General features: G+C 42.0%; 7 protein-coding genes across 7 annotated transcripts; 3 read left to right on the top strand and 4 right to left on the bottom strand.

The window, feature by feature from the left end:
- Positions 1-369: 369 nt before the first annotated feature.
- LOC308299819 (extracellular calcium-sensing receptor-like) lies at positions 370-28321 on the bottom strand (the record flags this gene model as incomplete). Its single annotated transcript, XM_080743604.1, has 14 exons — positions 370-1283; positions 1367-1490; positions 7838-8062; positions 8851-9126; positions 11366-11478; positions 16224-17120; positions 21438-21561; positions 21659-21886; positions 23044-23319; positions 24208-24414; positions 24573-24845; positions 25362-25448; positions 26285-26558; positions 28308-28321. The coding sequence occupies 14 exons, from the start codon at positions 28319-28321 to the stop codon at positions 370-372; spliced, it is 4032 nt and encodes a 1343-aa protein (XP_080599730.1).
- Positions 28322-29413: 1092 nt separating this feature from the next.
- Positions 29414-40634, bottom strand: LOC308299818 (extracellular calcium-sensing receptor-like; the record flags this gene model as incomplete). Its single annotated transcript, XM_080743603.1, has 8 exons — positions 29414-30327; positions 30408-30531; positions 30613-30840; positions 33187-33462; positions 33963-34196; positions 39209-39365; positions 39502-39632; positions 40584-40634. 8 exons carry the CDS (start codon positions 40632-40634, stop codon positions 29414-29416), a joined length of 2115 nt encoding a protein of 704 aa, XP_080599729.1.
- Positions 40635-42372: 1738 nt separating this feature from the next.
- On the bottom strand, positions 42373-51351 carry LOC308299817 (extracellular calcium-sensing receptor-like; the record flags this gene model as incomplete). Its single annotated transcript, XM_080743602.1, has 7 exons — positions 42373-43286; positions 43368-43491; positions 45999-46226; positions 47071-47346; positions 48744-48878; positions 49513-49746; positions 51160-51351. The coding sequence occupies 7 exons, from the start codon at positions 51349-51351 to the stop codon at positions 42373-42375; spliced, it is 2103 nt and encodes a 700-aa protein (XP_080599728.1).
- Positions 51352-71221: 19870 nt separating this feature from the next.
- LOC308299816 (extracellular calcium-sensing receptor-like) lies at positions 71222-78734 on the top strand (the record flags this gene model as incomplete). Its single annotated transcript, XM_080743601.1, has 10 exons — positions 71222-71331; positions 71683-71977; positions 73047-73133; positions 74215-74361; positions 74848-74970; positions 75386-75496; positions 75614-75889; positions 76632-76856; positions 77604-77727; positions 77821-78734. The coding sequence occupies 10 exons, from the start codon at positions 71222-71224 to the stop codon at positions 78732-78734; spliced, it is 2412 nt and encodes an 803-aa protein (XP_080599727.1).
- Positions 78735-83101: 4367 nt separating this feature from the next.
- Positions 83102-98858, top strand: LOC308299815 (extracellular calcium-sensing receptor-like; the record flags this gene model as incomplete). The annotated part of the gene is made up of 9 exons (XM_080743600.1): positions 83102-83194; positions 87870-88003; positions 89786-90077; positions 91743-91829; positions 92765-93043; positions 93839-93973; positions 96128-96358; positions 97734-97857; positions 97945-98858. The coding sequence occupies 9 exons, from the start codon at positions 83102-83104 to the stop codon at positions 98856-98858; spliced, it is 2289 nt and encodes a 762-aa protein (XP_080599726.1).
- Positions 98859-103082: 4224 nt separating this feature from the next.
- On the top strand, positions 103083-115832 carry LOC308298898 (chronophin-like). Its single transcript, XM_080742592.1, has 4 exons — positions 103083-103477; positions 104311-104434; positions 107081-107351; positions 112414-115832. Exons 1-4 carry the CDS (start codon positions 103266-103268, stop codon positions 112785-112787), a joined length of 981 nt encoding a protein of 326 aa, XP_080598718.1. The 5' UTR covers positions 103083-103265; the 3' UTR covers positions 112788-115832.
- A 6117-nt stretch (positions 115833-121949) lies between these two features.
- LOC308299380 (32 kDa beta-galactoside-binding lectin-like) lies at positions 121950-124558 on the bottom strand. The gene is made up of 4 exons (XM_080743152.1): positions 124513-124558; positions 124185-124261; positions 123322-123478; positions 121950-122274 (listed from the first exon to the last, which is right to left on the bottom strand). Exons 1-4 carry the CDS (start codon positions 124519-124521, stop codon positions 122125-122127), a joined length of 393 nt encoding a protein of 130 aa, XP_080599278.1. The 5' UTR covers positions 124522-124558; the 3' UTR covers positions 121950-122124.
- Between the last annotated feature and the right edge of the window lie 19621 nt (positions 124559-144179).

Below are 144179 nucleotides of genomic sequence, written 5' to 3'. Positions count from 1 at the left end.
GATTGGCCGATAATAAATATTACCTTAAATTTTCAACTGTTTGTCGTACACACTTGTGGTTGGTGTCATTTGACTTGTTTCCTTGTCCTTAATTGGTTGGTGTAACTTAGCCCCGCCCCCTCTTCTGATTGGCTGCTGCACCTTGTGACGTGGGTAGAGCTGCGAGGGCCCGGTCATCGCTGCTTGCAGCTTTAATGATAGTTTGCATTTTCAAAAGGATTGCTATTTTTACTTAGGTTAGTCTGGTAGTAAACTGAATCTACACAGCCATCAAAGATATATCAATATACACATAATTGTAGTAAAATACAGAGAGAAACTGCATATGTATTTATTGTATTATTATTTTTATTTTTTATTTTCACATTTTTATGTCTTGGTTGCACTTCGACCCATGATCGACTTCTTTGTATTTCTCTCAGGTTTCAAAATTATTATATAGCACTTTGGTCCAAACAGTGCCACCAAAATGCCAAAACTAGATGCTAAAATAGCAAATATCTCCACCACATCTGCATATTTCCCTGGAGAGCTGATATACGCTGGGATGAAGGCTATCCACACGGCACAGAAAATCAACATGCTGAAAGTGATTAACTTGGCTTCGTTGAAGTTGTCTGGAAGATTCCTTGCCATGAATGCAAGGAGGAAGCTGAGGAGTGCCAGTAAACCAATATAACCCAACAACACACCAAAACCAACCGTTGACCCAACATCACACTCATAGACTATCTTATCACTGTGGTATTGAGTGTTTTTATGAGGAGTTGGTGAGGCAGACACAAGCCAAACTATACAAATTATTGCCTGGACTAAAGTAAGAACCAGAACTGTTCCTCTCTGCTGCACAGCACCAAACCACTTCATAATGTCTGCTCCTCCAGGCTTGGAGGCCTTGAACACAGCCAACACCACCATAGTCTTTACCAGGATAGCTGAGATACAAAGAACAAAGCTAATTCCAAATGCCGCATGTCTCAGCTGACAGGTCCACATTCTGGGACGACCAATGAACAGAAGAGAACACAAGAAACACAGTTTGAGTGACAACAAAAGTTGGAAGCTGAGTTCTGAGTTGTTGGCGCGTACCATGGGTGTGTCTCGATGATAGATGAAGATTCCCAGGACAATGGCACTGATGAGTGAGCCAATTACTGAGATGGTTGTCAAGGAGATACCCAGGGCCTCATGGTAGGAGAGGAACTCCACGCTCTTATGGACACAGTGGTCACGCTGGGGATTGGACCAGAAGTCTTCTGGACAACTGGTGCACTCTGTAGAGTCTAACAAACAGGACAAGATTAAACAGACAGTGATGATGCTAATGATAACCACAACCGCACATTGCTACATGATGTAAACCTACCAGTTTCATTGCTGATCTCTCCCTCAGAACAAGCAATGCAGTCAAAGCAGCAGACAGGTTCTCCTTTCCTTCTGGCCAGACGGGTTCCAGGGGAACAGCTCTCACTGCACACTGACTGAGGTGGCTGCAGAGAAAACAAGACTGCACTCTGACGAGGAGCAAACTTGCGCCTTTTCTTAACACATGGGATGCTAAGGTTTATAACATTTCTAGCTGTTGCTGCTGCCGCCGTTCACTCACGCTTTATTTTGAAGAGCCTCGGAAGCTTTGTGCGTGTGCACGTGAGTGTCCGCTGACGATTGAGGAAGAAAATCAATTTGTTTACAAACGCTCGCGAAACTAAAATCCAAACCGCGGCCGACCATCGCGGTAAAGTGTCGCCGTGAAAACAATCAGATCTTTGCTTCCCTGGCGTTCTTTTCACCTCATTCATAGATAAAGCCCTTTTATGTTTGAGCCTAGAATGGAAATCAATGCAGCCTTGTCGAACCATTTTCTCCCTCTCTCTGAGCTACGGGGTGACGTATGGACTAGGGTCATTCACAGGGCACACAGCATGCAGGTAGAGCTGTGCAGTTAACCCCTTGTTGCCTCGTTCAGGAACGAGACAACTCCTTTTGGCAGGGTGACCCCTAGTGGCCTTAACTCGTTACTGAACGAGTTTGGCACCCAAGTTGTTAAGTGTGTCTTTCTGTAAATCCTCTAGCATATAGGTGGTTTCCAGTGTTGGGAAGAACGCCGTTACTTGTAACGGCGTTACGTAACAAAACTTCTTTTCTCGGTAACTAATAACGTAACTCGTTACCTTTCCCTTTCAATAACGCCGTTCTAGTTACTGTGGTGTAAAGTGGCTAGTTACTTTCAGTGGTCCAAATGAACCGTTTCGCTCCGCAGCGGAGAACAGACTGAGAGCGGCAGCCCCTCCCCTCCCTGCCTGCCCTGTCATAAGCTGCCTCTGCCTGTGTCTGTGGTAACTCTCACAGTCAAGTGAAAAACATGCCTGGTCTAGCACACTAACTTGATGCGCTGTAGAGGAGCAATGATTGGTTGACCTAGCTTAAAGCTTCAGGCTAAGCCAATCAGAGACGGCCTTGGGCGGGTCTTAAAGAATACACACAAACTGAAGCCAGCGCACACACATTGTCACATAAAAAGAAGAGAGACGGAGCGGAGAGTTTTCGTGTCTCCAAATGCTGGCGAGATCTCGAGACAACAGCAGCTTTGCAACTTGGAAACATTATTTTAACTTTGTGGAGATAAATGGCGCTAGAATCTACTTCACCAAAATCGCCACAGCATGTCACCCAGAGTGAACCAAACAGATTGATTGCCAAGCCACGTAATGCAAGTGCTAGCTATGAAACATGCTTGATCAATTATGCTTTCTATCGCAACCTTTGAGTCTGTTACCTTCAGAGAACTAGTGGTCACTAGTGTTGCACAGCACAACGATAAGTTCACAAAAAAGGCTACAATGAATATATGCCTGTCAACATTTCTAAACTTATCTTTAGCTTTATTGTTCCACTGCATTTCTATGCATAATAATTGCTACAATGACAGGGAGTTGTCTTTTTTCTTTATAAGGTCATTATTGAAGCCCCCTAAAAAAAAAAAAAAAAAAAAGTGTAACTGACTTTTTCCAGAATGCTTCGTTTGATTATATATATTTTTTTAAGTAAAGTAAGGTAACTAGTAACTAGTTACTTTTATAATTTAGTAACTAGTAACTTAACAAGTTACTTTTTCAGAGCAGTAACTAGTAAAGTAATGTTACTTTTTTCAAAGTAACTTGCCCAACACTGGTGGTTTCACAAAATGTTAAAAAAAATCGTAATCACAAAGAAAAACTTTCAAATGTAACAGAAATAGGGACTGCACTCTGACGAGGAGCAAATTTGCTATTTTTCTTAAATGTGTCTTTCTCTAAAATCTAAATACTAAATATTAAAAATAAGAGTTTAGTAACATAATCAAATATCTAATATAAAAATGTTACGTAAAAGAAAATCATAAAAAGGTTATGTTTCAAATGTATTTTAAGAAATAATTAAAAGATAATAAATAAATTAATTAATTAAAAAAAAGAAATATATTATTAAATCAATAAGTTTGAAAAAAAAGTATACAACATCTAATGAATATCTGAAATTACAACCTTTATGAATAAAGATTAACTCAATGGTAATGATATCAATATTAAATCGTGGTCAGAATAATATGTATCTTTAACCTCAACAGTGACATTGATGGTTTGCCATTTGTTGAAATATACATGATCTAAAAGAGTTCCATTATCTGTTGTTGGACTATTAACTAGCTTTTTGAAGCCAGATGTAAACATACATTTTTCAATCTGTTGTCCATTATTATTATAAAGATTAGCATTGAAATCTCCAAGATTTAACAAATTGTAAATTAAAAAGTGGAGATGTTTCATGTATTTCCAATTGTGATTGATGTCATCTTTTCATCTCCTCTTTAACATGTCTGTCCACTTTGATCTTGTTTGGGTCAAAATCAATTATGTGTAATCCAGTTAGACTTCTTACTCTACTAAAAGCAACATAGGCTTGTCCGGCATTAAAGCGTGAGTCTTTTATAGATACTACAATGCTCTTTACAGCTAGACCTTGTATCTTCACATTTTACTAGTATTGCAAAAACCTTCTGAGTTTGGTCGTGGAAGTCAATATGTTGAACAAAGCCTCTAGCACCATTCACCAATCCATCAGCCACATTGACATTAACAGTAAGCATCACTTGTGCACCAATTGCAATATTAAGAACATTTCTTAGACCTCTCGTATTAGATGTTTTGTGCAATGTGGAATCTAGATTAAATAACATTGTATAAATGATCTGCCCTCTGTCTGTCCAACTGTCTCCATACAAATGTATGCCGATGACAAACTAGCAGCAGATAAACTGAATGTAGCCATGGTCCATGTGTCTGATTGGCTGAGGAACTCATGTTTACATCTAAACACAAACAAAACTGTTTGTATGTTTTTCTCACACAACTCCACAGAATCTGAACCTGACAATGTTGTCAGGTAGTATCAGAATTTAAATATCTCGGAATCACACTAGACTCAAACTTTTAAGAAACATGTTAAAAAGGTAGTCAACACAATCAAATTAAATTTGAATAATTTCAGGCACATAAGACCATATCTCACAACAGATGCAGCCAAACTGTTCAAGCACGCAATGATCTTTTCACACGTAACATACTGCTTCACAACCTGGTCACAAACAAACTTAACAACCTTGAAACCCATAGAGTCACTTTAGAAACAGACATTAAAACATTTGATCAAAAGCCCAACCGTTACCATCATTTCCATATCGTACAAAAATACAATCTGTTTAACTTTGACAGCATTAGGCATTTCTCAGATTCTTTCTCGTTTTTAAGGTGCTTAATGGACTTGCACCACCACCATTGAAAAGTTCATAAAGCGATGTGGGGGTAGAACAACAAGGGCAACTAGCAGAGGGGACTGTGAGGTACTGTACCATCCAGACTGAGTGTGTTTGGGAAAACAGTCATCTCTGTTAGAGCCTCCAACCAATGGAAGTGAGAGAGACCTCCAACTACCTTACCTTCAAATTTCACCTTAAGAAGTGGCTTAAAGCCAACCAAATTTGTAATTATGGGTAATTATTTGACACTGGTGTCATAACATTACTGTTTCTCCCCTTTACTATTTACTATTTACTACTTTGTATTTACTATTTACCTTTTACTACCAGTTTTACTGTATCGTGATGTATTGTATTGTACTGTATGTATTATACAGATTGTTGTATGAATCATATCTCAACTTTTTACAACCTGCTCAGGGACTACAGATGAAAATTTGCTTATGGCTAACTCTGGCATATTTACATTGATGTGAAAACTGACATGTTGATTTTTGTGCTTTGTCCCTGACAAATAAAATAAATAAATAAATAGCTTCATCTTCATCTATCCTCTGTTCTTATAACAAACATTTCAGTATTTAACTTAAAAAGTTTCAGAATATTGTGGCGATCAACACAACTGTTCATAGTAAACACATGAAGTACGTCATTTGGGTAACATTTGCTATACCCTGTGCCGCTATCACCTATGGGTGACCGTGTTTGTACTGTAGGAAACTTTCTCCAATGCAGTGATAGTATGAAGATGTAGTCTTTATAGATGGTATGGTAGATGGTAGATAGTATGAGCTTTCTTCTCAATGGACATGTGTTATATTAAAGAAAATATATTTATTATACTATAGTGTTATAATTTGTGCAACAGACAAAATTAATCAGTTAAAGTCCCAGTCTTAATACATACATATATATATATATATATATATATATATATATATATATATATGTGTGTGTGTGTGTTATATTAAAGAAAATATATTTATTATACTATAGTGTTATAATGTGTGCAACAGGAAAAAAAAAAACATCTAACTGAACGCAATACTTGCGCCTTGCTTTTCTGACGGGCGCAAGTAATCAGGCACGTGCACACTTGAGTCCCTGCTTCAAACTCTCCTAAACTTGAATCATATGATATCATATCATATATCATCATATGTTGAAAGAATTGCCCTCTGTGTAGAAATCAAGCAGCGAAAATAGCCGACCTTTAAGCTCACAACGTGTTGCAGGGCGACGCGTTGTGAGCTTGGAGGTCTGCTATTTTCAATATTTTCACCAAAAGGCCCTTTTCTCCACGTCCCTGGAGAAAATTAGCAATTTCAGACTAAACTAAATTACATTCACATTATTATTACCAGTAAGACTCCCTAATCGGGAGATAAGCGACCGTTGGTCGCTTATCTCCACAAATAGGCAAAAAAAAATGTCTTTCCAAAATCGTCCTGATGGTGGCGCTAGATGGGACAGATGCGTTTTGATTACATGACTGTAGAGATACTGTGCGATTTGCGTGATTTTAGGGCAAAAATTGTAGGAGCAGTGTCCAAAAATGTGTTTAAAAAAATCGGCATGAAGGTGGCGCTAAATGGGACAGATCCATGTTGATGACATGAGTGTAGACATACTGTGTAGCGATTTGCGTGATTTTAGGGCAAAAATTGTAGGAGCAGTGTCCAAAAATGTGTTTTAAAAAAACGGCCTGAAGGTGGCGCTATATGGGACAGATCCATGTTGATGAGATGAGTGTAGACATACTGTGTAGCGATTTGCGTGATTTTAGGGAAAAAATTGTAGGAGCAGTGTCCAAAAATGTGTTTTAAAAAATCGGCCTGAAGGTGACGCTATATGGGACAGATCCAAGTTGATGACATGAGTGTAGACATACTGCAGGGGTTGACACTAAGGTCTCAGAGGCACTTGCCCATCGGGCAAGTACAGGTCATGTTCTACTTGCCCGAAGGTAATGCCCACTTGCCCGAAAAGTAAATCGTCCATTATAAAATGATAGGTACGATTTTAATTACCGCTCAATTTAACACTTATTTCTTTACTTTCTGGGGCTGTGCAATAAAATGTCATACCTCAATAACTCCAAATCCAAATACCTTAGCTATGATTGAATATGTCTATGGTTTCACACTTATTATTTTATATTTTTAAATGTAGCAACAGTAAAAACAGCCCATTATAGGTAAATAGAGCTCTTATTTTACATTCCACATACCAGAAGACACAGCGCACTGGCCACGTTCAGGTGTTTAGACAGATATCTTGTGTTGTGTTTATAGACATTTGTGTCCCCTCTCAAATGAGCACTTGCCCTGTCGGGCAACCTGAAAGCCAGCTTCACCTGCCCTGACGTTGTATTTACCTGCCGGGGGCAGGTGGGCAAGCCTTAGTGTCAATGCCTGTACTGTGTACCGATTTGCGTGATTTTAGGGCAAAAATTGTAGGAGCAGTGTCCAAGAATGTGTTTTGCAAGAATCGGCCTCATGGTGGCGCTAGAAGAGGGCCATGTGAGAAGTGAGGCATGGGGTCTCCGTGCCGCCGAAGCGGACGAATAGGTACCGGCCGTGGCTCTCCCGGTCGCTCCTAGCCCGAGTTACGGCATTTTATGTGCGCTGCAGTGGAGGGGGTCCTCCACTGGGGGCGCCACCACTTTTGCATCCATTCTGGAGCACCAGGTGTCGGTGGTCCCCGGGAATTCCCCGTGTGCAGCCCCGTTGGGGTGGTCATTTGGTCTTTTTTACACATTTGGTCATTTTTTACACCTGGGGGTCAGGTCCCTGGAGCTCCGGGGGTCCTTGGAGGTTGTAGTTTGGCAGGCAAGGAGTTTGTGTGGAAATTTTGGCATGGATCGGGCCAACGGTGGCGGAGATATGAGTAGGGGGAAAGTGTGACGTGTGACGAGTGACGTGACGGAGGGACAGACTGACTGACTGACGGACTGACGGCCTGTGGAGGTTTGGATAGTATAGAAGTAACTGCGACCTACGGTCGCAATTATTATTATTATTATTAGAAAGCAAAAGTCACCTTTGTTGATTCATGGTTCCAGATTATTTTGTCTTCATCTAGGATGAGTTCTTCACCTCCGGCAGTCTCCTTGACAATACCTACATTTTGAACCTTTGTGCTTCCATCAGGGAGCCACACCCAGTTCATGATATCATAGATCTGTATAGAATCACCATTCTCATCAAATGATACATGCTCACCAAATGATGTGGTGAAGTTGATCTTTTCCAGGTAGTATAAAAGCTAGGAATAGTGAGATATATAATTGCCAAGTGAGCAACACCTTCAGAATGTGCTGCAATCAGTTGAGCATGACTCCTATAAGTGCAAGCTGAACACAGTGAATAGGACAATATTTAAATATTTTCAAACATTTTTCAGTGAGTTTCAATGAAAATGTAATGTTTCTTCTTGATTAAACACCTTTTCTCTTGGCAGAAACACCTCCTCACAAACTATTTGTTGTATTTTTGAGAAATTGCCATGTCATGTTATCAAGAAATGAGAGTTCTAAAAGCAGCCAAAATGTCACTTAACTAGGACAATATTTCAATATTTTCAATCATTTTTTCAGTGACTTTCAATGAAAATGTAAATGTTTCTTCTTGATTAAACATGCTTTCTCTTGTCAAAAACACCTTCTCACAAACTATTTGTTGTATTTTTGAGAAATTGCCATGTCATGTTATCAAGAAATGAAAGCTCTAAAAGCAGCCGAAATTTCACTCTTTCCTAAATTTGACATGCTGCGCTGCACCTCTAGATATGAATGAATTTCCCCCAAACTTTGCTAAAATCAGTTGCATAGACATTGGAACAAAGTTCTAGATGGAATGAGATGATTTTTTTTGCATTGAATTTTGATGCACCCTAATATACTGTATAATATATATATATAAAAAGCACTAATATCGCCCAGCCTTGATATATATATAAATATTTATTTTCCTACGTACGTACATACTCATTATTGTTACACATTTGAATTGAATTTGAAGTATTCACACGTAAAATGTGAATTAATATTATACCTGCCATGGCTGTATTGTCTGCAAAGTGGCACAGCTGTGCCCAGTGAAAGGCCCTCTTCCTGGCACACATTGCAACATGTCATGAAGGGCATGGGCCATAGCATAAACAGCCTTGTACACATTATATTCTACCCTGAGGTCAGACACCTCAAAAAGCCTAGTGCCTGATGTTACCAGATCCTCTTGTCCAGTGCACACCCTTCCACCAGCCTCCACCCATTCTGACGGAAGGGGTGCAAATTTACACTGAAAGGTGTGCTCCCAAAACTGCTTCACCTGAAGAAACATAATGAAGACAAAGAAGCACAAATTAAATGACTTAATACCTAGAAATTGCAGCATAAATATAATTTAAAAACAGGACTCACTAAGGTATATTCATGGATGTTGTCAGGATCATTGTCAGGATGTGTTTTTAACAAGAAGTTCTTCAGACCTGGTATCTCTCCGCGATGGATGGTAACAGCTAACATGCCTCCAATGTACGGCAAGAATTGAGGATACATAATATAAAATTCTATTGTCCAATCTGCACCGCCAATCCATTGCAGTCCTCTGACATCGTTCTTTACCACCTGTTGATTTAGTAACTAATATGTTAGGGATGCATTTGATTTGACTCACTTCAGATTTCTTATTATAAATGTTTAAATTAATATTAAATATCGTTGCTGTCGGGCCAAAACTAATCCAATTTTGGAGGTTATTGATTTTTTTTCCCTTTTCCATAAATCAGTGCTTTATGCAAAAAACATGTGTGTTGGTTAAAATATATTGAACCAATGGAAAGTAGTAAAAAAACACTTGAACTTGTTTTCTCATTTTCTGGAAAATGAACCTTTTGGAGCTGGTTTTGGCCCGACAGCAGAGATATGGTAAAATAACATAAAATATCATATCAACTCCAACCTCCTCCATCAGATTAATCTGATAGATCCCATATGCAAATAAAATGACCACACGAGCTGTGGATGTCTTCATCACAGTGACAATCCTCTGAAGTTCAGCTGGGTCACTGTCCCAGGGCAGAACCTCCAAATAAGCCAGACAACCCAGACCAGACTGGGCCAGCTCAGATTGGAAGATTCGAGCAGCATCGCGGCCATAGTCAGAATCAGTTAAAATAAATCCTACCCAAGTCCAGTCAAACCGCTTCATAATCTGAATCATAGCTCGCACCTGATTGCATACAGAATGGAGGGATAATTAAATAGCCTAGGTTATTATTCACAAAGTGGCAAATCTGTGAGTCTCCTACTCCGATACAATGAAAAGGTCTAATCTAAGGTTTCAGCTCCAGCAGTTATTGACACACAAACAAATGAGAGGCAACATGCAATATAGCAATTACACTCACTAGCAAAGGTTTTTGTCAAATTGTGGAATATGAACAACTTGATATCAACATCAGATCTGTAGTTTGTAGAAACGTACATGGAAGACATTACTTGGGATTGTTCTAAAGAAGGATGGGAACTGATCCTTGTCACTCAGACAGGAGCACATGGCATAGTAGCTGACCTGAAAAGGGCACAAAAAAATCTACGCTGTAAAATCCCACTTTGGACAAATATTTTTGCAAACATAGCATTTTCAAGCCGAGGGGGAGATGGAGGAAAGAAAAAAGGGCATTGTATTCAGCTTCAAACAAGCAGTGGCCGCCTTTGTCATATTTTGGTATCCCATTTCAGACACGCTTTTTAAGCACATACTCTCTACCCTAACCTTTAATCACCATGTGCATTGCACAAGTTCTTGTGGACATTTTCCACCTCATTTTTTTTTTGGGGGGGGGGCTTTTTCCACCTTTTTTATTGATAGATGTATAGTAGGTGACATGCAGCAAATGTTGTCAGGATCGGGACTCTAACCTGCAACACTGCAAGTCTGATCTTGATTACCAGCCTAGGTGCCTGGACCACTGCCCTGTGGCCAAGGCCCTCACAAAACATTTTAACCATAGGTACATTTGACATTTTATACATATTATTAATAGATGTGGTCATTGGCTTTAGACGGGCAATAATGCCTAATCCTGCAGAGTATTCACAAGGTACCACCCTCTCTCGCACGCTCGCGCTCTCTCTCTCTCTCTCTCTCTCTCTCTCTCTCTCTCTCTCTCTCTCTCCAATTTAAATTACTCTCTGACATGTTTTAAATCTATATACTATGTAATCAATGATGCACATACAATCTACATTCACAATCTTCTCCCTCTGCTCACATGCTCTGCCTGCAATACATTTCTACATAATCTTCATTTATAAAAAAAAGAAAAAAAGAAAACAAATTAAGCTTATATATAATTGGTGATTTTGAAGGGACATTCAAGTAGGAAACTTACCAGGGGCACTCTGTACAAACCTAATATTCTAGCGATAGCTATGGAACTTTTTGAGACATCAGTACCCACAATTCCGAGCACCGGAGGGGACCCGACACAGCTCTCTTCCAATTGAATCTGCCTCTCTCTCCCACTGATCATTGACAATGCTGCACGGAACGTAACTCCCACCGAGAGACAGCTATCATACAGATTATATCCCAGAGTCACATTGGGTAGCAGGCTGGGGTCTCTGTTGATCTCATTGATGGCAAAGGCCATGGTCTGGGCCAGCCTAAACCCTTCTATGTAAAACCTAACACACAGAATTACACATTAGCCAGCATATTTATCTTTGTAGAAATATACAACATCAACCAATGGCAATGATGTGGTACAATAAATCAACACAGGTTTTCTGTTCTCTTGCTTTTTGTTGTATTTGTGATACTCACTCATAGCATGCAGTGTCCTGTAGCTTGGAGGTGAAAGACAGTTCAGGGAAGACAGGGTACAGGTGGACATAAAACAAGCCACCCAGAACAAAGTCCCCATCCTTGTACATTCTGTTGGGATTAAACAGTGCCTGTAACTCACAAGAAGAGGAATTTGTGGAAGACAAAGCAGAGAATGAAGAGAACAATATCAAGGTCAAGTACAGGCATGAAAGCGGGTGTGTGTTTAGAGAAGCCCTCATGACTGTCCTCCTCTGTCTAACCCCCCCTTTCCCCAAATCCTTTGTCCAGTTGCTACATTTTATGCACAGTGCTATGTCATCCCCTGTGCCATCTTATGCCACTACGTAATCTTCCACAGCACACTTCAGTAATATTCCATCCCCTCTGTGCCACTTTATGCCATTACGTAATCTATCAAAACATCTATCTGGGTGGACAGAGGCAGTAGTAGAGACAGGGCTGAGCAATCCTTTCATATCAATATAATGTTTCCCACTAGTGTGTCAAAGACCTGGCAACTAGTTATCATGAATTACATTATCTATTCTAGGCCGATTTTTACTCCTACAGATTTTGTCAAAGAATCACGCAAATCGGTAGACAGTATCTCCTCAGTCATATGATCGACATGGATCTGTCTGATTTTCCATATTCCAACATTTTTTATATTTTTTAGCCCATGATTTTGTAACACATTTTTTCACCCAGTGCCATTTGCTTAACCTGTAATCCTGGTTTCTGCTCTCCCTCTGCCACGCTGGGGAAGCCCCGGCTGGCCAGGGGGAGGCAGTACAGAAACCAGGATTACTGCATGTTTTTGTGAAGGTATCTACCCTAGGAGACATGGGGAGAACATGCAAACTCTACACAGAAAGGCCCTTTTGCCATCACCACCTAGGGTAGTGAGTTTTCATAAAAAGGCGTGATCGTGGCGAAGCGGCAAACTTCCTTCGCCAAACAGGAAGTGCCTCCTCTTCTGATTGGTCGATACTTGATTGTTCCTTTTTTTGGCTACAGCTCATCAACCGCTTGTCGTACATACTTGTGGGTGGTGTCATTTGACATGTTTCAGAGTCCTTCAGCTTAATTGGTTTAGCTTAGCCCCGCCCCCTCTTCCGATTGGCCGAAACTTTATTTAGCTTTATCTCGTCAACCGTTTGTCATACAGACTTGTGGGTGGTGTCATTTGACTTGTTTCAGAGTCCCTCAGCTTAATTGGTTTAACTTAGCCCCGCCCCTCTTCTGATTGGCCAAAACTTTATTTGGCTTTATCTCGTCAACCGTTTGTCGTACAGACTTGTGGGTGGTGTCATTTGACTTGTTTCAGAGTCCTTCAGCTTAATTGGTTTAACTTAGCCCCATCCCCTCTTCTGATTGGCTGAAACTTTATTTGGGCTGTAACTCATCAACCGTTTGTCATACAGAATTGTGGGTGGTGTCATTTGACATGTTTCAGAGTCCTTCACCTAAATCGGTTTAACTTAGCCGTGCCCCCTCTCCTGATTGGCCGATAGTAAATAGTACCTTTAACTTTTCAACTGTTTGTCGTACAAACTTGTGGGTGGTGTCATTTGACTTGTTTCCTTGTCCTTAATTGGTTGGTGTAACTTAGCCCCGCCCCCTCTGCTGATTGGCTGCTGCACCTTGTGACGTGGGTAGAGCTATCGCTGCTTGCAGCTTTAATGATAGTTTGCATTTTCAAAAGGATTGCTATTTTTACTTAGGTTAGTCTGGTAGTAAACTGAATCTACAAAGATATACCAATATACACATAATTGTAGTAAAATACAGAGAGAAACTGCATATGTATTCATTGTATTATTATTATATATTTTTTTTACACTTTTATGTCTTGGTTGCACCTCGACCCATGATGGACTATTTTGTATTTCTTTCAGGTTTCAAAATTATTATATAGCACTTTGGTCCAAACAATGCCACCAAAATGCCAAAACTAGAAGCTAAAATAGCAAATATCTCCACCACATCTGCATATTTGCCTGGAGAGCTGATATACGCTGGGATGAAGGCTATCCACACGGCACAGAAGATAAACATGCTGAAAGTGATTAACTTGGCTTCGTTGAAGTTGTCTGGAAGATTCCTTGCCATGAATGCAAGGAGGAAGCTGAGGAGAGCCAGTAAACCAATATAACCCAACAACACACCAAAACCAACTGTTGACCCAACATCACACTCATACACTATCTTATCACTGTGGTATTGAGTGTTTTATGAGGAGTTGGTGAGGCAGACAAGAGCCAAACTATGCAGATAATTGCCTGGATGAAAGTAAGACTATATCCCAGGGTCACATTGGGCAGTAGGCTGGGGTTGTTGTTTGAACTCAGCAATGGCAAAAGCTATGGCAGATCTGCGTGCCATCTTATGCCATTAAGTAATCTTCCACAACACACATCAGCTGTTCCATCCCCTGTGCCACCTTATGCCACTACGTAATGTTTCACACCTATCTGGGCAGAGGCAGTCAGCTGGCTAGTAGAGACTGGGCTTAACATGAAACTAATCCTGTCATATCAAAATAATGTTGTGTGTTTCCTGCGATGTGTCAATGATACTATCTATAAGGTAATAAAATCAAGTTTAAAGTTTGGCAAAAACCCATTCACTTGATGGAGCATAATCCTATTTGGTACCAGCAGACGGGGAGACAGTGAAACTATAGAGGCCATTCATATGAACTTTCTCTTGAAGTCTCTACATACATCGCGTTGAGGCGATATCTCTATGTATATCGCCTCAACTTGTAAGCCAGATACTATGCCCTTGTTTATAACACGATGCTATCAACTCAACTGCAAGGTTGATACAATTAATCAACAGATACACTGCAAGCACATTCATGGAACACACTGTTTATTGCACTTCCTTGTTTCAGCAAAGAAAGTCACATACTGTATCTAATAGTGATACTTTTCAATATTACAGTTGTGTGAGAGCCGCCATAAAATACAGTGAGCTCGCATCCGAAATGACCAAATGTGGCAGCTCCACAAACACACAAACCAAACCAATTACCCCAGGCATACGTATCAACAGGCCACTTAAGCCACAAGGTTTAAGAATTACACAATAATAACACAAACAAAATATTCACATAACAATATTCATTTATTGTTTTGGTCCAGACATGCTCATTTAACCCTTAATACAATGATGTGGCATGTACAGTCAAATAATGCAAATGCATAAGTCAGTTATAATCATCAATTTACAACCTACATATAACATATGTAGGTTATATTGTAATAATATGCATATGCATTTGCCTCTTACATGCTGTATCTGTAGAAAAAAACCATTGACTTTGAATGGGGGACTCCGAAAAACAAACAGAAACTTTGGCGCCACTTAACTCTGGCATACTTTTGCCTAGCAATATGATTTAAACTTTAAAACGCTCACACTACTTTGGACTTTTTCCGGACAATAGGGACGAACTGTGATTGATTAAGCCCCACCCCCTCTTTCTTCCTGTTGGCTGAGCTTTAACCAACCATAACTCTTACTTATTATTTAAGCCCCGGCCCCTCTTAAGCCCCCCCCCCCCCCCTATATTATTGGTTGAAACGTTATTTGGCTATAACTCATCAACCGTTTGTCATTCAAACTTGTGGGTGGTGTTATTTGACTTGTTTCAGAGTTCTTCACCTTAATTGCTTTAACATAGCCCCACCCCATCTTCTGATTGGCCGAAGCTTTATTTGGCTCTAACTCATCAACCGTTTGTCGTACAAACTTGTGGGTGGTGTCATTTAACTTGTTTCAGAGTTCTTCACCTTAATTGGTTTAACTTAGCCCTGCCCCCTCTTCTGATTGGCCGAAACTTTATTTGGTTATAACTCATCAACCGTTTATTGTACAAACTTGTGGGTGGTGTCATTTAACTTGTTTCAGAGTTCTTCACCTTAATTGGTTTAACTTAGCCCCGCCCCCTCTTCTGATTGGCCGAACATTTATTTGGTTATAACTCATCAAACGTTTGTCGTACAAGCTTGTGGGTGGTGTCATTTGACTTGTTTCAGAGTTCTTCACCGTAATTGGTTTAACTTCGCCCGCCCCCTCTTCTGATTGGCCGGAACTTTATTTGGCTATAACTCATCAACCGTTTGTCGTACAAGCTTGTGGGTGGTGTCATTTGACTTCTTTCAGAGTTCTTCACCTTAATTGGTTTAACTAAGCCCCGCCCCTATTAAGCCCGCCCCTGTCTTCCTATTGGCTGAGCTGTAAACAGCTATAACTCCAGTTTGCAGCATGGTACCGTCTCGAAACTTGGCGTGAGTACTTAGATGGCCAATAGGGATGAGCTGTAATGATAAGCCTGATTATTGGGTGGTCCGACAGACCTAACGGCTAACCGCTAATGCTAACCGCTACTTCCGCTAATGCTAATGCTAAAATGCTAACGCTAAAATGTTAATGCAAATGTTGAAAAATGTTAATGCTAATGCTACAAATGCTAATATAAAAAATGCTAATGCATACACTTAGCGAGCTGCAGGCACACTTAACATTTCGTAGGAATTTTCTTTTCTAGTTTTTATTTTTACGCTTCTATGTCTTGGTGGTACCTCGACCCATGATGGACTTCTTTGTGTTTCTCTCAGGTTTCAAAAGCATTATATAGCACTTTGGTCCAAACAGAGCCACCAAAATGCCAAAACTAGAAGCTAAAATAGCAAATATCTCCACCACATCTGCATATTTGCCTGGAGAGCTGATATATGCTGGGATGAAGGCTATCCACACGGCACAGAAGATCAACATGCTGAAAGTGATTAACTTGGCTTCATTGAAGTTGTCTGGAAGATTCCTTGCCATGAATGCAAGGAGGAAGCTGAGGAGAGCCAGTAAACCAATATAACCCAACAACACACCAAAACCAACCGTTGACCCAACATCACACTCATAGACTATCTTATCACTGTGGTATTGAGTGTTTTTATGAGGAGTTGGTGAGGCAGACAAGAGCCAAACTATACAGACTATTGACTGGATGGCAGTAAGAAGCAGAACTGTTCCTCTCTGCTGCACAGCACCAAACCACTTCATAATGTCTGCTCCTCCAGGCTTGGAGGCCTTGAACACAGCCAACACCACCATAGTCTTTACCAGGATAGCTGAGATACAAAGAACAAAGCTAATTCCAAATGCTGCATGTCTCAGCTGGCAGGTCCACATTCTGGGACGACCAATGAACAGAAGAGAACACAAAAAACACAGTTTGAGTGACAACAAGAGAAGGAAACTGAGTTCTGAGTTGTTGGCACGTACCATGGGTGTGCTTTGATAATAGATGAAGATCCCCAGGACAACGGCACAGATAAGTGTCCCTAACAATGAGATGGTTGTCAAGGAGATACCCAGGGCCTCATGGTAGGAGAGGAACTCCACGCTCTTAGGGACACAGTGGTCACGCTGGGGATTGGACCAGAAGTCCTCTGGACAACTGGTGCACTCTGTAGAGTCTGATGAAAAGGGCAAGTTTAAATGGTACAGTAACATTCTAAAGACAAGAAAAGAAAATTTCTAAGAAATGTGCCTGCAGCTCGCTAAGTGTGTGCAACCTTGTGTAGCGGTTGGTGTTAGCATTATCATTAGCATTTTAGCATTAGCTTGCATTAGCATTTGTAACATTAGCATATTCACATTAGCATTCGTTAGCATTATCATTTGTTAGCATTAGCATTAGCATTACCATTTTTAACATTAACTTTTTTAGCATTAGCATTTTTTAGTATTAGCATATTTACCATTAGCATTCTTAGCTTTAGCATTAGCGGTTAGCCGTTGGGGCCGTGGAACCACCCACCAAGTTTGAGACCAGTAATGTGTTGGGAAGAGGAGTTATGGCCAAATAAAGCTTCGGCCAATCAGAAGAGGGGGCGGGGCTAAGTTAAACCAATTAAGGTGAAGATCTCTGAAACAAATCAAATGACACCACCCACAAGTTTGTACGACAAACTGTTGATGAGTTATATCCAAATAAAGGTTCGGCCAATCAGAAGAGGGGGTGGGGCTAAGTTAAACCAATTAAGGTGAATGACTCTGAAACAAATCAAATGACACCACCACCAAGTTTGTACGACTAACGGTTGATGAGTAATAGCCAAATAAAGTTTCGGCCAATCAGAAGACGGGGCGGGGCAAGGTTAAACCAATTAAGCTGAAGGACTCTGAAACAAGTCAAATGACACCACCCACAAGTTTGTACGACAAACGGTTGATGAGTTATAGCCAAATAAAGTTTCGCCCAATCAAGGTTCAAGGTTCAACTTTATTGTCAACAATACCAATTTACAAGTAAAAAGGCAAGTGAAATTCATTGTGCGCAAACAAAAGCAGCAGCTACAGTCTTAAAGAATACAGCATTAAAATCAGTGTTAAGTTGCTAAAACAAACTAGCTGCTTAAGGTCTATAAAGATCTAAAAAAAATACAAAGTGCAAAACTCAAGTGCAGAATGCAAAATTGTGCAAAGTGCAAAATTGTGCAAAATACCATTACATAGGCCACAGACATATGACATATAATAGTCCAGGCCGTGTAGTTCAGTGTTTGTTCATGAGTCTGCTGACAGACAGGTAGAAGGTACTCCAGAGTCTTTGAGTGCGGCTGGCAAGGCTGAGGTATTCTGCTTTGTTTAACAATGTCAGAGATACTTGTTGCACTAACTAGCATTGACTGTTACGGTCTCTTTTTGAAAGACACTTTATGTATATATACTTAAAGTGCACCTTCTCTTTATTGGTACTGTACTGCTCTTTTTTCTTACTTCTCTGTAACTTTGTAAATAACTGCATACTGCTATGCTACAACTGGACAACTGAATTTCCCCCTTGGGATAATAAAGGTATCTATCTATCTATCTATCTATCTAGGTACCGCTTTACTGGCCTGAATAGGCCGTGGCCAGGATGATGGACTTCCGCCACAATTCGTTCAGCCTTGGCCACGCATCGCTTCTCATATATTCCCTGGAGGGAGGGAAGCTCACCTCCGACTATCCGCTGGGCTGTCCGCACCACTCTCTGTAGTGCCTTCTGCTGAAGAATATAGTACAGCTCCCGTACGTACCACACGATTAATCCACCCGTCAGGATGCTTTCGATGGTACAGTTTTAGAAAGACCTCAGAATACGGGGGGTGGGGTGACCCTGAACTTCTTCAGGCGCCGTCAATTTAAACCCATTGACCATCGATGTGGATTGGCGTGTGCTCCCTCCTCGGCCTCCGGAAGTCCACAATGAGCTCCTTGGTCTTCCCAGCGTTGAGAGCGAGGTTATTCTCCCGGCACCATAGCGCCAGTGTGTTGACGTCATCTCTGTAGGCCGTCTCATTGTCATCGGTGATCAGCCCCATGACAGTTGTGTCGTCGGCGTACTTAATGATGGTGTTGCAGCTGTGCGTGGTTACACAGTCATGTGTCTACAGGGAGTACAGGAGGGGGCTGAGCACACAGCCCTGAGGTGCACCGGTATTGAGGGTCATTGGGTCAGATGTTACATTTCCCATCCGCACCACCTGACAACGGCTCGACAGAAAGCTCAGTATCCACCTGCACATGGTTGGGTGCAGGCCTAGTTCTCTGAGCTTCATATCGAGTCTTGCAGGGACAATTGTGTTGAAGGCCGAGCTGAAGTCCACAAACAGCATTCGCACGTACCTGTTCTTACTCCCTTTCGCTTCCAAGTGATTGAGGGCAGTATGGATAGCCATGGCAACGGCGTCATCGGTAGATCTGTTTTTCCGGTATGCAAACTGCCATGGATCCAGTGTAGCAGGCAGCACAGAGCAGATATAGTCTCTCACCAACCTCTCAAAACACTTGCTTACGATTGGTGTCAGGGCAACAGGTCTCCAGTCATTGTGGCATGATGTATTTGCACGCTTGGGGACTGGTACGATGGTGGACATTTTGAAGGCTGCAGGGACCTCAGCTTGGGAGAGGGAGAGGTTGAAGATCTCGCTTTGATCTCGCTTTTGATCTCGCTTTTGAGGACAACCTGGTATCCCATCGGGGCCTGCCGCTTTACAGGTGTTCACCTGAAGGCCTTACGCACATCAGCCTCCGAGATGGATAATGGGCTGGCAGATGGTGGTGCAGGTGCAGGCTCCGGTGGTCTGGTGTTGATGCCATCTGTCTCAAACCAGGTGTTCAGCTCATTTGGGAGAGAGGTAGAGGGGGGCTCCGTGCTTCTGGGTCACCCTCTGAAGTCCGTTATTTCCCGGAGCCCTTGCCACACACTCCTCGCATCTCCATTCGTGAACTGGTCTTCCAGCTTAGTCCCATACTCCCGTTTTGCTTTCCTGATGGCTCTCTGGAGGTCAGCACGGGTGGAACCCAGATCTCCAGACCTGTAGGCAACATCCCGTGCATGCAACGCAGCACGGACGTCACTGTTGATCCAAGGCTTCTGGTTTGGATAGGTCCTTACGGTCTTCGGTGGTACTTCATCTTCTATGCATTTACTGATAAATCCAACGACTGAGTCTGAGAACTCGTTGATATTGTTCTCAGAGGCATGTCGAAACATCTCCCAATCTGTGTGTTGGAAACAGTCCAGGAGCATAGAATCGGAGTCCTCAGACCAGATTCGAGCCGCACGTTTTGATGTATATATTGCGGGGGTGACGTAAATCGTGCATCAGTTATTACGTGCCGAAATTTGTGGCGAAATTACTTAATTAACTAGAAAAGAAAATTCCTATGAAATGATGTGTGCCTGCAGCTCACTAAGTGTAGGCATTTGCATTTTTAATATTCACATAGCATTGTAGCATTAGCATTAACAATTTTTTAACATTAGCATTAGCATTTTAGCATTAGCATTTCTAGCATTAGCATTAGCGGAAGTATCGGTTAGCATTAGCAGTTAGCCGTTAGGTCTGTCGGATCACCCACTGAGTTTGAGAACAGTAACATGTTGGGCAGTGAGTTTCTAGACGTTACCATGCTGTTAACTGGAGTTATGGTTGTTTAAAGCCCAGCCAAAAGGAATACAGAGGGGGCGTGGCTTAATCAATTACAGCTCGTCCCTATTGGCCGGAAAAAGTCCAAAGTCATGTGAGCGTTTTAAAGTTTGAATATGGTGCCAAAGTTTCTTTTTTTTTTCGTCTTTTTTTTTTTTTGTCCCCCATTCAAAGTCGATGGGGTTTTTGGGCGTTGTTTTTTTGCGAATTACGTCGCCATGGAGAACAGTAACAGGTTGGGAACAGGCGTTATGGCTGTTTAAAGCTCAGCCAATAGGAAGATAGGGGGCGGGGCTTCAGCAATTACAGCGCATTCCTATTGGCTGTCTAAGTACACACAGCGAGTTTTGAGACGATACCATGCTGTTAACTGGAGTTATGGCTGTTTAAAGCCCAGCCAATAGGAATACAGAGGGGGCATGGCTTAATCAATTACAGCTCATCCCTATTGGCCGGAAAAAGTCGTGTGAGCGTTTTAAAAGTTTGTGGCGCCAAGTTTCTTTTTTTTTTCTTTTTTTTTTGAGTCCCCAATTCAAAGTCAATGGGGTTTTTGGGCGTTGTTTTTTTATTGTTGTGAATTACGTCGCCATGGTAACGTGGATCGGAAAGAAAAGTAATAGCAACCTATTCCTGGCCGAGCCGCACGTTTTGATGTATATATTGCGGGGGTGGCGTAAATTGTGCGGCAGTGTGCCAAAATTTGCAAGAACATTACTTACGTATGGCGGATAAGTATGGCGGATTACAACAAGTGTTTTGCCATTGCATGGCAGGCACACTTAATAATCTAACAGCTACATGATGTAAACCTACCTGTCTCATTGCTGATCTCTCCTTCAGAACAAACAATGCAGTCAAAGCAGCAGACGGGTTCTCCTTTCCTTCTGGCCAGACGAGTTCCAGGGGAACAGCTCTCACTGCAAACTGACCGAGGGGGCTACAGAGGAAAGTAGGCTAACAATGATCAATTACAGTCTAAACTAAATTACATTCACAATTTCACATAATCTGTTATTTTAGAAAGCCAAAGTCACCTTTGTGGATTCATGGTTCCAGATTATTCTGTCATCATCCAGGATGAGTTCTTCACCTCCAGAACCAGTTTTCTTGACCATGCCTACATTTTGAATCTTTGTGCTTCCATCAGGGAGCCACACCCAGTTCATGACATCATAGATTTGTAAAGAATCACCATTCTCATCAAATGATACATGATCACCAAATGATGTGGTGATGTTGATCTTTTCCAGGTAGTGTAAAAGCTAGAAATAGTGATGAGCAAAATGTGTTCAGTAAGGGTCGATTCATACCGTTATAAGGAGCCTAACTAATTTCGGTTCGGCACTAGGCGAACCCAAATATGGTTCGCATCCCCCGGTTCGGGGGGGCGTCAACCGACTAAATTCGGCTCCGCGGTGCTGGAGAAATGTTGTGACCTCCCGACTTAATTTCGGTACTCAGCGGTGTCTTCTCATTCATTCATCCCGGCTCCAAGTTCATATGCTCGGCTGTGAAGCCAATGAAACAGCGGTCATTTGGGAGGGAGGCACGCCGACTTCCAATGCTTGTCTGGCCGTGTATTGATCGTCGCAGAGCGGATACATTGTCAGGTTCTCACTGGGAGGCGCGCGCGACACACACACACACACACACACACACACACACACACACACACACACACACACACACACACACACACACACACACACAGCTTTGCTACGTGTATCGCTAACACGTCGCCGACCGTTTGAAAGACAAAAGAAGTGCTTAAACACAACTTTGCTAATTGCTAGTGTTCCGTGTTGATAGGTTTTCCACGACGAGTTGTGACTGTGTGATGACATGCATGCAGCAAGGGAGGCGGCACGTCTATAATGTGAGCTTGTAAATTAAATGTTTTTGACAGAGCTCGATTGAGCGTTTGTGAGTGTGAGTGAGAGAGAGAGAGAAGAGACCCCGCTGGTGCTGCTGCCTACTGGAGCTGCTATACTCACTGGACCTCCAGTCATTCAGCGTGCAGCGCGAGGGCAAGTCAAATATGTATCCGCCCTGCAATGCTCATTCATCGGCCACAAACGTTGTCATGCCACCGTTTGCCACGGACCTCCAATATTTACAAGCGACTTCGGCACTAGCCGTTAAGAAAGTATGGATGAACTCCCCCCGAACCTAAATAATTTCGGGTCGGGGAGCCCTCCCGAACCGAAATTAGTTAGGCTCTTTATTAGAGTGTGAAACGACCCTAAGTCGTAAAAGGTTTTGGAGAATCAAAGGCATGTACCACCAAAACCACCGAAAACTGTACTGCTATACAATTAATCGCGATTCGCATTACTATACAAATGTAATGTACTATACTCATTATTATTAAGAATTTGAATCGAATTTGTAGTATTAACATGTGATTAATATTGTTTACCTGCCATGGCTGTATGTTCTGCACACTGGCACAGCTGTGCCCAGTGAAAGGCCCTCTTCCTGGCACACATTGTAACATGTCATGAAGGGCATGGGCCAGAGAATACACAGCCTTGTACACATTATAATCAACCCTGAGGTCAGATACATCTAAAAGTGTAGTTTCTGCTGTTGCCAGGTCCTCTTGTCCAGTACACACCCTTCCACCAGCCTTCACCCACTCTGATGGAAGGGGTGCAAATTTACACTGAAATGTGTGCTCCCAAAACTGCTTCACCTGAAAAAACACCATAACGAACCCCCTAAAATGTAAGCACTTTCACTAAACCATTCAAATAAAGCAGCTTATTTGGACGAAAACCCCCCAAAATGCTTATTCATTTTGTAATTTATTCAATGGACAACAAACCTGTCATACATTGTCGTTATTACTAAAGGCAAGGATTATTATCATTATTGCTACCGTCAGGTCGCAGTTAATATCAAAACCTCCACCGGCTGTCAGTCAGTCAGTCTGTCAGTCAGTCAGTCACACCTCACACGTCACACTTTTGCCCTTCTCATTATCTCCGCCACTGTTGCCCCTATCCATGCCAAACTTTGCACACACACACTCCTTGGCTTCTCACATGGCCCTCTTCTAGCGCCACCATGAAGCACATTTTTGGACACGGCTCCTACAAATTTTGCCCTAAAATCACGCAAATCGGTACACAGTATGTCTACACCCATGTCATCAACATGGATCTGTTCCATATAGCGCCACCATCAGGGCCGATTTTTTAAAACACATTTTTTGGACACTGCTCCAACAGATTTTGCCCTAAAATCATGCAAATCGGTACACAGTATGTCTACACCCATGTCATCAACAGGGATCTGTCCCATATAGCGCCACCATCAGGCCGATTTTTTCACACACATTTTAGGTCAATTTGTGTATACATGTGACCTGACGGTCGCTTATCTCCCGATTTAGGGAATCTTACTGGTTATTGATAGAGGCAAGTTATAGCAAGAATCGAGTCAAAGTTCAGACACGTGGCATGGCACAGGAAAATAAAATCTAAAAATGAAATAAAATAGAATAAAAATTAACTCTGTTGAACATTGCATTGTCATGTTTGATCTGAAGAAAACATTAATGTTACAACACGATACTCACTATGGTATTTTCATGGCTGTTGTCAGGATCATTGTCAGGATGTATTTTTAACAAGAAGTCCTTGAGACCTGGTGTCTCTCCACGACGGATGGCAACACCCAGGGTTCCCCCCAGGTATGGCATGAAGTGAGGAGTCTGAAGATTGGAATCTAATGTCCAACCTGGATCTGATATCCATTGCAGACCTGTCACATTCTGCTTTACTACCTGTTGATTGAGTTGGACAAAACATAGCATGAACCTTGTGCGAGCAACCTGTGTGTGTGTGTGTGTGTGTGTGTGTGTGTGTGTGTGTGTGTGTGTGTGTGTGTGTGTGTGTGTGTGTGTGTGTGTGTGTGTGTGTGTGTGTGTGTTTTAACTCCAACCTCTTCCATTAGAGTGACCGCATGGATTCCGTATACATATCCAATGACCACACGAGCTGTGGATGTCTTTATCACAGTGACAATCCTCTGAAGTTCAGCTTTGTCATCCTTGTCCCAGGGCAGAACCTCAAAATAAGCCAGACAACCCAGACCAGACTGGGCCAACTCGGAATGTATGATCCGGGCAGCATCGTGGCCATAAGCATCATCATCTATCAGCAAGCCTACCCAAGTCCACTCGAACCGCCTCAATATCTGGAACACAGCTCGCACCTGATTGTTTACAGAATGGAGGAATAAGTGTTATGTTAGATTTGGCTATAGACATACAGATGTGCCACCTGTCAAAACTTCACACGTCATGCCATTGGCAAGACAGTAGATCTTTCTAGTGGATTGGCAGAAAATTGAACTTGTAGATCAGCTATTTTTGCTATTGTTATGACCTTCTCTGGCTTCGAAGTTTTAATCTACCTATGAAGGTGGATTCTGCCTTTCAATGGGAATGTAGTGGTTTCTTGCCATTTGCGGGTTTCTGCAACAATACGCTTATTCTCCATAAAAAATAGAAAGGCAAAACAGGGGAAGAAACCTGTGGAAAAAATGCATTTGCTGGAGATGTTTCAAGCCTGAGGACTTGAAACGGCACACTGTATAGTGATACATCTCTTTTGATGCTGTCAACAGCTGTCAACAGCTCCAGCAGTAATACACACAATCAAATAGTAAAGTGGTGTGTGGAACATGAACTATTTGATATCAGCAAATTCTTTGCTTGTAGAAAAGTACCTCAAAGAGATTACTTGGTACGGTTCTAAAGAAGGACGGGAACTGACTCCTGTCACTCAGAGTGGAGCTGGTGGAATAGTAGCTTACCTGAAAAACACACACAAAATCTATTCTGAAATATTAGGCCTATGCTATCCTTGCTTATTATCGACTGTAGAAACTTTACACTGGACCTTAGACAACTCTGACTTCAGAACATTGACATTTCTATATTATAAATCCTTGTTTTGAGTGGTCTCCTGTAATATTGTACTATTTTGAGATGTGTATTTTTGGTTGTGAATATTTCACTGCATGCACAATGTTGACTTGACTTGACATGTGTCTAGAATGAAAGTTTCAAATTTTGAATTATATTACAGGAGAAAATGTTTTAGATGGATCTGTAAATATTCAGGTTGAATGTCTCAAAGAGATTCCCCTCCGTTCAAATGACTGGGGGGGGGGGTACAGTAGGCCTATATTGTAAATGTACATGTTGAAAAGCGGTGGTAGCCTTTGCAAACTGGAATGCCATTTTCAAACAATAATATTGTGCTCTTTTAACACAAACCCCACAATGTAGAATAAAAACCCCATACAGTAGAATAATCCTGTGCTCCCTTTAGCACCATGGACATGTTTGGAGAGCAACTCTGTCAACAACACACACCGAAAATGTTGATATCATATGAATATGTTTGTTATGTATGTGTATGTATATGTATGTATGTATGTGTGTGTGTGTGTGTGTGTGTGTGTGTGTGTGTGTGTGTGTGTGTGTGTGTGTGTGTGTGTGTGTGTGTGTGTGTGTGTGTGTGTGTGTGTGTGTCTGTGTCTGTGTGTGTGTGTGTGTGTGTGTCTGTTTGTGTGTGTGTGTGTGTGTGTGTGTGTATGTATGTATGTATTTATCTATTTACTTATTTACTTATTTAGAAACTTACCAAAGGCACTCTGTACAAACCTAATATTCTAGAGATAGCGATAGAATGTCTCGAGGATGAATCACCCACAATTCCTAGCACTGGAGGGGACCCAACACAGCCCTCATCCAATTGAAACTGCTCTTCTCTGCCACTGATCAATGACAACGCTGCACGGTATCCAATTCCAAGCGAGTAACAGGTATCATAGAGACTATATCCCAGGGTCACATTGGGCAGTAGGCTGGGGTTGTTGTTGATCTCAGCAATGGCAAAAGCTATGGTCTGGGCCCACCTGAACGCTTCAATGTTAAAACTAAAACAACACATGCCACTGTAACTTTGAATGTATATAAACTATGCTACTATCTATCAAAACAAGTTGCCTGTTCTCTTGCTTGCTGTTGTATTTGTGAAACTCACCCATAGCAAGAGGGGTCCCGTTGTTTGGAGGTGAAAGACAGCTCAGGATAGACAGAGGAGAGATGAATCTCAAACAAGCCACCCAAGACAAAGTCCCCTGCCTTGTAAATTCTATTGAGATTTAATTGTGCCTGTAACTCACAAGAAGAGGAAGGTGAGGAAGACAAAGCAGAGAATGAATAGAGCAACATCAAGGTCAAGTACAGGTATGAAAGCGGGTTTGTGTCTAGAGAAGCCCGCATGACTGTCCTCCTCGGTCGAACCCCCCCTTTCCCGAATCCTTTGTCCAGTTGCTACATTTTATACACAATGCTATGCCATCCCGCTGATGGCAGATCTGCGTGCCATCTTATGCCATTACGTAATCTTCCACAACACACATCAGCTGTTCCATCCCCTGTGCCACCTTATGCCACTACGTAATGTTTCACACCTATCTGGGCAGAGGCAGTCAGCTGGCTAGTAGAGACTGGGCTTAACATGAAACTAATCCTGTCATATCAAAATAATGTTGTGTGTTTCCTGCGATGTGTCAATGATACTATCTATAAGGTAATAAAATCAAGTTTAAAGTTTGGCAAAAACCCATTCACTTGATGGAGCATAATCCTAATTGGTACCAGCAGGCGGGGAGACAGTGAAACTATAGAGGCCATTCATATGAACTTTCTCTTGAAGTCTCTACGTATATTGCGTTGAGGCGATATCTCTATGTATATCGCATCAACTTGTAAGCCAGATACTATGCCCTTGTTTATAACACGATGCTATCAACTCAACTGCAAGGTTGATACAATTAATCAACAGATACACTGGAAGCACATTCATGGAACACACTGTTTATTGCACTTCCTTGTTTCAGCAAAGAAACTTGCTTTAAGTCACATACTGTATCTAATAGTGATACTTTTCAATATTACAGTTGTGTGAGAGCCGCCATAAAATACAGTGAGCTCGCGTCCCAAATGACCAAATGTGGCAGCTCCACAAACACACAAACTAAACCAATTACCCCAGGCATACGTATCAACAGGCCACTTAAGCCACAAGGTTTAAGAATTACACAATAATAACACAAACAAAATATTCACATAACAATATTCATTTATTTATTGTTTTGGTCCAGATATGTTCATTTAACCCTTAATACAATGATGTGGCATGTACAGTCAAATAATGCAAATGCTTAAGTCAGTTATAATCATCAATTTACAACCTACATATTATGTAGGTTATATTGTAATATATGCATATGCATTTGCCTCTTACATGCTGTATCTGTAAAAAAAAAAACATTGACTTTGAATGGGGGACTCCTAAAAACAAACAGAAACTTTGGCGCCACTTAAAGTGCGGGTGCACGATTTATTCCCCCGCTAAAACATGATTATCAACTATTATGATTATACTAGGAGGAAGATTTTTTCCAAAAAAGTGTACAGAAAGAGTAAAAATTATGTTTTTATGTGGCCACACCCCCAGTTCATTAAGTATGCTTGGTTGTCATGGTGAAGTTAGCTGAAGTTAGCCACACCCCACAGTGTTGGGTGAATAGGAATTAGGGGAGGAGTTGATTGTGTGATGTAATAAGTATGGGTGTTTTTGGAACGGCACATCTGACCCAGCAGGCGGCATCCTCCGGCTAAAAACCCAAATAAAAAGAGAATGCATCATTTCTCATAACAACCACACCAGGGGGTGCAATGAAGTACTGTCAACCTCCTAGACACATGAAAACCAGAAAAAGTACAAAACTATGGCACCAGCTCTTTAAATCTGGCATACTTTTGCCTAGCAACATGATTTAAATTTTAAAAAGCTCACACTACTTTGGACTATTTCCGGCCAACAGGGACGAACTGTGATTGATTAAGCCCCGCCCCCTCTTTCTTCCTGTTGGCTGAGCTTTAACCAACCATAACTCTTACTTATTACTTAAGCCCCGCCCCCTCTTAAGCGCCCCCCCCCCCCCCCCCCCATATTATTGGTTGAAACGTTATTTGGCTCTAACTCATCAACTGTTTGTCGTACAAACTTGTGGGTGGTGTCATTTGACTTGTTTCAGAGTTCTTCACCTTAATTGGTTTAACTTAGACCCGCCCCCTCTTCTGATTGGACGAAATGTATTTGGCTATAACTCCTGAACCGTTTGTTGTACAAACTTGTGGGTGGTGTCATTTAACTTGTTTCAGAGCTCTTCCCCTTAATTGGTTTAACTTAGCCCTGCCCCATCTTCTGATTGGCCGAAACTTTATTTGGTTATAACTCATCAACCGTTTATTGTACAAACGTGTGGGTGGTGTCATTTTACTTGTTTCAGAGTTCTTCACCTTAATTGGTTTAACTTCCCCTCTTCTGATTTGACCGAAACTTGGCGTGAGTACTTAGATGGCCAATAGGGATGAGCTGTAATGATAAGCCCCGCCCCCTCTTTCTGCCTATTGGCTGGGCTTTAAACAGCCATAACTCCAGTTCAGAACATGTTACTGTTCTCAAACTCGTTGGGTGGTCCGACAGACCTAACGGCTAACCGCTAATGCTAACCGCTACTTCCGCTAAGGCTAATGCTAAAATGCTAACGCTAAAATGTTAATGCAAATGTTGAAAAATGTTAATGCTAATGCTACAAATGCTACTATAAAAAATGCTAATGCATACACTTAGCGAGCTGCAGGCACACTTAACATTTCATAGGAATTGTCTTTTCTAGTTTTTATTTTTATGCTTCTATGTCTTGGTGGTGCCTCGACCCATGATGGACTTCTTTGTGTTTTTCTCAGGTTTCAAAAGCATTATATAGCACTTTGGTCCAAACAGTGCCACCAAAAGTCCAAAACTAGAAGCTAAAATAGCAAATATCTCCACTACATCTGCATATTTGCCTGGAGAGCTGATATACGCTGGGATGAAGGCTATCCACACGGCACAGAAGATCAACATGCTGAAAGTGATTAATTTGGCTTCATTGAAGTTGTCTGGAAGATTCCTTGCCATGAATGCTAGAACGAAGCTGAGGAGTGCCAGTAAACCAATATAACCCAACAACACACCAAAACCAACTGTTGACCCAACATCACACTCATAGACTATCTTATCACTGTGGTATTGAGTGTTTTTATGAGGAGTTGGTGAGGCAGACACGAGCCAAACTATGCAGATTATTCCCTGGATGAAAGTAAGAACCAGAACTGTTCCTCTCTGCTGCACAGCACCAAACCACTTCATAATGTCTGCTCCTCCAGGCTTGGAGGCCTTGAACACAGCCAACACCACCATAGTCTTTACCAGGATAGCTGAGATACAAAGAACAAAACTGATTCCAAATGCTGCATGTCTCAGCTGACAAGTCCAGAGTCTGGGACGACCAATGAACAGAAGAGAACACAAGAAACACAGTTTGAGTGACAACAAGAGAAGGAAACTGAGTTCTGAGTTGTTGGCGCGTACCATGGGTGTGCTTTGATAATAGACGAAGATTCCCAGGACAATGGCACTGATAAGTGTGCCTAGCAATGACATGGTTGTCAAGGAGATACCCAGGGCCTCATGGTAGGAGAGGAACTCCAGGATCTTAGGGACACAGTGGTCATGCTGGGGACTGGACCAGAAGTCCTCTGGACAACTGGTGCACTCTGTAGAGTCTGATAAAAAGAGCAAGTTTAAATGGGACAGTATACATTCTAAAGATAATCTACTGTACAGCTACAAGATGTAAACCTACCAGTGTTATTGCTGATCTCTCCCTCAGAACAAGCAATGCAGTCAAAGCAGCAGACAGGTTCTCCTTTCCTTCTGGCCACACGGGTTCCAGGGGAACAGCTCTCACTGCACACTGACCGAGGAGGCTATAGTAGAAACAAGATCAAACTCAGTCTAAATTGATTCACATCATGAGCTCAACATTAGCTACATTAGAAAGCGGTAACCTTTTTGGATTCAAAGCTCCAGATGATTCTGTCTTCATCAAGGATGAGTTCTTCACCTGCAGAAGCTGTGTTCTTGAAGACACCTACTTCGAGAACCTCTGTGCTTCCATCAGGGAGCCACACCCAGTTTACAATATCATAGATTGGTAAAGGATCACCAGTCTCATCAAATGACACATGATCACCAAATTCCACAGTGAAGTTGATCTGCTGCAGGTAATGCACAAGCTAGAGCAAAGAGATTCTATTATATAGTTAAGACGTTTAGATAACAATATATTTTACGTCAGTGCTGAAATGTGTTATACAACACAATTCCCCTGTTACGTCAATAACATTACAGACAAAATGTAAAGGAGATTGAAACAAAACAGCTCTGTATGCTCTATATTAGTATTACTATATTAGATAGTAATCATTGTCATTGTTTCTTTTTTCAGTAACAGGGTCCCTGTCTCTGTGTGAGGTTAGGTTTATGGTTACGGTTACTGTATGTTTAGGCATAGTATTTGTGAGGTTACGGTAATGTTCCAAACAACATTCTGTTGCAAGTTTCAACTCCCCTAATTTCAACGGTTTTCTCATGTTGTGAATCATTGTCCTGAACTAGGCTTTAGTGTGTAACCACAATGAAAATAAGCCCTCGACCTCAAGCTTTTTATACGTACAAATATGTTTTCATATACAGTATATATATTTTTGTCAATCAATCACACATCAGCCAGTATGTTGCATCAGCCAGTATGTTGCACAGCAACCGGTAGTTGCAATTAATTCTCTTTCTCATTAGTAATGAATGGGGAAAGAATGACAGAGAAAACTAAAGAGTGACTATTTTATTTTGATGTGTACTACTGGCAGTTCCTTATAGATAGCTGTAGATGTATGTCATTGCAGGTATGTAGCCTAACCTTTGTTTAATAATGTTTGTGCGTCTAGGAACAGTCAAATAGTACCCAGTACTCAGCTAGGCTCTATTTTGATTGTCTTAAGTACCAGCTCTTATGCCTCAACTTAAAGGCCTGTCCATACTGTCTTCGACCATCGAACCTTTCACCGGAAAGGTCCGGTTCAACTACAAAATTACGTCACTCACATCTTCTGAAAAGCATTACCCCGAATTAGAGTTCGGAAACCTGCAAGTCGCAACTCTCTGACGAAAAGTTTGGTGGTCAGAGACAGTATGGACGGGCCTATATGTTAAGGCATAAGAGCTGGTACTTAAGACAATCAAAATACAGCCCAGTCTGTGTTTTGGATTTGACTGCTACTTGGAACAGACTTTTGGTACGATATCCTAAGAATTACATCCTTGCCGTATTGAGAATACAATTAACAGACATTTACAATAGCATTCACCTTATTGCCATTAGAAAACTGCATAGTTTTTTTGTTTTTTTCAGCATGAAAGTAATGGCCTTCCGTGGCCCAAAATGCCCCTCAAGATAACATGAGCGAACCACGTGGGCCAGCCCACATCGATCCCATGCCCAGTTAGCCCACATATAGCCCATGTGGGAACCACTTGGGCCAGCCGACCTCCATCCCATGCCCAGTTAGCCCACATGTAGCCCATGAGGGAACCGCTTGGGCCAGCCCACTTCCATCCCATGCCCAGTTAGCCCAAATGTAGCCCATGTGGGAACCACGTGGGCCAGCCCACTTCCATCCCATGCCCAGTTAGCCCACATGTAGCCCATTTGGGTACCACGTGGGCAAGCCCATTTCCAACCCATGCTCAGTTAGCCCACATGTAGCCCATGTGGGACCCATGTAATGTGCCCATGCCCACGTGGTACCCAAGTAGTCCTCCTCATACCCATGCAGGACCCATGTGGGCGTGCTGGCTGGGCAAGTACCCCCTTCTCTGCAAAAGTTACTGCTTATACTGTTGAACATGTACTGCTAGTCAATTCATGTTACTACAAACTATAATAACTGGACTATTTAAAATTGTGTAATTCGGCTAGGTTTTTTTTAGAAAACAAACATTTAAAAAGTAGTGGAAATAGCCGATCTACAAGGTCACAAAGCGGCACAAACTGTTATTAGACTTAACAGTGGATACTGAAAGCTGATCCATCCCCATTCCAGGTAAACCAGTAAGACTTCCTAATCGGGAGATAAGCGACCGTCAGGTCACATGTATACACAAAGAAGCCTGTAACTGCCATTTGTTCCTGGGCGTAGGGGGATGTGCGTGGCAAATGTATTGCTTAAGTTGGCCCAGAGAATGTGGGATTTAGCTGTAATGGCATGGGCAACGGGGTTACGGCCGTTTTAGCGGGCTGCCGTGGCGGGGGTCCGCTGGTAGGTGGCGCTCTACGCAGGCGGCGAGGCGGACGCGTGGGTACCGGGCCGCTCCTAGCCCGAGTTATACAGCATTTTATGTGCGTTGCAGTGGCGGGCGCAACCACTTTTGCATCCGTTCTGTAGCACCAGGAGTCGGTGGTCCCCGGGAATTTCCTGTGCGCAGCCCTGTTGGTTTTCTTTCTTTCTTTTTACAGATGATTTATTTAATATATTTATTATCATAGTAAATTATAACGGGTGAACTGTGAATTAATGTCACACCTGCCATGGCTTTATGGTCTGCAAAGTGGCACAGCTGTGCCCAGTGAAAGGCCCTCTTCCTGGCACACATTGCAACATGTCATGGAGGGCATGGGCCAGAGCATAAACAGCCTTGTACGCATTATATTCAGGTCTGAGGTCAGACACATCCAGAAGTGTAGTTTCTGCTGTTGCCAGGCCCTCTTGTCCAGTGCACACCCTTCCACCATCATCCACCCACTCTGACGGAAGGGGTGCAAACTTGCATCGAAAAGTGTGCTCCCAAAACCTCCTCACCTGAGGAAACACAAGGAGGACTTAAGGTCCATAAACACTGTGTGCTTATAAGGACTAAATTAAGCAAACATTTTTATTCACACTTCAGTCTGAATGTACTCATGAAACGACACCCACTAAGGTATTTTCATGGCTGTTGTCAGGATCATTGCCAGGATGTATTTTTGACAAGAAATCCTTGAGACCTGGTATCTCTCCACGATGGATGGCAATACCTAGGGTGCCTCCTAGTGACGGGGTGAAGTGAGGATTCTGGAGTCCGATGTAGGCTGTCCAAGGCTCAACTGTTAACCACTGTATACCTGTTAGATTCTGCTTTACCACCTGTCGATTGTGTTGAAATTTAAAGAGGATTAAAAACAAAACACTTGCATTAAACTTCAACCTATATTTGAATGTAATTATCTTTCCAATAATGAATAAGCCTTTCAGGTTCCATATCCAACATGTAACAAATCGCGAACCTCCTTCATGAGATTAACCAAATAGCTCCCATATACATAGAGAATGACCACACGAGCTGTGGACGTCTTCATCACAGTGACAATCCTCTGAAGTTCCGATTGCTCATGGCCCCAGGGCAGGACCTCCAAATAAGCCAAACAACCCAGACCAGACTGAGCCAGGTCTGCCTGGAAGATTCGGGCAGCATCGCGGCCATAGTCATTATTAATAAACAGAAATCCTATCCAAGTCCACTCAAATCTCCTCATAATCTGGAGAAAAGCTCGCACCTGAATGGATAAAGAATAGAGAGATGTGTGCTTAGGAATCTGTCAATGTCCTATCAACTACACAGATTACACATAAAAAAGTCAAATGAATCTCTTTTGACACAGTCAACAAAGATCTTTAGCTCCAGCCGATATACTCAGACGCAAATGAGAGGTGATAAAATGGTGCATACTGCATAGCGCCTTTATCTGAGGCACTTTACAACGATTGTGCATTACATTCACCCATTCACACAGCGATGTTCGGAGGAAACCATGCAAGGCACCAATCTGCTCATCGGGAGCAATTAGGGGCTCAGCGTCTAGCTCAAGGACACTTCGACAGTATAACTCTGGGGGAGCCCAGGATCAAACTGGGAACCGGCCGCTCTACCTCCTGAGCCACACCCTGTGTGGAGGTATGTGTGTGTGTGTGTGTGTGTGTGTGTGTGTGTGTGTGTGTGTGTGTGTGTGTGTGTGTGTGTGTGTGTGTGGGTGCGTGCGTGCGTGCGTGCGTGCGTGCGTGCGTGCGTGCGTGCGTGTCTGTGTGAATGTGAAGTAGGACATTGCTGAAATAGTGGGGCTGTTAAGCTCATGATATAGAAGGTATTGTGCATTTTATGACAGAAGCATGAAACTTTCTACAGTGTTTCTATATACTATGAAGTTTGTTTTCAGACGTGGAACCACTTCTGAATTGACCTCTGCGGCCCCCGAAATCCAAGATGTCCGTCCAAAAAAGGGTTTTTACCTTTATAACTCCAAATGCATTGATTTTAAGACCCATAAATGTATTAAAGTTGAATATGAAATCAGGCATTTCGGACATTTTGGTACCAGGTACGTGTCTGTATCCATTTCAGTTCTTGAGATACAGCATATAGGTACACCTGAGTCTGTAAAAGTACCTATATGTTGTATCTCAAAAACTGTAATAGATACAGACACATACTTGGTACCAAAATATCCGCAATGCCCAACTTTATATTAAACTATAATATGTTCATGGGTCTTAACACGTTGCAGTCCGAAATAGAATGGTGGTTGGTAGATTAGCCGTGAAATTTCTATTATTGTATTGTGATCTGAGACATAATATTATGTTTATAAACATGACCCCGCAGCCCCTCCATCTTGAACAGCGCCGCTGTTTTTTCTTTTTTTTTTCCCCCCAGGCCAGTAACTCACCATGATTTTCTCGATCTCCGTTGGGATAGAATGGGGGTTTTGGCCGATCGTCGATGTCCCCGTGCGTTTCGCGTGCGCGATCCTTTCACGTAAATGTCCCCGCAAATAGTCCATGTGTGACTGAAGAACAGAACTGAAAAGTTTCGCTAGCATAGCCCCAAGCATGGCTGCAGGAGGAGCTCGAGTGTGTAGACAGTAAACGGATGGGTGGAAGGTGCCTTGGAGAAGGAGAGGCGCTGACGTCACCTCTGCTTCATGCACGGTCTGCATGAGCCATCAGTGCACGAGTGGTGACTAGGGAAGGTTAGACGATCGCCGATTTTCTGATCAAAAGCTTTTATTCCGGTTTTAAAGACAAAGTCCGGGAATAGACGGCCTGGCTGAGAGTCCCTGGGGGGATGTGCGATATAGTACGGTTTTAACATTAAGGGGCCCCCCTTGGCTTAGAAGGTGTTAAAAACAATGCTTTTGGAGTTATAAGGGAAAAAACACTTTTTTGGACCGACATCTTGGATTTCGGGGGCCGCCATCTTTGATTTTCACGTGGCTCGGCTTCTTAAATCAAAGAGTGGCCTCCAAAGATGATGTGTACCAATTTTCACGCTTGTATCACCGAGTGAACGATTGCTCTTATTATTTCCTGTACTATGAGGCAAGACTCCTGATCAAGATCTAATTCTTCATTGTCAGTTTCTTCATTGTCAAATTAGTTTTTGTACCAAGCTGCACAGGCACATCCATATGCTCCACTTCAGTAAAGCCCTCTTTTATGACAGAGACAATGCCCTATAGTACTGCACTGGTTTACACTTGCCTGTAAGTGGAAACCAGTGCACAAACTGTTCCAAGCATCTGGCCTGAAGAGGTTCTTAAGTTTAATGCTGGGGGACCAACCTGCCTTCTACCATGTGCCAGCCACAATTCATTGGTGAGGGCTTTGGATACCCTTGTTGATAGTGGGTCCTCATGATGTGTAGAGTCAGGGCATCACTTGTTGGCGGCATTGTATCAATATTGGCTTTCAGTTTTCAAAACAGGCCACAGAAACTGCATGAATTGATTTGCTGTTGAGTTGGGGTCATAGAGTGTGCATACAAACTGACAATGAGATAGTAGCTGTACTTGGTACTTCATCCTCACCAAAGTTATGGAGAAGTTGAGGGCTGGAACAATTTCCAGGCTCTCTTTTTTCCTATAGTGAACTGGCAGTGAGATGAGGATGTTTCTGGAGAGGCTGTCGTGGAAGTCTTTATTCTTTGTGACCAGTTGGTTCCCAACAAATTAAGTGATAATTTTCTTGCCAGACTGCAGCATTTCCAAGGTCCTTCAGTGTATCTTCTGAATCAACATCACCAGTTGTCAGAGACACTAGATCATAAACATTATCCTATTGGAAGATGTGATATCTTTTGATTCTTGGTGTCTTCATCATCATGTGTCAGTCCAAAACATGATCTGATATCCTCTGCCAAGGTTGCACAAACACCTTCATTGTAGGTGATGGACCAACGGTTTATAACTGTCTCATGTCTGTGATCATAAGCAGCAAAACCAGGGCATCATGCTCTTGAAATAATATTCACCATTACTCTTGACAGCATCAACTAATATTAGCTTTGCTACCTGCATTTTCATTACATTACCACATTAGCAGTACATTTACAAATGCAACTTTGCTCAACATTATTGCAGCAAATTTAAAATAAATGGTCAGTACTGATTTGTGAGAATACAACCAGGAGGTGTTATCTTAAGTCAAGTCAATATCAGCTTTGGCCCCCTGACAACCAGGTATGACTGCACACACAGAATCAGCCATATTCTTCATCACACCCAAAGACAATTATATTCATTATCACTTTTGCCAGCATCAACTAATATTTGCTTTGCTACTTGCATTTTCATTTCACTACCACATTAGCAGTAATACGTTTGGAAATTCACTCAACATTATAGCAGCAAAATCTGATTTTACCACTTTTAAGTATACAGTGAGGACCCACTATCAACAAGGGTATCCAAAGCCCTCACCAATGAATTGTGGCTGGCACATGGTAGAAGGCAGGTTGGTCCCCCAGCATTAAACTTAAGAACCTCTTCAGGCCAGATGCTTGGAACAGTTTGTGCACTGGTTTCCACTTACAGGCAAGACAAGTGTAAACCAGTGCAGTATAGGGCATTGTCTCTGTCATAAAAGAGGGCTTTACTGAAGTGGAGCATATGGATGTGCCTGTGCAGCTTGGTACAAAAACTAATTTGACAATGAAGGAACTGACAATGAAGAATTAGATCTTGATAAGGAGTCTTGCCTCATAGTACAGGAAATAATAAGAGCAATCGTTCACTCGGTGATACAAGCGTGAAAAGTGGTACACATCATCTTTGGAGGCCACTCTTTGATTTAAGAAGCCGAGCCACTTGAAGATCAAAGATGGCGGCCCCCGAAATCCAAGATGTCCGTCCAAAAAAGTGTTTTTCCCTTTATAACTCCAAAAGCATTGGTTTTAAGACCCATAAACATATTATAGTTGAATATAAAGTTGGGCATTGCGGATATTTTGGTACCAAGTATGTGTCTGCATCTATTACAGTTTTTGAGATACAACATATAGGTACTTTTACAGACTCAGGTGTACCTATATGCTGTATCTCAAGAACTGAAATAGATACAGACACGTACCTGGTACCAAAATGTCCACAATGCCTGATTTTATATTCAACTTTAATACATTTATGGGTCTTAAAATCAATGCATTTGGAGTTATAAAGGTAAAAACACTTTTTTGGACGGACATCTTGGATTTCGGGGGCCGCATAGGTCAATTCAGAAGTGGTTCCACGTCTGAAAACAAACTTCATAGTATATAGAAACACTGTAGAAAGTTTCATGCTTCTGTCATAAAATGCACAATTGATTTGTTAACCGCCCCACTAAAAAAGAGCACTCGTGATCAGCAAATATGGGTGATAAAAAATAAAATACAAAGGTTACAAGCATCAACACCAACAGATGTTCACCTGGACAGCAAGACTAGGGATTGTTCTGAAGAAGGAAGGAAACTGAGTCCGGTCACTCAGACAGGAGCAGGTGGAATAGTAACTTACCTGAAAAAGATACAAAACATGTTTTTTGTTTGTTTTTTGCTGTACTAAATGCAAAACTGTGTTTACAATTTCCCCCTACAAGCAGAGCATGTCTGTGAATGGAGAGGAGTGGGGAGCAATCACTCTCTGCCCTCTCGAGGACACGCTGCACAAAAACATCACTCAAAGGAAGAAATTAAGAAAAAAAAATAACATTTCCATTTCAATCACTGATTACCTGATGATGAAAACGTAAAGGAATCAACAATCTGGGCTTTGCAAATTACAGAGAGATTTGAATGCATAATGCATGTAACATTCTGATTACACTTAAGACATTACACTGATTATAAACAAATTATAAAATCTGACCACAGGGCCAGACTTGGGTCTGGGGAATGAATCAAAGCTCTGGGGCAGATTCTTTGTGCTATATGACCCTGTAAAATCCTGCATCCTACATTACATTTCTGCCCTCTCCACTCCACTCAAATGCCCCATACCTGCAAGTAAATATGGTCAATGTCAAGAAGAGTATATAGAGTACATTCATTTGTCAAATGTAATGCTTTTAAATTAAACATGTACAAAATGGGTGATAGTAAAACGGATGAGAAACTTACCAAGGGCACTCTGTACAAACCTAATATTCTAGAGATAGCAATAGCATGTGTTGAGGAATCGGGACCCACAATTCCTAGCACTGGAGGGGACCCTATACAGCTTTCATCCAATTGAAACTGCTCCTCTCTGCCACTGACCAATGACGAGGCTGCGCGGAATCCAACTCCAAGCGAGATACAGGTATCATAGAGACTATATCCCAGGGTCACATTGGGCAGTAGGCTGGGGTTGCTGTTGATCTCAGTAATGGCAAAAGCCATGGTCTGGGCCAGCTTGAACCCTTCAATGTTAAAACTACGGTAACACACAAAATGACACCATGAACATTAGTCTATGCAGAAATATACAACATGGCAAATTAATCCTGTGGCAATATCACTACAAGTTCCCTCCCTGTTCTCTTGTGTGCTGTTGTACATGTGATACTCACCCATAGCAAGTGGGGTCCAGTGGCTTGGAGGTGAAAGACAGTTCAGGGAAGACAGGGTACAGGGTGATATAAAACAAGCCACCCAGAACAAAGTCCCCCGCCTTGTAAATTCTGTTGAGATTAAACTGTGCCTGTAACTCACAAGAAGAGGAAGGTGAGGAGGACAAAGCAGAGAATGAATAGAACAACATCAAGGTCAAGTACAGGTATGAAAGCAGGTGTGTGTCTAGAGAAGCCCTCATGACTGTCCTCCACTGTCTAACTCCCCCTTTCCCAAATCCTTTGTGCAGTTGCTACATTTTATACACAGTGCTATGCCATCCTCTGTGCCACCCTATGCCACTACGTAATCTATCGCAAGACCCATCTGGGTAGAGGCAGAAGTGGGGGCAGGGCTAAATACACATTTAACAATCCTGTCATACCGAATTCTAGCTGTCAATGTTTTTAGTGGCTAGAGAATTATTTAGTTTAGATAACTTTTTCCCCCTCCTATGCAATGTTTGTATTTTGTTTATTTATTCTCAGCATTTGTATTGCATATTTTTGTTTTGTTTTTAATTGCACTGATGCCTATGCCAGTGCTCCCTCAATGGGACTTTCACCTTGCTAAAATATCAAAACAAAACATATATTAAATACACTATCTCACCATGGCCACTATTCAAGGTTCAAGGTAATCTTTATGCTTACATCTTGTGTACAGGTACTGTGCATGAGAGTAAAACTTATTTTGTTTTTGCTTCCTTCAGGCAATCCTCCAGGCAATGCAGCAGTATGTATAATAACAATAATAACAACAATCTGCCCACTGTAGGTCATATTTTTTTATTTTTTTAGTTTAGTTCTCCTCCTGGTTGTGTCTTAATTGTCCGTCGAATTCACCTGTTAGTGGCTGTTTTGAAAGAGTACTTGTATAGGCCTACTGTGTTAATCTGTGTTCTAAGAGTTTATTCTTTCTGGACTTTCTTTAATCTGCACCTATTGTCATGGACTGTCTGGTGTGTACCTTTATTGTGTAGGCCTAGATATGTCCTAGTGTTTCCTGTATTACCTTGTTACTGTTACCTGCCTTGTCTCACCTGTCCTGTGATTAGCAATTCACCTGTCTTTTTAGCTGTAGCCAATCGCATGTTAGTCCTGTCTAAAAAACCTTTAAAACCTTCCTTGTGTTCCCTTGCCAGATTATGTTTGTGGTGTTATGTTCTAGTCCTGCTTATGAGTGTTTTGGAGAATAAATCCCTGTGCATCCGACCTGCTCTGCCTATGAATAGTCTGTTCTGTATTTTGGGTCCCATATCTGAATCTCATGTGACACTTTTAGATTTTGAATAGGCCTACCAAGGTTGACTAAATGATAAACTGTGTTGTTGATGTTGCACAGTAACAGCCTGTTTCTATTTACTTTATGAGTAAATCCGCATCCTGACAGACTGTGACAGACCGCCTAAGGTTCTCCAAATAAAGAGACAATGACAAAAATTGCACTTTTTAGTCGCTAGATTTATTTCCCGGCAACACCATGCATACACGAACACAAACAGAATCCAAAATGAACGATACAAACTAAAGGTGAATCAACGAATCGAATGATTACAGGTTGCGAAACTCAATACACTATATTTAACAAGGAGATGTGAGTACACGTGTAGATAGATGAAATGTAAAAGTGTCAATAAGATGGGACTAACAATCCTGAGTGAAGCCACACACACACACACACACACACACACACACACACACACACACACACACACACACACACACACACACACACACACACACACACACACATGCCACATTATCAGACACACCTCTCCATCTGCACGTTAATGCACATTTCTAATCAGGCAATCCTACAGTATGGCAGCAACTTAGTGCATTTAGGCCTCTAGACCAAACCAGGCATCAGAATGGGGAAGAGTTAGTATGATTTTAAGTGACTTTGAACGTGGCTTAGTGGTTAGTGGTGCCAAACGGGCTGGTCTGAGTTTTTAGGAACTGATGATATACTGGGATTTTCATATACAACTATCCCTAGGGTTTGCAGAGAGTGGTGCAAAAAAAGACAATAGTGGAGTTTCCATAAAGCCTTTTAATGCGCATTAAGGCTTTTGCGCATAAATCTTTTTATGGAAACACTTCAAAATTCGAATAAACATTCATTATCCGCAAAAACATTTATGAGCTTGTAGGAGGTGGATTTTGAGGCTTTATCGAAAAAACTAAATGCGCATTAGTGAATGGAAACGGGTCAGCCAATAAATGTGAATAAATTATGACGTTCTGGTCCATCGTCCTTCAAGTTAACACTTTCCCCTGCCGCTTAACGTCCATTGTATAGCGTTAGCCCACAAAACAAACCGGTTGTTACACACGGAGTGACACGGACCGTGTGTAAATTCCTCCCGTTTTCACAACATGCCAGCTGTAGCTCTTTACAGACTGTTGTGCAAAGACAACCTTCAAGTCTGTCAGAACCAGTGGTGGGCAAGGAGGTAGTGAGCGCTTCGCTATGTTCTGAGTCGGCTTATGCGACCGTCGCTAATTCTAATGACACCCGCAAATGGAAACAAGCTAAATTCGCTCTGTCTTAATGCGAATTTCTGATAATTTGCTTCCTATTTTCGAATAAGCTTATGGAAACGCAACTTATGTCCATTAAGCGGCAGTTCCGTGGCCAAACATTTCTTGTTGACCAGATACCAGAGATAATAGATTGTTGCAACTCTGAATGGATTACTAGTGTTTGTTTAGTCTGGTAATGAACTGAATCTACAACTACTACAGTTAGAAGCAAACAAAGATACCAATACATTGTTATATTGTTATACAATACAGCGATAAACTGTGTTTACTTAATTTATGCTTCTATGTCTTGGCGGCACCTCTTCCCATGATGGACTTCTTAGTATTTCTCTCGGGTCTCAAAAGGATTATATGACACTTTGGTCCAAACAGTGCCACCAAAATGCCAAAACTAGACGCTAAGATGGCAAATATCTCCACTACATCTGCATATTTGCCTGGAGAGCTGATATATGCTGGGATGAAGGCTATCCACACGGCACAGAAGATCAACATGCTGAAAGTGATTAACTTGGCTTCATTGAAGTTGTCTGGAAGATTCCTTGCCATGAATGCAAGGAGGAAGCTGAGGAGAGCCAGTAAACCAATATAACCCAACAACACACCAAAACCAACTGTTGACCCAACATCACACTCATAGACTATCTTATCACTGTGGTATTGCGTGTTCTTATAAGGAATTGGTGAGGCAGACACGAGCCAAACTATGCAGATAATTGCCTGTATAGAAGTAAGAACCAGAACTGTTCCTCTCTGCTGCACAGCACCAAACCACTTCATAATGTCTGCTCCTCCAGGCTTGGAGGCCTTGAACACAGCCAACACCACCATAGTCTTTACCAATATAGATGATATACAAAGAACAAAACTGATTCCAAATGCTGCATGTCTCAGCTGACAAGTCCAGAGTCTGGGACGACCAATGAACAGAAGAGAACACAAGAAACACAGTTTGAGTGACAACAAGAGAAGGAAGCTGAGTTCTGAGTTGTTGGCGCGTACCATGGGTGTGCTTCGATGATAGATAAAGATTCCCAGGACAATGGCACTGATAAGAGTTCCTAACAATGAGATGGTTGTTAAGGAGATACCCAGGGCCTCATGGTAGGAGAGGAACTCCAAGATCTTAGGGACACAGTGGACACGCTGGGGATTGGACCAGAAGTCCTCTGGACAACTGGTGCATTCTGTAGAGTCTAATGAAGAGAGAAAGAATTAAAGGACAGACAAGTATACAGTATCATGCTAAAAAATATATCTACATGTTGTAAACCTACCAGTCCCATTGCTGATCTCTCCCTCAGAGCAAGCAATGCAGTCGAAGCAGCAGACAGGTTCTCCTTTCCTTCTGGCCACACGGGTTCCAGGGGAACAACTCTCACTGCACACTGACCGAGGAGGCTGCAGAGGAAACAAGCTACGATCAAACTCAATCTAAATTAAAGCTGCAAGCAGCGATGACCGGGCCCTCGCAGCTCTACCCACGTCACAAGGGGCAGCAGCCAATCAGAAGAGGGGCGGGGCTAGTTAAACCAATTAAGCTGAAGGACTCTTAATCAAGTCATATGACACCACCCACACATCTGTACGACAAGCGGTTAATGACATATAGAGGCACTTCCTGTTTGGCGAAGAGAACTTCCTGTTTGGCGAAGGAAGCACCAATTAAGGTTAAGGACTCTTAATCAAGTCATATGACATAACCCACACGTCTGTACGACAAACGGTTCATGAGATATAGAGGCACTTCCTGTTTGGCAAAGGGCACTTCCTGTTTGGCGAAGGAAGCACCAATTAACCATTTCCAAGCCACGGGGAGCCCCTTAATATTAAAACCGGAATATACCGGACATCTGAACAAAGAGTCTCAGCCGCGCCGTCTTTTACCGTACTGGGTCATTAAAAACGAAATAAATGATTTTTATCCGAAAATCGGCGATCGTCTAACCTTCCCTAGCCACCGCTCGTCCATCGATAGCTCATGGCTGCTCTGAGATGAAGCAGAAGTGTCGTCAGCTCCATTCCTTCTTCAGCCTTCCTTGCTGTCATCCGTTTTCTCTTTAGACGATTACATTAGCATAGCAGGAGTACTAAAGGCTAAGCTAGCCAAAATGCTGACATCGACCGTTCAGTCATACCTGGACCATATGCTGGGATTATATGCACACGGATCGCGCACGCGATACGCACAGGGAGCAGATGCCTTGGCCAAAACCTCCACTTTATGTCAATGGAGATCCAGATATTCATGGTGAGCAAACCCCGTGGGATTGAAAAAAAAGAAAAAAACAACGCCGCGGTCCAAAAAGGAGGGGTGGCGGGCTCATGTTTATAAACATAATATTATGTCTCAGATCATAATACAATAATAGAAATGTCACGGCTAATCTACCAACAACCATTCTATTTTGGCTGGCAAACTGTTAAGGTTAAGGACTCTTAATCAAGTCATATGACGCCACCCACACATCTGTACAACAAACAGTTCACGAGATATAGAAGCACTTCCTGTTTGGCGAAGGGCACTTCCTGTTTGGCGAAGGAAGCACCAATTAAGGTTAAGGACTCTTAATCAAGACATATGACATAACCCACACGTCTGTACGACAAACGGTTCATGAGATATAGAGGCACTTCCTGTTTGGCGAGGGGCACTTCCTGTTTGGCGAAGGAAGCATAATTTAATGTTAACACATTTACTGCCATTTAAATATGCCTTCTTTGGGATCTCCCTGCCATAAGTCTCCATAGACTTCCATGTAATTTATAGTGCACAGATCATGCACGCCCATGCACAGATCATGCACCATGTTTGTGCAGGCTGTTCACAGCTTTCAAACAAAAAAATCAGATTGGAAATCCGTTCAGGCATTCTTGAGAAAATAGCCATTATGTTTTACATGTTATGTAAGCAAAGATGGCTGCCCTGTATGAAAGATGGGGTTGTATGGGGGTGGAACATGCAAAATCGCGATTGAAATCATGTTTACGTTAATGGGGTCCAAAAATATTTTTTTTTTATAAGTAAAAGTCGATTAAAGTCGCTTGGCAGGGAAGTCCATAGTGACATAGTTGATCTGAAAGTCGTTTGGCACTAAGTGAGTTAAGGACTGTTAATCGAGTCATATGACGCCACCCACACGTCTGTACGACAAACGGTTCATGAGATATAGAGGCACTTCCTGTTTGGCAAAGGGCACTTCCTGTTTGGCGAAGGAAGCACCAATTAAGGTTAAGGACTTTTAATCAAGTCATATGACGCTACCCACGGGTCTGTACGACAAACGGTTCATGAGATATAGAGGCACTTCCTGTTTGGCGAAGGGCACTTCCTGTTTGGCGAAGGAATTTTGACGCTTCGCCACGGTGACGCCGTTTCACAAAAACTCAAGATTTTGATAACTTCTTATCGTTAAGGTGGCTTGTGTACGCTGAGCGAATTCGAAGTTGATCCGATTAACGCCCTAGGAGGAGTTCGTTAAAGTGCGACACCTGAAAACTGCCAAAAATGCGCCAAAATGCCACAAAGAAGTCAAAATGGCTGACTTCCTGTTTGGTTTCGGACATGGCGCCAAGAGACTTTTTTGTGAGTCCGGACATGATACAGGTGTGCCATTAGGCCACACCCCCTTTAGATTTTTTTTAAATACGTAATTTTTCGCCACTTGTGATGTGCGTGCAAAGTTGCGCAACTTTTGGAGTATGTTTGGTGCCTCAAAAACGCGATTCATTCGGCGGAGGAATAATAATCTTTGCAATTACAATAGGGTCCTCACACACTGTGTGTGCTCGGGTCCTAATAATCTTTGCAATTACAATAGGGACCTCACACACTGTGTGTGCTCGGGCCCTAACTATATTGCATTCACATCATAAGCTTGACATCAGTTATGTGAGAAAGCTGGGACCTTTTTGGATTCAAAATTCCAGATGATTTTGTCTTCATTCAGGATGAGTTCTTCACCTGCAGAGGCTGTGTTCTTGAACACACCAACTTCGAGAACCTCTGTGCTTTCATCAGGGAGCCACACCCAGTTTATGACATCATAGATTGGTAATGGATCACCATTCTCATCAAACGATACTTGATCACCGAGTGCCATAGTGAAGTTGATCTTTTCCAGATAATGCACAAGCTAGAGCAAAATTATGAAGCACAAGATACTAAGGTCCTTTCTCTCCATCCACTACCATTGAAATTCAGTTGCTTCTTCTTATTATTTTGTGTATTTAATTCTCATTTTAAACTTGGTTTCAGTAAAAAGGAGCCTTTCAGGTGCAGTATAGTGACTGGGCATGTTTTTTAATGTTATTTCTCCAAAAAGGATGTTTTAGCAAATTCAACATAAAAAGGTGGAACCAGGACGGGACAAGGCAGAAAGAGCCTTGTCCCGCCCTGGGACAAGGCTCAATTCACCCTTTGTCAGAAGGGTGGCATGGACACAGTTTGTAGTTATAATTATATTAATTGAATTTCCCTGTTTCCCCATTTATGTTCAAAAATGAAAAAATCAAACCTCGGTTCGAAGAGAAGTGGTGTTTTCTATGTGTTCTAGATCTATACATTCTGTGTTCTAGACCTATACTTTCCATGTGCTTTAGTTCTAGATCTGAATTGTGTCTGGAGAGCCAAATTGTCATGTGAAGCTTGGCCAATCCTCAATTCTTCATTCTGGACAGGACATGCACGGGACATGTACGGGACAGACAAAACTAAACAATCACAGCACGGAGATGCACGGGACATTTACGGGACAGACAAAGCCACACCTTGGAAGCGGCTTTCACCGCTTCAAAAAAGAATAAAGAAAAAAGAGAGGTCTAATGTTCAGCAAACATTCACAACCTGCTTTGAACACTGTTACTGCTTCAAACACTGATGTACTGCCAGGCAACATTTCTTTTTTTTACCAATGTCACATGTTATATTGTTCAAAATCTATTCTTAGAAAAGAGGTAAACTGTGGATTCATTTCATACCTGCCATGGCTTTATCGTCTGCAAAGTGGCACAGCTGTGCCCAGTGAAAGGCCCTCTTCCTGGCACACATTGCAACATGTCATGGAGGGCATGGGCCAGAGCATATACAGCCTTGTATATATTATACTCTGGTCTGAGATCAGACACATCCAGAAGTGTTGTTTTTGATGTTGCCAGGTCCTCTTGTCCAGTACACACCCTTCCACCATCGTCCACCCATTCTGACGGAAGGGGTGCAAATTTACACTGAAACGTGTGCTCCCAAAACTGCCTCACCTGAAGAAACACATGAAGTCCTTACACGCCGGGTGTGTAAGGACCAAAATATGTGAAAATGAGTAAATTCATTACATTTTTATCCCACGATTTTGTAACCCATTTTGTCAATTATCTAATGTAATCCTGGGCGCTACACTCCCTCTGCCAACCTGGGGAGATGGACTGACCTCATGCTTCCTTCTTGGTCAATTTCAACACACTGAAGACCATAGCTGGTGCAATAATCCAGCCCCTCTTTGACTACGGAGTCCACGTATGGTATCGTGACGCCCCACAAGCCCTAAAAACTAAACTCCAAACAGCCCAAAATAAACTAATTAGGGTCCTACTTCACCTTCCCTATCAGACTCACCTCACCGCTACTCACCAGTTAAGAGTGGGGTGGCTCAGAGTAGATGACAGAGTACAGCAACTTGCAATGGGCCTGGTGTACAAGATACACTACACCACTATGATACCCAAGTACCTGTCAAAATACTTTATAAACATTAAGGATGTCCATAATTACAACACCAGAGGCAGCGCCACAGATCACTTTCAACCCAGAGTCAAAACCAACAAAGGGTCAAACTCCTTTTTCTGCTATACCACCAAAATGTGGAAAGCCTTACCGAAGGTCATAAAGGAGTGTGGATCACTAGCATCCTTTAAAATTGCCCTGAAGAATCACTTACAGGCAGCAGCCATTCGCAACTGGTAAAAAACTAACCTAGCCCAACCCTACCCTCCCCTGCCCCTTCTTTGTATATACTGTTTATTTAGACTTACTGTTTTCTTTTTTGTTTTTCTTTACATATCTACTGCATAGTACTGTGTTCTATTTGTCTGTCATTCAATGTTATATGAGATACTTCAATGGTTTCCAGTGGAAATAAGCTTAGTCTTTTCATGGATCTCCTTTTAGTAGACCTTGTACCAGTGAACTGTACCGTCATGAAACTGTACCTTTTCCTATGCAAACTTCTAATAAAGTCTTCAATCAATCAATCTATGCTTGAGGAGTCTAAGTCGCTTCTTTTCACTCGACGGGGGAGTTTCCCCAGTTGGACATAACAAGAGGAACACATAACTTTCCACTCCATCAGGCACCCCGGCTGGCCAGGGGGAGGCAGTATAGAGACCAGTATTACTGCAAGTTTTTTTGAGAGGGTACATACCCTAGGAGACACGGGGAGAACATGCAAACTCCACACAGAAATGCCCTTTTGCCAACCTCACATAGGGTATGGGCACTGATGACGTGGAGGAGAGAACACAGCCCCAGTGCCCACAGCGTCCATGGCGGGAATCGAACCCAGGACCTTTAGAGCTGTGACAGCACTACCAACTGCGCCATTTTATTTCATGTCAGTTTGAAATTTCAGCTCAAATACTAAATTAAACTAAAGACTCACTAAGGTATTTTCATGGCTGTTGTCAGGATCATTGTCAGGATGTATTTTTAACATGAACTCCTTGAGACCTGGTATCTCTCCACGACGGATGGCAATGCCCAGGGTTCCTCCTAGCGACGGGGTGAAGTGAGGATTCTGGGGTCCGATGTAAGATGTCCACGGCTCATTTGTTATCCATTGCAGTCCTGTGGCGTTTTGCTTTACCACCTGTCGATTGTGTTGAAAGGGAAATGTAAAGGCAAATGAGTTGCTATACTACACTCTTTCCCAAACACTGGGTCGGGAGCAACGTGTTGTGAGTTTGTAGATCTGATGTTTTCACTAGTTTGGGTCCCGGGCAAATGTCAAATTTCTCTTTTTGGTCTCGAGCTAAAAAGTTTGGGCACCACTGCTATACTACACTCCACTGTGCTATATAGTAATTCACTAGAAGTTCAATTCATATAATAATGTAATTATAACAATATGATTAGTTATATTGTGTGTAATTACAATGTGTTCCTTTGTGTGCTACAAATGTAACATTGGTTGATGTTTTGTTTGCTTTTTGTGCAGAGAAAAAGGAAGAAAAGGTATAAACAAATATATCCTGCTGAGCATTTAGATTAAACTAAGAAATTGACTAAATCGCATAGCAATAAAAAATAACACACACACACGCAGAGTCTTCGATAATCAATAATTTCACATTCCTTATTCATCCCTATAAGTTAACATGAAATCAAACCCTAACCTCCTTCATGAGATTAACCAAATAGCTCCCGTATACAAATAGAACGACCACACGAGCTGTGGACGTCTTCATCACAGTGACAATCCTCTGAAGTTCGGATTGCTCGTGGCCCCAGGGCAGGACCTCCAAATAAGCCAGACAACCCAGACCAGACTGAGCCAGGTCTGCCTGGAAGATTCGGGCAGCATCGTGGCCATAGTCATTATTAATAAACAGCAATCCTACCCAAGTCCACTCTAATCTCTTCATAATCTGGAGAAAAGCTCTCACCTGAAAAAATGGAGAGATGTGTGCTCAGGTTAGATCAGGGGTAGGCAACCTTGGATAGCACCCGGGTGCCAACATTGGCACAGGGGAGGGTGATCACTGACACACTGGCATAAGTGTAAGAGGTTGTGACGTCCCCTTACATCTATATACAAGTTACATTCTAGACATAATTCTACTTCATCTATTCAAACTCCTAAATCTGACTGGTGAGGAGGGAGTCTGGGAGATAGGAGATAGATGGTGAAAGAAAACATTTCTAAAGAAGAAAAATAATCAGAAGAATATACTGTATGTGTGTATCAATCAAAATCAGTTGGAAATATTACATTTTGATGTGGTCTCATAAATAAACGTAATGTTGATATGGCACACTGACTATCACGGAAATGAAAACATGGCATTTCTATGTCAAAAAGGTTGCCGACCCCTGGGTTAGATTATTCACAGACAGGTGAATCCATGAATGCCCTACACTGAGATATGAAAAGGTCTAATTCCTTCTCTTCTGATGCTGTCAACTAAGACCTTCAAACTCCAGCCGTAATACTCAGACCCAAGGGGGTGGTGATAGTGTTTTAGTGTGTGTTTTAATTTGTCTGTGTCAATGTGACACAGGGCATTGCACTCATTCTCAGAATACCAACTCTGGGTAAATAAAAGTAAAAGAGAGGGGGGAAAAGAAGTCAAACTAAAAAGGTGACATGCATGATCAATTACACTCACTAGAGATACCAACAGATGTTTTGTATGTTAAGTTCACCTGGATAGCAAGACTCGGGATTGTTCTAAAGAAGGAAGGAAACTGAGTCCGGTCACTCAGGCAGGAACAGGTAGAATAGTAACTTACCTGAAAAAGATACAAAACTTTTTTTTTTCCTGTACTAAATGAAAACATTGTGTTTATTTTCCCTGCAAGTAGAGCATGTGAATGGAGAGGAGAGGGGAGAAATTACTCTCTACACTCACAAGGCTGTGTATAGAATGCTCAAAGAGATCCCATGGCTCTAAAAAATATTCACTGCTCTTTGAGATGTCCCTCTGCTTACCACTCAAACAATGAAAATGTAAGAATAAGAAGACATTTGAATGACAGGAATATAATACATGTCACATTCTGATTATGTCCTCAAACAGGTTATAACCCTATTATATAAAAAGAGACCACTAGGCCAGCCTGCCTCTGGGTCGTAGAATTCCCACTTTCAGGTAGGGGCAAAGAATCAAACCAAAGGCACTCCACTCACTCCTTTTGAAAATACATACATTCAATTTCTGCCCTCTTCACTGCACTCAAATGCTCTGCTTGCAAGTAAATATGTGCATGGTATGAGTGGGAATACTTACCAGGGGCACCCTGTATAAACCTAATATTCTAGAGATAGCAATAGCATTTGTTGAGGAATCGGGTCCCACGATTCCGAGCGCTGGAGGGGACCCAGCACAGCTCTCTTCCTTTTCAAACTGCTCCTCTCTGCCGCTGATCAATGACATTGCTGCGCGGAATCCAACTCCAAGCGAGTAACAGGTGTCATAGAGACTATATCCCAGAGTCACATTGGGCAGTAGGCTGGGGTTGCTGTTGATCTCGGTAATGGCAAAAGCCATGGTCTGGGCCCACCTGAACCCTTCAATGTTAAAACTAACACACATAATTCCACTGTAACCATGAACATTTGTCTATATGTAGAAATCAAAGCAAGTTCCCTGTTCTTTTGCTTGCCATTATATTTGATACTCACCCATAGCACGTGGGGTCCTTTGGCTTTGAGGTGAAAGACAGCCCAGGGTAGACAGGGTACAGGTTGATAAAAAACAGACCACCCAGAATAAAGTCACCAGCCTTGTAAACTCTGTTGATATTAAACTGTGCCTGTAAGTCACATGAAGAGGAAGCTGAGGAAAACGAAGGAGAGAATGAAGAGAACAATATCAAGTACAAGTACAGGTATGAAAGCAGGTGTGTGTCTAGAGAAGCCCTCATGACTGTCTGTCCTCCTCTGTCTAACCCCTTCCCCCAAATCATTTGTCCAGTTGCTTCATTTTATACACAATGCTAAGTCGTCCCCTGTTCCACCCTATGTCATAACACCCATCTGGGCAGAGTCAAAAGTAGGGGCAGGGCTTACCATACATTAGCACTCCTTTCACAACAAATTAATTGTGTCCTGTAAGTGTCAATGACCAGGACCTCAACAGTAGCAACTATTTACCCCCTGTAGGCCAAGGACTGCATTATGGATTTTAGGGAATAATCTATAGGCCTATAGACATGTGCATGCAACACACACACACACACACACACACACACACACACACACACACACACACACACACACACACACACACACACACACAGCTTTTTCCTTTTTCTTTTTAGTTTCATGTGAAAATATAGAAATGTGTGCTCTCTCTCCAGCAGGCCTGGTTGCCTACCCGATGGCTGTGTCAGTTGTGGGGTGCAGCCGTCAGGACAGCTGTCAGGCCATATAGTTTGTGCAACACACAGCTGCAACTGTTCACAATTATGGTGCTGAAGTGACCTCTATGCGAGAGGTCACTCCACATGTAATGTGTCCATTACGGAGACACGTATAAGCAGCTTGCCATGAAGATGCATTCATGCCATAAAGAGTTAGTAATTAACAATGCATGCTGTTATTTAACAATTCATGTCTACCTTTCTTTGGTGTGAACTGAGAAGAATGTTTCAAATGTTATATAGGCCTACCCCTAAAATACCCATTGAGCTGTGCAGGCATACTTGTACTATGAAGAGCATTATAGTATTAGCTCTATTCATTGTTCATTTCGCAATGCGAGCACGGTGCGTCACATCCCTTAACACAACGGCCCTAATCAACGGGTGGGCTGAGGCCTGTTGGGGTCAGCATTCAGATCTCTAGTCTAGAGGCAGGGACATGCTGGGCCCCTGATTCAGCCTGGGAAAAAGAGTTGGAGAGGCCCTCGTTGCGCGCTATAGAGAGAGATCTCTCTCTATAGCACTGCTGCTACTCAAACATTTGTGACAAAGTCAGTGGGCCAATTACATGAGTTATATTTCGTCGTTGTCGGGTGGAAACCTTGTATGTCCAAAACCGTTTGTTTTGTATTTATCATTTTAAAAATGATTTAAACTAGTGAAAACAGCCGATCTACAAGCACACAACTACTACTTCTGTGCGACGGCCTTGTATGATGAAGCAGGGCTTTGCTTTGCGAAACAAATTACAAATTTGAAACTTGGAGATACAAGGTTTCTGCCCGACAATGACGATTTTTTGTTTGCCGCCCAGCCCCCAAAATGGAACAAAGCTTGACATTTTATTTTATTTTTTTTCCTAATGGCTGTTCTGGACCGGCCGGGAATGAACCGGCCGTTCGGGAGTTGTCCCGCTTTTCCCAATGGCCAGCACGTCCCTGGTCACAGGTCACTGTTGAGAAATAAACCCAGACAGGGTGATTGATCACCTGTTGGCCTGTTGTTGAGTTCAGTGTTGTTCAAAATAACAGACAGACTGAATTCAGCGATTGACCAATCAGAATCAAACCCTGTAATAATAAGGTACATTTGCCAGCTGTTTAAGTTGATTCCATATAAATGGGACCATCACTGTGTAAGGGACATGTAAGTGGGAATACTAAACCACAAGTTCAAGAACTAATGTAAGTCTAAACTAATTAGGGTCCTGCTTAACCTTCCCTATCAGACTCACCTCACCGCTACTCACCAGTTAAGAGTGGGGTGGCTCAGAGTAGATGACAGAGTACAGCAACTTGCAATGGGCCTGGTGTACAAGATACACTACACCACTATGATACCCAAGTACCTGTCAAAATACTTTATAAACGTTAAGGATGTCCATAATTACAACACCAGAGGCAGTGCCACAGATCACGTTCAACCCAGAGTCAACTCAAAGAAAGGGTCAAACTTGTTCTTCTGCTATACCACAAAAATGTGGAATGCCTTACCGAAGGCCATAAAGGAGTGTGGATCACTAGCATCCTTTAAAATTGCCCTGAAAAACCACTTACAGGCAGCAGCCGTTCGCAACTGGTAAAAAACCTAGCCCAACCCTACCCTCCCTGCCCCTTCCTTGTATATACTTGTATACTTGTATATTCCTTGTACAAACTTACTGTCTGTTTAGATTTACTGTATATTCCTTGTATATACTTACTGTTTGTTTAGATTTACTGTTTTCTTTTCTTTTTTTCCCCCTTTTTCTTTACATATCTACTGCATAGTACTGTGTTCTATTTGTCTGTCATTCAATGTTATATGAGATACTTAAATGGTTTCCTGTTGAAATAAGCTTAGTCTTTTCATGGATCTCCTTTTAGTAGACCTTGTACCAGTGAACTGTACCATCATGAATCTGTACTTTTTCCTATGCAAACTTCTAATAAAGCCTTCAATCAATCAATCAATCAATGTTTTTCCCCCTTTCTCCCTTCTTTTCTTATGGAGCATGTATTTAACCTTTTCTACAAACATAAAGAACTCCCAAATTGCAAGGTCATAGTGGGAAGATATCGCTTTGGGCTCATCCAGTGACACCGGCTCAGGAAGTGGGATCCACACCAGTAGACCGGTACAGGTAGCCTAATCACGCAGGCAAAAACACTGTTGTTGCCAGTGCTGAATACATATTATGTGGTGTTCACTCCTGGCTGGAGGTTGCAGTTTTACAACCCAAAATGGTCCAGTTAGTACTGCTGCCACGAGAAGCTTGCCTTGGAAGTTGGAAGCACAGGTGTGGGGCCTGTGGGCATAATTTGATCCATTTTAGAGTAAGAGAACCGAGTGGAGAGGCGGAGAGACCCTCAACACCTGGCGACCCTAAACTGAGGCATCTAGAGCCGCCAGGTCCAGAGGTGTCCAGTTCCATCCTGGGGATTTTAGGAGGGGATTATAGTGTCCCGGGCTGTTAGTGGGGGAGGGGGACTGTCAATCTTCTGAATAGAGGTGTTTCTGAATAGAGGTGTGTAACTCTTTGCCGTCAATGTCTGCATTCCATTACTTAGGGCTCGAGTCGTGTTCATATTTCTATAATTTTCAAGTCATTTACATCCCCCCAAAAAAACTATTTGCCACATTATAGGATTGAAATCACTATCTAAACACATAGCCGGATTAATTAATTCTCAAGCATGTTTTTTTTTTCTTTTTTTTTATCAATGAGGATCAACTATGAGGTGTGTGTGTGTGTGTGTGTGTGTGTGTGTGTGTGTGTGTGTGTGTGTGTGTGTGTGTGTGTGTGTGTGTGTGTGTGTCTGTGTCTGTGTGTTTGTGTGAGTGTGGTTTTCCCAGTGCCCCTCTTCTTTCCTTCTTTTTTCCCCTAGTTGATCGAGGATCATGAACTTCATAGTATTTCATAGTATTTCTAGTGAAGACAATCGGCTAGTAATGCCTGTAATGACCTACTCTGAGCTCGATTGCTCATGCCTTCCTGCTATGATACAAACCTTTGAATGATAGAAGGCACTACTGAAGACGTCTGTGTTGTTTCATACACTATTTTCCCCTGTTTCAGGTAAATATGTGGAGAAACGTAATGTTTCATGCTATTTCCCTGCAGTCTGTGTTTTATGTGCTTTGAAGAGAAAATGACATTATTAGCGTTTGTAGTGTTTTCTCACTGTAACCAAAAAAAAAAAAAAAACACTTGAGCTAAGCTAAGCTAACATTGCTGCCTTGTAATGACTGGTTACACTTGAAAAGGGGATTCGAGGAAATGCTTGGTGGATACTATTATGCACAACTCTCATAATAGAGAACCCTTTCCCCCGTGAGGAAAATTCAGTATTTTCAGCCCAACCGATTCGCTGACCACAAGGAGCGTGTGATCAATTAGGGGTTAAGAGTCTTGCTCAGGGACACACATCGACATTGCTACCCTGGCCTGGAATCAAACCTGGGACAACCAGGGCTCTGGTTCCTTAGGCAGGCTCCCTAACCATTCAGCTATGCCGCCCCAAAACCCTAAAAGAGTTTCTGCAGCAATGCGGCTGCAGTGCTAAGGTGCTATCTATCCCAGAGACCACACTACTATGGCATTATGCTAATGTATGGACAGAAGATAAACTAGAAGCAGTGCTCTTCCGAGCACAGGTCTCCACCAGGCCAGGCGTCCCGGTGGTGCTACTGTATAATAGGCCAATGTAAAAAGGTTGGCATATGTTCTTCACCTTAGACCTTTCATGGCAATCGGACACTGCATGCATGATTTGAGGCATTGTGTTCCAAAAATGTGTTTTGCTAAAGTCTACCTGCTGGTGGCGCTATAACAGGCCAATGTGAAAAGGGTAGCATTTGTTCCTTGACATATGTGTGGCAAATTTCACTGTAATCGCAAGCTGCGTTGATGATTTAAGGCATTTTGTTCAAAAACGGAGCAATCCTGCAAACTTTGGAAGCTAATATTAGCCAATTTAAACTGACTGCGCCAGATAGTTGCAGCAGTGCGTAACGCGCTGCCTTACATCTGGGCTCTCTCGGGCAGACTCGATGTAAGGGGCGGGCCATTCTTTGAATTTCTTTAGGTGATTGGATGTGGCCATCTCTCTATCAAAGTCTGGGAGTGCCAACTCCAACCACTCATATTGGCCTGTCTGCATCCACGTGGTCTGCAATCAGACTCTATTGGCTCAGAGCCGCTCAGAGCCCGCCCGTAGCTGCCGCTGATTGGTCCGACCCGGGGCTTTACGAGTGTTATCAACTCCCACCGAGAGAGCTCAGATGGTAAAGTAGAGCGGTAGCGCACTACTGCCACCATCTGACGAAAGTCAGGTTATAGCCAATCAGGATGGAATATGAAATATCAGACAGATCAGACTTGATCACATGACTATAGAGATACTGTGTACTGATTTTTGTTATTTTTGGAGAAAATCTGAAGGAGTAATATCCAAAAATGTGTTTTACATAAGTCGGCCCAAAGGTGGCGCTATAAAAGGCTGATGTGAAAAATGCAGTGAAAAGGTTTTTCCTTGGCCTCTAGGGAGTGTGTGTACAAAGTTTGACACTGATCGGTGGAGTTATAGGTAAAAACACAAATCAGCCTGTTATAGCGCCACCATGAGGCTGATTTAAAAAAAGTAAGTAAAGTAAGTAAGTAAAAAATAAGTGGCATTTCTTCCTTGGCCTAGTGGGAATGTGTGTGTGCGATTTCATGATAATTGCACTTTGCGTTTGTGATTTGAGGCATTTTGTTCAAAACGGCTCAATCCTACAAACTTTGGAAGCCAATCTTGGAATATGCTAAATCGGACAGATCCATGTCGATCACATGATTGTCGAGATACTGCCTACCGATTTGTAGGATTTTTGGACAAAATCTGTAAGAGTAGTGTACAGAAATGTGTTTTGCAAACATCGGCCTCATGGTGGCGCTAGAACAGGCCCAGTTGAAAAATGTGGGTCAGAGGTTCTGAATCGGCATCCAGGGAGTGTGTGTGCTCATTTTGGCAGCGACCGGGCCAGCGGCGACTGAGATTAGGTGGTAACAAACTGCGAGGACGCACGGACACACACACACACGGACGGACGCACACACGGACGGACGAAGGGGAAAACATACTCTTCCCCCATGCCTTCGGCTGGTCGAGACAAAAATTGGAAAAGTAGTAATGAATTATCGGCCCCAGGGCCCGCGCGGGGTTTATCCGTCCCTGACTATTTTGATGTACTGTTGCTCATCCCTCTCTGTAATATGATATTGTAAATAGAACTCGTTAGACCTTGTTAATCTCTGGTGACTTGTCCCATTGTAAATCCAAATTAATTATCTTCCAACATCGCACCTGTTAGGCTGTTGAGCAACTGTTTCATCACCCCTGGGCCAGGTGTCATCACTGGTAAACACGCTCTGCCTTTGCTTGCCCAGCTCACGTCTAATTAGTCCCCATCTGGGTATAATCTGGTGTTGACAGACGATCAGAGATGTCTGCCTACCGATACCTCTGAATGACACTAGTGAATGCAAGATAGTTGCAAGAACACCGGCGAGAACACAAAGCTACGCCCAATACTTCACGGATCAATCATATAATCCAATAGGAAGACTGCCCTAAAGCCTGTGCATTGGTTATGTAATGCAGCTTACTTTTTGTCTTACCTCTAATTGTTTCCACACAGTTTTTGCAATGTGAGCGAGAGATTGCATCACTCTCTACTAGTTGAGTAAATCGTTTAGGGATTGGTAATTTCTCCAAGAACTCACAAACAACATGCATTGTGTCATTAAGAGACACAATGCATGACATTGACAGTTTTTTTTGTGACCATAGGTCACTACTTTGTTACTATGAAAAGCTCCACCGGCTGTCAGTCTGTCCGTAACGTCACGTCACGTCACGCTTTTGGCCCTACTCTTTAGCCTGATTTCAGACTGCGCTGGAGCTAGTCAGCTCAGAGAGTGGGCGGGTCTATGGGCTGGTGCCAGGCAACCTACTCTTATCTCCGGCACTGTTGCCCCTATCCATGCCAAACTTTGCACACAGAGAGAGAGCTACCTTGTGAATACCTCTCGAAAGTGGAGCCAATGTCCACATCTGTTAATAAAGATGTATGCTGTCCATGGTGCTTAAGAATGCATAGATCACAATAAGAATCATCTTTACTGTCACATCATGGGTCTACAGGTGTAAAACAGTGGGTAAAATTAGTTTTTTGCAGCTAGCACTGCTAGTTTTTGATTGTTTCCAGAAAAGAAAGGAGTGAACTGCTGTGCCCACAGCCTGGGAGAGGGAGAGCTGCATGTCTTCGATGCACATGGTGATTAAAGGTTAGAGTAGAGAGAGTGTGTGCTTAAAGAGTGTGTCTTGAAGCTGAATACAAAGCCATTTTTTCCTTTCTTCTGCCTCCCCCTCTGCTTAAACGCTATATTGCTTTCAAAAATATTTGTCCAAAGAAAAAGTGGGATTAATTACGGCATAGATATTGTTGTGCCTTTTTCAGGTCAGCTACTATGCCATGTGCTCCTGTCTGAGTGACAAGGATGAGTTCTTTAGAACATTCCCAAGTAATGTCTTCCAGGTACATTTCTCAAACTTTTGCTAGTGAGTGTAATTGCTATATTGCATCATTTGCTTGTGTGTCAATAACTACTGGAGCTGAAACTGTGTAATCTGGGTAGCCACTTTGTGAATAATGTAACATAAGCAATTTAATTATCCCTCCATTCTGTATGCAATCAGGTGCGAGCTATAATCCAGATTATAAAGCGGTTTGAGTGGACTTGGGTAGGATTTATTTTAAGTGATTCTGACTATGGCCGCGATGCTGCTCAAATCTTCCAATCGGAGCTGGCCCAGTCTGATCTGGGTTGTCTGGCTTATGTGGAGGTTCTGCCCTGGGACAGTGACCCAGCTGAACTTCAGAGGATTGTCACTGTGATGAAGACATTCACAGCTCGTGTGGTCATTTTCTTTTCATATGGGATCGAAATGTTTAATCTGATGGAGGAGGTTGGAGTTATGTTATTATATGTTATTTTACCATATCTCTGCTGTCGAGTCCAAAGTGTTCATTTTCCAGAAAATGAGAAAACATCCAGCTCAAGTTGAGTTGAGTTGAGTTGGCCAGGGTGCTTTTTACTACTTAACATTGGTTCAATATCTTTTAACCAACACACATGTTTTTTGCAAAAAGCACTGATAAAAAAAAATTTTTTTTAAATCAATAATCTCAAAATTGGGGTTTTGGCCCAACAACAACGATATGTTAATTAAAGCATTTATAATAAGAAATGTGAAGTGAGTTATCAAATGCATTCCTAACATATTGGTTATACGTTATGTGTGCGTGCGTGTGTGCGTGCGTGTGTTTTACTAAATCAACAGGTGGTAAAGCAAGATGTGAGAGGACTGTGGGTAAGCGGTGCCGATTGTTGTACAATAGAACTTGAATATGTGTCTCCGCACTTCTTGCCGTACATTGGAAGCATGGTAACTGTTACCATACATCGTGGGGAGATACCAGGTCTGAAGAACTTCTTGTTAAAAACACATCCTGACAATGATCCTGACAACAGCCATGGAAATACCTTGGTGAGTCCTGTTTTTAAATAATAATTATGCTGCAATTTCTAAGTGTTAATAAGTTATTAAAAGGTGCCACACCATGCATTTAAAAATAATTTATATCATATTTTTTATGTCCCAAAAACATTTTTCAAAAGGTTTGAGGCTAAATTACCACTCCTGAATACAGATCCCCTGTCATTTCTGCTTGGCTTTCAGAGCATTTTCAGCTGCAGAACTACCTTGCTATTGAGCCAGTTTTGGCCCCACCCTCATCCCAGCCTGCCCACCCCCCTCCCCGAACCTCTCCCAGCTCCTCCCTAGCCTGGTTAATAAACCAGACTGCACAACACCACCCCCTGTTGGTAGTGGTGGTGTTGTGTAGTCTGGCCCTTCACATTAAATAAGCTTTTTCCACCAGCCCTCAGAGAGGGCTAGCCAATCAGGGCTGTAGGCTTGGGGCACGTGGTGGGTGGTGGCCTGGTTCAAAACCATTCAGCCAATCAGGCGAGTCTGTGTGTATTCAAACACATTCCCCCCTCCACTCTTATTACAGACATCAAACAGATTGTAGTCTTTGATGCTTTCAGTGACTAACGAGCTATTGACACTTGTATGGCTCAATCAATTACAGCAGCTCACAAGCCCTTTGAAGTTCAGAGGGAGCAATTAAGAGCAAGTCAACTTAACATTTTTTTAAAACACCCCCTACCCGCCCCCCCCAGAAGTGGAATGTCTGCCCGAAATCTCAGACTCGCTTCCCAAAACGAAGTGTGTGATAGAGTCTGACGCTTGCAGTCAGGCTAGCTCCTCCCCGCCTCCTGCTCAGGCCTGCCCACCCCTCCCCAACCCCCACTCAGCACACAGCACAGCACAGCAGTAGCAGAAGGCCGACCGATGATGTCATCGGACAGCAGAAAATCAGACAGCCCGTTCTGAGACCTGCTTACATAGATCTGCCCATAAACTGAGAAAGAAACAATGGTCAGAAATAGGACTTTGTGAGGATAGAAAGGTGCTGGTGGGACACCAAAAAAATACATACAAATAGGAACATTTTACATTCATGGTTTAGTCCCTTTAATTTGTGCTTCATGTTCATCATATTTCTTCAGGTGAGGCAGTTTTGGGAGCACACATTTCAGTGTAAATTTGCACCTCTTCCATCACAGTGGGTGGAGGCTGGTGGAAGGGTGTGTACTGGACAAGAGGACCTGGGAACATCAGGCACAAGGCTTTTTGATGTGTCTGACCTCAGGGTAGAATATAATGTGTACAAGGCTGTCTATGCTCTGGCCCATGCCCTCCATGACATGTTGCAATGTGTGCCAGGAAGAGGGCCTTTCACTGAGCACAGCTGTGCCACTTTGCAGACAATACAGCCATGGCAGGTGTGACATGAATTCACAGTTTACCTGATAATGCTTCTAATTTGATTGAGATCTTGTGTAAAACTAGACCAGGTCAACCTGGTCAATCTGGTTGTGCCAGACCCCCTGTCTGTCATCATCATTTATGACATCATGCCTTTTGTAGGCATGTCATCATCATGTCATCATCATATATACCCTTTATATAGAAAACCCGGACAGACCGACATTTGCTTATGTAGGCCTACCCATTTCATGGGTCTGGCAAATATACAATATGTAAACATGAGATTATTGAAATGCACACAAAATAGATATGGTGTGAAGAAACAATATTCTTCTAGTTAGTAAATAGATCAGTGTTTGAGGCAGTAACACAACGGGCGAGGTCGCACCAACTCTTGGCCATCTGGCCAATGATATCGCACCAGTTACCCCATATATGGGCATTACCAAATATCGGCATTCCCAGATATGCCCTTAATATTGATGACATCGGGGCAGGGATCTCCATATAATATATGGGCATAAAATGGACAAGGACGTAATTAATTTGCAAGTGTGACTCGTGATGACATCGGCGATCTCCATTTATGGGTATAAAAGGGACATCAAGCCAGAGCGTGATGTCAGAGCAGCAAACCCATTCTGTTAAGAGTGGTTCCCCTGACATCACAGTGACATCAGAGCATGATGTCAGAGCGACAAACCCATAGAACCACAGACACACACAGTGTCAGGCGTGACGTATACAGAGATACATGGACAAGATGTGTCGGTTTTCATAGTATACTTGTGACCTTTGGTCGCAATTATACAGAAGCCTTTGAGGGATACCGGTTGAGATAGATGCATAAAGAGACACAGCATATCATGTTCTTCTTGCTGAAAACGATTTACCCCCCCCCCCCCTCCTTCACCATTGGCAGCTTGTGTATTACCTAGAAAAGATCAAATTCACCACATCATTTGGTAATGATGTATCATTTGATGAGAATGGTGATTCTCCAACATTCATGGATGTTATGAACTGGGCCTGGTTCCCTGATGGAAGCACAACCTTGCAGAAAGTAGGGGTGGTCAAGAAAACGCCCTCTGGAGGTGCAGAACTCATCCTGGATGAACACAGAATCTTCTGGAACTATGTTTACACAAAGGTAACTCTGGCTTTCTAAAATAGCTCAGGTGTAAATCTATGTCAAGCTCACAATGTAAATGTAATTTAGATTCGACCGGGGGTCTTCAAAGCTGAGAGAGATTAAGCACTGACCCCCACTATAATTGTATAAACATGTGGCTTCATAGACTTCATAGACTTGTTGACAGCACTATCATCAGTGTTGTGTAAATTAACATAAGTAAAATTGACCTTAGGCTCTGTACTTGGTTTGCTCCTCTTTCCCTCTATACCAAACGTTTTTGCCTTAAATAGCCAATCTACAAGCTCACACCGCCTCACAAATTGTCACGACTCTCAAGCCCCATGGTTTCGACTGAGTTTGATCATAGTTGATTTCTTCTATAGCCTCCTCGGTTAGTGTGCAGTCAGAGCTGTTCCCCTGGAACCTGTCTGCTGCTTTGACTGCATTGTTTGTTCTGAGGGAGAGATCAGCAATGAGACTGGTATGTTTACATCATGTCGCTATATACAATAGATTATCTTTAGAATTATACTGTATACTTGTATGTACCTTTAATCTTGTCCTGTTTGTTAGACTCTACAGAGTGCACCAGTTGTCCAGAGGAATTCTGGTCCAGTCCCCATCGTGACCACTGTGTCCCTAAGATCATGGAGTTCCTCTCCTACCATGAGGCCCTGGGTATCTCCTTGACAACCATCTCAGTGATTGGCACACTCATCAGTGCCATTGTCCTGGGAATCTTCATCTATTATCAAAGCACACCCATGGTACGCGCCAACAACTCAGAACTCAGCTTCCAAACTTTGTTGTCACTCAAACTGTGTTTCTTGTGTTCTCTTCTGTTCATTGGTCGTCCCAGAATGTGGACCTGCCAGCTGAGACATGCAGCGTTTGGAATCAGTTTTGTTCTTTGTATTTCATGTATATTGGTAAAGACTATGGTGGTGTTGGCTGTGTTCAAGGCCTCCAAGCCTGGAGGAGCAGACATTATGAAGTGGTTTGGTGCTGTGCAGCAGAGAGGAACAGTTCTGGTTCTTACTTCTATACAGGCATCAATCTGCACAATTTGGCTCGTGTCTGCCTCACCAACTCCTCATAAAAACACTCAATACAGCAGTGATAAGATAGTCTATGAGTGTGATGTTGGGTCAACGGTTGGTTTTGGTGTGTTGTTGGGTTATATTGGTTTACTGGCTCTCATCAGCTTCCTCCTTGCATTCATGGCAAGGAATCTTCCAGACAACTTCAATGAAGCCAAGTTAATCACTTTCAGCATGTTGATCTTCTGTGCTGTGTGGTTTGCCTTCATCCCAGCATACATCAGCTCTCCAGGCAAATATGCAGATGTAGTGGAGATATTTGCTATTTTAGCTTCTAGTTTTGGCCTTTTGGTGGCACTGTTTGGACCAAAGTGTTATATAATCATTTTGAAACCTGAGAGAAACACTAAGAAGTCCATTATGGGTAGAGGTGCCAGAAATTCATAGAAGCAGAATATAAATGATAATACATTTTCAGTGTATTTTTTTTTTTAATTAAGTGTTTATGGGTTAGGGTTCAAAGTAGTGCTTTATTGTTACATACTTGTGCATAATAGTAAAACCTATTTTTGTTCGGCTTCCTACAGCCAATGCAGCTGCATAATAATAATACTAGAAAAGTGCCTGCAGCTCGCTAAGTGTGTGCAACCTTGTGTAGTGGTTGATGTTAGCATTAGCGTTAGTTTTTTTTGGTGTTAGCATTAACGTTAGATTAGCGTAGATTTTTAAACATTAGCATTTTTTGCATTAGCTTTAACATTATTGCCTGTACGACAAACAGTTCATGAGATATAGAGGCACTTCCTGTTTGGTGAAGGGCACTTCCTGTTTGGCGAAGGAAGCATCAATTAATGTTAAGGACTCTTAACTCTCCCCACGCTTTGAACGTTAACGTTCGCCCCATTTTTTACAGAACCTCGATGCCAATACGGCGCTCGTTCGTCCGTTCGTCTGATGACTGTAAGCTGATGAGGGGTCGCGCGGCCGTGTATTGTAAACACATTTTCCGCGGTGATGGTGTAAAAAATCCATTATGCGTTACATCAACGGAGACAATTTCACTTCCTTGTTGATTTCCTCTGGCTGTAAGGCTCTGTGGCCAGTGACTGGTCTTCTTCTTCTTCAACACATAACAGGCAAATTCACATTCATTCTCGCATGACGCTGCCCTCTGCTGCCTGGCAGACCAAAGTGCACTATTGCACAATCAAAAAAAAAAAAAAAAATGTCTGTCTGTCTATCTACTATAACGTCGCAAAGGTAAGCCGCTTTTTGATGGCACCAGACCCAATAAATAAATAAATAATCTGGCAGTAGGAGAGTTAATCAAGTCATATGACACCACCCACGCATCTATACGACAAACGGTTTATGAGATATAGGGTCACTTCCTGTTTGGCGAGGGGCACTTCCTGTTTGGACAAATAGGCCCCAATTAAGGTTAAGGACTCTTAATCAAGTCATATGGCGCCACCCACGCATCTGTATGACAAACGGTTCATGAGATATAGGGTCACTTCCTGTTTGGCGAGCGGCACTTCCTGTTTGACAAAATAGGCCCCAATTAAGGTTAAGGACTCTTAATCAAGTCATTTGACGCCACCCACGCGTCTGTACGACAAACGGTTCATGAGTTAAAGGGTAACTTCCTGTTTGGCGAGGGGAACTTCCTGTTTGGCGAAATAGGCCCCAAATAAGGTTAAGGAGTCTTAAACAAGTCATTTGACGCCACCCACACGTCTGTACGACAAACGGTTCATGAGTTAAAGGGTCACTTCCTGTTTGGCGAGGGGCACTTCCTGTTTGGCGAAATAGGCCCCAATTAAGGTTGAGGACTCTTAATCAAGTCATTTGACGCCACCCACAAGTCTGTACGACAAACGGTTCATGAGTTAAAGGGTCACTTCCTGTTTGGCGAGGGGCACTTCGTGTTTGGCGAAATATGCCCCAATTAAGGTTAAGGACTCTTAATCAGCTCATTTGACGCCACCCGCAAGTCTGTACGACAAACGGTTCATGAGTTAAAGGGTCACTTCCTGTTTGGCGAGGGGCACTTCCTGTTTGGCAAAATAGGCCCCAATTAAGGTTAAGGACTCTTTATCAAGTCATTTGACGCCACCCGCAAGTCTGTACGACAAGCGGTTCATGAGATAAAGGGTCACTTCCTGTTTGGCGAGGGGCACTTCCTGTTTGGCGAAATAGGCCCCAATTAAGGTTAAGGACTCTTTATCAGCTCATTTAACGCCACCCGCAAGTCTGTACGACAAACGGTTCATCAGATAAAGGGTCACTTCCTGTTTGGCGAGGGGCACTTCCTGTTTGGCGAAATAGGCCCCAATTAAGGTTAAGGACTCTTAACACATCGGATGCCCACGTGGTGTCTACAAGTCAATTTCTTTGATGTCGCTGGAGGCCCGCGACGCGTTTGACGCGTTGTACAGTAAACTATACTGTACTGTAGCTACTGCACTTGGCTACCGCGGTGATGAAACAAACTCCATTTCCCAACATGCAGCGTGCAATTACGTCACCCGGACGTGCTGTGTGTCTCGTTGACTTCCTGTTTAGCGGCTGCACAAAAATGCTGTTTTCTCCGGATTCTCTTCCTTTTTTCATTTTTTTCTCAAAACGGCAGCCTCTTCTACATGCCGTAACAAACACTGTGGCTTAGAAATGATAAAAAACGGTCCTGACTGAAAGAAAAGATTTTCGCGAAATAAACAGGACATACTCGGATTACATTTACTCAGATTACTTTTCTCGCCAGTACTCTCGCCGGTAGGTAAAATGACGCGTTGCCATGGGCACCAGCAAATTAAGACGTCACAACCACGTGGGCGTCCGATGTGTTAATCAGCTCATTTGACGCCACCCACAAGTCTGTACGACAAACGGTTCATGAGTTAAAGGGTCACTTCCTGTTTGGCGAGGGGCACTTCCTGTTTGGCGAAATAGGCCCCAATTAAGGTTAAGGACTCTTAATCAAGTCATTTGACACCACCCACAAGTCTGTACGACAAACGGTTCATGACATGGCATCGTGATTCGTGACTGAACATAGCCGGTCTACAAGCTCACAACGCGTCGCAGCATGAGCTTGTAGATCGGCTATTTTCAGGGCGCAACACCCAAGCGGGACTTGTCTTTTAGTTCTACTGGATTTCACGTCCAAGTGTTTTTTTTTGTTTGTTTGTTTTTTTAGTTTTTTACTAAATTGTCAATATATTTAGTCTTAGTTTGAGTCATCATAGATTAGTTTTTATTTATTTCATCAGTGAAAAAAGGTAGAACATTGTCATATAGTAGTTGACGAAATGAACACCTTAAACTGAGACATCAGAGAGAGGAAGCTGTCCACCTCAACCCCAGGAATGTGTGTTGGGAGTGGGCCACAAGGGACAGTAGAACATCTCAAGTGGGGCCGTGCAGTGCCCTTGATTGTTAGTGGTGGAGGGGGACTGCCTTGGTATGCTGTGTCTGTTAATGCTTATGTTAGTATGAGCAAGGGAATATTTATTGTTGAGTTTAATGTGTCACAAATAAAAGAGTGTTCCTATATAGTCACCAAGACTAGATAATCCTTCTGATTTGAAACCCACAGGTCGTCACATACAATAGTTTATTTAGTTTTTGTAATACATTTGGTCTGCATCAATATGCCCACGGGCCGGTATTCCGACCACCTAAACCTAACCTTAATACTCACCCTAACCTCAGTAAAACTGACGCTGGTGAATGCTAACCTGGTGAAATGCTAACCTGCCGATGTTGGTCAATGCTAACCTGGTGAATGTTAACCTGGTCGGACCAACGGACCCTCAAAGCAATGCTCAGTCCCCCACCTAGCTACGGTAGCACTGCTGTGTCAAAACATGTGTTAGCATGTTGAAGCACTCTCCTGTGACTCGTCTCATTGTACCGCACAAATTAATTATCTTCGAACATCGCACCTGTTGAGCCACTGTTTCATCACCCCTGGGCCAGGTGTCATCACTGGTAAACACCCTCTGCCTTTGCTTGCCCAGCTCACGTCTAATTAGTCCCCACCTGGGTATAATCTGGTGTTGACCGACGATCAGAGATGTTTGCCTACCGATACCTCTGGACACTTCTGAAGAACATTATGCAAGAGCACAAAGCTATGCCCACTGCTTTACGAACCAATCACCCGACAATATGAAGGACTGCCCCTAAAACATTTTGGATTGGTTCTGCAATGCATTTATTTTATTTTTTATTCTAATTGTTTCCACCCAGTTTTAGCAACACGAGCTGAGAGATTGCATCATTCTGTATATTACTCGCTTGTGATTTCCCATGGTGCTGGAGCTGACAAACAACCTGCACCTCTCTAGGGACTCAAGGACTGTGGCAAAACACCCTTTTTTTAGCACCCAGGCCGGGTGCACGCTCATGCTTGTGCATGCAGCGTTCTGTGAGGAAAGGCCTCTATTAATTAATCAATTATCTGTCTTTGTCTGTTAGCCTCTTGGCTCTCTCTCTCTCTCTCTCTCTCTCTCTCTCTCTCTCTCTCTCTCTCTCTCTCTCTCTCTCTCTTCCTATCTAGGCTTCCATGGCTGTGTGTGTGTCTCTCTATATCTCTGAAGGCCACATTGTCTCTTTCGCAGTATACCTGTAGCAGGCCTCCTTGGTATTCTCCCTCTCTTCCTTTCTAGGCCCCCATGGCTATGTTTGGGGACCCCCCACCCTGACAAGCACTAAGCATTGATGCATAACAGCACGTTTTTTGTGAGAATAGCAGATCTACATGCTCACAACGCCTTGTGAGCATGAAGATCGTCTATTTTCACAATTTCTGCCTCTAATACTTGACAATTTGGCCAATGTTTAATTTTTCATTTTATAGGTATTAACAACTCCTTAAATTGTCACGTTAAAAATGTGCAGATACCCTTTATACACTTAAACTTTATGCTGGTTTGTTTACTGTTGAGTGAGAAAACAATGTTGCACATTAAAGTAATCATCTGGGGACCCCCAAAATAATTTGGGGACTGGGGGTCCCGACCCACAGGTTGAGAACTACTGCTGTAGGCCACGATTGGTTCTGTCTCTCTCTCTCTCTCTCTCTCTCTCTCTCTCTCTCTCTCTCTCTCTCTCTCTCTCTCTCTCTCTCTCTCTCTCTTTCTTTCTAGGCCTCCATGGCTTTGTCTCTCTCTTTCTCTGTAGGCCTCCTTGGCTTGTTGTTTCGTCATAGTTTTAGTCTATGACATTAACACTGCCTCCTTGGCTCTGTCTCTCCGGGCCACCTTGACTCTGTCTCTTTCTTTCTCCATAGTAGGCCTCCATGGTTGTGTGTGTGTGTGTGTGTGTGTGTGTGTGTGTGTGTGTGTGTGTGTGTGTGTGTGTGTGTGTGTGTGTGTGTGTGTGATTGTGTGTGTGTGTGTGTGTGTGTGTGTGTGTGTGTGTGTGTGTGTGTGTGTGTGTGCGTGCGTGCGTGCGTGCGTGCGTGCGTGTGATCTCTGTTAATACACACCCCAGCATGTGGTGAGGGTTAGGGTTAGAGCAGTGCTGGCCTTTGGTACAGGCGAGAGAATTGCTTGCCTGGAGCACCACCTAGAGGCACCAAAGGGCGCCGCTAGGTAGCCCCTACAAATATAATAATTGTTGCATAATTCTAGCATCCTGTTAATCAGACCCATTCAATGTTTCTCCTATGAAATGTTACCTCCCTATCCCCCAGGGGTCCTTGAGGGAGTTCCAGTGGGGTCCCCAGCTAAATGATGGGAACCAAATGGACTCTTTTGGGTATGTAACTCAGAGAGTGTACAAATGGAACCAAATGGACCCTGTACACTCTGAGATCCTGATGCATGTCAAACTGTGGCTGAGAATCAGTGATAGAGCCATGAAAATCATTTCTAATGGGGGTCCACAGGCTAATATGTGTCCCTTTTAGGGGTCCTTGACATAAAAATGTTTGAGAACCACTGCATTAGAGCGGGAGACGCTGAATGGCAATCTCACCTGCAGGTGCTAAATAGGCCAGGACCGGCGCTGGGTTAGAGATAGTGTTTATCAATGTTGAAAGTCACACGAACGCATCATCGGAGTAATGACACACCGGGACAATGCTACGCACCCAGGGTTCGAGTTATGTGGGGGCCAATGGGGGCTTAGCCCCCATAGATAAGGTCTGGGACCCCATAGTCAAAAACCCCTATGGGGTCTCTTTTTTTCCCACGTGTTTTTTTTTTTTTTTTTTTTTTCTCCCCTGCGCTCTCTGGCTCTCATCAACACAAACATAACCTCTCAGTGGCATGTAGGTGCTATTTGGCTACTATTTTCCAGGACAATTTCAAAATAAACATGTTGAATGATCGATTGTATAGATGAAAAAAATAAAATAAAGACTCTTGTTTTGAAATGCGCTTCTGAGCAGAGAGGAAATGGCTTTCATAGGACGAGCCTTTAACGTTCGTCCACTCTGTCGTCAGTGCGTATCTTGTGCCCTGATGGACTTGGTGAAATTAACAACACACAGGCATAAAGGAATATAACAGAACACCAAGACAAGACCATGTAGGCTATAAAGGCATTAAACATCGTCCTGCTCGTCTCATCGTCACTCTGTAAACAATTGGTGAGTGAGTCGTGGCTAAATAGAGTTGGAGTAATGATGGATGCTATGCTGCTAGCTAACACTGTTTTGGCTAGCGTTGTGGACACATGCGTAGCCTATGGGTCCTGAAAATAGCAGATCTAGAAGTTCACAACGCAGCGCGAAGCGACTCCTTGTGAGCTTGTAGATCGGCTATTTTCACTTCTACTTGTTTGGGTTTAGTTTCTCTTGGTTCACAGGCTAAAACGTTTGGGAAGCAATACCATAATGCTTGCTGTAGTAGAACAGTGGTGTAAAATTAAGTAGATAACTGAAAAGCTTTTGGAACTGAATGATTATATGATACTGGTGTTGTCTGTCTGTTGGAGTGTTGGTACCAAGAATTCCATCTACTATAACTATATAGACTATCTTGCTGGCTGGTGCATGTGGAAAGGGGCAAAGGGAAAGTGTAGTGTGCCGTTCCCGATTGTTTAGCAAAAAGAAAAACGCGGAAACCCGAATAAAATGCGATAAAAACGCGATCAAAACCGTGAAAACCGCCAATTTGCACGCACGAGACAGTTCTGGGAGTATAACTCGAACACTGTACGCACCCGCTGTATCCTAAAACAATGATGGGAAAGTACTAAGAGTAAAAACAGCACAGTACAGTGTACGTACATATTGTCACTGTCTGGCCAAAACCTCTTAACTCCATTTTGAGGTTTTAGATTTTTTGGCATAAATCAGGGCTATTGAGTGTTGGTTAAAATAATATTGAACCAATGGAAAGTAGTAAAAAGTGCTTGGAACAAAACCTCCTAACTTTCTGGCAAATCAGCTAACTCCACCCGATTGGCCCCTCTCTTCTTTTCATAAATATGTGCTATTGAACACGATTTGCATCTGTGTGTTGGTTAAAATAATATTGAACCAATGAAAAGTAGTAAAAAAGTAGTAAAAAGCCCTTCTAAATCCTAACTCCACTCCCGAAAATGAACATTTTGGAGTTAGGAGGTTTCGGCCCGACGGCAGAGATATACGTTAATATGTTAAGCCCTGCCCATACTTCTGCCTCTGCCCAGATGGGTGTTGTGGAAGATTACGTAGTGGCATAAGGTGGCACAGGGGATGGAATAGCACTGTGTATAAAATGTAACAACTATAGGCAAAGGATTTGGGGAGAGGGGTTAGACAGAGGAGGACATGAGGGCTTCTCTAGACACACACCTGCTTTCATACCTGTACTTGACCATGACATCGTTAAACTCTGCTTTGTCTTCCTTGCCTTCCTCTTCCTGTGAGTTACAGACACCATTTCATCTCAGTAGAATGTACCAGGCTGGTGACTTTATCGTGGGCGGCTTGTTTCCGATCCACTACCGCTCTGTCTTCCCCGAGCTGTCCTTCACCTCTAAGCAGCAAGAGTTAACTTGCTATGGGTGAGTATCACAAATATAACAGCATGCAGAGAGAACAGGGGACGTGTTTTGATATATAGATATTATTCACTTTGGGCAATGTCTATTGTTGGAAATGTTCTATATAAATAAAGTTTGATTTGATTTTGATTTAAATGTTCTGTAAATTGTACTGAAGCTGTGAGCTTGTGTACTGAAGCTGTGAGCTTGTGTACTGAAGCTGTTAGCTTGTACATCTGCTATTTTTCAATGGCTAAAGTATAAAATAATTCCAGGCCCCTCCACCTTGGGCCCTAGTAACTCAGTCCCACTTCCCCCTCCCTTGTGACGCCCCTGATTGTAAGGTACGGTGATGTGTTTTTTTGGTGTCAGTTTTCACGTTGAAGGGTGGCGACGGGCCGAGGCCATGGCCCTGGCCATCAGCGAGATCAACAGCAACCCCAGCCTGCTGCCCAACGTGACTCTGGGATACAGTCTCCTGGACAACTGCATCACTCTGGGAGTTGCAGTCCGCGCAGCGCTGTCATTGATCAGTGGCAGAGAGGAGCACTTTCGATTGGACGGGAGCTGCGTCGGGTCCCCGCCGGTGCTTGGAATCGTGGGAGATTCTGTCGCAACCCATTCTATCTCCATCTCTAGTATAGTAGGTTTGTACAGAGTGCCCATGGTAAGTGTCCCACTTGAATCCCCTATTTCATATACACATATTTTGGTTATTTGGTTATTCCTATTTCCAAATCTAAAACATTATAAACAATGTTTTACTTGCAGGCAGAGCATGTGAGCACGAGAGGGCAGATTTTGAATTTAGCGTGAAGCAGGTTTTAAGAAGTTTCAGAACCAATCTGAATCTGTGTTCAGAGGATGTCTGACTCATTCGGTCGGACCCACAAGTAGAATTCTTACAGCCCCGATGTTCATACAGTGATATTCAGGTGGAACTCAACCTGTCCAAAACCTTCCTTTTCTTTTGTTATTATTTTAAAAACTGGTTAAAATAGTGAAAATGGCCGATCTACAAGCACACATACGTAAGCAACACCGTGCAACAGTCTTACTGTACATGATGAGGCAGGTCTCTGATTTACGAAAGAACTTGGAAATCTGAAACTTGAAGATACAAGGTTTCTGCCGTATATCTACGATATGATATGTATATTAGAACTTTCCACACCCTGTCATACTGTACATAATAAGAACATGACACAATCTCCCTATCTTGCAAGGTATCGCACCTTTATATCATTCTGATGTGCCAGCGTGTAACTGCTAATTCCGGATGTTTTTGTCATCAGTTGGGGGGAGAGGGGCTGAATGAGAGATCTCTCTACATCGACCTACACAAACATGCAGAAGATGCTCTATGTTTAAATTATTGTGAAAATACTGTTTGTTTGTTTGATTGATTGATTGATTGATTGATTGAAGACTTTATTAGAAGTTTGCATAGGAAAAGGTACAGTTTCATGACGGTACAGTTCACTGGTACAAGGTCTACTAAAAGGAGATCCATGAAAAGACTAAGCTTATTTCCACAGGAAACCATTAAAGTATCTCATATAACATGTTGCTGTGTTTAAATGAAAAAAGTGTGTGCATGTGCATGTGTGTTACACTGCTCTATTTAGCTTTTCCTTATGCATCTTTATTTGTACACGTTCACATGCTCCAGAAATGATACACGTATGTACAGTAGTATTATTACAGAACAGATTTTTTTTTCTTCTCCTCTTCAGGTGAGTTACTATTCCACCTGCTCCTGTCTGAGTGACCGGGGTCAGTTCCCATCCTTCTTTAGAACCGTTCCAAGTGATCACTACCAGGTGAACTTATAGTTGTTATACAGCAGTACGTGTTCTATACGCTTAACACCTTTTTTAGCTATATACATCAAGAAGAATCAATAATCATTTTATTTAACAATATCCCCATGGCATGCACTTGCATGCATAAAGAATGTGTAATATCGTTTCCCCTCAAGCCAATCTAAGAAACATAAAAAGACATGCGCATACATTGATTATTATTTATTTGTATTGCTATTTTTGTTCATCAATAACAATGTTGCTGCACATTATTGTCAAAATGAACAAAAACTGAATCCATCCATCCATCCATCCATCCATCTATCCATCCATCCAATCCATGACCATCAGTCTTCCCACACCCACACTTGCTGATATGAATAATAAGGCCATCACACGCTTAGCACTCTCAATAATAAATTACACTGATCATCCTCTGTATTGCTACTTCAACCTCATGCCATGGGGGAGAGGATACAGAACCTTGAAGTGGCACAAGGTTCGGTTTAGCAGGAGTTTTGTCCCCTCGGCCATCACAGCACTAAACAAACTGCCTCGCCCCCGTCGCTAAAGGGGTTTTCTGTGCATAGTGGGGTCCTGATGGTCTTTGCGGTATGTTTGTGTTGTGTTATATGGTTATTAAGGGTGCAACGGTTTACAAAATTCACGGTTCGGTTCGATATTTTGGTGTCACGGTTCGATACTTTTTTGTTACAAAAAATAAACAGAAATGTCCTTGATTTATAAATGTATTTTTGTGTTTTTTTGTTTTAACCTTAACAATACGGTAATCAACCTCTAGGGTAGTGGTTCTCTTAAGTGGGCTCTGCGGACCCTTAGGGGTCCTTGAGGGGGTTCCAGGGGAATGTGGATGTGGAGTGGTATTGTATTGTATTGTATTGTATTGTATTGTATTGTATTGTTCGGTACAGGGTCATTCGGTTTGGTACGGGTCTTTCGGTTCGGTATTCGATATTCGGTTCGACATGTTGCACCCCTAATGGTTATGTGTTGTTTCTTTGTTTGAACAGACTTCTGAAGACACATTTCCCTTCAGGGACAATACAAAATATTATTATTATTAATCCAATCCATCCAGGTGCGAGCCATGATCCTCATCATGCAGCGGTTCGGGTGGACCTGGGCAGGGCTGCTGATAGCTGATGATGACTACGGCCGCTACGCTGCCAGGTCCTTCCAGACAGACCTGGAACAGGCGGGGCTGGGCTGTCTGGCTTACCTGGAGGTCAGCGGTGTAAAGTAACTAGTAGTAAAGTACAATTTTAGGTACTTTTACATTACTGGAGTATTTTCCAATTTTCTGATCTTTTGCTTCTGCGACACTACTTCTCGGAGGCAAATATTGTACTTTTACTCCACTACAATTATTTGACAACTTTAGTTACTTTGTAGATTTTGATTATACATTAACCACTTCAGCCCTATATACTGTATATTTCGGCCATTTGAAAATATCTGATCTACAAGCTCACAATGCGTCACATCTATTTAAAAAAAAAAAATAGACGTTTGATACATTTGAAAAAGTGTGAAACAAGACATTCTGCATAACAAGTACTTTCTACTTTTGGCACCTCAATTACATTTTGTACTTTTCTCAAGTACATTTTGAATTCCATAATCATTTCTTGAAACAGAGTACTTCTAGATTGCAGTATTGATATTTTTACATAAGTAAAACATGTGAATACTTTTTCCACCGCGGCTGGAGGTTCTGCCCTTTGACCACAACCCGGCGGAGCTGCAGAGGGTCGTCACGGTGATGAAGACGTCCACAGCTCGCGTGGTCATTGGATTCGTGTACGGCATCCACATGCAGAATCTCATGAAGGAGGTTGGAGTTGTTTTTATTTTTTTGCTCTATTTTAGATTGTTTGGACTAAATTTGGTCCAATCGGTGGGTATAAACATTGTTGATATTTACAATTCAGGCATTTAACAGACACTCGTTACGGCCTCCAGATATTGTATAGTAACAGGGGCAAGCCGGTAATTCAAACGATGAGTTTGAAAGAAAGAAAGAAAGAAAGAAAGAAAGAAAGAAAGAAAGAAAGAAAGAAAGAAAGAAAGAATCAATGTAATCTATTTACAGTAACTAAATTATCTATTTACACACGCACGCACGCACACATGCACGCACAAACACAATCAATCAATCAATCAACAAGGTGGTGAAGCAGGATGCCTCAGGTCTCCAGTGGATTGCCAGTGAGCCGTGGACCACAGACACCATCCTCATGACTCCTCAGTTCATGCCATACCTGAGAGGAACGCTGGGCACTGCTGTCCGCCGTGGACAGATCCCAGGCCTCAGGGAGTTCATGTTAAACAGAAAGCCTGACAATGAAGAGAATGGCCTAGTGAGTCTTTTGTTTCGTTTATTTAATACGTTTGAAGGACCATGATAAAGGCCATGATAAGGTTTTGTAAAACCAGCATGTCATGAAACCTTTTAACACTTGATCGTGTTCCTTTAGGTGAGGCAATTTTGGGAAACCACTTTTCAGTGTAAATTTGCACCCCTTCCGTCAGAGTGGGTGGAGGCTGGTGGAAGGGTGTGTACTGGACAAGAGGACCTGGCAACAGCAGACACTAACCTTCTGGATGTGTCTGACCTCAGGGTAGAGTGTTATGCGTACAAGGCTGTCTATGCTCTGGCCCATGCCCTCCATGACATGTTGCAATGTGTGCCAGGAAGAGGGCCTTTCACTGGGCACAGCTGTGCCTCTTTGCAGACAATACAGCCATGGCAGGTGTGACATGAATTCACAGTTTATCTGTTAATGTTTCTAGTTTGATTCTAATTTAGGCATAGTTTGTTATTATGGAATTAGTCAAAGAAATCACAAATAATTGGCAAAGAGGGATGAAAGAAGTACTATACATTTTCTTATTGTAAGATATTGCAATACTAATTTCCTGGCAGTAAATGTTTATCAGTGCTTGGATCAGTACAGAGAAGCATTTGTGGAGATGTTGAGGTAGACACACACAGAGTCACTTGTTGAAGTGGCTGGCACAGATGAATCATAATCAATAAATACACTAGAACTGCATTCTGTCGAGGTGCCAACTTGCATATTGTACACAAGTAGGCCATACATGACCTACTTGCGCGCCAGCAGAGCGTGCCATGAGGTGCGCTCACCACTGGCGATGCCAGTGACATCACCAGCAATGCTGGTCCCTGATTGGGCGACAGGCTTAAACACACACCTACCTACCTACCTACCTACCTACCTACCTTTTATCTTTTATTTTGTATTTTTTATATTTTTAAAAGTTGTGTGTTAATTGTGATTTTTCATATATATTTTTTTTCTTGACTTGACAGATTCAGCTATAAGCAGAATATTCAATAAATAAATAAATAGAAGACAAAAAGGAAAGCAGACTGAATGAAATAATTGTGATATTTGTGACAATTGTCTATTATTATTGTATACCGTTTTCTCTTGTTCTCTTCATCATAATTCTGCTCATCACCATTTCCAGCTTGTGTATTACCTGGAAAAGGTCAACTTCACGTCAATTGGTGATGATGTTTCATTTGACGAAAACGGCGATCCTTTACCAAGCTATGATGTCATGAACTGGGTGTGGTTCCCTGATGGAAGTGCAGATATTCACACTGTAGGTCTGTACATGAAGTCAGCTTCCGGAGGTGAAGAACTCATCCTTGATGAAGACAGAATATTTTGGGACTTTGAAGTCAAAAAGGTCATTTCAGCTTCCTAACATGTAGAGCTCAGGATGTGAATCATGAGTGTAATTGTTCGGCTGTCCAAGTGAAATCCCAGGGAAATATGGATCTCATGCTCAGTGTTGTTATATGAGCAGACGGCGTGTGACCTGTGTTTAGGGCAAGGGTGTGCCCTAGTGTTGGATGCGGGGATGTACAGGGGCTATTACAAGTGTATTTACTATTTCTAAGATGCGCGGGGTAAGTTGTACGCATGCGTGGAGTTGATATGCGCTCAGTTCTCCGTTGGTTCTTGGACATGTCAGTCGGTATGTAAAGTGCACGTGAAATCATTATTAATAGTAAATATGTTCTTTATACTCTATTTATGTAAATATTGTCAGTTGATTGCTTATCCTGCGTTTGACATTATATTGTGTGTGTTTTCTTACTTCAACAGTAAAAATTACCTACCGCTACCACCTACTGCTGCAATTGCAACAAAGAAAGATTGTTAGCATACGCCGAGCAGGCTGGTTGACCATTATAGAAAGTTTAGTCAGTGGTATGTTTGTACGTGTGTGAGTGTGACTTATAAACACCAAAGACAATTTACGTTGTTTATTTTATGTTGTTGTTGTGCAAGGTTGAGTGATTGCAACTGTTTCGTCCATACCAACGGTCCCTGTCAGAGGGTGAATTGTGTTGATAACAGTGTTATTGAACAATATTCTGAACAGTAATATAGCTAAAACTGAATGTGAGCATTGTTATGTCCGCTATAGCCTCCTCGGTCAGTGTGCAGTAATAGCTGTTCCCCTGGAACCCGTGTGGCCAGAAGGAAAGGAGAACCTGTCTGCTGCTTTGACTGCATTGCTTGTTCTGAGGGAGAGATCAGCAACGACACTGGTAGGTTTACATTATGTAGCTATATTTACAATAAATTATATTTAGAATAATACGTTCAGTCCCTTTATCTTGCCCTCTTACTCTCTTTGTTAGACTCTACAAAGTGCACCAGTTGTCCAGAGGACTTCTGGTCCAATCCCCAGCGTGACCACTGTGTCCCTAAGAGTGTGGAGTTCCTCTCCTTCCAAGAGGCCCTGGGTATCTCCTTGACAACCATCTCGTTGTTAGGAACTCTCATCAGTGCCATTGCCCTGGGAATCTTTATCTATCATCGAAACACACCCATGGTACGCGCCAACAACTCAGAACTCAGCTTCCTTCTCTTGTTGTCACTCAAACTGTGTTTCTTGTGTTCACTTCTGTTCATTGGTCGTCCCAGAATGTGGACCTGTCAGCTGAGACATGCAGCATTTGGAATTAGCTTTGTTCTTTGTATAGCATCTATATTGGTAAAGACTATGGTGGTGTTGGCTGTGTTCAAGGCCTCCAAGCCTGGAGGAGCAGACATTATGAAGTGGTTTGGTGCTGTGCAGCAGAGAGGAACAGTTCTGGTTCTTACTGCCATCCAGGGAATAATATGCACTGTCTGGGTTGTGTCTGCCTCACCAACTCCTTATAAAAACACTCAATACCACAGTGATAAGATAGTCTATGAGTGTGATGTTGGGTCAACGGTTGGTTTTGGTGTGTTGTTGGGTTATATTGGTTTACTGGCTCTCCTCAGTTTCCTCCTGGCATTCATGGCAAGGAATCTTCCAGACAACTTCAATGAAGCCAAGTTAATCACTTTCAGCATGTTGATCTTCTGTGCCGTGTGGATAGCCTTCATCCCAGCGTATATCAGCTCTCCAGGCAAATATGCAGATGTAGTGGAGATATTTGCTATTTTAGCATCTAGTTTCGGCATTTTGGTGGCATTGTTTGGACCAAAGTGTTATATAATCATTTTGAAACCTGAGAAAAACACCAAGAAGTCCATCATGGGTCGAGGTGCCCCCAAAACATAGTTATATAAATTCTACAGAACCAAACGTCGACCAGAACATGAGAAAGAGGACACAAGTTGACTCTTCATCAATGAGTGACCGCTTGTAAAGCTGGTGTCCCTGCTTGGTTCAGGACCAGATTGAGGCATACTTTATTCAACAAATGCCCAAAGTTCTATAAGTTTAAAAAAGCTTATGTTAAATGCTGACTCCCTGTGTCAATCAGCTAGCTCAGTAGCTTTTGAAAATGCATCCAATAGACTCTATGAAGGGAACTACAGTCATGCAGAGAACCTATTGGGCATTACATTATACGGTGGTCTCCTGTTGACTTTGTCCTCAAAGGTATGTATGGGTTTGGTTTTGCCAGAGGTTCTGTTTTTTACTCCACCCCTTTGTTTTTTCAAATGGTGGAGTTTAGGATAAAACACGCCTCTGGCCTGTGGCAGAATGGCAACACTACACCTTGAAAAAATAAAATATTTATGTGGGTGCGGCTAAGGAATCTGGGGGCGTTCCTAATTTAGGTACCTATAGGATTCTATGGAAACCAGTTTGGCAAGCGGGACAATCTCAACCTGAGACAGTGGTCTACAAATGCTTTTTTCATTGCAGCTGAAAAGGCCCCAGAAAACAGAGAGAGAAAAAAATGACCATGATAAAAACGTCATGTTTTGTAAAACCGGCATGTCATGAAACCTTTAACATTTTCCCGGTTGACCCCATCCAAGTGTAATCAAATACAAACTTATTTTCATGAAATGTCAAGCATGGCCAATGAGCTGCGGCCATATTATTGTCATGACTCATGAGAACACTATTAATATGACGTGGAACTGTGTTCGTGTCAGTGAATCAGTGAAGAACAAGAACAGGCATTTGAGAAACAATTGAACAATTATACATCTACAAATGATCCTACAAATAAAATATGAATGTTGATAATATCAGTTGAATTGTTATAAAACAAAATAAAGAAATAATGAAACGAATAAAGGAAATAATTATCTAATAATGAATTAATTCAATGCAAATACAATTTATGTCTTTAGAGTTTTAATACATACTGACTTCCAATATCACAGTAAATGACACAAATTAGTAAGACGCCTCAGGGCGACATAAGACCTCACCCTAAAGGCCATCTGGCCAGTGATCTATATCGGACCAGTTACCCATATATGGAGACCCTGCATGATAATCAACAATGTTATGGGCAACCATATATGGGCATTACCAAATATGGGCATTCCCAGATATGTCCTTAATATTGATGACATTGGGACAGGGATCTCCATATATGGGCATAAAACGTATGTTAATTAGTAAAGCCAAGGAGGGCCATGGCGAGTTAGGGCCTGGGTTTGATGCCTGGGGATCTCCATATATGGGCATAAAAATCTGTACACACACACACACACACACACACACACACACACACACACACACACACACACACACACACACACACACACACACACACACACACACACACACACACACAGTCACACACACACACACACACACACACACACACACACACACACACACACACACACACAGAGACAAGCTGTGACATTTCTTATGGTAAACTGTTGGTAAATGGTAAACAATAAAACTGGTAAATATGGTGCAAGGATATGAACAAATATAGTCAAATATACAGTGTTCGCCAGTCTAAATGTCATAAAATAAAGATGCATATAATATGAATATATGTCTACATAAGAGGTCCAATAATATATTTTCATCATCAAACATAAGTCAAATATACAGTATTTCTAGGTCTATTGAGCAAAAATCCAATAAACATGAAATGTATGTTGAATGTTTACTTCTGCTTCTTTCTTTGCCATCTCAACTTATGGGAAAAGGCCTACAGTATAATCACAGGTACATGTATTCTTAGAACACATGGACATCATTTGGGTCAAACAGGGATAGCAATTTCCAACCCCTTAAGCCCGTATCATAGTCGGGTCCGCGGTGGAAGGCTTTACACCGCGGTGTAGTCTTTTCGAGTCTTTTTGAGTCATGAAACTACAACGTTACATCATTCCTCACGGTGGAGAGCTTTCCACCGTGAGTCCCAACACATCTCTCTGTTTTTACTATCAGACAGACAGGCTCTACACCTCGTTCACTGATTGGTCGACCTGAACCGGTCTAGACAGGGTGAAGGACTTCACCGTGGGCCGTGACTATGATGGCCTGCACTTATTTTCTGACTTAGATAGATAGATAGATAGATAGAGACTTGAGGTGGAAAGCTTTCCACCTCAAATTTGCGGTGGATAGGTCTCCACCGTAGACTCTGATACGGGCTTTAGTGTTCACATTCCACCTCAAATTCAGTTATCTTATGCATATTGTCCCCAAACAAATACGGGGACGTCAGAACAACGAGACTTTGGAACAATGACATGGCACCGCTGTGACAACTGAATCTACGGTATAGCGCAGTGATACTCAAACTCCGGCCCGCGGCGCAATTTTGACTGGCCCACCAGCTTAATGTCCTCGAAGTCACGCATCCAACAAGCCTTAAACTGAGCAGATTGGACCTTGCGTTCCCGAGATAATGGCCAAAACATATTGAAAGCGGCCTTTGAAATTGCAGATTTTCAACGATTTTCTTTTATTTTAAATTTTATTTTTTACCGGTGGCTCTGTCTGACTAATTAGCATACCCAAAACGTCATTGTAGGAAATCAAATGAATGAAAGATGTACTGTAGCTCGAAAACTGCATCATTATAGCCATTTGGTAGCTCAACAGTCTGTGTTATCTATTTTAAGTAGCTAGATTGTTTGATTTTATTTGATTTTCCTTAGCCATAAGTATCTATTTTCTAAGTTTATTTTCTGTAAAAAGTCATTTGTGTTGAATGTGGGCCAAGTCATAAATAACGTTGTGAAGCAATTGAAAGAGAGATGTGCTCAGCCATCTTTGATGTTATCCCTCTTGATAGCAGGCAGACGGATATCAACCCAGAAAAATAGCAGACAAATGTACATTAGTTTGTTTTAATGTTTGTGTGGAATATGCTAATTGCACAGAAGTATTAAAAGGAGAGCAAAATTTAGTAAATTACTTTGATTACAAATTGTGTCACTGACAGAATATACATGCACATTGCACTTGTCTTATGTGGAAATAAAGCAAATAAAACAGAGAAGTTATCAAATAATGTCATTTTATCAACTGGCCCGCGGCCCCTTAACATTTTTGTAATGTGGCCCACTGGTTCAGAAGAAAATGGCAGATCTACATCCTCACAACGCCTCATGTTGCGCGGTGTTGTGAGCATGTAGATCGGCTATTTTCACAATTTCTGCCTCAAATATTTGACAATTTGGCCAAAGTTTAATTTGTCATTTAGTCCTTAAATTGTCACTTTAGAAATGTGCAGATACCCTCTACACATAAAATGTATGTTAGTATGTTTACTGTTGAGTGAGAAAACAATGTTGCACATTAAGTTAATCATCAGGGGACCCCCCAAAATAATTTGGGGACCCCCTGTTGTAGAGAAAGACTAATTATAACCTTTTCTAATTTACCTCAATTGAATTGAGACAATAGGAACTATGCCCATAATTCACACTCCCCTTTTCCGCAGGAGGAGCCTGGAGGAACAGGCAAAAGAGACACGGAAACATAAAACTCCTGTACCATCATAGCATCAATTACTTCCTAAAAGTAAAATAACAACTCAAACATATTTGTATACAATACTGACTGAGGAAGTCCGCTCTATATATTATTATTATTATATATACGGGCCCATCTTGTGGCCCTGATATATACCTAGGGTTGGGACCCGAAACCGGTTCTTTTTAGGACCCGGTTCCATGATAGCGGGTCCAGAACCGGGTCAATCATTTTTGCCGGTCCGATTCTCTTAACGGGTCTCATCACCGCATCGCGGTAAAAGAAAAACACTAGCGATTAGCGAATCGCAAAGGCCGCGATTTTCTGCAAAGTAGACTTCCCAAGCAATATGGAGACGTTTTAATTTTCATAATTGACTGTGCAATGATCAAATCAAAACCGTGGTGTCTGTCCTTAAATCCTTGTGCATTGATTAAAAGCTGCCATTTGTCCTAAGCTGAAAGTGAAAGTAACTCTGTGCAACGGTGGCTCCCCCTCCTCGTCCCCCGCACACATGTGAAGTGAAACCTTTGGTGTGTGTCTTAGGGTGCTTTTTTTGCCTTGATGAAACTTAAGCAAGGCAGCGACATACAGTACTTTCTTCCTTGACAATAATGAGAGGCAGACAATACCATTACTGACATTTTGCTGAATATAAAAACGTTTTATATTGCTAATAAGCAAAGTAAAAGGGAATCTTTTGGAAACTTTATGGGTCTGTAACTCCACACCACATGTTAAGGGTGGTGCTGAACATCAACCAGGACGAGCACATTACCAACAAGCGTCTGTACGGGGAACTGCCAAGTGTATCAGAGAAGATAACAGTCAGGAGGATGAGACTAGCTGGACACTGCCATCGACACCAAGAACTCCCAGTCAAAAGGCTTGTACTGTGGGAACCAGCACACGGGCACCGATCAAGGGGACGTCCCACACCTACCTACGTGGACGTACTAAAGAAAGATGCTGGAGCAGAAAGCACAAACGAGCTGTCCAGATGTATGGAGAACCGAGATGACTGGAAACGACGATGGAGGGCTCGTCTGAGGACGACGTAGAGAGAGAGAACTCAGTGAATAAATGGAACCAAATGGACCTGTTCCATTTTTACTCTAATATTTTAACATTTAATATAAATTGGGGTCCCAGTGATATAAATATAATTAAATGGGTATCTGTAGCCTAGTGTATTTAGAAATCCTAGTTCTAAGTTCAAACTAAGCCATATTGTAAAATAAATATAAGAAATAGGCAAACATTTTGAAAATAGCCGATCTACAAGCTCACAGCGCTCAAACACATTTTATTGAGGACTCATAAAACTTTTCTGGGACCCGGGACCCATTACATTGAAAACCTATTAACATCACTGCTAACTACTGTTTGAACGCCCATTAGGCTTATGTAAACAACTACTGTTAAATGGTCTCAATCGTTCATGTTTTATTTAGGGAAAAAAATCATTAAAAAAAAACATGTTGGACTCATGCATACAGCCAGACTACCTAACCGAACAGTGTTCAAGCCAAGTGAAATGGGTGCAGTAATTTAATAAAGCTGATTTTCCATGGTTTAAGTTGTGTGTATTATGTAATTGTATAATGGATGATAGAAAATATGAAAAAATATATATATTGGAACCGTTAAGAGAACCGTTAGGAACCGGAATCGTTAAGAGGGAATCGCTAAGGACTCGGAATCGTTAAAATCCTAACGAGTCCCAACCCTATATATACCCCCATGTTATGATATCACTCTTTAACCCACTCTGATTGGGAGAGATTGGCTACGAAGTACGAACCCATGGCCTGTGGCCCGTGATTGGCCACGGGCGTAAACACAGAGACACAGACAGACACAGTATTGAGGTGCCAACTTTCACCTTGTGCACATGTGGCCATATACAGTATGACCTACTTGTGCGACAGCAAAGCATCTATCTATCTATCTATCTATCTATCTATCTATCTATCTATCTATCTATCTATCTATCTATCTATCTATCTATCTATCTAGATAGATAGATAGATAGATAGATAGATAGATAGCTAGATAGCCATCTGGCCAAGTCCGATACAGTTGCTGATGTCCTTCTTCAGGAGACGCACTGTACAGGATCAGCTCAGGCTGCCGGGTTCCATCTATCTGGGTCTGTCTTCAGTAGACACCATGGTCTGTAAACCTTCTTGTGGACAAACAGTGGCTCTTTGTTGCCTGGCTCCTGCTGTGTTGAGTGGCTGGTCACTAAAATCCAGGAAATATTAAAAAAAAATATTTTTTTTGGACATTCATGGTTTCCACCCGACAGCAATTTTGTATGCGTTTGTGTCAGACTGAGGATAACATAAGACAGGGGTGGGCAACTTTGATGATGGAGAGGGCCACTATATTTTCACATATCACTCCAGAGGGCCACATTGCATATTGCTACGTCCTACTTTGTCATTCTAGTATCTCATACAAAAGAAGCAAAAATAGCAGATCTACATGCTCAAAACTGAGCTTGTAGATCGCCTATTTTTGCTTCTTTTGAATTGGAATCCTGAAATATTTTTTGTAATTTTTTAATTGGAATCCTGAAATGTAACATTTTGATTTAATTTCAAGCGCATTTTGTTATATAGGCTCATGTTAAATTTATGAACTTAAATACAAATACATTGGACATAAAAAAAAGATATTTTAATACTACTAAACTAGTCATTAAGCTACTAATATAGACTGATGGAAATAAAGCAGGTCATGTTTGGAATTGTAACAGCTGAAATCAATAATATATCACTAATCCGGTATTAACCTGCGGGCCGCATTAAGCGAAGGTGGGGGCCGCATGTAGCCCCCGGGCCGCCTGTTGCCCATGTATGTCATAAGGGAATAAGCAGAGCTCTCTGGTTAGTTGAAGACGCCTTAGGCTTCACCCTTGTTTTCCCTCACGCCTCAGCCACGTTATCTATAGCAACAAACAACCCGTCTGACATCGTAATACTCCACTTGCTCATGTGTTCTGTCTCGGTTCCCACTGGAAGATGTCTTTCATGTCTGTTGCATCATACCGGTAGGTCCCCAAAGAAGAGCATAACTGTATGTTATTCAACATCAAACACATATACACAACACATACGTACTGTACCACAACATCAACACAACTACACGCACACACACACACACACGCGCGCGCGCGCGCGCGCGAAACAGGCATGCGGGTACGGGCCTGCACTAGTCCTTATACTGTATGGACATAATGTATTGTACAACTACTAACCATTAAAACAAAGATCAATGTTAACTAGGAAAAGTGCCCCTTAGAGCAGGGGTTTTCAAAGACGGCAGTCCAGGAGTGCCGCAACATAATTTGATAATATTTGAAATGTATTTGGACATTTTAAAATGTATTTAGTATCATTTTAAACTTGAAGTACAAAGTTATTTTTGGTCAGTTCTAACCAAAATGGCTATTATCTCACTTTCCTCGCAACATAATCACTAAAATTTGCTATAAATATAAGGTGCTGGGAGTGAAAATTAGGAATATAATAATGTAGGGGTGCCTCGGATGAAAAAAAAACATTTATAGGGGTGCCCCGAGCCAAAAACGTTTGGGAACCCCTGCCTTAGAGCATACAGTAGGTCTACGCCAAGCCAGGTAGGTTATTGTAGGCCTGCAATGTTCGGAATTCAGTCATTATACTGTAGAGGTGAGTGGAATTGATGGATTTTGTTCAAACCACTCCTGCAATCTTTAGACGTCAATCTTTGCCAATCAGGATGGAATATGAAAAAGCGGACAGATCTGTCTTGATCACATGGCTATAGAGATAATGTGTACCGATTTGCAGGATGTTTGGACAAAATCGGAGTAATATAAAGAAATTCTAGGGTGTGTGGGGTGTGTGGGTGCACAGTTTGGGGAAATCTCGCTATTTCTACGTCCCATTATTTCGACTATGGGCGTCGGCAGGTTAGTTACTCACCAGCGTCAGGGTTACTGAGGTTAGGTTTAGGGTTTGGGTTAGGTTCAGGTCAGTCATATGATGCATTTTGCATCATATGACCGTTTGTTGCATGCTGTAATACAAAAATATCTAAAAACACAGATTGAACACAAAAAAGACCTCAGGATTGTGTTAATCGTGTCCCAAACAACAATAAAATAAGATCTGGTTGACCCAGAGGTGAAGTGGCCCTTTAACATTCTACTCACCAGCATCCTGCAGGTTAGCATTTCACCATTTCACCCGCGTCAAAATACTGGGACGTAGAACAAATGTTATGTCGAAATATCGACACGCTCCTGCACAGATTCAGTTGATCGGTGTCCACAGACGGACAGATAGGGTAAAACAGCCTCGCCACGCATTCAGCCTGGCGGGAGACAAAAGGATAACAGATCCACAAGCTCACAGCGCGATGCAATACAACACGTTGTGAGCTTGTGGATTTGAAATAGGGACTTTTTACCCTCCCTAGAAATGTAGTGGAGTAAAAAGTACAATTATTTGTCATTGAAATGTAGTGGAGTGAAAGTCATAATTATCCCAAACTACTGAAATGTAATGTTAGTTACGTGTGACACGTGCTGAAACTTGGCCTGATCTGCAGCTGTTTCCTTTGATTCCAGTTGACAGTTTATTGACGTCATGATAGAGCATTATGCCTCTATACAGTATGTGTGTGGGTCATGGCCACCAGGGAGGTGCAGAGAATGTTACAGAGGCAGGAGATGACATTTCTAAAATGTCACTTTAGTTGAAAATATCAAAAATAGCCGATCTCCAAGCTCACAGCGTTGTGAGCTTTGGAGGTCGGCTATTTTCTGTGCGTGACACCAAACTGAACTAAGCAATCAAGCCAATACTGGAGATGTGGCGTAACGGCATGGATTTCTACAGAGTGAGGGCAATTCTTTCAACATAAGAAGCTGCTTTCATGTTGAGTATGGAAAAGGAGATTCCCTTGAATGCTCCCTTCAGGTTCAGCTTGGAAAGAGGGCATTTGCATTTCTTTTATCACAGTTAACTAAACACTGCATTCAAGGTCTGGAGAGGGCACTTCTTACAGACTGGTAAAAAGGCAGGGTATCAAGCTCCCTTTGATATCTGTGTGTGTGCATGTGCCTGATGGTCACTGTCTGCTACACACTGAAATTGTAAGCACAAACAGGTGCAAACAAATGAGAGATGCGTCCCTGCAAACATTAGGCACCACTAATTATTAATGAATTATTATGGTACTTACTCCCTGCCCCTCCTTCTGCCACCACCCAGATGGGTGTTATGAAATATTACGCAATGGCATAGGCCTAAGTTGTCACAGGGGGTGGCACAGCACTGGGTATAAAACTTAGCAACTGGACACAGGTTTGGGGGAAAGGGGGTTAGACAGAGGAGGACAGTCATGAGGGCTTCTCTAGACACACACCTGCTTTCATACCTGTACATGACCTTGATATTGTTCTCTTTGTTCTCTCCTTTGTCTTCCTCGTCTTCCTCTTCTTGTGAGTTACTGGCACAGTTTAATCTCAACAGAATGCACAAGGACGGGGACTTTGTTCTGGGCGGCGTTTTTCCCATCCGCCGCCCTGTCTATCCCGAGTCCAATTTCACCTCCAAGCCACCCGAACCCACCTGCAGACGGTGAGTATCAAACATACAATATTGAGCCAGGAGAGCAGTGGTGCATTTTCTGCGTGCATTTTCAGGGTCCATCTTTCAGGGTGCATTTCTCTGAATGAGTAGCTGTGTGTTTTCAAGGGTCTAACATGGATTTATTTTTTGGGTCAAAACAGGCAGTGTGTAGTGTGCAACTCAAAGTTACACATGTCCAAAGTGGCATTTCACTGAAAAGTCGTTGTATTTTATGCTGGCCTCCATTTCCACATTGGGGGTTGAATGACCCATGTCCCGTGTATACAAAAGAATTGTTCTGACATAGTGTGTTTTCCAGGTGGTTCAAGATGGATACTTGGGAAATGGAAAAGCACGCTTATGCTGCTTTTGAATGTTTAGACTGTACTGGCCTCCAATGTTATTGTTACTCCCGAATAGGCTACACACTCTGCATACAGCATACTGTATGTGGGAGCAACATACCGTTCTCCGTAACACAGGTTGCTTGTCACATTAGAAAACAGCGCACACATTAAAAAGAGGCAAAGGCAGTCAAAACATAAAAAGGAGAGAGAAAGCAGCAGTAAAATAAAGGGGGGGGGGGGGGGGGGGAGTACTCATGCATTCAAAGTGCAATATATTGGCACTTTAGAGGGGAAATATCACTGTCTCATGTTTAAAATAGTACCATATAGTATTCCTTTATGTTGTTATCATTTCTACAAAGATAAATATAAATCATCTGAATCATGGACATTTACACCAGGTGCAGGAAAAAGGATACCATGCAGCATCATGAAAGATGCCACTCACCCTGCTCACGGACGGTTCGACCCCCTGCCCTCGGACAGGAGGCTGCGTAGCATTAAGGCCAGAACCACCTGGCTAAAAGAAAAGCTTCTTCCCTGTAGCTGTCAGAACTATGAGCTCTAGACATTGAAACTGTGTTCATTGCACTAGTGATCTGTGAGATTACTCATGAACTCTGGGCACTATATGAAGTATGAAACTGAACGGTGATACGTAACTGTTTTTAAATGTTGCTTTTTAATGCTGCTATTGACTGCTATTGCACAATTGTTAATGGGCATGTGCAATTTTAGTGTGTCAGTGCAATTGCTTTATTGCACTGTATTGCACGGTACTATGTTATGTAGAGTTTAGGTGTCATTTATTGTATTCTGCCTTGACCAGGAGCAGGGTAACAAATTTTGTTCTGTACTTGAATGGAAAGTCCTATGCATAGTACTGTATTCTATCCGTCTGTCTTTCAATGTTACACGAGAAACATAAAGGGATTCTGTGTAAAGCTTACTAGGATCTCCTTTTAGGATTAGTTGACCTTGTACCAGTTATCTCTGTGGTAACTGTTCTGACACCTCCCGCTTAAAACCCAAAAATCCAGAAGGATCATGATGAGGCCGCGCTTTCACGGTCTGTACTCATACTGAAAGTCTAGATCAAGCGGGCTTTTGCCCTTCTGCTCCTAAAATATGTAGTGATTGTAGTCACATCTGTAATTAAAGTGTTCTATATGGAGAGCTTTACATAGCAAACAGGATAAGGAAAGCCACCACCAAACAGAACAGTACTGTCATGAAACTACTACTTTTTCCTAAGCAAACCTTCTAATAAAAACAATCAATCAATCTTCAATCAATCAATCAATGACAATAAAACTCCTTGAGCCTTGATATACTGTATGTGTATATATATATATATATATATATATATATACACTATATATATTTTAAACACTTTAATGTTTACCCGTCCATAACATTAACTGTAACATTCTGTGTGTTTGAGATTTGAACCCAAATGGTTCAGGTACGTCCAGGCCATGGCTTTCGCCGTCACCGAGATCAACGGAGACCCCGGCCTGCTGCCCAACGTGACCCTGGGGTACAGCCTGTACGACAGCTGTCCCGTGTACGGAGCGTCCCGCGCCGCTCTGTCCCTGCTGGGGAGAGAGAAGAGGTTCCCGCTGGGTGAGCGCTGCGGCGGTGGCTCCCCTCCCGTGCTGGGGCTGGTGGGTCCGCCAGGCTCCACAGGCTCCATATCCATCTCTAGGATATTAGGTCTGTACAGAGTGCCCCAGGTAAGTGTCCTGTACCGTAACCCTCTTTAACCGGATAACCAATTTGATATATCGTCGTTGTCAGGTAGAAAGATACCTTGTATGTTGTCCCAAACCTTCCTTTTTTTGTTTGTATTTTTGAAAAACGATGAAAATAGACGATCTACAAGCACATACATCTCAGAGGCAAATATTGTACTTTTAGCTCGTTGTGAGCTTGTAGATCTGCAATCTTTTCAAAATAAGTTTTATACTTATTGAACTTGTGAAATGGGACATTCTGCATAACGTGTACTTTTACCATTTGCCAGTACTTTGCGGTTTTGCTACTTTTACTTAAGTAAAACATGTCATACCGGTACTTCTTCCAACAATGCTTGTATTTCTTAAAGGTCGGGTAAGTGATATTGTTTTGTCAAAATAAGTATTACATATAGTTCTATCGTTGCTATTTAGTGTTTGCTCTGTCTCCTTGTCTCTCCAGCTCTTTGGCAAACTGAAAATGCATTTTCAGGTCGGGATACCATTACAATCCAATTGGATCAGGTGAGAGAACTCACCCAGGATACAGGGTAACAATTTAAAGTGAAATTGGATGTGATGAGACAAAGAGATGAGCAGACAAAATTGGAACTGATAAACGGGTACTCTCTCCTCACTGGCTGAAATTAAAAATGAGCAGGAGAGAGGGAGACCAGTTACTGAACAAACACTTTATAGCAATGATTACAATCACAATGTTAACCAAAAACATAGGACTTAAGGCCCATTCCCACTGGGCCAGATAACAGATATCTGGAGATATTTCTCCAGATATTTTTCCATGCAAAGTGGATGGTAGATACAGATAAAAAAAAAGTCTACCACAGATATTTGCCACAGATACTTTTATCTGTGGCAAATGTTTTTTTTATCTGTATCTACCATCCACTTTGCATGGAAAAATATCTGGAGAAATATCTCCAGATATCTGTTATCTGGCCCAGTGGGAATGGGCCTTTACCCTGTCTTTAATTAAATATAACTGTCTTTTTTACAATTTGAAAGATGTAAAACATATTATTTACTTCCAAGTATCATATCGGGGGGAATGATATAGATATCCATTTAATCTTTTTGTGGTTTTTGTTATTGTGCTAGACTACTTCATACTTCAGCGTCGTACAAAAGCATCAAAAGTAGCAGATCCACAATTGCGGCACATTTTGAGCTTGTAGGTAGGTTTTTTTTGTTGAATCCTGAAATGTTACAGTTTTAGGCACACGTGGTAGGGCCGATATGAAGATTTCGTGTCACGATTATTGTAACCAAAGAAATTGCGATTTATGATATTATCGCTATAATCAAAATAACATCGAGTATCCTGGGGCGGAACATTTGCCAAAAAATAGCCGATCTACAAGTGTGAGCTTGTAGAGCAATTTTTTGGCAAAGAGATTTTGGTCGAGAGTGAAAAAAATACTGTATAAAGTATGTTTTTTTACAGGTCGGTTTTACCAGTTATAGAGGGTTTAAGTGGTGGTACCATATCCATCTCCATCAAAAATAAAGTGAATTGAACCCAGTGCATGACAGAGGACAATTTCATGATGAATGTACGATTCGCGATACGATTATTGTGAGTGTTTTTTATCACGATAATAACGAGAGATGATATTACAGAACAGATGTGTGTCTTTCTTGCAGATAAGTTTTGCCGCCACCTGCTCCTGTCTGAGTGACCGCACTCAGTTCCCATCCTTCTTCAGAACTGTGCCCAGTGATCCCTTCAGGGTAAACATGTATATGTCACTATATCAAATAGGGTAACAAGTAGTAAGTAATTAAATATTTGATTATTAATCAATCCCTATTTTGGGCATGTCTTTTTATCTACTGTTTTTACACTGCACCGTTGTGTGGCTAATAGTATGGTGCACTTGTAGATCTGCTATTTTGGAAAGATACATAACAATAAAATAAAACATAAATACTGTAAATAACAAAAAGTAGTAACTGAATAAATGTACTTTTGAGTTCTATAAGTATGTTTTCATACCAGTATACAAAAGTGAAACTTTTTTTTGTTTTAATAAATTACCTTTAAAGAGGTGGTGCCTAGGAGGTTCATTAGACCCCCTTATGTGTTTTTTGTTTTTTGAGAAATGATGTATTCTCTTAGTATTTGTTTGTTTTCTCTTGGAGGCTGCCACCTTGTGGTGAAAAGTGTCAGTTAAAAAACACAGATACTAAGTGTGTCACAGTATCAACTCCTCCCCTATTTACCATTCACCCAACACTGTGGGGTGTGGCTATATCAGCTGGGTCACCACCCACCATGCCATCCAGGCATACTTAATGAACTGGGGGTGTGGCCACATAAAAACCCAATTCTAACTCTTTCTGTATACTTTTTTGGAAAAAATCTTCCTCCTAGTATAATCATAATACCTGATAATCATGTTTTATATAGGGGGGGGGGGGGGGGATCATGGCACCACCTCTTTAACTTGTAACAAGAGTACTTCTACTTTGTGGCATTTGCTATTTGTTTTTATGCATTGATGTTATTTATGCTGTTTGTTATGGAAAGAACTAAAGCACTTTGGGTCAACTACTGTTCTTTTTAAATGTGCTATAGGCCTACAAATGAAGGTGACTTGACTTTTACTCCGCTAACAAATCAATGTCTCGGACTCCTTCTTCCGCCACTCTTTCAATTCGAGCAGGTGCGAGCTATCCTCCAGGTTATCAAGCGGTTCGTGTGGACCTGGATAGGGCTGCTGTTCATGGACAACGACGCTGGCCGTAACACCGCCCGGGCCTTCCAGTCGGACCTGGCTCAGTCCGGTCTGGGCTGTCTGGCCTACGCAGAGCTCCTGCCCTATGAGCTGGAGAGATACGACCCCGCAGAGCTGCAGAGGATCGTCACTGTGATGAAAAGATCCACAGCTCGTGTGGTGGTTGTGTTCGCATACGCCTTCGCCATGATTAATCTCATGAAGGAGGTTGGGATCGGGCAGAAAGTACCCTCCTATCTCCATATTTTAACTTTGTGTGTGTGTGTGTGTGTGTGTGTGTGTGTGTGTGTGTGTGTGTGTGTGTGTGTGTGTGTGTGTGTGTGTGTGTGTGTGTGTGTGTGTGTTTGTTTATTTTTATTCGTAAATGAGCAGCTTGCTTGGTCTTACTACGGCGTGTCGGCGTCACACGAAAGCATCAAAAGTAGCAGATCCACAATCGTGTCGATCTGGTACTTTTGCTGCGTTTGAATTTCAATCATGAAAATGTTTTGGACATTATACATTATATACATAAATTATATATTTAATTTATAATAATTTATTAGTGAATTAATTTTCTCTATTGACTTGAATGGGAAAATCCCCCCAAAAACCTATATTTTTTTGTAAAATGAAAATGTATTTATTTTTTAATAATTCGATCTGTTCGTTTAACTGTTGCACCTCTACATGTTAATTTAGGGATTCATAATTATGAGGAACCTAAATGACAGGTTGAAGTGAAAACATCCTGTTTTTATTGTCGCTGTTTGGCGGAAGCCTTTTATATCTAAAACCATTACTTTTCAGGAAATGGAATAAAAAATAAAGAACTTGCTCCACTACAGTTATAAATGAGCCACAAGCTCTTTGTAATACTTTTCATTGGTATTTATAAAACCACAGACTTGCCATATATATGCAGTATTATGATCACAATCCATTCAACAGGTGGTAAAGCAGAATGTAACCAGTCTGCAGTGGATAGCCAGTGAGTGGTGGACCACGTCCCCCATACTGCAGAACCCTCGCTTCATGCCCTACCTGAGAGGAACTCTGAGCCTGGCCTTCCACCATGGAGACATACCAGGCTTCAAGGAATTCCTGTCAGGAACACATCCTGACAACGACCCAGACTACAGACATGAAAATAACTTGGTATGTACCATAGAGTTATAAGAAGAATGGAGAGGACACCAGATATCCCCCCCCCCCCCCCCCCCCCCCCCGTCCACTTTCATTGAGTTGCTCACCCAGCGCATGAGGTGTTTTCACCCCTTCTTCCGGGTAGTAAAACCATGACGTAGCGGGGCCACTGTGACGCATTTTTCGTTATAGTTTGTGTTCATGGACGCGCTGGGGCTCCAATTCCTCTTTCCATGCCATACCCGAAGACAGCATTCAAGAAAATTGCCCTTGTCCAAACTCTCCTGAACTTAAATGCAGCATATTAGGTTGAAAGAATTGCCCTCTCTGTGTAGAAATCCATGCCGTTAAGCCACATCTCCAGTTTTGACTTGATTATGCTTAGAACAGTGTGAAAAGCACCGAAAATAGCCGACCTCCAAGCTCACAACGCTGCGACGCGTCGCATTGTGAGCTTGGAGGTCTGCTATTTTCGATATTTTCACCAAAAAGGCCCTTTTAGAAAGTTCAGCCCCTGCCTCTCTAACATTCTCTGCACGTCCCTGAACCTCATTATGTCCAAAACTGTTACTTTTCAGGATACAAATAAATTCAACAATTGAAAAAGTGCCAGATCTACAAGCTCGAAATGCATAGCTACTTTAATTCTGTTGTGGATGCGCCCTGACTCACGGCTGCATATCCCATATAAGTATGGGCCAGCCCATGCAGGGCTTTGTAAGTGATAAGCAAATAATGCATGGAACGTATGTTTTTAAATTCATTTATCATGTTTTTCCAGGTGAGGCAGTTTTGGGAGCACACATTTCAGTGTAAATTTGCACCACTTCCGTCAGAGTGGGCGGATGCTGGTGGAAGGGTGTGCACTGGACAAGAGGACCTGGGAACAGTAAAAACTAGCCTTCTGGATGTGTCTGATCTCAGGGTGGAGTATAGTGTATACATGGCTGTCTATGCTCTGGCCCATGCCCTCCATGACATGTTACAATGTGTGCCAGGAAGAGGGCCTTTCACTGGGCACAGCTGTGCCAGTGTGCAGGCAATACAGCCATGGCAGGTGGGATATGTCTTCACAGTTTACTAGGGCTTGTTTTTATTATTATGTATTACTTATTGTGTCTGCCAGGCCGAAGTCACGGCCAAGAGTACGTTTTCGCCTCTGTCTGTCTGTGTGTCAGTCCGTCCTTGGACAGCTAATCTCCGGCACCGTTGGACCGATCAGCGCAAAACTGCGAATGCACAGTTCTTGGAGGGGTAAAGTAAAAACCTCTCCCCAGGGGCGCCCACTGGCCTAGTGGCCCAGGCGCATACCACATAAGCTATGATGCCTGACAGCGTGTCGCCGGTTCGAGTCCCGATCCCGATGACCTTTGCTGCATGTCAATCCCCTTCTCTAACACCCGTTTCCTGTCTATATCTTCACTGTATACTATATCAATGAAGGCAGAAAAGCCAAAAGAATGAAAAAAAATTTAAAAAAAAAGCTCTGCCCCAGATTTCTCAAATCGGACTGTTATAGCACCACCAGTCTCATAGTGGCGCTCTAAGGCCGACTTGAAAGATTTTGGGTCGTGGTTCTTTTTCCACTGGGAGTGTGCGTGCAAAGGTTCCTGACGATTTTTCCAACTGTGTTGGAGATTATCTGCTCACAGACACACGGATGATAATGGACAGATCTGTACCGATCTACATGACAACATCTGAAAGAGGGCCAGCCAACACCCCCCCCCCCCCCCCCGCCCCCCCACACACACACACACACACACGCACGCACGCACACGCACGCACACACACACAGAGCTGGTTAAACATGTTGCCCCATGCTAGATGCAGAATAGATATGCCTCATGCTAGATGCAGAATAGATAGTAGTTACACCATAAAAATGCTAATATACAGCATATGATTTGTGAAAGTGACAAACGGGCTTCACAGTTGTGTCAGGTGTGTTCATATGCTAATGGTGATGCGATTTCAGATCAATTGCTCCAGCCACTGAGGAGAAACGCTGTGACAGACACTCAGACACTCAGACAGACAGACAGACACTCACTCAGACATTCGCAAAATTATAGTATAGATAGAGAGAGAGAGTATCTACTGTATGTATTTATTAATTTATTTTCTATCTTGCTCTCCATGTATTTTTCTAATCACCATTGCTAGCTTGTGTATTACCTGGAAAAGATAAACTTCACCACATCATTTGGTGAAGCTGTGTCATTTGATGAGAATGGTGACAATTCTTTACCAGTCTATGATGTCGTGAACTGGGTGTGGCTCCCTGACGGACGCACAAAGCTTAACTATGTAGGTGTGGTCAAGAGAACAGCCTCCGGAGACGACAAACTCATCCTTCATGAAGACAGAATCTTCTGGAACTTTGAATCCAAAAAGGTATCTTAAAGCTCTCTAAAATAACGAATGTAGAGCTCATGAAGTGAATGTAATTTAACTCTTATCTCCGGCACCGCTTTTGCTATGGCATCACTCTGAAGAGCCAGTCGTGTGATCAAAGACGTATCAGTCACATTTTTCAGAATCCATTTCCATTTCGACTGACTTCCCAGGTCTGTGGGCCGGGCCTGGGCCCTATGGCAACGAGCACACACAGTAGTGTGAGGACCCTATTATATTTGCAAAGATTATTATTCCGCTTCTTCTTCTTCCGCCGAATGAATCGCGTTTTTGAGGCGCCAAACGTACTCCAAAAGTTGCACAACTTTGCACACACATCACAAGTGGCGAAAAATTACGTAATTAAAAAAAAATAAGGGGGCGTGGCCTAATGGCGCAACAGCGCCCCATACAAAATTTCAACGCAACAGCCCCACTATACGGTTTCACTCACAAGTACGAAAATCGGTACACACCTGTATCATGTCCGGACTCACAAAAAAGTCTCTTGGCGCCATGTCCGAAACCAAACAGGAAGTCAGCCATTTTGAGTGGCGTTTTGGCGTATTTTTGGCCGTTTTCACGTGTCGCACTTTAACGAACTACTGCTAGGGGGTTGATCGGATCAACTTTAGATTCGCTCGGCATACACAAGACAACTTAACGATGAAAAGTTATCAAAAATCTTGAGTTTTCGTGAAACGGTGTCAGCGTGGCGAAGCGTCAAACTTCCTTGGCCAAACAAGAAGTGCTGTTAACCAAACAGGAAGTGCCTCTATATCTCATGAACCGTTTGTCGTACAGACGCGTGGGTGGTGTCGTATGACTTGATTAAGAGTCCTTAACCTTAATTGGCGCTTCCTTCGCCAAACAGGAAGTGCCCTTTACCAAAAAGGAAGTGCCTCTATATCTCATGAACCGTTTGTCGTACAGACGCGTGGGTGGTGTCATATGACTTGATTAAGAGTCCTTAACCTTAATTGGCGCTTCATTTGCCAAACAGGAAGTGCCCTTCACCAAACAGGAAGTGCCTCTATATCTCATGAACCGTTTGTCGTACAGACGCGTGGGTGGTGTCATATGACTTCATTAAGAGTCCTTAACCTTAATTGGCGTTTACTTCGCCAAACAGGAAGTGCCCTTCACCAAACAGGAAGTGCCTCTATATCTCATGAACCGTTTGTCGTACAGACGTGTGGGTGGTGTCATATGACTTCATTAAGAGTCCTTCACTTTAATTGGTCTAACTTAGCCCCGTCCCCTCTTCTGATTGGCTGTTGCCCCTTGTGACGTGGGTAGAGATGCGAGGGCCCGGTCATCGCTGCTTGCACCTTTAATTTTTGGTGAAATTGATCATTGTCAGTTTCCTCTGCAGCCTCCTCGCTCAGTGTGCAGTGAGAGCTGTTCCCCTGGAACTCGTCTGGCCAGAAGAAAAGGAGAACCTGTCTGCTGCTTTGACTGCATTACTTGCTCTGACGGAGAGATCAGCAATGAGACTGGTAGGTGTACATTATGTCGAAATGTAAAACAGGTTATCTTTAGCATGATACTGTCGTCTGTCCTTTTAATCTTGCCCTCTTTGTTAGACTCTACAGAGTGCACCAGTTGTCCAGAGGACTTCTGGTCCAATCCCCAGCATGATCAATGTGTCCCTAAGATCCTGGAGTTCCTCTCCTACCATGAGGCCCTGGGTATCTCCTTGACAACCATGTCATTGTTAGGCACACTTATCAGTGCCACTGTCCTCGGAATCTTTATCTATTATCGAAGCACACCCATGGTACGCGCCAACAACTCAGAACTCAGCTTCCAGCTTTTGATGTCACTCAAACTCTGTTTCTTGTGTTCTCTTCTGTTCATTGGTCGTCCCAGAATGTGGACCTGCCAGCTGAGGCATGCAGCATTTGGAATCAGTTTTGTTCTTTGTATTTCATGTATATTGGTAAAGACTATGGTGGTGTTGGCTGTGTTCAAGGCCTCCAAGCCTGGAGGAGCAGACATTATGAAGTGGTTTGGTGCTGTGCAGCAGAGAGGAACAGTTCTGCTTCTTACTTTCATCCAGTTAATAATCTGCATAGCTTGGCTTGTGGCTGCCTCACCAACTCCTTATAAAAACACACAATACCACAGTGATAAGATAGTCTATGAGTGTGATGTTGGGTCAACAGTTGGTTTTGGTGTGTTGTTGGGTTATATTGGTTTACTGGCTCTCCTCAGCTTCCTCCTGGCATTCATGGCAAGGAATCTTCCAGACAACTTCAACGAAGCCAAGTTAATCACTTTCAGCATGTTGATCTTCTGTGCCGTGTGGATAGCCTTCATCCCAGCATATATCAGCTCTCCAGGCAAATATGCAGATGTAGTGGAGGTGTTTGCTATTTTAGCGTCTAGTTTTGGTCTATTGGTGGCACTGTTTGGCCCAAAGTGTTATATCATCGTGCTGAGACCTGAGAGGAACACTAAGAAGTCCATCATGGGTCGAGGCACCCCTAAGCCATAGCAACAGTAACAATATGATTTTTTTAAACAAATGCATTTAATCAACATAGAAAATTGATATTATCATTTGTAGCATTAGCATTTTAGCTTTAGCATTAATATTTTGCAAAATTAGCATTACCATTTTTTTAAGTTAAACCGATTAAGGTGAAGCACTCTGAAACAAATCAAATGACACTAGCCACAAGTTTGTATGACAAACGGTTGATGAGTTATAGCCAAATAAAGTTTTGGCCAATCATAAGAGGGGGCAAGGTGAAGTTTAACCAATTAAGCTGAAGAACTCTGAAACAAGTCACGTGACCCCACCCACAAGCTTGTACGACAAACGGTTGATGAGTTATAGCCAAATAAAGTTTCGGCCAATCAGAAGAGGGGGCAGAGCTAAGTTAAACCAATTAAGGTGAAGAACTCTGAAACAAGTCAAATGACACCACCCAGTAGCGTGTACGACAAACGGTTGATGAGTTATAGCCAAATAAAGTTTCAGCCAATCAGAAGAGGGGGTGGAGCTAAGTTAAACCAATTAAGGTGAAGAACTCTGGAACAAGTCAAACTACACCACCCACAAGCTTGTACGACAAACGGTTGATGAGTTATAGCCAAATAAAGTTTCGGCCAATCAGAAGAGGGGGCGGAGCTAAGTTAAACCAAGCACTCTGAAACAAATCAAATTACACTAGCCACAAGTTTGTATGACAAACGGTTGACGAGTTATAGCCAAATAAAGTTTTGGCCAATCATAAGAGGGGGCGGGGCGAAGTTTAACAAATTCAGCTGAAGAACTCTGAAACAAGTCACATGACACCACCCACAAGCTTGTACGACAAACGGTTGATGAGTTATAGCCAAATAAAGTTTCAGCCAATCAGAAGAGGGGGCGGAGCTAAGTTAAACTAATTAAGGTGAAGAACTCTGAAACAAGTCAAATGACACCACCCAGTAGCTTGTACGACAAACGGTTGATGAGTTATAGCCAAATAAAGTTTTGGACAATCAGAAGAGGGGGTGGAGCTAAGTTAAACCAATTAAGGTGAAGAACTCTGGAACAAGTCAAACTACACCACCCACAAGCTTGTACGACAAACGGTTGATGAGTTATAGCCAAATAAAGTTTCGTCCAATCAGAAGAGGGGGTGGAGCTAAGTTAAACCAATTAAGGTGAAGAACTCTGGAACAAGTCAAACTACACCACCCACAAGCTTGTACGACAAACGGTGGATGAGTTATAGCCAAATAAAGTTTCGGCCAATCAGAAGAGGGGGCGGGGCAAAGTTTAACCAATTAAGCTGAAGAACTCTGAAACAAGTCACATGACACCACCCACAAGCTTGTACGACAAACGGTTGATGAGTTATAGCCAAACAAAGTTTAGGCCAATCAGAAGAGGAAGCAAGGCTAAGTTAAACCAATTAAGGTGAAGGGCTCTTAATCAAGTCAAATGACACCACCCACAAGTTTGTACGACAAACGGTTGATGAGTTAAAGCCGAAAAAAGGAACAATCAAGTATCGACCAACCAGAAGAGGGGTCACTTCCTGTTTGGCGGGCTTTTTAAAGCCCAGCCAATAGGAAGAGAGGGGACGGGGCTTCAGCAATTACAGCTCATTCCCATTGGCTGTCTAAGTACACACAGCGAGTTTCGAGACGGTGCCATGCTGCAAACTGGAGTTATAGCTGTTTAAAGCTCACCTAATAGGAAGATAGGGGCGGGGCTTAGGTAATAAGTCCCTATTGGCCGTTTAAGTCCAGACACAAAGTTTCAAGATGGTACCATGCTGTGAACTGGAGTTATGGCTGTTTAAAGCCCAGCCAATAGAAATACAGAGGGGGCGGGGCTTAATCAATTACAGCTCGTCCCTATCCACCTGTTTCCGCAAGACTTTACTGTAGCATTAATCTGTGGGACACTTCCGGTTAACAGCAGACATACAAGCTCACGTAGCGTTGCTGCTTGCCTTCTGCGCAATGCACGATCGGATGTTGGAAAGTTGTGGATTGGCTGGAAAAGTCCAAAGTCGTGTGAGCGTCTTAAAGGTGATACACCATGAAATTTCACTTTTCCTATTTTAAAACCTTTTTTTGGGGTCCCACTAGCACCTTCTATCCTCACAAAGTCCCATTTCTGACCGATGTGTCTTTCTCTGGTTTTGAGAAGGCGAAGGTTAAAAGTATCCCACGGGTTCTAAAAACAGGCTGTTCAGATTTGCTGCCGATTGTGACGTCATCTGCCGATTGTGACCAGTTGTAGCATGCTGAAATACTAAAATATCTAAAAACACAGATTGAACACAAAAAATAACTCAGGATTGTGTTGATCTTGTCCCAAACAACAATAAAATAAGATCTTGGTTGTCCCAGAGGTGAAGTGGTCCTTTAACTACTTAAACCCTTGTATCCCAATTCTGGAAATGTTTTAGGCGAACATTCTCAGAAAATAGACGATCTACAAAATCACTTTGAAGAACAAGTTTAGGTTCCAATCGGCACCTTTAGTTTTCTACAGTATGTGTATGTAATGTATAGTTAGCTGTAGCCTGTATGAAAATACAATATTTAATGTTGAATGTTAATATGCTGGACAATCATATGCCATGGTTAGACAACTAACCCTAACCCTTTAATGTTGATAAAAATGTGGAGGAGTTAATGAATGGAGTTAATGAAAATTATTACTATAACATGTACAGTAGGTAACACATAAAGCTTGGTTTCTTTGACTTCATGTAATAAAATTGATATGTCCATATTTATGTTGTCAGGTGTTTCACTTTGCTTCCTGTGACAAACATACAACATCATTAAAACTGAGCATTTTCACAAAATAGAAAACGAAGCTAAACTAGCAAACCCACTTTATAAAATATAACTAAACTGAAATTGAAAACAAAAGGTCACTAAAGTAAAAACTAAAGAAAAATGTGTAGTAGCCTAGTCTACAAATGAATCAGTGTTGGTTCTTTCTTCTCTGGTTTCACACTCCAGTCCAGTAGGTGGGGTGATGCACTTGTAAGCTGGTTAGCCAACCATCAAAAAACCCAAAAGATGAAGAATATGAAGTGTTATATTTTGAAGTGCCAGACGAGAAGTCTCATTTTCATCAACCAAATCTATTATTGTTCTTAGTTTCTCCCCCAAATACATTCCCAGGAGTTTCCATTATAGTCAAAATATGATGTTAAAATATTTCTGGTTTTATGAAATAAGCCTTGGAAGAATGATGGGTTTGTGAAATAGGCCTAATTCTGGTTACCGGTCATTTATATCATATTTCTGTGTTAATAAAATATTTCTATGTTTATAACATCAGTGTTTCTCAAAGTGGGGTCCGGGGACCCCCAGGGGTCCTTGAGGGAGTTCCAGGGCGTTCCCATGCAGCTAAATAAATGATGGCTAGGATCCAAATGGAAACCTTGTGTGGTCTATTGGCCAAATAGTGTAATGTACACTCTCAGAGTGTTAACATTGATTTTACAATATAAATTGGGGTCCCAGGGATAGAAATGCCATTAAATGGGGTCCCTAGCCTAATGCATGTCAAATTGGGGGTCCTTGATGGTTGAGAATCACAGAGTATCTAGCGGATATGTTTTCATTTGGTCCGCAGTCTAACGTGTTGAACATGAACAGAGAACCACTGATAAAATAATATTAATAATATTATTATGGTTTGTTGACGGTTGTCACATTTTTTTTATTTTTATTTTTTATATATAGGTCTATATATTTGTATTTAATTGTTTCCACAATTTATCCATACAGGGTTACAAAGTTTGACTCAAAGTTCACCTCTCCTTTAGCCTGATTTCAGACTCAGCTCAAAGAGTCCACTCTGAGAGTGGGCGGGGTCTATGGTCTGGAACCAGGCAACCTCTCCTTGGCTTCAGATACAAAACCCCAACCCTAACTATAGTAGCCTACGAAGTTCCACCAAGGCATGATTCCTTTCACTATTTGCACAATAAAATTGGAAAGTAATAGACTAATCATAATTAAGCAAGAAAACAATAAGTAGGCTACAATAAGTTGACGTATAAGTAGACATAAGGCACAACCAATTCCCAATTCTGTGATAATGATAATGAGTAATGATATTTAATTAATCGTCTAAAATTCTCTTCCCCATACTTGCGCAAGCTCGATATCGTTTGGAAATGTACTAGTGCTTTTATTTTGAACGTCCAGAGGGGAAGTCCTGTTCCATTTCAGAGCAGCGTGTGTTATCGGTGCGGTCGGTGGATTCTTGCTTGGTTCTGGACTTGGTTCCCCCCGCCCCGCCCCCTCCTTCTCACACCAGCACCAGGCACCAGCAGGTCCGGTGGTCCACCGACCCACGTCCACTCTCAGCCACACGGACGGACCGGACGGACCACACGGGGACCGACTGACTGGGCTCTATAGGAGGGGAATGATGGCTAGCGGCAGCAGCGGGGGTTGTACGGTGGTCCGCGGCGCCGAGCTCCGCGCGGTGCTGGAGCGGGCGAGCACTTTCCTGTTCGACTGCGACGGAGTGCTGTGGAACGGCGAGGCCCCGGTGCCGCGCGCTCCCGAGGCCGTGCGGGCGCTCACCAGCCGCGGCAAGCGCGTCTTCTTCGTCACCAACAACTGCACGAGACCCAGGTGGGGACTCCGAGACTCTGATTGTCGTACAACGGTGTAACAACAACAATAATAATAACAATAATTCATAATGATGATAATAATATGGCTAAATAGCAAAATAGACAATCTACAACAGGGGTCTTCAACTGGGGGTCCGCGGGGATACTGCAGGGGGTCGCCGAAATTGTTGGAGAAAAAACAAAAAACTTTTTTTTATATTGTTTTATTTTAATTTAAAAAAAGAATGGGAAAAAAAGTAATTTGTCTTTAAATATATAAAAAACATGATTCTGAAGAGCTTGTATACATGATTATTGTGCAATTGACAGATTGTTAGTGATAGATTGATAGTATTGGCATTTGACATTGGTTCTCAGTTAATAACATTATGTAAATGGCAGTGGTACCACTTGTACATGCATGTTTAAAATAAAAGCATGAATATATTATCAATCTATTATTTTAATATATTTGAATGTACAATAACATGGTTCACATGAAGCACAATTTTATACATAAATATAAACTATATGTTGTAGCCTCACCCCCACCCTACGAGGTAGGGAGTCCCTGCTCCATCTCCCCATCAGTTTGGGGGTCCCTGGCCTGAAAACGACCCCTGATCTACAAGATCCCAGCACGCTATTTTTGTCGTATTCAACAAAGATTGTCGTTTTTTTTGTTTAATCGATACATTTATAATCAATAAAACAGTTATCCATTATTCTTTATAACGAATTAAATCAATTCGTTTGATTAATTACCCAATAGGTATTGTTGGCCAAGTAAGTGTTCCCTCTTAAACCATTGCTACGTTGAGTAATGTGTTCTTCGTGTCCACCCCGTCACAGGGCCAACTACGTCACCAAGTTCAGCCGGCTGGGGTTCAGCGACGTGACAGAGGAGCAGATCTTCAGCTCTGCGTACTGTTCAGCCCAGTACCTGAGAGACGTAGCCAAGGTCCAAGAAGGAAAGGTACGCCCCGCTGCTGCACCTTGTGAGCTTGTAGATCGGCTGTTTTTGGCGAAGGATTTTGAGCAGGTGTAGACGGATTTAAAAAAATGTGGTCCAAGTACTCTTGTGAGCTTGTAGATCGGCTGTTTTTGGCGAAGGGTTTTGAGCAGGTGTAGACGGATTAAAAAAAATGTGGTCCAAGTACTGAGCCAACTCAAGTGCAGTTTACTAAGTCTAAGGGTCGATCCATACCGTTATAAGGAGCCTAACTAAGTTCGGTTCGGCACTAGGCGAACCCAAATATGGTTCGCATCCCCCGGTTCGGGGGGGCGTCAACCAACTAAATTCGGCTGTACGGTGCTGACGAAATGTTGTGACCTCCCGACTTAATTTCGGTACTCAGCGGTGTCTTCTCATTCATTCAGCCCGGCTTCACGTTCACATTCTCGGCTGTGAATCTCCGTTTGGGAGGGAGACACGCCGACTTCCAAATGCTTGTGTGGCCGTGTATTGGGCTTCGCAGAGCGGACACAAGTCAGCTGGCTCTCGCTGGAGACGAAGAGTGGTGGACTGGGAGGCGCGCGCGCGACACACACACACACACACACACACACACACACACACAGCTTGTATCGCTAACGCGTCGCTGACTGTTTTAAAGACAAAAGAAGAGCTTAAACACAACTTTGCTAATTGCTATAGTGTTCCGTGTTGATAGGTTTTCCACGACGAGTTGTGACTGTGTGATGACATGCATGCAGCAAGGGAGGCGGCACGTCTATAATGTGAGCTTGTAGATTAAATGTTTTTGACAGAGCTCGATCGAGCGTTTGTGAGTGTGAGTGAGAGAGAGAAGAGACCCCGCTGGTGCTGCTGCTGCCTGCTGGTGCTGCTACTCACTGGACCTCCAGTCATTCAGCGTGCAGCGCGAGGGCAAGTCAATATGTATCCGCCCTGCAATGCTCATTCATCGGCCACAAATGTTGTCATGCCAAGGACCTCCAATATTTACAAGCGACTTCGGCACTAGCCGTTAAGAAAGTATGGATGAACTCCCCCCGAAACTAAATAATTTCGGGTCGGGGAGCACTCCCGAACCGAAATTAGTTAGGCTCCTTATAACGGTATGAAACGACCCTAAGAGTAAACGGTTTAAGTGGTTAAGAAAAGTATGTCATTGGTACTGCCTATCAATGACGTCATCGATGGGGATTCCATGCAGGGGCATGGTGGTGTAGTCGGTAGCGCAATCGCCTCACAGCTAGAAGGTCCTGGGTTCGATTCCAGCCGGGGACGGGGGGGGGGCGTGGGGCGTGTTCTCTCCTCCCCGTCATCAGCGCCCATACCCTAGGTGGGGTTGGCATCAGGCTTTGCTCTCTGCCGCAATGTTTTAATTACTGACCACCCACAGTTCATTTCTGACTGCAGTCAGCATCAACATAAGAGCATTTCAACATAAGATTTTGACCCTTTATATAACCAGATAAGTAGAGTGAAAAACATGCAAACAAGAGAGAGGGACAGTTACAGTACATACGTGCACATACACGTACGCACACATGCACCATTCTACATCAGCCAGTACCTACGTATTTGGTGAGTTTAAAACATCAAAGTCCAGACAGAAAAAAGCAAACAAGAAAGAGAGAAAAAGACAGCACGACGCACAACAATCTTTCAAGATATGGTCCAGTAATGAGTAACCTGAAACTTGAACACTGTAAGATATTTGTCTTTCCTCTCTACTTGAAGATAAGGTTGAACATGGGCAAAGTAAATAATTAGTTAAGCTTGTGTAAGTGAAACTTTGCCGTATTCCCCTTTCCACCTATAGGGCTGCCCGGCTCTCACGATTATGACATTTTACATTAAGTCCAGACAGAAAAAAGCAAACAAGAAAGAGAGAAAAAGACAGCACGACGCACAACAATCTTTCAAGATATGGTCCAGTAATGAGTAACCTGAAACTTGAACACTGTAAGATATTTGTCTTTCCTCTCTACTTGAAGATAAGGTTGAACATGGGCAAAGTAAATAATTAGTTAAGCTTGTGTAAGTGAAACTTTGCCGTATTCCCCTTTCCACCTATAGGGCTGCCCGGCTCTCACGATTATGACATTTTACATTTAAGATTAATTGTCACTCAAATAATTGTGATTAACGATTTAATTGTGTTTTTGTCGTTGACATTTACATTTCTGTTTGTCTTTCAGGCTTTGAAGTTGCACATGGCAGATATGACACACAACCTAAATATATAAATATAATATAAGAAATTACTCACATATTTGACAACTTTATACTTAAAAAGAACATTGATAGTGGAAATCACAGATATACAAGCTCACAACGTGTCGCATCTTTTGTGAACATTTTTTCCACAGGTTTCTTTCCCTGTTTTGTCTTTCTAATTGGTATGGAGAATGGAGTGTATTTTTGCAAGAAACCACTCCATTCCCATTGAAAAGCAGAATCCACCTTCAGAGGTAGATTTAAAGTCAGAGAAGGTCATAACAATAGAAAAAATAGCTGATCTAAAAGCTCAATGTCCTGCAAATCTCCTGAAAATCTACTGTCTTGCCAATTGCAGGACATATGAAGTTTTTAAACGGCACATCCGTAAATGTAATAACTGCAACGGGCCTATATTTCCGCCGTTGCGTGCAGGTGTTTGTGATCGGCTGCCAGGGCATCCGGACGGAGCTGCAGGAAGCGGGTGTGTCTGTGGTGGAGGACGTGAGCCCAGACGCCCAGACGGGCACCATCTATGACTACCCGCTGGACCCGGACGTCCGGGCCGTGCTGGTGGGCTACGACGAGCAGTTCAATTTCATCAAGCTGGCCAAGGCCTGCTGCTACCTCCAGAACCCCGACTGCCTGTTCCTGGCCACCGACCCGGACCCCTGGCACCCGCTGAGAGGAGGCAGGATAGCACCAGGTGTGTGTGTGTGTGTGTGTGTTAGGGATGGGACGATACGCGATATTATCGTTTATCGTGATAAAAAAAACACTAATCGTATCGTGGAGATTTAATTTATCGTGATATCGTCCTCCGTCATGCACTGGGATCAATTCACCTTTTATTTGCCGAACTGCATATCCGGTACCACTTAAACCCTCTATAATTGGTAAAAGGTACTTATAATATACGTACTTGATACAGTCTTCTTTTTTTTCACTCTATCAAATGTCTTTGCCAAAAAATAGCCAGTGTACAAGCTTGTGTGTGCGTGCGTGCGTGCGTTCAATACTTGGATATATTTTCATTTGAACAGACACACCTCTCTGAAAATAATAATAATATTTAATTATATGATATACTGTAATTAATAAATACCCTTTATTTTGCGGTTTTACATTAATTCCTTTCACAGAATAAAATGTGTTATGGTCATAAATCACCAGGATCCTGGACAGCTTGATTCTAGGCTTACTAATTGATATAAATATTCTTTTGTAAATCTCTATGGTTAAAATGAATGGGGTCTGGAACGATGGAACCAGAAAATGGCCGCCACTGCTAGAGCCCTGTAACAATAACTTTGATAATTGACCTTTTGTCTCTAGGCATGCCATCCAGGAGGTTGGAACACAAAACTGTTTCTCAGGAATGAATGCTAGTGGTTGAACATTATTCTCTGATTAGCCACTAGAGGGCATCATTTGACTAGAAATGGCAGGCCAGGCAGCAAACCAGAATTCTGTCTTTGAGAAGCTATTTTATTAGTTAGTTACTATAATTATCTAGAGCAGTGTTTCTCGAACTTTTACTTTCAAGGTCTCCCTTTAACTATGACATTGTATACATCTGTCAAAGTTACAGACTTGTATGGCTCCATTTAGACCCCTCTAAAGGAACCCACAGAGTCCCTGGAATCCACTTTGAGAAACACTGATCTAGAGCCTATATAAACAGGTTTTCCCGGCTGTATATAAAACTATACTTTATTATAGCATATTAATAGTATCATGGATGCCTGTTAATGAGGACTAGACCTTTGCCCGTGGTTGTGTTGTGTTGTGTACTGAGAAGACGTATCAGTGATGTCAGTCATCTACAAATGTGGGCACTATTTCACCCGTTTATGCCCCTATATGGTGTTCCGTGATGTCAGTCAGTGATGTCAGTCATCTCCAAATTTGGTCACTGTTTCAGCATGCGGGTATATCAGACATGGGCACTGTTTAGTATCAGTGATGTCGGCATGCAGACAGACGATAGACAGCGGACAGACAGACATTCTGTAAATTAATAGTTCGATATTAGTTCTGAACACTATTTTGCACCACTTTATGTAACTTCCTCTTCTACCCCGGATTTTAACCCGGGTTGGGTCAGATCCTGTGTCTAGGTGAGACACGATCTACAGTAAATGTCTCCTATAGAAGAGCAGGGAGGCAAAGCAGAGCCACCCCGATTGTATAAGTTATATTGTTTTAACATACCCTAGCAATACAGATTGGACAACATGTCATTTTATCATTAATTTATTTTACAAAAATACTTTCTTTTTAGCAACAACATATACTTGGAACAGATTTAATGAAATGTGACCTTGTTTAGGGCTGTCACAATTATGACATTTTACATGACGATTAGTTGTCACTCAAATAATTGCGATTAACGATTTAATTGTGTCTTTGTCGTTGACAATTACATTTCTGTTTGGCTTTTAGGCTTTGAAGTTGCACATGGCAGATATGACCCATAACCTAAATACACAAAGAAATGAATCACACACTTGACAACTTCATACTTAACTCTCCCCACGCTTTGAACGTTAACGTTCGCCCCATTTTTTACAGAACCTCGATGCCAATACGGCGCTCCTTCGGTTCGTTCGTCTGATGACTGTAAGCTGATGAGGGGTCGCGCGGCCTTCTACTGTAAACACATTTTCCGCGGTGATGGTGTAAAAAATCCATTATGCGTTAGATCAACGGAGAACAATTCACTTCCTTGTTGATTTCCTCTGGCTGTAAGGCTCTGTGGCCAGTGACTGGTCTTCTTCTTCTTCAACACATAACAGGCAAATTCACATTCATTCTCGCATGACGCCGCCCTCTGCTGCCTGGCAGACCAAAGTGCACTATTGCACAATAAAAAAATAAATAAAAAAAAAATGTCTGTCTATCTACTATAACGTCGCAAAGGTAAGCCGCTTTTTGATGGCACCAGACCCAATAAATAAATAAATAATCTGGCAGTAGGAGAGTTAAAAAAGAACATTGATAGTATGGAAATAGCCGATCTACAAGCTCACAACGCATCGCGACACATTGTGAGCTTGTAGATCTGCTGTTTCCACTATTTTTTGAGCGGTGGTCACACCGTCTCCATAGCGTGGCCGTGTGTGTAGGTATGTTTGTTTGTTAGTTAGTTTGTTTGTATGTGGGTGGGTGGGTCTGTATGTAGCCTCAAGCCTGTGTAGTACCTTTTCTGACCACACATGTTAAGGGAGGGGCGCTGTTGTCCAGGCCACACACACACACACACACACACACACACACACACACACACACACACGGGGGGGGGGGGGGGAACCACCGCTCAGTTCACACGGGTGTGATTTTTTTTTTATGTTTGAAAATATATGAACATTTTTCAACATGTTAACGATTATGACAAAATAATTGCGATTATGTCTGATAATTGCGATTAGACGATTATGTAATAATTGAGACAGGCCTAACCTTGTCGCCCCCTCCATAAGCTTAGTCTTTTCTAGGATCTCCTTTTAGTAGACCTTGTACCAGTTGACTGTACCGTCATGAAACTGTACCTTTTCCTATGCAAACTTATAACAGGGTTCCCACGGTCATGAAATTCCTGGAAATATTTTAAAATTAGAAAAATATTTTTCCAGTACTGGAAAAGTTTTGGAATTGATCAAGGGTCCTGGAAGGTCCTGGAAAAAATAGCTATGCATTGTCTTTGGTTATTGATTTTGTTAATACCTCTGAAATGACAAATTAAACATTGGCCAAATTGTCAAATATTAGAGGCAGAAATTTTGAAAATAGCCGATCTACATGTTCACAACGCCTCGCAACACGAGGCATTGTGAACATGTAGATCTGCTATTTTCATTTTAATAGAAACGTGCTATACAACCAGTGATGGGCAGTAGCGAGCTACAAGTAGCGACGCTACATAGCTTAACTACATTTCTCAGTAGCGTCACGGTAGTGCAGCTCCTTTTGAACCAGCGTAGCTATAGCGTAGCGTAGCTATTTTTAGACCCCAATAGTGACGTAGCGTCCAACAAACGCTACAAGTTACTATCCCAGCGAAATTTGACTGCTAAATAAAGTTTGTGAGGAAAATAATTCCCAACAGATCCCCAAACATGTTGTTCTGCACAGCGCTGCTTTCACTTCATTCAACGAACCTCCTCTGTGTTAGAGAAGCGACAGCGACTAAAGCGAGACACTTCAGCCCGCATCTAGAGGGATTTATGGCTCTTTGAAGTGAGACCGAGCCAAGGATCAGTCTCACTATGCGCTCTCTACTTCGCACTCTCTAATGCGCGAACCGGATCCCATTGTTCACTTCAAAGAGCCGTTCAAAAGATTCAATTCGTTCGCGAACGTCCCACCTATGCCCGCAACGTGTTCAAAGAACGTCTGAGAACAACTGACATACAAGCTCACATCGCGTTGCAAATGCCAACATTGTGAGCTTGTAGATCTCCGGGGGCGGAGCATAAATCAGGCTTCAGCCAGAGATGGACAGTAATCGACCCGAGTACTTGAGTAAGAGTACAGAGTAGGTCTACTCCTGGTCACATTTACTCCAGTCCACTCCAATCCACAGTAAACTCAGTCAAAATGTGACAAGTAAGAGTAAAAAAAGTACTTGCTTTTAAATAAACGTATGTATAATGTATTCAAGAGTGCATACCGGTACATGCTTTTAAAAAAATAAGCTACTTTAAGTACAAATAAAAGTAATAGTACTCAATTACATTTACTCAGTTAGGCTACTGTCCACCGCTGGCTGCAGCGGTTTCGACAGCACACAAGTCAGTGCCCTCTTTTGTCCACAGCTAACTAATGACAGTGAAGTGGCAATTTAAGGACATTTTAGACATTTTTAATACTTAAAAAAAATATAAATAAAAGACCAAAACTGCATCCAAAGTTACCAACTATAAAAACTAGTCAAACATTGGCCAAATTGATAATATAGTAAAAGAGGCACAAATTGTGAAAATGGCAGATCTACAAGCTCGAAACGCCTTGTGTTCTGAGGCGTTGTGAGCTTGAAGATCTGCTATTTTCACAATATTTATCGGTGGAACAGAGTGAAACTAAATGTAATGCCTCAACTCCTAACTCCAATTGCTTGTTAGGGTGGGGTCCCCAGTTCAAATAGGATTTTTTGTGGGGGTCACAGCCTGAAAAGGTACACATTTAATTTAAAAAGTAAATGAAAGGATGACACAAAAAGCCAGACATGAGGGCTTGTTTTATAATAATCAATCGAAATGAGCATTTTTTGCCTGCCTATTTGTTTGGTGGAAAGTTGTACTTGATCATGAAGTTGATAAAAAAAAAAAAAAATAGCTTTGTTGTAGTTAGCTACTTTTGCCGTGTAGCTTGTAGCTTGCTTTGCTACATTTTCTGTGGGTAGCTTCGTTGTAGCTTAAGCTATATTTCATCAAGAGTAGCTTGTAGCTTAGCTTACTACATTTTCCAAGTAGCTTGCCCATCACTGTATACAACATTCCTCAACTCTTAGTGCTCGTCAGGGTGCCGGGTCCCCAGTTAAAATATGATTATTTCAGGGGTCACAGCCTGAAAAGGTTGAGAACCACTGGCATACACTACCTGTCTTTGGGCATTGCACATAGGAGTAAGCGACTTGTTATTGAGCTGAATTATTGTTATATAGTCCTGGAAATTGGGTTAAATATTCTGGAAAAGTTTTGGAAATGAATTGGTAAAAATGTGTGGGAACCCTGTTAAAAGTCTTCAATCCCCAACCCCCCTAACAGGTTCAGGGAGCCTGACGGCGGCGGTGGAGACGGCGAGCGGCCGCACGGCCACGGTGGTGGGCAAGCCCAGCCGCTTCATGTTCGAGTGCATGGCCAGCCAGTTCGGCCTGGACCCCCACAGCGCGCTGATGGTGGGCGACCGCCTGGAGACCGACATCCTGTTCGGCCACAACTGCGGCCTGGGCACCATGCTGACGCTGACGGGCGTCTCCACGCTGCCCGAGGCGCTGCGGCACAGGGACAACGGCGAGAGCCAGGGCTGGGAGGGCATGAATAAGGGCCTGGTGCCGGATTACGTGGTGGACAGCGTGGCCGATTTCATCGAGGCGTACCGGGAAGAAGGAGAAGAAGAAGGAGGAGAGGAGGAGGGCTGATAGTCGGAGTAGGAGGAGGAGGGGTTTTCAAAATGTCTCGAACGTGCCATCTGCTTTGGAAATAGGGACTTTAAGCAACCACGGTTTTCAGGACGGCTCCGCTAGGCGAAAGCACGGCTGCTATGACGCGATCGCCGTAGCAAAATCGTTGAGCAAACAGCCGCCGGCGACGGGTACCCACCCCTTTTACTGAACTCTTTGGTTTCCATGGTGACGCGTCAATGCAGCAGGCGTTGTAGTCACTATGTGGAAAGGTAGCTGCTGCCGTAGTAGGAACGGCTGCAACGGCAAGCAGGTTTATCTACCCAAGCACTGATCCATTTCCGGTTGCCGGAGCGGACTGCCGGAGCCATCGTTGCTTAAAGTCCCTAATGTTCTCGTGAGGACTGGGCGATATGGACACAGTCGAATATCACGATGTGTGTGCGGCGATTGTGACAATAATATAGTTTTTACCCTTTGTTTTTAATTTAAATGTTATTAATTGAATTATAATTTTAACAATCTTATTTATTCCTCCAAAATAGCATAGTTGATCTACAGGCTCATGGTGCATTGTGAGCTTGTAGAACAACTAGTTTCAGCTTGCTTTCTTTTTTGCTTTTCCCTTATTCTTTTAAACCATTTTCTATAGTATACTAATCCTTTATCCCAGGCGATATCTAATCTGATATCATGATTATTGATATCCATATAATATTGCCCAGACCCTATTGCTCTTGAGCATGGGAGGGGAAGATGACTTTTTGAAATGTAATCGGTTCTTTGATTGGAATTGGAATAAGCAACGTCAATCATTGTGATTTCTTCATCAAAGTCAGGTGGCCCGATTACATTTGAATCCTTTTAGATTACTTGGCAAAGAAATGTTTGGATTTTGAACCCATATATCAAAACAACAGAAGTCAATCTTTGCCAATATAACGCAATGGTGTAACGTGGCTGCTCTATTGAAAGATGCAAAGTTGCAAACATTGTATTTGATTTCTTTACTAGCTAATGGATTTAGATTTGTGATTAATTCTTCTGTAATTGCAACAGATTGCGGTCATATTGGCTCTGTCGTTAAATTATAAGAGTGAATTTAACAAACCCTGAGAAGAAACCCTGGGAAGACGTTCATAGAGAACAGCAGATTGACAAGCTCACAACGCGTCACCTTGCGACGAGTTGTGAGCTTGTCGACCGTTTAACTGTCAGCAAAGGTATTTAATGTTGAGCGTAAAAAGAAAAGTCACCAGTATTAGAGCTCTGAGGGACTCCGCTCAACAATGTACAGTATAAGGGTATAACCCTCAAATGCCATGGAACGCGCCTGAGTCGCGTTAGATTTTACCCACATTAACCATTATTTTATGCTTTAGCTATTGAAAAATAGCAGATATACAAGCTCACAGCACGGCACTGAGTGCCGCGCTGTGAGCTTGTAGATCTGCTATTTTTGAAAAAATGTGTGCAAGTCTTTGAATATCTTTGACCAGATCTTTGACCCCACTTCTAAATCCTTCCTCTAAATCAGTGGTTCTCAAACCTTGTCATATCAAGGACCCCCAAAATTACATTTATTTGGCCGCAGACCCCCATCTGAAAACATGTTGTTCCAGGGACCTGCCAGAAGCAGAGATTTGAGTTACAAAGGTTTGCTTTGAAAAATATATATTGAAAGATTTATAATTCTAGGCCTAAATGGGTTAAGTGGACTATGATGATGAGGAGGAGCCCACATTTACGGATAATGTGAAACGGGTCTTTCCTCAACCCTGGTCATGGGGTCAGACTTAATGAAACTGGACGGGAGATAGTTTTAAAGTCATGGTTTGGAAAGATGGAGTTACAGAATGTACTGTAGCATCGAGTAAATAATGTAAAGCATGCCGTAATTAATGCATGTAAAGTTTATGAAATCATCAGACTTGATGAAGGGATGTGTGTGCAATCAAGGGAACATTTTTCTTTCTCTTATTTTTTACTTGAGCAGCGTTAATTCTTTTATTTCAAAGAAATGAATTCCAGTATATCGGACTGTAGCCATAACGTGCTGCGTGAACTTTTGAAGGTTTGTGGATCATCATACATGACAGTAGATATCCTTTCTCGTGGGCATTTGCTAGAACGAAACGTAGATTTGTAGCCCAAGAAATGCTTCAGCAAGCACAAACGAGCACAAAGGAACTAGTTTGGTCGGTGTGGCTTAATGTCGGCATCAGACCAACAAGGGTGTTTATCAGGAACACGCACTTCAAAGTTCAAAGTAATTTTTGGGGCGACAGAAAAGAACATGGCGGCCATTTAGTTCAATGGAGAAGTGGCGCCCTGTTATATTCGGTTTCTGTGCGCTTTTCAATGGCCTAGAGTAGACCCCTTGGGAGATGGATTGCTCAGGTGGAGCACTACACCTACCATCAGCTCCCAGTACTTACAACACCACCTACCATCAGCTCCCTGTACTTAATGCACAACTTAGTTATCCAAGCCGTGCAAGTCATATGTCGAGTTGACGGTGCCCGGGATCAAACACAAAACCTTGCGGTCCAAAAAAACAAGTGCTCATACCGTCTGAGCGACCTGCACAAATACATTGAGAAAGTGTTCAAAACGTTTGGAAATCTCTCCGTCTCACGTTTGATGGCATTAATCTTCACTTGCAACACCAAAAACATGTTTAGGGCTGGACATTTGGGGGGGAAATATCTAGCGATTAAATGAACGATTTCATCTTTTTGAAGTGATGTGAAGCTATAGTGAAATTGCAGTAGTTGTTACTATTGCAATTTTGATTAGTTGTTCAGCCCTATTGGTGTTACTTACAACCGTGTGGCCAGATGTTTCCAGACCTTTTGGACACAATATTATTTATTGTGTAGCATAATGTAATAACATCAGTGCTATGTGCTGCTGTGGTTTTCAATTGACTGTAGGTTAGTTCATTAGCATTAATTACACAAAAACTGATATTACATATCAGTTGATTATTATGTTGAAAGCAGTGCCAAAGTTGCCAACTTATATTGTACACAATTTCAACAATTAAAGCACTTTGGTCTGGTGACTTGACTTGTCGTGACTTGTTGCAGTGATGACTTGTTGCTGTAGTTTCGGCATATTGTCTCTATGACGGGTGGAAACCGTACATGCCAAAAAGCGTTACTTTTCAGGAAAGGAAAACGGGGACATCATAGATCAGTGGTTCCCAAACATTTCAGTTTGAGACCCAAAAGAGAGATTGGATGTTTCCCCGGGATCCAAAATAGCAGATCTACAAGCACACAACGCGTCGATTCGTGCCACGTTGCTTGACTTCTTAAACATTCGTTTTCTAATTTATGTAATTTCTTAGATTTTTATTTTATTTCTTCATGAAATTACTGAAAGAATCATTGAATTTGTTTTTCATTCATACATTTTTATTTTTTAGCTTTTTTGGGAATGTTCTTTTTTTTTTAAATGATTTGAAATAATTAAAAACTAAATGTAGGAAACAAACAAAAAGGGAATTTCTCCCTTCGCCTACTGGGAGTGTGCGTTTAAAGTTTCTCACCCAGCCATCCAGCGGTGCTTGTGGCATTTCATGCAAAATGGGCCGCAAAGCGCAAAGTTTGGAAAGCATTACGTCTCTGTGATACAAACTATAAAATGACATTGAAAATAGCACTCAATGGCTTTAGCACTCAATGGCTTTATTCATTCATATCTGGGAATGCCCATATGTGGACCTATTGTGTCAGTCTCATGTGGTCTATGACATCTATGATGTCAGACGTCACTCAATCCCATGCCAAAGCGCCAGCGCTCACCCAGCAGTCTGCTGTCACCCAGGCGGATGTGCTTCTCGCCCTTTGGGCGTCTTACTGATGCATCCATCCATCTCTCAGAGGCAAATATTGCACTTTTATTCCACTACAATTATTTGTAATTTTTAGTTACCAGTTACTTTGTAGATTTTAATTATTATTACAAAACATACATTATATTAACCCCTATTTAAACTTTGGGTATTTGAAAACAGTCTATCTACAAGCACACATCATGTCGCGACACGGTGTGCACTTGTAGATCTGCTATTTAAAAATATATATATATATATATATTTGGGAAGAGTGGTATATGTTTGGTAACCCATGTAATGGGAGTATGGTTGGAAACCTGAATGGGATATCACACTTGGATTTAGAGGCGTAGTTGCATGTTGTTCCCACCGGAGGGCGCAATACACAATACTCTTTATATTCAGAATTCTGCATCTTGTTCTGTAATGTTCACTTCCTTCAAGGTTGCTTTGAAGAGAAGAAGCTGTGAAGAATTACAGGTATAAAAACACACAGGATAATCATATATTCTTGATTAATTCCATGACACACATAATTCTTATTGGATTCCTGGCCAAAGAGAATTCAGTCAAGTTTAGTGTTGTTGTGAAACCACTAGGCCCAAACAAAGCCTGTTGTTAATGCAAACCATGTCATAACATAACATACTTATGACAGGGAATGGAAGAATTCTACTTTATTTTTTGCCATAGACGAGAATGGTGTAAGATGAGCCTCTGGGTAAGTTGAACCACCCCCTGTATCTTTAAAACTATACACAGGAGTTCATGTAACCATAAAATAACACACAAATCATTTCCAAGTTGAGAGACACATGTCTTTTTTTTGTTAAAGTTAATTGTTTTACTTTTCAAAGCGAATTCAGTCAAGTTTAATATTGTTGTGAAACCACTAGGCCCAAACAAAGCCTGCTGCTATACTGGTGGAACGCCCTACGAAAGGCCTTAAAGGAGTGTAAATCCCCATCTTCCTTTAACCTGCTCTGAAAATCCACTTGCAGGCGGCTGCTACTCGAAACTTTTAACAGTAAACTTAGCCTAACCTTATAATACCTCCCCCTGACCTTCTATATAGGCCTTCCATTTATTTTTGCTTCGTGTTTTTCCACATTTTTTTTTTCTTTCTGCATAGTACTTTACTATCTGTCATTCAATGTTATGAGTTAAAAAAGGATTTCAAATAGCCAACTGAACTGTCATGAAACTGTACCTTTTGGGACTTTTTACTCCAGTCGTGACCCATAAATATTGGTCTGTGACCCACAAATGGGTCCCGACCCAGTGTTTGGGAACCAGTGTTCTAGAGCATTTGATATATAGTTAATCATGCTTAGTTATTTATGATTGATAGCCTATAGAGGTGTTCCAAAATACTTAGTTAGAATACTATCTTTTGTTATGACTGGCAGACGCTTCAGGTCAAATGGTGGAAGCGTTCCCTGTCAGTAATGGGTTCCGCCAGAGTGGACTTTTATACGTTGTCTAACCCTAGCCGCAAATTGCAACACTAGATTTTTTTATAATCGGTTGAATCTAGGGTTGCAATACCTCCCATAGGGATCCAATGCATCAAAACAGTTTTTTGCTATCTGATTGTATTAAACGACTTCAAACTCACCAATATTGTGGCTCTATGGAAAGCTTTAGTCTTGCTATCTGCAAAGTGTTTGTTTCAGAAAAATCCACAGTAGACATGTTAGGAGCTACTTTCTATCCAAGAAATTTGGTTCAGGTGATATTCTTTTCTAAGTCCTGGAGTTTGGAAGCGCTCGTGGAAAATCCCTCAACGGTCCTGTGACCACCTGGTTCTAAATATCACATAAAGCAGGAGGCAGCGGGACATGGCGTTATAGAAGACGAGCGCTTCTGAAGTTCAACACTTAGAAAATAAACCATGTCTGCTCGGATTTCTTGACAGAAAATAAATCATAACAATTATAAGGTGGATTTTTCAGAAACAAACACTTTGCAGATAGCAAGACTAAACTCCAAGCTTTCCATAGAGCCACAATATTGGTGAGTTTGAAGTCGTTTAATACAATCAGATAGCAAAAAACTGTTTTGATGCATTGGATCCCTATGGGAGGTATTGCAACCCTAGATTCATCCGATTATAAAAAAATCTAGTGTTGCAATTTGCGGCTAGTCTAACCCATTTATTTACACTGGGTACGCATTATTACTTTAACCATTGTTTAAAGCTTTATACTAACTATAAAAAATAGCAGACAATGCTGCGCTGTGAGCTTGCAGATCTGCTATTATTGATAAATGAAAAAGTAAAAAGTGAAAAAGTCTTTCAACATTTTGACCTGATTCTATAAATGTCTTCTATATATCGTTCTTCTAAATCAGTGCTTCTCATCTCTGGGGGACACATGCGGCCCCCACCTTCACTTAATGCGGCCCGCAGGTTGATACCGGAATACGGAATACGGAATACCATTGATTTCAGCTGTTACAATTCCAAACATGACCTGCTTTAATTCCTTCAGTCTATATTAGTAGCTTAATGACTAGTATAGTTGCGACCGTCAGGGAGCAGTTTACTATGAAAACCTCCACCGGCCGTCCGTCCGTCCGTCCGTCCGTCCGTCACACGTCACACGTCACACGTCACACCTTTGCCCTGCTCATATCTCCGCATCAGTATGACATCACACCACATGTGTACACAAACCTTTGTGTACGTTGCTGTGGCAACAGTCTGTTGTTGCTGGTCTGTTAGTGTACGTTAGCAACCACCTTAGCAACCATGGTTTTACCCTAGCAACCAACTGTTTACCCTAGCAACCAACTGTTTACCATAGCAACCATGTTTTTTTACCCTAGCAACCAACTGTTTACCATAGCAACCAGATACGCAGAGCAGGGATCTCCATATATGGGCATAAACAGGTGACATCACACTGATGTCAGATACTCAGAGCAGGGATTTCTCCATAATATATGGGCATAAAAGGGATTCTGTTAGGGATCTCCATATATGGGCATAAAAGGGATTCTGTTAGGGATCTCCATATATGGGCATACAAGGGATTCTGTTAGGGATCTCCATATATGGGCATAAAAGGGATTCTGTTAGGGATCTCCATATATGGGCATAAAAGGGATTCTGTTAGGGATCTCCATATATGGGCATAAAAGGGATTCTGTTAGGGATCTCCATATATGGGCATAAAAGGGATTCTGTTAGGGATCTCCATATATGGGCATAAAAGGGATTCTGTTAGCTGTTAGTGATCTCCATATATGGGCATAAAAGGGATGCTGTTAGGGATCTCCATATATGGGCATAAAAGGGATTCTGTTAGGGATCTCCATATATGGGCATGAAAGGGATTCTGTTATGGATCTCCATATATGGGCATAAAAGGGATTGTATCCCAGATGATGCCCTGTTAGGAGATCAACACTAACAGAATCCATATATGGTCCTACCGACAGCTGCTATAAGCCAACCCTGGCGATAAGGTCTGAGTCGAAGAAATGCTTCTTTCCTGGCAAGAATTGCCCCTTTATACTGTAGGGCTCGTTTGTGTATTGTATGACATCACGCCACATCATCGGCTGAGGACTGTGTGATGTCATCATATCTCCATATATGGAGACATAAGTTGCTCATGCCCAAATATGGGCTGGTGAGGTCAGACTTGGTGTGATGCGTAGGTTATCTCCATATATGGAGATTCAACTTCAATGAGTAACCATGGCAAACTGTCAACTGCCCGTATGTCTTGATAATTGGTAAAACAAACTTTTGGCCTATTTGTGGAGATAAGCGACCAACGGTCGCTTATCTCCCGATTAGGGAGTCTTACTGGTATTTGGGTTCATAAAGTTAACATGAGTATATAATTAAATGTGTTTGAAATTAAATAAAAATGTTACATTTCAGGATTCCAATTCAAAAATAACAAAAAAGTATTTAGGATACCAATTCAAAAGAAGCAAAAAATAGACGATCTACAAGCTCAAAACGCATTGCAGCGCGATGGGTTTTGAGCTTGTAGATCTGCTATTTTTTGCTTCTTTTGTATGAGATACTAGAATGACAAAGTAGGACATAGCAATATGCTATGTGGCCCTCTGGAGTGAAGGTGGAAATTTAGTGACCCTCGCCATCATCAAAGTTGCCCACCATTGGTGTAGGCCATACTGTGCTGGAAGATCTGCACACAGTATGGTAAAGATTTTGACATAATGCCATGATAAAAATTAACATTGTGATGGTGAGAAGCCAGAGAGGACAGGAATTAAATGATCTCTCCCTGCTTTTCAATTGTGTGATGGTCCTTTCATAATATGCCAGGCAATAAAATACCAGCTGTTATCAAAGAGCAGCTTCATATAGACTATGGGCTTACCCCTTATACCTAAACCTTAAAACCACTTATACCCCCTTATACCTAAACCTATTTTTAAAACATTTTTAGAAATGTTCAAATAGCTGATCTACACAATGTGTCGATGTAAATCGGCTATTTGAAGTATTTAAAAATGTTTTTCGAAATAGTAAAAAAAAAAAAAGGCAAAGAATGCATGGACAAAAATATATAAATTACAGCCGCCTCATGTGTGCGTGTGTGTGTGTGTGCGCGCATGCATGCATGCTTGAGTGGGCATCTGTAATGATAATGTTTTTACATACATATTTTATACATTGCTGTCTTTTAGCAACCGTCTGTTTGTCTGTCTGGATAACGCTTGGTTTGATCTTATTACAAGGCATCGCTGATCGCTCTGAGATCACTGCCAATTTATAGAACCATGTGGTCTATGACATCAAACATCTATGATGTCACACGTCAGTCATCCCAATATTTGGGAACATATAGCCACATTTTGTCTTAACAACCAACCAGGTCTGTGAATTTCTTTGGTCAAAGTTGATTCCATTAATAGTCTTTAAAAGACAAAGAAGCGGCTGCATACACTGTAGCCAAAGTGGACGCAGAGGGAAAGTTGATCCCATGCCAAAGCGCCAGGCTCGCCCAGCAGTTTGCTGTCACCCAGGCTGATGCGTGTGCATGTGCCCATGTGCTATCTGCCATCTATCTATCTATTAATTATTCCATCATGTGGGTCCATAACAACAGTACATAAGAAAAAATAAACATTTGTAAACATTTCAAATGACCCATATTGTGGTTTGATAAGGAAATAAAGACATTCTAAGGTCAATTATTCATTAAATATACTTTATTCTTGAAAAGCAATCAATATGGTACATGCTTTATTTAATTTGTTTTTCTGGATAACACTTACAGATCCTAGCCGTAATCAACGTCTGCAGTGTTCCTTGTGCACAATAATTACACCAATCATTCGTCAAATTATATACAATGTATATCAAATGTTGTATTCTCTAAAAAACTACATTTGCATCATACAAAGATGTAGAATATATAGTCTAATAATGATCTATTAGTTGTCATGTTTGGCTCTGTCTGGGTTCAGAGAGTCAGACAACTTATATGACACTACGTGCAGTGCCAAACTATAATTACTTTAGTAACTATTTGACACTTTTTTCACACACACGTCACCGTCCATCTCCAGTTGGGTGATCTTGGACAAGTCGGGTAAGCGGTAATTGAAGTCGACTGAGGTGTCGTTTGCATCGATGGTGTAGCCTGTGTCCCCAGCTTTGATGGTCAGCTGAAAGAAACACACATTTTGGTTCATGAGTGAAATCTAGCATTAATGTATCCGGCAAAAGAAAATTGAGAAGGATCGGGCTTCGAAAATGACTTACTTGAGTGCTATTTTTTATCTGTACTTTACTTGAGTATTTGTGTTTTTGGATAGGCTATTATTGGCAACTTATGACTTTGCTAAGACAAATATTGTACTTTGACTCCACTGCATTTCAAGGCCAAATCATTTACTTTGATTCCACTAAGCTAATGGGAAGTTTAGATTGGTGCGAGGTTGTAGACCTGCTATTTTCACAATTACTGATATTTTTTTAATTCCTTGAAAATATTACTGTATATATATTTAATGTTTCAATACAGCAGGGGTCGGCAACCTTTTTGACATGCAGTGCCATGTTAATTTTCTTGAGTGATTGTGCCATATCAACATTAAGTTCACCATCAAAATGTAATATTTCCAACTTATGTTGATTGTCCATCACATCAGGATGTAATGATCATCAGACTCAATAACCCACCTATCTCCCAGACACGCTCCCCAGTCAGAGTTGGGAGTCTAAATGTATGTGGAATTATGTGCAGGAGGTAATTTGTATATAGAGGGGACTTAATTTAACTGACTTGACCCCCTTTTTGAATATTTCATTTTAGAGCAAAATAAATGCCAGTGTGCCAGTCACCCTCCCCTGTTCCAAGGTTGGCACCCATGCCTAAGGTTGCCTACCCCTGCAATACAGCAATGCATTGACAAGACTTTTTTTTAAAGGCATAGGCCTACTTTTGAATAATTATTGTGGTTTCTAAAGCAAGTACTCTAGTACTATAACACAAATTTGACAGATCAACTTTCACTTGTAGTTGAGTAATGTTTGACCAGGTTTATCAATACTTCAAATACTTCAATAATATCAATCAGACTGAAGTGCAAGGTGAAGTATTTTGTCCACCACTGCCAATGACCAAGAGGCCTAATAGTGTTCAATGTAAGTTAATAACTCTAAAACAACATGATAATCTAATGAAGGCACAAAAGTAAATAATAAGGTACCGTAAAATCCTTGCCACGTTGGAAGGGCATGGATGGAAACTTCTGATTATTACCCCATGCGTTGTTAATGTTAGCATTGAGCACCACGGTTCCTTTTTGGAAATTGGCTGTCAGTCGAAGCGCTATCCCATCGAGGAAAATAAGGTCAACTGTGAAGCTAAGAAGGAAAAGGAGGTTAGCATCATTCACGTCAGCTCACACAAGAGTTATTGTTTACCTCCTGAACTAATGATTAAAAACACAGTTTAAATATACAGCATTATTATTATTATTATTAGTAGTAGTAGTAGTAGTAGTAGTAGTAGTAGTAGTAGTAGTAGTAGTAGTAGCAGTAGCAGCAGTAGTAGTAGCAATAGTAGTAGTAGTAGTAAAAGGATGGGGACCCAAATGCATTCGGGTCCCCGTCCGGAATCAATGGGGGTAATCAATGGGGGTAAGTTTACTAATACATTTTTTGTTTTAGAAATGCGACAAATACAAAAAAATATTATTGAACTCAAGTCTCCATGGCATGAGTAATCAATAGAAAAAAAGTCATTTTGGGGGTGAACTACTCCTTTAATAGATCATAGTAATAATCATTGCTATGGAGTGTTTGCCCAGTAAAAAGGGTTGAATTATTAGAACACGACCAATGAAGCTGATTAATGTTCCTAATATCAGGGTTAATTTCTTCCCTGATAGGAAATTGGTAACGCAACTGACGGGAAGACCCCTACAGAACAAACATTCTATTGCAAGCTATCACAATAGCTTTAACAAAAATATAAAATATAACATAAACACCTTTAACAAATAACCAGCCATTTCATAATTTTACAGTTCTATGATCTACTAAAGTCAAGTAATGTATAATAGCATACTCTTTTTGGGCATTCCAGTTCACCGAGCCTTCCACTATAAGGGTGCTGTCTTTGGGGAACCCTCCTGAGTTGAATTGCTATAGGGCACATAAGAAGATACATTAACATTCATATATCAATAAATAAACAAACAAACAATCAAACATGTATGTAATGTCAAGTAATCCTTCAATATGTGTGAGTTATCTACAGTATATACACAATATTAAATCAAATAGTTGTACCAAAGAGTGATGGTTAAAATGCCATGCGAATAAACTGATAAAACATTATTCAACGTTTTAATTATCTGAAGAACGATTGGGAAGAATTAAGGCAGAATGCTTACCGGACTCATTGTTGCAGATTGGAGTTGAACCCTTGGTGGACTGATGAAGCAGTAATGTGGAGAGATGCGGGTACAGACCAGTGCTAGACCCTGCTATTTATATCGTAATTTAAGGGGTGTAAACCCTTTCTGATGATTCACAAGGCTTCACTGGGACACAATCTATGCCAAAAAAGGGCCCCACCCAAAATAATTTGTAATAGTAATGTGACCCCTACATCATTTATTAAAAGTTGTTTCATGGATGTAGTGGAGCATACTTCTTTCAAGGTCAAAAGCAAAGTTTTTAAATAAAACATGTTTTGAGAGGATATTTTAATGTCTAATCTGCCTGTATTTGGGGTACCAGTACTCCCTAAATTTGGCGCCGCTTACAGTTCCACACTGCTCATGGGAGTAAAAATCTAAACCATGGTATAAATTGTTCCTTTTAGACAATTAAATGTATTTTATGAAAATGTAGGTTACGTATTTAAAATAAAATAGAACAAACAGGCATCATGGAATCTGGCACCTAATCAATTACAAATTAAGCACTAATATAGGCTTTTTATTATATATATACTGTGTGTGTGTGTGTGTGTGTGTGTGTGTGTGTGTGTGTGTGTGTGTGTGTGTGTGTGTGTGTGTGTGTGTGTGTGTGTGTGTGTGTGTGTGTGTGTGTGTGTGTGTGTGTGTGTGTGTGTGTGTAATGGTATATAGTACAGTGTGTACGGTATGTACTATATACCACTGGCATAATATTTCAGTTAAATAACTGCTTGTAAATTATATATAAAACGTGTTAAAACTTGTTAGTATCGTGCAATCAATTACTGTATGTTAAGCCCTTGGAAGTTAAGAACATGCATGCGTCCATGGACCATTGGTCGAAAAACAGTGCTATTAAGAGTTTTTTAGTAGTATTAGTATTTTAGTTCATATTACTATAATAATACAGCACAGACGATTTTTGTCTCTGTCATGAGGGGGATACAATTGTGTCACGGGGGGGGGGGGGGGGGGGCATCTGTGAGAAAGTGCACACTGCAGAGTATGGTATGGTTAGAACCCTGTATACCATAGAGTTGCAAACTCCTCGCTGTCTGGCAGAATAACCAGCTATCTCTTATTTTTCAACCTTTGTTGTCCTTTGTTTATATTTAAATCAGTGCCTTTAGGCCTACGTCTGTGTGTGTGGGTTTTATTGAACCAATGAAAGGTATTAATTAAAAAGCACTTCTCACTAAACCTGCTAACTTCATTGGATCGAGAACCACCTAAGTTGTTTAGTCCACCATTGATTAGAAGGATCAAGTGAGGTGAAAAAAGAAAATAATCTCTACATTAATGGTCAAAAGCCTCCGATACTCCACTTGAGCTGTATTTTGGTAAAGTGATGACAATATAAGGACACATTCAACTCAAGTATCTGACAAGTCACCATACCAGCTGCTTTGATGAGACAGTATTGTGTTGTTCTTAAAACATTTTTATTTATTTTTTCATTTGAGACAGCTGAGATATTAACGGAAATCATCTGAGCATAGGCGAATGTGGCAGTAGGCCTACAGTATATCTGTACATAGCAGGTGGGCTGGGCTCACAGATTAACAAATTGGCAACCACCAAACATTTTTATCAAATTCCACAGAAGTGGAAAAAGCGTCACTCCAAAATAAATGATGCAAGACTGGCTCGTCATGCCAATTTCTCATTAAGTTCAGCAGCATTATTACTGTCACCATTCACTCACCAGTATCATACTGGTGACATTAGATTAATAGTGTAAGTGTAACACCAACACATTAATCACATTTCCAGTCGTTTGTATTTTGAGTTTGATTTATACAATCAATCGTAGTTTTGTAATGGTATTTTGTTTTGCTGTGATGATTTTATATTTGCCATATATTAGCCAAACAAGGTTTTTTTTCATGATTCTGAATCCATTGCAAGCATTTGGGCAAAAAAACAATGGTTTGTGATGACCTGGTAAAGTGTTTGTGTCTGTTTTTAGCCCAAGGAGTGTTTTTCATGCAAAACAAATGCTTGCTATGGATTCAGAATTATTAAAACCCCCTAGTTTGACCCCTGACATGCTACTTAAAGCAGATTTTCTTTTTTGCATTTTTGTTCCTGTATGGTAAAGTTAATGGTACCCCAACTTTCAGCAGCTATCACAGATTCCCCTATAGGGAAACTGAATTTCAAACATTTTGAGATGTATTTCTAGGCACCTTTACAAACACATTAGTGAAGAAATGTATTGCTAAGAAATGTAAACCAGATTTGACATTATTCTGATAATATTCCCTGGCTACTATACTGTATATCATAATCTAGTCCTTTAACCTTTAAAAAAAACAAAAAACAAAACAAAAAATATGTTTGTTTTAACCAAATAATATCACTTACCCTACCTTTAACCACTTGAGCCCTATTTCATACTTATAGTTATTCAAAAAGACTACATCTACAAGCACACAACGCTTCGCATTGTGATTGACAAAGTACTTTTACTTTTAAGTATATTTTGAATCCAATACTCCAATATACCAATAACCTAATACAACCAGAATTTGTATTTATTCATGGGGAGGCCAAATATTAAGAGGCATAAGACAACAGAAATCACAAGAATATTAGACAATTAGACAATTTTTGTCTCTGTCATGAGGGGGATATTTGTGTCATGGGGGGGCATCTGTGAGAAAGTGCACACTGCACAGTATGGTATGGTTAGAACCCTTTATACCACAGAGTTGCAAACTCCTCGCTGTCTGGCAGAATAACCAGCTATCTCTGTTTTTCAACCTTTGTTGTCCTTTCTTTATATTTAAATCAGTGCTATTGAAGACCCTTTAAGCCTACGTCTGTGTGTGGGGGTTTTATTGAACCAATGAAAGGTATTAAAAAGCACTTCTCACTAAACCTGCTAACTTCATTGGATCGAGAACCACCTTAAGTTGTTTAGTCCACCATTGATTATAAGGATCAAGTGAGGAGAAACAAGAAAATAATCTCTACATTAATGGTCAAAAGCCTCCGATACTCCACTTGAGCCGTATTTTATGGAAGCATAAAGCTGCCGTAATTAAAATTAAATGGCAACTGCGAAAATTAAATTGAAATAACAGAATTGCTTTTTAATTTTCAGGAAATGGACAAAAAATAAATGTAAAATGCAATGGCGTTTATATTTTCCATTACAGGTGCTCATTCTATGACAAAATTAAAATTATAAATAAAAGATCATTTGAATTTGAATTTAAAAAAAATGTAAGCTAATTTGTTGACAATATTAAAATGAAAATGCAATTTTGAAAATGAAAAACAGAACTTTTTAATCTTCAGACAATTAAAGCGTTTTTTGAGACAAAAATGAATGTATAATGCAATAGCATTTCCATTTAATGTACAACTGCTCAACATCAGAAATCTGCTTTCACGAATAAGATACAATAATACCTCCATGGGGGGGTGCAAGCGCCGCTGTGATGGATGGACAGACAGACAGACAGACGCGTCGTGCTCCAGACAGACAGACGCGTCGCGCTCCGTGCCAGCTATACCGTCAATTAATTTTACGCTTACAGTTAACGGTTGGGTCCATTTGGTTTCATTTTAGTTACAGATATAAGGTGGTCCACAACTCTTTAGCTGGGGACCACCTGGGATCCCCTCAAGGACCACTGGTTGAAAAGCAGCCATAAAGAAATGTGTCCTCCGCTTAAGGCTGTGTCCATACTGTATGATACAGTAACAGTCCATTGATGCCATTAATCCCTATACCTGTTTAATTAATTCATTGTATATTAAATAGGTCTAAGCAAAATAGGCAGTAATAATAAGCACTGGTGCAAAATGCATGTATGATTGAATAAAGCAAATAGCCTACTCCAAGAAAAAGGACAATGCGTTACTGTTATATGGCCAGCTCAATAACAGACCTACCCAGGGAGTTTGTGTGGTAGGCTGCTGTGGTTGGTACAGTAGGTCAAAGATGCACAGGAAAGTAGCCTATAGACAGGAGGGTCCAGTTCAGTCCCCACACGCACACACCTTTCTCTATCTCCTCTGAATTAGAGGAGATACATAGAGCACAACGCTATAGCCTCTTATTAATCAGAGGCTCTGATTAAGAAGAGCCTATAGCGTCGTGCGAAGGTGCGCCTTTTCAGTAGCCTATATTCCATGTCCTTCAGTTTTGGGCCGACAATTGATAACAAGACAGACCCCGTGCAGCCAGAACCGCGGAGGGTCGGGATTGGTCGCCAAACAGCGAAAAATAGACGATCTACAAGCACACAACGAGGTGTATGTCTATACAGACTCTACACAACATGCTTGCCGAGTTTGCAGATCTTTCGGTGAGCGACCAAAAGCCATAGCCTATAAAGCTTTGATTAGATTTGATTAAATAAGCCATGTCACAGTGACCAATTGTAATTTTGCAACTTTCTTGAGCCTATTTATTGTTAAATCAAGTAGGCATATATAGACTATATTTATTGCTCCTAATAATTAACAAATTAGGCCAGCAATATAGCCTATTACAGCTATGTGATTTCATCTGTTCTGTAGGATATTATTCAATCATTAATGGGGAATGGCGCGTGATTATGGATCCAACTGGGAAAGATGGATAACCACGCCCCGGACTCATTTTTGAAGCTTGTGATTGGCTGAACCGGACGTAGGGAGCGCTCCGTTGTAGTCACTTGGACCGCGCGAGGTGCACCAAAACCCAATTATCATGGTGTTTACCGTGCGCTTGCCCAGGCCTTACGGCCTGGGCATAAATATAACGATTGCATTCACCACGGCTTCGTAACTCGCGCGGCCGGCCCTGGCCCGCTCTTCGCGGCCACTCGCGCCTGCGGCGCTCGGGGGCGAAGAGCAGGACCAAGGTCCGCTGGCCTTCGCGCCGCTTGCAATGTCGTGGACAACAACTGAAAACGAGCGCTCTATGCCGTTTCCATCCATCTTTCCCAGTTGGATCCATAATCACGCGGGAATGGCGCGTCGTTGCTGTCCGTGGTCCTGGAGGCTCCAGTAGGGCGTAGGGGGCTGCCCGGGGCTCCGGTGGGCCTGGCAGGCTGGCCCAGGTGCCCACTGAACGGCGGGGTGACAGGCGGTGGTCTGCAGGGCCCGGGGACCCCCAGAGGAAGCTCCGGGGCTGCCTGGGTGTCGGCGCCACCTCGTGGACGCACAAAGCCTTATTGCTCGGTAAATTCTCAACGGATTTTTCTAATTTTAAGTACTGTATATCTGTGAAGTGTCTGTATTCATTCAATGTATATAAATCATGTTTTAATTGGCCCTCCATCAAACCATCAAGCTTGAAGTAAACGTCGCATCTAGCTGGTGATAAGCATTCCAGGTAGAAAAAATGCTGGTCAATACAGACGTTAATTCGAGTCCACGAATTAATTAAATCGTTCCCAATTTGTGGGAACGATTTAATTATTTCATACCCTCGAATTAAGTATTTAATTCCCACGATATAGTAATTTGTGGCCACGAAATTGTAATTCGAGGCCACGAAATAGTAATTTGAGGCCACAAAATAGCATTCCCTTTTTTTTCTTTCCCTGATGTCCGATAAGGGGCTCCGTACGGGTCTTTTCGTACGCAGCTCTTAAAAACAGCTGCGCCGCGCAACACTAGGAACTGGCTCTGTTGAATTGAATTGTAGTCCTTGGATAAGTCCCGGAAAAGACACGCTGTGATTGGCCAGTAGTTTTTTTGAGTCGCAGTCTGCCCTCGACACTTCCGCTTTTCTGCCTATCAAGTTGGACGGGTCGCTCCCATAGACATAGAAAGGTAGACGCCTCCTTCGACTCTGATGCATGTGCATCGAGGGACTAAGCCGGGAATCACGTGTGCATTGCTTCCACGTGCGTCACACATAGGGAAGTTGCTAGGCCAATCAGAGGTAGGTGGGGGCGGGTCTTTACGTACGCAGCCTGTGAGAACAGCTGAGCCGCGCAACATCGGAACTGGCTCTGTTGAATTGAATTGTAGTCCTTGGATAAGCCCCGGAAAAGTTGCGCTGTGATTGGCCAGTAGTCACTTTGACTGACAGCGTTCCCTTAGTTTTTCCAGGATGTCCGGACTACAACTGTTGCACGTCGCTCCAATGAACTGCAGAGGCGAACGAGGCATCTAGCTCTTTATATCTGTGGTCGCTCCAATCAACTGCAGCGGTGGACGAGGTATCTAGCTTTTTATATCTGTGCCCAAAACCGCTACTTTTCAGGAAAGGAAAACGGGGACATCATAGATCAGTGGTTCCCAAACATTTCAGTTTGAGACCCAAAAGAGAGATTAGATGTTTGCCCGGGACCCAAAATAGCAGATCTACAAGCACACAACTCATCGCTTCGTGCCGCGTTTCTTGACTTCTTAAACATTAGTTTTCTAATTTATGTAATTTCTTAGATTTTTATTTTATTTCTTCATGAAATTACTGAAATAATCATTGAATTTGCTTTTCATTCATACATTTCTTTTGCTTTTTTGGGAATGTTCTTTTTTTTTAATGATTTAAGATAATTAAAAGCTAAATGTAGGAAACAAAATATTAAGGGACCCACAAAAATGTGTCCGCACCATAGGTAACAGGGAAGCACCATTGGAAGCACCACAGAGAGAGGGAAGCACCATGATTTGACCATGATTTTGGGTGGAATTTCTCCCTTCGCCTACTGGGAGTGTGCGTTTAAAGTTTCTCACCCAGCCGTCCAGCAGTGCTTGTGGCATTTCATGCAAAATGGTCCCCTAGCGCAAAGTTTGGAAAGCATTACGTCTCTGTGATATGAACTATAATGACATTGAAAATAGCACTCAATGGCTTTAGTATTTTATTTGTCATTAAACAAACAGTTTTCATTGTTGTTATATGGAGATCCCTGATGTCATCAATATTAAGCCCATATCTGGGAATGCCCATATATAGACCTATTGTGTCAGTCTCATGTGGTTTATGACATCAAACATATGATGTCAGACGTCAGTCAATCCCATGCCAAAGCGCCAGCGCTCACCCAGCAGTCTGCTGTCATGTGCGTATATGTGCCCATGTGCTTCTCACCCTTTGGGTGTCTTACTGATCCATCCATCCATCCATCCATCCATCCATCCATCCATATAAAATATTGTACTTTTATTCCACTACAATTATTTGTAATATTTAGTTACCAGTTACTTTGTAGATTTTAATTATTATTACAAAACATACATTAACCCCTATTTAAACTTTGGGTATTTGAAAACAGTCTATCTACAAGCACACATCATGTCGCGACACGGTGTGCACTTGTAGATCTGCTATTTAAAAAATATATATATATATTTGGGAAGAGTGGTATATGTTTGGTAACCAATGTAATGGGAGTATGGTTGGAAACCTGAATAGGATATCACACTTGGATTTAGAGGCGTAGTTGCATGTTGTTCCCACCGGAGGGCGCAATACACAATACTCTTTATATTCATAATTCTGCATCTTGTTCTGTAATGTTCACTTCCTTCAAGGTTGCTTTGAAGAGAAGAAGCTGTGAAGAATTACAGGTATAAAAACACACAGGATAATCATATATTCTTGATTAATTCCATAACACACATACTTCTTATTGGATTCCTGGCCAAAGAGAATTCAGTCAAGTTTAGTGTTGTTGTGAAACCACTAGGCCCAAACACAGCCTGTTGTTAATGCAAACCATGTCATGTCATGTCATGTCATGTCATGTCATGTCATGTCATGTCATGTCATGTCATAACATACTTATGACAGGGAATGGAAGAATTCTACTTTATTTTTTGCCTTAGACGAGAATGGTGTAAGATGAGCCTGTGGGTAAGTTGAACCACCCCCTGTATCTTTAAAACTATACACAGGAGTTGTCATGTAACCATAAAATACATAAATCATTTAAGAATGAATTCAAAATTGTAACATATATAGGAAACTTATGCAATATAATATCGTACATAATCTATATGTACAGCAGGCATATGCCCAAATTGCCCTAAAATGTGAAACAACAACTGTAACCAGATTGCACTGTCTACGAGAGTGCATAAAAATCAAATTATTCTGGAAGTCAACATTCAAACCAATTAGCATGGTTATTGTCCGCTTCTAAGAAAAGTACAACGGATTTCTTTGTTTGTTTTTGTTCTTTCTTTTTGCAAACTGCCTATACAGTATTACATCAATTCAATTATATAGGCCTATGTGTATTAGGAAGTATCCCAGATTCTTTGAAGATGCATACAGAAATAGTACAGTTCCTTCTAATAGCTACATTATAGGAATGTAATAATGACAAAGAGATGACTCTCATATTCAGTCTTTGATATACCCAGCAGGGTATGGTTAACAGGTAATATCACATCATGACCATTAGGGGACAGCATAGCACCAGACATAAAGCTGAGAGACTATGACAGGGTTTTACTGATTGTGAACAAGGGTCAGGGACAGCCACCCTGACTAAGAATGCTGTATAACTGTAACTCTATAGCACTATACTGTAACTCTATGCAACCTAATACATCAGCTGAATGATGTATGGACCAAACAAAGGCTAAAGACCAGACAGCCTCTCCTTGCAACAAAACAAAGCCAGTCCACACTAATGCAACTGTCATTGATTGGAAATGGTTGCATTAAAGTCTTGCAAGTAGTTGCATGTTGCAAGGAGTTGCATTCGTGTGTACTGACTGGAATCTGGATCTGAGCTGTATTGTGTGTGTGTGTGTGTGTGTGTGTGTGTGCGTGTGCGTGTGCGTGTGCGTGTGCGTGTGTGTGTGTGTGTGTGTGTGTGTGTGTGTGTGTTTTTGTGTTTCATTTTTTTTAAATCAATAAAAAAAATCTAAAAGGTACGGATCGGGGAGACATACATACGTACACACAGACCAAATGTAGGAGCACCACTCAAGAAAAGAAAAGGGGGGGGGGGCTAAATTGTGGGGCCTATAATTGAAGCTGGACGCCTCTCGAAAAGAAATAGTGCACTGAAACCATTGAGACAGTAGGCTACACCATGTCTGACGTCTGTCTCACTCAGGGACGTGCTGGCCTTTGGGAAAAGCGGGACAACTCCCGAACGACCGGTCCATTCCCGGCCGGTCCAGGCCAGCCATTAAAGAATAAAAAATAAAAAACCTTGGCTGCTTGTAATTGCGGTAACTACCTTCGTTCCATTTTGGAGGCTGGGCGGCCCACAAATTAAATTCAACTTGTGTAATTGGCCCAGTGGCTTGTCTCTCATGATCTGAAATGGCTAATCTTTGAGTATTAGCAGCGCTATAGAGAGAGATCTCTCTCCTTGATGTTCTACATCATTAGACTCTCTTTATACCACAACAACAATGAGACCTAAAATCACAGTAACCGCTCATCGGTTTGTATTTGGGGCCTCGCGGCCTGTCCGGAAGGCAAAAATATCTGGCGCGCGGACAATGGAGGCCTCTCAGACTCCTTTTCCCGGGGCTAAATCAGGGGCCCAGAACGTCCCTGGTGGTACGACCTGGGGTACCAGCGAGACCAGGTGACCTACACGTGGCCCATTCTGAACAGGCATAGTATAGACACAGACTGAGGCAAACATCAAACTTGAGCACCTGCTGCTGCAGTTGCCCCAAATGCATTAATCCACGTGATGCATGTAGCAAAGGTGTTTCGGTGTTGCACACCAAATTGTTGATGCAGCCCTCTATCCAGCAAACATGCTAGCAAGCATGTTCAAAGTCCATCTACCAGTCATCTGGAAATACAGATAGCAGTATAGGGATGGCGAGGCAGCCTCAGTCGAAGCAGGTGCAAAGCAGCCATGATCAGCAGAAAACAGATGTGAGCAGAGACACCGACCAGGTCAAAGCTTTTAAGTTGACAAATAGGACTACAGTATATCTGTTGAAGATGTCTGTCTATCTGGTGCTCTGGTCAGAGGCACATAGGGTCAACCAACCGGAAGCATATAGGGTCAACCAAGACCAGACGTCCTCTAGAACAAGGGTTTCCAAACTGTTCAGGCTGCGACCCCCCCAAAGGAATCCTTTTTGAACTGGGGACTCCCCACCCCGACAAGCACTTGGAATTGTAGGAGTTGATGCATTACAGTACATTTAGTTTGACCCACATGTCAAGTAACCATTTATCCCCTCCCAAAAATGTGTCCACTCTTCATGCATCCTTCCCTTCCCTTCCCTTCTCTTCTCTTCCACTGAGACATTTACACCCTGGTGTCTGGTAGGTTGGACTGGTTGACAAGAAAGTACTGATGGATGCTCTTATGAGTGCAATATCTCTCCTTGCCACAAGGAGGAAGACATTTGCTCTCCCACGCAAGGAGAGAGCAAATGGAAGGAGGAGTCAGGGAGCCCCTGGTTCGAAGATGATGACGTGGGTTGGCATCACAGTTGTGAAGCATAACAGTTACGGAGAAGAGACACTCACACGCGCACACGCACGCACACACACACGCACGCACGCACGCACGCACACACACACACACACACACACACACACACACACACACACACACACACACACAGACAGACAGACAGACAGACAGACAGACAGACAGACAGACAGACAGACAGACAGACAGACAGACAGACAGACAGACAGACAGACAGACAGACAGACAGACAGACAGACAGACAGACAGACAGACAGACAGACAGACAGACAGACAGACAGACAGACAGACAGACAGACAGACAGACAGATAGATAGATAGATAGATAGATAGATAGATAGATAGATAGATAGATAGATAGATAGATAGATACCTTTATTATCCCAAGGGGGAAATTCAGTTGTCCAGACTTTGTTTATTTGAAAGATTTTGGAGTAGCCTACTTCTAATTTACACACACACAGATATTATGTTTATTTGAAAGATTTTGGAGTAGCCTACTTCTAAAGTAAATTGGCACAACATTTTTCACACCAATATTACTTTTACTCAACTAAAATATTTCAATACAGGACATTATGGCATCTGTACTTTTTTATTGCATCTGCACTTTTACTCAAGTAAACCTTAACTCAAGTAAAAGTGTAGACCTACTCTTATATCTAAATAGCACGTAGAATAGGTATTGTTGCGAGTTGCGACCAAGGGTCGTATTGTAGTATGTGAAACGGCACTTGCTGACTCCGTCCGTCTAGACAGCTGGACGTGCACGTGTAGTCTACCCTTTTTTTTTACGGTCTATTGGTTTGCTGCTCTGACATCATGCTCTGACGTCACGGTGATGTCAGGGGAACCACTCTAACAGAATGGGTTTGCCGCCTGACATGACGCTCTGACTTCACTGTGATGTCACACTAACATAATCCCTTTTATGCCCATAGGCTATAGGAGTTCCCTGGTCAATATTAAGTCCATATCTAACAGGACTTCATATTGGAATGCCCATGTATGGAGGCCACATCGGCCACATGCCACACTAACAGAATGCATATATGGCCAAGACAGATGGCCAAGACCCAAGCCCATATCTGTGTGGCTGGTTCTGCAGACAGGCATCTCCATGTATGGGCATAAAAGGGTATGATGTCAGATATCATAGACATCATAGGACTTTCACATAACGAATAACTGAGCATGTTTGGGCTCTCACAGCATATCTCCATATAGGTACCAGGGGTCTCCATATACTGTATGGGTAACCAGTCCGATATACATCACTGGCCAGATGGCCAAGACATGGCGCGACCTCGCCCTTTAGGGCCGCTTGTCGCCCTGAGGTGTCCTACTAGTACAATCCTCAGATTTTACAAATTGATCAGGCTTTTAAGGGCTGACTCCATACTGTCTCCGACCACCAAACTTTTCGTCAGAAGGGCTGTCCATACTGTCTCCGACCACCGGACTTTTCGTCCAAAAGTTCTGACTTTCCGATGTGGAGCTCTCCGAACTCTAATTTGGGGTAATGCTTTCCAGAAGATGCGAGTGACGTCATTTTGCAGTTGAACCGGACCTTTCCGATGAAAGGTTCGGTGGTCGGAGAGAGTAGCCTATGGACAGGCCTTTAGGGCTCTACTTAAAGTGATCCCTGGCTAATACGACAAATATGCCTTAATACATTATAATTGTCCTCTATAACTACAATGTAAAATTAAAAACACCTTAATTATTTTATTTCTTCTAGATATAGCTAATCTTTCACTCAACAGGGGAAATGCCTGTCGCAAGTTGATGATGTCATAAATGTCATGTGTGATCTATCCCTATGGAATTTATAGCATGCATGTGCAAATAAAAGCAAATGTAATACTTCCTATGGTTAATATGAGCATCAAATCAATATTTCAAATGTTTTTTTTCACATGCATGCCTTAAAGTTATACTGTGTAAGTTGCTCAACCAGTGGTCAGTAGCGTTATAGCAAACCGCGGTCAAGTCTGCTTTTTTCAGCCGTTTTTCGCCACGGACCGGGCCTTCAGACCACCGCGTCCGCCTCGCCACGCATCCGTGGAGGTGTCTCGTGTCCCTCTGCGGACCGGCGTTGGGGAGTTACAGGATAGCTACTTCTAGACCAGCGTAAACAAAGCTGTTGAAGTAAGCTATTTCCTGAAGAGACGTGATTGGCCGGTAGTGTATCATGTGTGTATGATCTGCAATGTGATTGGCCAACGTATACACAACGTATACGGATGAAGCAGATGGCGTCATTTTGCCGCGAAATCCCGCCCCTGTCACGGCTAAGTAGAAAACATATAAAGAAAAAGCTTTTGGGGCTGAAATGAACGGAGTGGGGGTTCTAAAACTTTAGCGATTTAATAGTTAGGACAATTTTAAGATATGTTTTATAAAAAGTTACATAGTATAACTTTAAATTCCATAGGGATAGATCACAGATCACACATGACATTTATGACATCATCAACTTGCGACAGGTATTTCCCCTATTGAGTGAAAGATTAGCTATATCTAGAAGAAATAAAATATTTAAGGTGTTTTTAATTTTACATTGTAGTTATAGAGGACAATTATAATGTATTAAGGCATATTTGTCGTATTAGCCAGGGATCACTTTAAGTAAAAGTAGGCTTGGGGTGCCTGCTAGCCTACCGGCCCAGGTGCATATCACATAGGCTCAGTGTAGCCTGACAGCTTGTCGCTGGTTCGAGTCCTAATCCCGACTATTTGCTGCGGCTTTTGCTGCGTGTCACTCCTCATTTCCTGTCAGTCTGCTGTCCTATCAATAAAGGCAAAAAAGCCCCAAAACATATCTTCACGCCTCGCCCGCCGCTTACGCCACTATTCTATTTTCAAGGCGTTGCCGCGCTGCCCGCGCAGTGAAAAATGTTGTCCGCAGCCAATGTGTGCTCCCCTTTACACAGTCACAAAGCCCGACCCAACCCAAAGCCTGACAAAAACGTGACAAATTGGGCCCACCCCGCAGTCCGCGTGGGCTCAGGCTGAAATCTTAAAGGAGTAGTTCACCCCCAAAATGACTTTTTTTCTATTGATTACTCATGCCATGGAGAGTAGAGTTCGATAATATTTTTTGGTTTTTGTCACATTCCTAAGACAAAAATTTGATTTGAGTAAATTTACCCCCATTGATTCTGGATGGTGACCCGTTTCGAAATGGGTCACCATCCGGAACGAATGGGGGTACATTTATTGTTATCAAATTTTTGTCTTATGAATGCAACAAAAAACTAAAAATATTATTGAACTCTACTCTCCATGGCATGAGTAATCAATAGAAAAAAGGGGTGAACTACTCCTTTAAGCTCTACATACTGCATATGCCGTACCTCTAACCATACCAGTAAGACTCCCTAATCGGGAGATAAGCGACCATCAGGTCAGGTCACATGTAGACCTATACACAATAATGTTGTCTGCAAAAAGCAACCTAATGGTGGCCCTAGAAGAGGGGCATGTGAGAAATCAGGGGTGGAGGTTGTGGTTTGCCAGCCAAGGAGTGTGTGTGCAAAGTTTGGCATGGATAGGGGCAACGGTGCCATGTACACAATAATGTTGTCTGCAAAAAGCAACCTCATGGTGGCGCTAGAAGAGGGGCATGTGAGAAATCAGGGGCGGAGGTTGTGGTTTGCCATGCAGCCAAGGGAAGGAGTGTGCAAAGTTTGGATGGATAGGGGCAATGGTGCCAGAAATAAGAGTAGGGCCAAAAGTGTGACGTGGCGTGACGGACAGACAGACTGACGGATGGACAGCCGGTGGAGGTTCTGATGCAAAAATGTATTAAAACTGTTTCTGCACGTTTCATCTACAATTCTTAAACATGGAACTGATTGTTATACAAATATAGGCTACGCCTACACCAATACAAATTCATTTATTCACATATAGGCCTACTGCATTATGCCATACCTCTAACTTGTAAAAGGTAGGCTATAACAGTATGTCATCAATTAAAACAGTTTCTGTGCATTTCATCAATCAAAACAACATTTACAAACACACCATCTATACTGTAGGCTAACTATAAGTCATTGTCAATTGTAATGTGACAAGTGCTTCATCAACCTTTAAACAAAAAACATTCCACTACAAGACACAGCTCAGATATAAAAGGACTGCGTCATTTCTAGTTATTATTTCTAGCTATATATTTTGTTTTACACTGCGCGTCAAGGCGCTGGAGAGAGAGGGTGGAGTTTGGACCCAACAGGGAAGGAAGAAGAAGAAGAGAAAAAAAAAGAGAAAAAAAAAAAGGTCTCCACTGCCCTTCCTTCCTTCACCCTAAAGAACATCTCTGTCTGGATAGCACAGGAGAAAGAATAGAACCACGTTACAATACAACATTATACCCTGATAACACACAGATACGGACGGACACACGGACAGGCGCGCAGTGCGACGGACAGACAGACACTTCAGAGGTGAGTTGAATAACAAAAGTTTTTTTTGTGTGTGTTTTCAGCACTTTTACTTCCTTCCGAGTCCGACTGACTGACTGCGAGTTTGGCGTTCTTGGAAGAAGAAGTAGAAAAGTGACTTCCACAGTTAGAAAGCTAGTTTAGAATGGTTTTAAACGGGGTTAAACGTTTAAAATCTTTGTGGCGACGTTATACTTCCACCCTTTAACGACTGCTGGGTTTAAAAACGGTTTAAATGTTGCTCACAGTTTGGTCGTTCTTGAGGGAGAGAGGAAAAAAAGTTTTTTTCCCCCCCACTCCACCGTTTGACACAACTTTTTCACGGCGTTCCACTATAAGCTTGTATAAAGCTTCTTTTGAACCCCCCCACAATGTTTAAATGAATCCATAAATCAGAATTGTATCTGCTATTTTGCAACGTCGCACCCATATTTATCTTCCCTCAGGCTGTGTGTTATGTTTATTATAACACAGCAACAGGGTTGACTTGAGGCCCCATGGGACTCGATCTGCAGACGTTTTTGAGAGTACAACACTTAGAACGTCAACACAACAAACCGATAACAGTTACAATAGCTTTTCTCTTTTTTAATGACAATGTGTGCACTATGGTGGTGCAGTTCGTAGCGGTCCAACACTGAACTGAACTATGCAGCCTCCGGCTCTGCATTCTTGTGTGCGGGGTGTGGTGGTGCTGGTTGTTGCGATTTCCTTGTTCAGCCGACTGCTGCAAATGATATTGCATAGATGTATAGAAGAATGTATACGTGTGAAGTTGACATAATATGAGGGTGTACAATATTTAACTCAAATGGGAGCCTGACGGGTCTAAATGGGACCCATTTGGTTACATTTGTACTGCACTCTTCTTATTATTCTCGGATGCTACAAATTGAGACCAAATGACATAATATTAGGCTGTCTGTCTGTTCGATGGGATTGTGTGTGAAGGGTGGCGTTCTTCTGGCAAGGGTGTTGCAATCATGTCATGTCATTATATTGTGTTGTGTCATTGTTCAGACATCCAGACAGACACTACAGTCTTATCTAGTTATTAATGTAGGGCCATAAAGAAAAAAACAGGCCAAAGGTACTTTTAAGTCAGGATATTATTTAAATAGTAGGCCTGTCTGTCTGTCATCTGTCTGTCTGTCTGTCTGTCTGTCTGTCTGTCTGTCTGTCTGTCTGTCTCACAGCAGCCGTACATTAGAGCAGGGGTCTTCAACGTTTTCAGGCCAAGGACCCCTTAGTTGAGAGAGAGATGAAGCAGGGACCCCACAACCTTTTCATAGATTCCATTTAGTTTCATTGTTTGACAGCACAATCGTCAGTCTATTTTGGATTCATGTCAATTTGTGTTTTCAGATATTTAACCACTTGAAACGGCAATACTTAATAAACGTGACCTTTCACTCTGTACTTGTACCTTTCAGTCTGCTCTTTTTCCCCTCTACACCAAACCTATTTTGCAGAAAATAGCCGATCTACAAGCTGACAACGCCTCGCGCTGCTAGACGTTGTGAGCTTGTAGATCTGCTAATTTTGGCCAAAGTTCTCAGAAAATGGACACTAGGGTTCAAGTGGTGAATATAAAAAAGGAGAGAAAGATTTGGAGGACCCCCTGTAGTAACTCTGAGGACCCTCTAGGGGTACTGGACCCCTTGTTGAAGACCCTTGCACTAGAAGAAAGGCTTCCATATTTGCCAGTACATACATCAGTGCATATGGTTCAGCATAAGAGATTACATTCTTGGAATAGCAAAGCACCAGACTTCATTTTTTTTGTTTGAAGTACAGACACTTCTTCTGTGTCTGGTGCTATAGCCCAACTGGTGGTCCTGGGATCACCAGGGGTCCATGAGGGGATTCCACAGGCGTCCACCAGCAAAATGAGGAACGGTTGCATTTCACAATTATTTCAGATCATAGCTTTCTCTCTCTCGCAACCGTCATTGGGGCCCTTGGAAAGCACCCCAATGGAGACAAGCCATAGGCTTTCTTTGGTTTGAAATCCTCTTAGCAGAACTTATATTGAACTGTAGGCCTACTTCCCTGTTAACCTGACTCCGCCAGATGGTGGCAGCAGTGCGTACCGCCCTACTTTACCATCTCAGACTGCTCGGGGAGAGTTGATATCGCTCGTAAAGTCCCAGACCGGACGAATCAGCTGCAGCTACGGGTGGGCTCTGAGCGGCTCTGAGCCAATAGAGTCTGACTGCAGACCATGTGGAAACCCAGGAGGCGGATTCTGGGTGTAATGTCATGCAGACAGGCAAATATGAGTGGTTGGAGTTGGCACTCCCAGACTGTGATAGACAGACGGCCCCATCCAATCACCTGCTAAAGAATTTGAAAAAATGGCCCGCACCTTACATCGAGTCTCCCCGAGCAATTCCAGATGGTAAAAGTAGGGCGGTATATGCAGTATACGCACTACTGCCAGCATCTGGCCGAGTCAAGTTACTTTCATGTGCTTTCCCCCCCTCAAACTCTTACTGCTAATAAAGTATTCAATCAATCAGTCAATCAAATCAATCTCCATTTAGTAAAGACTGTTTTAGAATTCTATACTAAATCTAAACTATAGCTAACTTATGGTGGTCGCTCTGAATCCTTTCATATAGGTGTCAGTGGTCTATTACATGTACATTTAGGGTCCTTGACTAGGGCTGAGCTTGTCACGAATCTCACAATCATGACATTTTACTTCAATGTCATATAAATAATATATGATAATTTAATTGTTTTTGCCATTGAACATTGGAACGTAAATATGAACAAAAGTTACCTTTCTTTCTGTTTGCCTTTAGGCTTCATAAACAAAATTGGTTGCGCTGGGCAGATTTAACCATCTTAACTAATGAAAATGACATTTAATAACTATTCTTTAAAAAATAAAAAAAACGCAAATATCCGACATGTGAGCTTGTAGAGACATTGAAAATGTATGACATTTTGTCAACATGGAAACTATTTTGATGATGATGATGCAAAAATAATTGTGATCATCTCAAATACTTGCGAGTCAGCGATAATGCAATATTTGTGACGGGCCTATCACTGACATGAACAATGTTTTAGAACCACTGCTATGTGCCAGCATCACACATTATGCTGTCAAAGGTTGGCTCCATTGCAAGGCATTATAGGCTTTATATAAAACAAAGAAAACAATAGTGTACTTATGTTTTTTGGACAAAAAACCCTGGCTTGTTATATGTGAACAGTATCGTTTTTGGTGGCATGTATAGTACTTTCTGACTGCTTTACATGCATACCATTCATACCTGACCACTTATGTAGTTGGCACTAGTAACATTCGATGTGCTTTCATGTTAAGGCCTAGAATTATTGAATGCTTTAACCAGTGAAAAATAGCAGATATACAAGCTCACAGCGCGGCACAGAGTGCCGCACTGCGAGCTTGTAGATCTGCTATTTTTTTTAAAGTCGTGAAAATGTGTGCAAAAATTTGAATATACTAGAGGGTCGCGGCCCTTCGGGCCGCTCACATCTAGTAAAAAAAAAAAAAAAAAAAAGTAAAAAAAAAAAAAAAAAAAACCTTAAAAAAAAAAAAAAAAAATGGGGGGGGAACTATTGTGGCGGAACTATTGTGGCGGAACTATTGTGCCGCAGCGCACGTTTCCGGTCGGACATATTTGACCGGCGGACTATTTTATAAAGAGGCAAAATATGAGGGTAATAACGAATACAACTGTATACAGAGGTTTGGAAACGACATCTTGCAAAGGTGACATGGGTGTTTGAATTTTTAAGCTATATTTAGTACATATGTAGTACATCTTGGCCAAGTGGTTTGGTATTTAAGTTAGCGATACATGACCCGGAAGTAGATAACTTACTCTTTTGTAATATAAAGATGTATTTTTAACTCAAAATTTGTAACTCAAATTTTGCTTCTGCGTGGTCCCTGGAACTAAATATTTTGAGATGGGGGTCCGGTCCGTGGCCAAATAAATATCATTTTGGGGGTCCTTCACATGAAAAAGTTTGAGAACCACTGACATAGTAGTCTCTCAAGAACAGACTAACCGAGCTCCATTTAAGTGAAAAGGACCCTTTCTTTGACGATGGCTAGCCAGATTGCTGACATACATAGGTTTTTCAAAAAATCTTAGAAGGATTCAAAAGACACTTATAGAATCGGGTCAAAATTTTTAATTTCAAGATTTTTCAAAAATAGCAGATCTACAAGCTGTGAGCTTGTTTATCTGCTATTTTTCAATAGTTAAAGCATAAAATAATGATACACAATAATGTGTACCCGTTCTAAATGGGTGAAAATGGCATCAAAATAACACTAGGCTAATAACACTATATCGTTCTACAAGCTCCACAACATGAGCTTGTAGATCTGCTATTTTCAAAAGGATCTTGGAAAAGAAACAGAATATCTTTTTGACACAACACACAACAATTTTCTGATGGAGGTACATGGCAAAATCAAATGCATGTTCATTTGGGGGGTCCTTGACATGGAAAGAAGCCGTTTCCATTCATTTCAGTTTAGTACGGTAATAGGCCTAAATGTAATTGGTATTCAGTGAGCTGAACATGAAATAATACCAATAATTGGTCCTTGGTCCTATACAGCGTATGTTGACAGTATCTAATGTTGTGGAAGTTACATTGTTAACAGTAAACACAGTTACAGTATGACGTTGAAAGATTAAAGGGTGAATTGAATCACACTCGTAATATTAGTCTGGAGAAAGAAAAAACACGTTTCCCCCTCAATTCAGTTGTATGTTGGCGCTGTGGTAAATCCACCTCCAACCTTACC

The sequence above is a fragment of the Nannobrachium achirus genome (genome assembly GCF_963921795.1).
Source record: "Nannobrachium achirus genome assembly, chromosome: 15".
NCBI lineage: Eukaryota > Metazoa > Chordata > Actinopteri > Myctophiformes > Myctophidae > Nannobrachium > Nannobrachium achirus.
The sequence above is the reverse complement of the archived record's forward strand: the minus strand, read 5'-3'. Positions and strand labels throughout refer to the sequence as shown.

Coding starts and splice junctions, on each gene's coding strand:
- LOC308299380 (XM_080743152.1), bottom strand. Junction 123,479..124,184: donor AACTGGAATGCCCAAAAAGA/GTATGCTATTAT, acceptor TTTCCTTCTTAG/CTTCACAGTTGACCTTATTT. Junction 122,275..123,321: donor AACGTGGCAAGGATTTTACG/GTACCTTATTAT, acceptor TGTTTCTTTCAG/CTGACCATCAAAGCTGGGGA.
- LOC308298898 (XM_080742592.1), top strand. CDS start 103,266: ATGATGGCTAGCGGCAGCAGCGGGGGTTGTACGGTGGTCCGCGGCGCC. Junction 103,478..104,310: donor AACAACTGCACGAGACCCAG/GTGGGGACTCCG, acceptor ACCCCGTCACAG/GGCCAACTACGTCACCAAGT. Junction 104,435..107,080: donor CCAAGGTCCAAGAAGGAAAG/GTACGCCCCGCT, acceptor CGTTGCGTGCAG/GTGTTTGTGATCGGCTGCCA.